This window comes from Scomber scombrus, chromosome 14, assembly GCF_963691925.1.
Source record: "Scomber scombrus chromosome 14, fScoSco1.1, whole genome shotgun sequence".
Lineage (NCBI taxonomy): Eukaryota > Metazoa > Chordata > Actinopteri > Scombriformes > Scombridae > Scomber > Scomber scombrus.
Genome location: NC_084983.1, coordinates 6,932,759 through 7,074,462, shown reverse-complemented (window position 1 = coordinate 7,074,462; position 141,704 = coordinate 6,932,759). Strand labels below are relative to the sequence as shown.

Genomic DNA, 141,704 nt, shown 5'->3' with positions numbered 1-141,704 from the left:
CCTGCGCGCTCTACCTCTCCGCCTCCACCGGACCACGGCGGAGGAAATTAATGACTCCTGTACACTCGGAAAAGAACACACTCGAGAGGCCTGCTGCTGACACGTTAGTGAGTCTCTGATCGATACTGCGGTCCTCCAGACCTTAAAGAGGCCTTTATTTTGGGGACATTAAACAATGGAGCCCGCTCAGGGTGCAGTGAAAAGAAATGAATAAACGGGGCTACAGCTCCAATAAATGCCTGCCACTTTGTGCAATAACCCTGATGTAATAGAGAGGGAGAAAACATTAGCCATGCTCCACTTGGCTTACTGCTGTATTCAAAACACCACAGATGCTTGCTTAATCAGCAATGAAGAACAGTCAGGGAGCAAATTAAGTCTACAGAGTCCGTGCCCTCCCCTTTTGCTGCGTGGCATCAGAAGAGGGCGGCAAAGTGTGCGCAGACAAACAGCGTCTATGAGAGAGGCAATTACCCACAAAACAACCTTGGCATGCCTGTCTGCCGCAGGGTGATGGCTTAAAAGTGTCTTCCCCCCCTGCAGGGAGAAGAGACAAGTGGAGGAAAGAGTGACAAAGCGAGAGAGAAAGGTGGAAAGAGAGAAAGACGGGTGGCGGGTTTAAGGGGATGGGGGAGCAGGGGGTGGGCTGGTGGGGCTGAACTTGCTTTAAAAAGCAGGAGCTCAAAAAGGTCAGGATGACAGCTCATTTAAATCCTCCCAGCGAGGAGGAGAAAAAACAAGCCTTAATGAAGCTGCCAGTTCTACACAGATACCTGAGAGCGTTGCACCTTGGGGTGCTGCAGGGGGCAGAGGCGGCAGGGGGATGATGGGAGGAAGGGAGGAAAGGGTAGAGAAGGGTGGGGGAAGGCTGGTGGGTGGCGGAGCTGCAGTCTTGATACAGATCTGAGGATTGGGGGGGGGGGGGCACCGATGCTGCGTCACCCTTTCTGTTTGCCTGGCCTCCCACTCCTCTCATCCTCCCTCCTTTTCTCCGTGCTTTCTGATTTACAGCCTGGACTGCCATATGGCAGCAATCCCTGCCCTCGATTCAGCGTGTCACCATGCATTAACTTTAATTGGCCTGATATGTTATTCTTTTCCCTCGGCCTTGGAAGGATTTTAGGTACATAGCGCCTTGATGTCAGCAGGCGAGATTTCCAGCTTTTTCTCATTTATCAGGGTGCCAAGATTTTCACACAAAGATAACAGCAATCTCTCTGACAACAAGCAGGTTCGGGGTGGAAGGAAAGTAAATATCAAATACAACAGTGTCTCTGCAAAGGGTTTCAAAACCGAAACAGTGGCAAGAGAGCGGATTGATGTGGGAAATAAAATACAAAAATACAAAAAAAAACACACAAGCATAAACTGTCAGTTCATTTGTTACAAGAACACACACATCAACACACTGCAGGCAAAAAAACAGCCAACAGGCCATCAGCCCACCCCCCACCCCCCTTCCTGCCTTCCCCACAGCGCCCCTGAATGTCAGAAAACTGTGCGGCGGGGAGCGCGGCGGCAAAGGTCAGCCTATGGTAATGCCCCAGCTGACACTCTGCTTTACAGCACAGGGCGAGGAGGAGATGAAACCCAGCAGACAGAAGCCTGACGTCTACCGATTCGCCTATCAGCAACCACTGCCACAGCGACTTCAAATATACATCACACGCCGAAACACTGGAACTTTCTACAAAGGCGCGCCCCCGCGGAGGCGTTTTTGACACACTGACTATTTGTAACAGGAGCAGGATGACTACACCTGACAGGGTGTCGAGTCCAGGCGTGGACTGAGCTCGCTGAAGTTGGAGGTACCTCTCTGCAGGTCTTGGTTCTTACTCGCTCCTAATTGCCCTCTGACCAGAAGCAGGGAGTGGAGGGGGGTGGATTTTGCCTGGTCTGGACTCTCCATCAATTTCATCCAGGCAAAAAAAAAAAGGTGGCTTAGAGACACAGCCCCTCCTGTCCTGAGTGGATACAGAGTTGAGTCTGCGGAGGGCCGGGTGAGCCAGCTGGGCAGGCATGTGGAGCGGGGATTGGCTTGGTGGAGTTTAGCCAGGCGTCTCACACTATCAGCCCCGTGCAGACAGACACCACGGGGTTCTCAGAGTATTAGTGGGGGGGGGGGGGGGCCCCGTGACTCGGCAAGTCTCCACCAGCTACTTATAGAACTGTAATAAAAGTGTGCGAATAACTGTGTGGCTTTCATTATAGACAAATAAAAGGCGAGCAGACAAAGCAGGACTTGAGCAAGTGATGCGCATGGCTTGTGTCATGTGTCAAATTGTTCCCATAAAAGCTGACCTATATTTTTTCTTTTCATTCCTCGGTGGGGAAGGAGGAAAAAGAAAGCCATTTGAAAAGATGAAAAAAAAAAAAAAAGTGAATAGAAGAAGAGGAACAGGATAGACGGAAGCCATTTAGGAGATGAGACAAGCTGACTGAATTTATGCGCCGAATGTTTTGATCTATATCCTTTCCATCAAATGTAATTTATTAGAAAATGTGGGGATTGCGTCAGAATAATTGCAAAGGAAATCATTTATTATAAACATCCACCGGCAGTGATGCGTAAGGAAAAGCGAGGATTGTGCCCCAAAAATAAGCTCATTAGGAGGAGAGGCGTACAACTATATTAATGAAGAAAAACAATGAAAGAGAAAAAAAACAACAACGTGAGAAAGTATGTTTGGTTACTGGTTGAATATTAGCAGCTTTTCTATACCAATTAAAAGCAAAAGCAATTAGGAGAACCAAGTCACCATGTTGTACATTGCTTGTGCTAACGGCTGAAGGAGAGGAGAGTGGTGGAGAAAGCAGGCTGCTGTTATTTTAATTGCATGTTTACCCCCAGGTTATGGGTCTGAAATAGAGCCAAGGAAGAAAAAAAATATGTTGCAGTAGAAAATTCAATGCAACTTCGCTGTGTTGATTCTCTCAGGGACAGAGAGAGTGAAATTACTTTTCTTTTGCAAGCCGAGTCACTGAATGGGAGGTAAAAAAAAGAAAGAAAGGAGACAAAAAAAAGGAGCATGAGAAAGAGAACAGCTTTTTACCCTTGAATACCGAGCCGGAGCGTTCTTTCAAAAGAAAGGGGAAAAAAGCCTTCGCTTTCGAGCACGTTAGGAAGAAATGACACATCGGTATGGCCTTCATTAGCCCATCAGGCTTTACAAACAACAGAGGTAGGAAAAAGGATTTTTCTGTTGCTAGCGGAGGGCTGCGGGTGTGCGAGGCTACGACAGGCTGGTTTCACAGTCTCACACAATGGATCCTGATGACTCCAGCACATCCTGAGGCGCTCGGGACGGGACGTTTGCTTTTTCAGTCAGCAGAGACCCCCATCGTCGGCCTGGGCTGTTATCTCGCACCATAAAAAAAAAAAGAAAAAGAGAAAGGGGGCGAGAAAGTGGGAGATAGCCAGGATAGCGAGCGGAAGGGTTTGGAAACTAAGAGAGGAGTCAAACCGACTAGAACTGAGAGTGTGTAAAATAGCAGGTTCCAAAAGTTGCGAGCCGCGCTGTGTCGGGGATAAAACTGTCAAAAACAAGGAAACTGCTGCAGTAGTGTGGGAGAGAGAAGGGGAGACAGCTACTTGAAACTACTCTCCTTTAAGAGGGAGGGGAGGGGTCTGCGATACAACTGAGAAGCTGTATGAACGCTCAGTAACTAACTGATGAAAAAGTGACAGTTCCCTGAGGTGAGATGGTAGATATGGTGCAGAGAGAGAGAGAGAGAGAGAGAGAGAGAGAGAGAGAGAGAGAGAGAGAGAGAGAGAGAGAGAGAGAGAGAGAGAGAGAGAGAGAGAGACAGTACACCTCTGGAATAATGCATAGTCCACAGCTGGATGGGCTAAACCTCTGCATATACGCGTCAGATATGGACAGTTGGTTTGAAACAATGAGGAAACATGCTCTTAGAGAGGCTTTGTGCCATGGAACAAACAAACAAATAGAGACACGCTTTGAAAGTATGAGGCTTCCTTTCCTCCTTCTCATCTGAGTGACCTCATTCCTCCACTCTAGTCTTTACATTGGTGCTTTGGAGCCCATGGGCACCGCCTCTCGTATGATGTCCGGGGCTCCTCACAGTGCACGGTGGAGGAGATGACATTAATGGTGGCTGAGATGAGAGGATGAGAGGATGAGAAGATATCTGGCCTGGCTTTCTCTGCCGGAGCTATGTCACGGTCATTAGCCGTCCGCCACGTCAGCGCCTGCGAGGACGGCCAGTCAAGGTCCACTCTTCGACTTGGGGGTCAGTTTCACTAACAGCCACTTAAGCCCACTTGGCTTGGTTCGAAGCGCCCTACAAATGTGGAAGATGGAGCTAAGTGTGCTCAGTCATGTCAAGCTCGGCCAAGGTCAGGCGGGCAGACAGAAAGTGCTGGCAGCGCAGCATGCGTGGCGTCATGAATGCCAAAATGCCGGGGCCCCCTAGCTGTGCCGCTTGACAGACATGTTTACACCTGATAGAAAATGCAGTGTGGATGGCCTGCCAAAACAGAGGGGATCCAAAGTGAGGGGTGCCAGCCTAGTTATTTATTTATCTGCTGCAAATCCATCCAGAGTGCTGCCAGGAGCTCACTGAGGGAAAAAAAAAGCCGGCCTACTCTCAGGCACGACTGTCCAAAAAAAGGGAGAGATGAAGATGTGACATGAAGTAAAAGAAAAGGAGAGATCTCATGAAGCGGCTCTAGAAATTACATTTGATTCAGTCACATAATAACGCATCACTCTCACACTAGTTCTGATTAACATGAAATGATTCAAATTATTCAGGGAGCTGCTTGAAAAATCCTCCATGAGAAGCGTAAGGGAGGATGGGGCTAGTTCTTTAGCACGGCAGCTAACACAGTAAAAAACAGCTTGGTGTGTTGGATATAACAGATGATGAGAGCGGAGGAAGGCTGAAGAAGCATTTTGTGGAGAAACTTCAGCCTTCTGGTAACCATCAGGTTGAGAAACGGAGAGGAAAAAACCACTGCTCCTTTCATCTCTGAGGTGGTGCGGTCACATCGGTGTTATCTTCACATATCTCCACATCAAACCAGACAACAATGTGCTGAGTCACATGCTGCCGTGTCAGATGCCAGACTGCGGGGTTTTGGTACAGGGCTAGGAGGGCAGATTTAGAACAACACAGATAAACAGATACCGAACTGCCGTAAATCTACTATCTGGAGGAGGTTGGGGGGGGGGGGGGGGGGTACGTGCTGTGATCATCGTAAGACTTCAGGCAGCTGGTTTTTCGAGTTGCTTGCTGTGGGAATGCTCAATAATGTGTTACGGGGTGGGATGAAGGAACCTAAACAAAAAAGATAGTGCCACCATACAAAGAAAGAAAGAAAGAAAGAAAGGTGTGACACAGAAAAGGACCCGGTGTCTCATCTGGGGTTTAAAAACAGACTTGTGAGTCTAACTATCTTGCCAGGCCTTCACCCTGGTTAGTGGGAAATAACTCAATGTGCTGAGAGCTAAAGTGCGGCAGCATTGTTCCAGCTGGCGGGAAAAAAAAGGGAAATGAAGATGGAGTGGTTTGATTTCATTTGTTAGCAGGTGCATCCATTTTGTGTTCTTCCCCGCACCCACCTCGCCTCTCTCTCAGTCAAAGTGCTTATCAGAAATTGGACACCCCGGTGACAAATTGAGCCTGCGATTAAAGGGAGAAAGAGGAAAGCTTTGTTAAGTGCTGCTGATTGGGATCCCAGGCTGCCCTCGCACATCAGAGGTGTGTATGTGTGTATGTGTGTGTGTGTGTGTGTGTGTGTGTGTGTGTGTGTATATGCTTGGTGCAGAGCCAATAGCAGAGCTGACACCACCACCACCACCTCTCCTATTTTCCCCTCTCTCCAGGTGTTCCCACGGCTTACATTTCTGCTCCGAGTACTCAGCAAACAAAATCGAATCAATGCATCTGTTCCCGCATCTCACACACACACACACACACACAAACACACACAGTACACACAAACACACACACACAATACATGCATATAAAACACAGGCAAACATATACACCAGCGATTTTCCCCCTGCAGGAATAATGACCTCCTCTCGCATTCCCTTTTCTGTCTTATTGACATGTACACTGTGTTTAACAGAGAAAAAAGTTAAGTCTCTGTGTGTTTGTCCCGACCAGACCTACATTATTGACCCAGCATTAACCAGCCCTGGCCTGTTTGCGATTGTGGCTGGGCTGATTTAAGAGGGGTGGGATGGGGGGGGGGGGGGGTCAGAGCGGCTCTGCTAGGCAGAACTGTGCAAGCGCTGACTCTCACAAATCATCCTAAAAGGGCTTAACACACAAAAACAGCTTCCAGTGTTACACAGGCCTGCTGTGAGAGATTTATCCACTGTGCCATTATACTAACTGGCCCCTCTCCCATATGAGCTGTATATATAACAACACACACACACACACACACACATAAAGGGAGAAAAACCCTAATTAGACTTATGTCTGGTGCAAAACAATCCAACCTTTTACTATTCTGCATTAAAACAGCTTAATCTTGTTTACAATTAGTCGTCTTATTTAACGCTGACACGTCGCTCATATGCCATTGGTTTAAACACCTTAACGTCTTATCTGGATGCTGTAATAACTCAGCAAACCTCGATCATTGATTAGTCTAAACACTGACCTCCAAAAGGGTTTTAGTGAAGCAGAGCTCGTTCTTCAGCTCTGTTATTTTATATACAGTTTCATTTGTTAGTGTTCGTTTTTAAAGATCCTACAACAGGCGTCATTTTTCAAGCTTTTATGATGGAGGGTTTTTTTAATGCAGAGAAACAGCTCTTTGTGAGATTGAATGGAAGCATATTAAGATTACTGAGATGTAGGTCTGGTGGATTTTCACTTGAAACTGGTGCAACACCCGGACAGAACTGGTGAGATATATTCTGCTGCAGCCACACAAGTCAAAAACAAAATTCCAACGTGCCGATCCCAAAACCCTGCTGTGTGTGTGTTCGATACGAGCTGATCCGTCTCCTTCCTGTGTCTATGGGAGGTTGGTAAGGTCAGCCGCCTCCATGGCAGTTCTGACATTCAGTCTGGCCTCCGGCGAGACCAAACGAGCTCCCACCCCCCCACCCCTCGCATCAACAGACCGTCCGAGGAATAAAAAGAGATCTTTCTACGCTGGACGAGGTTGTGTGAGACGTGTTCCTTTTTGCCTCTGGCGACACACACGAGACATTTGTGGTCGCTCCTTCATCTTCTGTGTATATACGGGCGCCTCTCTCCACCCACGGCTCTTTTCCCCCAGCAGACACCGGCTTCGGGCACCGGGCAGCCAGCCGGTGACTCTGTGGAGAGCCAGGCAAACACAGGCCCGGCATGGCAAACATCTCACCTCTGTGTCTGCATGGGAACATCTGGCCTTCCCAGGCTCGCAGGGCCCTCCGTCTGTCTGCTTGTCAGCCAGCGAGGCTACACACACACACACACACACTGCTGCTGGTGTGTACTGGTGTTGTCATGGCACCAGCATTTTTTTACTCCTACACGAGCACTGGTTTAAAATACAAAAACAACCACTACAATAGCAAAGCAAACAAGCTGCGTGTCACCATTTCATGATTATTGAATTACTGCAGATCTGCTCGCACCTCCATAACAAACACGTTTAAGTCTGTACCAAAAAAGCAGTGAGGTTTGACACACTAAGTATCAAAAGCTACAGAAATCTTCAATACTCTTAGTGACTCATACATTTATCATATACTTCCTGATTTAAAAACTTGACCTGAGGACTCAAACTCAAACTAAAAAATGAGGTATAATTTCATTTAAATGGCGCCTATTGAGCATAATTTCCAAAAATATGTGTTTAAACTAATAGGTTGGAATGCAGTTGGCCTAAAAGGTCTGACACAGAATTGGGTGATAATTGATACCTTACGTTTCATAAACAGTCAAACCAGACCGGGTCAATTTTGAGCCAGGAGGACAAAAGCTGCAAGTTAGCAAATTTTACAATGTTTTATTTTTTTTAGGAAAAGTTGTGCAGCAGTAGTTTGATTGACGTCTTCTATACGGTTAAACTATCAACTCAAAGTAAAGTAAACATTCACTTATAGTAACAACACCAGTGTGTGTTTTTAAGGCCTGAACTTATCAAGCTTAACTCAAAATATTCCATCTCTCTTCCTCTCAGCCGTTGAGATAGAGTCATATGAATAATAGCGTCGGCCCGAGCTGATAAAAACTCCTTTTCCTATCGCGCTCCCTTTTGCTTTCTTGCATCATGCCCGCTCATACAGATCTTTTGCGGCCGTCCAATGATTCAAGACTGATGAGGCATGCTCAAAGGTCTATGCCATTGAACACAGCATTAATGCACCCAGCAGCAAATTTTTTGCCATCGACCCCTCGTTCCTTGCAATAAGGACAGAGCCATCAATCAGGCCGAGATAGCCGACACCAGACACGGGCTGATGAAGTAGGGGACTTTGGAGCTAATGACAAATGGATCTCTCAGATATGGTCACAGTATACGATGACAATCCGTCGAGAACACTTGACCTTTAGCAAAATCCCGAGCCGCCTTTTTGCCAACACTGTACAATGCAAAAATGGAGAATATGCAAAGTGCTGTTGTTGTTAACAAAGTGTGGTTACAGCATGGGAGAACTCCTGGGTCCAGCTGAGAGTCTCAGCCCCGTAACTCTCGGAGCCGCTCCTGACCGGCCCAGCCCTCCTCTGTTCTCACACCAAAGCTCTGGGAGTGACCTTCAGGAGGCCCGCTAGTCCTGCTAATTGGGGTCTCTGAAGAGCATGGCAATCCACCCCCCACACTGCACCGGAGGAGGGACTGTGGGGCAGAGGGAGGGAGAGATAGCAGAGGTCTGTGTTCACTGTGTGGTGGGAAACAACACTTCTGAACTTCGAGATGCAGGATGAAACAAATGAAAATGGGATGCAGAGAGAGGAAAGCACTGCAAGTAAACTAAGTGAATAATTTATAACGTGGATGCTGAATATGAATGTAACATTAACAACACTAGAAAATCATACATCAAGTTGTCTATACTTAACTGTGTAACAATACAAAGTGTTTAATGCTGAACATACCTCACCAGTTACAACTAGAACTGCAACTATCAGCTATTTGCATTATTAATGTGCTGATATGTTTCCCAATTAATCAATGTTTATCTTGTTAGAAAACAGTGAAACATGTGCATCACATGTTTCCAGAGATGTGATGTCATGTGACCAACAGTCCAAAACATTTAACTGTCTAACACGACAGAAAAGCAGCAAATCCTCACAGTTCAGAAACAGCACTCTTTTTAAAAATAACTTTAAAAAATGATTATCACAATAGTTGCTGGCTATTTTTTCATTGATGGACTAATCGCTTAATCAACTAATCATTTCAGCTTTGGTTAGAACAATAGTGCACTAGAGCAGTATGTGTGGAGAGTTGCTGTGAAATAAGTCAACTGTGTTTTGTCACCTAAAAAAGATTCGAGGAGAGCGTCACCACAAAAAACAAAGTGCTTTGGGTTAAAACAGCAGTAATCCTTATAAAATAACACACATCACTTCAGCTGCTGAAAAACTTATATAAGTGAACACAGATTAAAACTAATAAATGCAAACTGTCTAAAAAATATGATGGTATTTGAAAAGTAATAAAGGTACAATAGGCTGATCAATATATCAATATATCAGTATCGTGATATGAGACTACATATCGTTTTAGATATTGGAATATCGTGGCGTGGCATAAGTGTATTATAGTAAAATGATTGTTCTTGCTGTTCTATTATATGTCTTTACCCACTTTGTCATTACATCCACATTACTGATGAATATTTATTAAAAATCTCATTGTAAGTCACCCCTTCAATATTATCGCAATATCGTTATCGAGGTATTTGGTCATAAACACTTGATTTTGTCCGTGTCACCCAGCCCTAAAGTGGATCCTTGGTTTCTGAGAAGAAGTGTGGGTGAGGCAGGTAAATTTGATCTGTGGTCTTACAGGGTTGGTGCTCTGCTCTCAGGAAACACGGAGGAGACAATGACACAGGTAATTTAGAGCCGGCTACGGCTGGCTGCAGCTGTGCACCGAGCTTGCCAACACATCATCATATCAGGGCCACTTCCTATCAGTGTGATCAGCACTCAGTAATAAAAGGGGAAGAAATGTACAGGAAGTTGTCCCATAAAAAACAAGCTACACTGAGCCTCTGTGTTGGGAAAGAGTCACTGAACTAGTTTTGAAGAGTATGTTTAACGGTAAAAGACGCTTTTCTGAAGGAATTAAGAAACCCGGTAACCCATTTTAAACTAGGTTTGTGATAGATCCAGTGAATGAGACTTTGCGCGGGGATGGACATGAATAAAAAAGGTCTGCATTTAATTTGCTAATCCATCATTCCAATTGTGCTCGGTAACAAAGGGAGAGGAGAGTGGTGGGGCATTCAGAGGCAATGGAGCATGGTGAGGGGTGCGTGTGTGGTTCTACATGGAGCCAGCCAGGCCGTGGCCCTTGGCCCTAAAAGCTTGGCCAGCGCTTGGGGAAAAATGGGCTCTGATGAGCTCAACGCAGGCAAGACTAATCCCTTCATGTCCAAAGAATTGTTTAACTATGTTTGACTGATTAACCCAAACCCCTTGATTCAACTCGCGATCTATTTGTTCAATCAAGTCTCCTGTGCTCAACATGCTGCAGTGTGTGTGGGTGGCGAGTGAGAGGGAGAGAAAGAAAGAGAGGAAGAATGAGAGAGAGAGAGAGAAAAAAACAAAGGGGCCTGCAAAACAATCCATTTGAAGGAGCATACATAAAGTCAAAGGACAGCTTTTTTTTTTGGTCTGCTTGCAATTCTCCAAATTCACACAGCGCATGAGTTTCTTGCGGACGAGCAGATGCTTACATTCAAAGGTCACAGAACTCTTGCCTTGGAAAGATTTCTAGTAGAAAGTCAGCAGTGGCGTGGTGGTGCTCAGCACAGGCATGCTCTTTCTTACCAGCTTCATGGGAAAAGGAAATTTAAAGGCACTCTCCCCTGCGTGGAAAAGAGGTTGCCAGGAAGATTAACCCAGCTTCCTTTTATAGCCTCTGACAAGAGGTTAAATCACACATTACACTGCCTGAAATGTCTCCTAGTAATTAGATCAAGAATATTACTCTCTCTTCTTCCCCTCGCAGACTGCAGCTGATCAAAGCCTAATGATGGTGTCAGTGCCATTGGCAGTGCTGGCTGGGTAAATCTCCCCATCGGGATGGCAATCTGTCAGGGCCGCGAGCCCCCTCTAAAACAGCACGGGACATGAGGAAGAATGGTGCTTGACACAAAGTGGGCTAAATGAACCGCATCCTTTACCAACAAGCTATCCTTCAGCAAATTCACCGTAATGATTAAACATCTCTTTGTTTTGGGTCTAGGTCTGTGTACGTGTGTGTGTGTGTGTGTGTGTGTGTATGTACACAGAGAGAGACGCCGATGACATCTGTGTGAGTTTTCTCCTGATAACGGTGAAGCCCACCACCAGCGTCTCTGCTGTCTCTCCATACCAGAGCAGATTTAAGCAGCACCTGGTCCCTTGATGGGGGTGAGGGGGCTACTGGCTATTAATTACCGAAAGCCGACACGCAGCGCAGGCAAAGCCTCGCAATGAGACCCCGGGACGTCTGATACGCGGCGAGACGAATGCTTCTCTGTCACACAGCAACATGACCTGCCTCAGGACTCTTTACACACGAGCACTTTCAAGTAGGCCTCTCAAAACTGCGGCCCACCCCTTCTTCCTCTGCCCTCCCCCCCTACCCCGCCTCCCTTTCTATCTCCATCACATTCTGCGGATGTTACACTACTTCAGGGGATATTTTCTGACTAATGCAAAATGGTTGTGCAGCGGCATGATAAAAGTTGACATTTTCCTTTTCTAATTCAATGCTTCCTTTATAAATAACTTCGCCCTTTTTCTATGCGAGCCAACACACACACACACACACACACACACACACACACACACAAACACGCACGCAGGTCCGTAAACACATAACGGTCAATTTCATTATTTGCTCTCAGACTTGACAGGGCCAGTAAAAAAAAAAGGGGGGAGGGGGTGAGGCAGGAAATATGCCAATCATTTATCTTTGAAATATGCTCGACAAAAGAGGCTCTAAAAAAAGTGACAGCTTTCCTTTTCTGTGGTATGTTGCACGTCAGTCTCCAAAAAAAAAAAAAAAAAAAAGGGGCCCCAGCAACAAACTCCTGCGAGAGGTCTGACCCCGATCTTAACCCCTATACAGGTGGCACACAAAGCTAACACAGGAAGCGGGAGCGCTATTCACAGGATGCAGGGTGAAAACTTTGCTCTCTCTCAAAGAGCTGCTCTAAGAGATCATTCAGATGGGCACAAAGACAGCGAGATGCCAATAAAGACAATTCTCACATGCTGAAAAGCAAAGCCACTTGAACACACTGATGGTAAAGACTGAGTAGACTAGAGGCATCTGGTTAAGGGGGTAATGAGAGTCGCGATGTTAGATTTAGCTCTACAACTGTGGCAATGCCGTATTATGCTGTGAAGGCTGCAGTTCTTCAAGTGTGGTCGTAAAGTTTCACAAATTAAATTAAAGTGCATGAAAAAAATGCTGCTGAACACTTAAACCCCCTCGAAGCTCAATAACGGTAATATCAAGTGTGTTCTCGTTGTTGAAGAAAACACTGTGACCTGTCTGTAGTTGTGTCCGACTACATAGTTGAACTGTGAACTGTGATTACAGCCCCCCACCTCCACCCCCCACCTGCCCCCCCGCAGAGCGACAACTGCATCTCTGTACATTCCAGGAAACGCAGCCAGCTGAAGACAGCAAATACACCGGAGAGGAGGAGACATAAACAACGTAAGGTAGTTGGAGAGCCGCACCGCCGATGTTTACTGTCTCACTAAGTGCATTTCATCCCCACTGCTTTCACAGCAGCGGCGGTATTTCAGCGTGCAGGCAAGTATGGAGCGGCTGCTGCTGATGCCACAGGTCTGTGTACAGAGGGCTCAGTCACAGGCTGAAGAGACTGTTTGGACAATGTAGGTGTCAGACACACTGCCTGCGTGGAATAACGATTCAGTTCAGCCCGCTACAAAAACACCCTCTGGTTCCTTTAAAAAGTGGAGGTTTGATAACAAATAAGAAAAAAAAAACCTCACTTAACTGTTTTCTGGAGTGTAACTGTTGAAAAAGTGCGAGGAATGTCTGCTTTGTTTGACTTGGTGCATTGCTATCAGGGAAAAAGGCCTGCATTTCGCTTCAAACAGGCACTGAATGACATGCCAGAGATTAGCCTCTGAAGGTCACAGTCTTAGCCTGTGCTTTCAGCCGCTTTTCACAGAGCAACCCCGGGCCCTTTTGAACAACAGGAAGAATGTCATCTGGTTACTTTTCAAGGCACGGAGATACCATTCACTGTGACCAACAATGGCTGCAAACAGGACCAGAGGGTTAGGAGGTTATAAAAGGGCCCCATTCTAAGCGCCGCTCGCTCTCTCCGGCGCGCTGCACGCACACAGAGGAAAGAAAAAAAACACACCCACACACACTGAGGGCCTGGAGAAGTGGTGCAACCGATAATAAACCGAGGAGGGGTTGGGGGGGGGGTCATGGCAGAGTGCCGCGCACTGACCGTTCACCTCAGCAGCTCTTTCAGCTCTGCTTCCGTGCCTCCCCGCCGTAGCTCTTAGCACCTGGACTAAGCCCTCCGAGCCCCCCATCAGGCCTTCACAGACACTCACTGCTGTGTCATTCTGGAGAGGATAATTGTATGATACGGTAAACTCCATCCTTCAGGTTATTGTGTTCTGACAGCGATTACAAAGAACAAAATATACTCGTACTATCTCGACAGGAAAGTTAAAACAAAAACAGAGCTTGAAAAGAGAACCGGGGATACAACTAGGTAACAATAATGAAATGCAGCCACGTAACACGACTGAAATCCCGGTGAACAAAAATAGCATTCTCCTAAAACATTATACCCTGTGTACAATGACAAGACTTAAATGATCTGCCATTATTAAGGTTGGGAGGCTCGTCCCAAAAAAGGACTCTCAGACTACAGTCAGAACTGAAATCCTTCACCAATTTAGTCTCTAATGAACCTCTGAAATATTAAAAATAAAGCCCAATTAGCCGACAGCATTTTACATCTCCTCCACCCACTAATCCTCTGGTAGCTTAGCCTTATCTAATGTCTGCGCCAACTATGACACTTGGAGCTCACTCTCCCTCCACTTACCCCCCCCCTTCACTTGATATCCCCGACAGCTTTACTGGTGCTTTGTTGTGGCCCCACAGACGGGGTCAGGCTCCAAGCCTCTCTGGTGGTGGCTAATGATGCCCTGATATGTACAGTTGGCATGGACGCTGGAAAACTGTGGCAATAAGTGACGACATGCTAATGGCATCTATTAGGATTACTTAAGAGAGATATGGGACTCGCCTAGCAACCTCTTATTACAGAGGGCATGGTGTTTGTGGGTGGAGAGTATCAGTGGAGGGTCAGTGATCCGACTGAGACGGCCTTATCCTGTGCCATAAACAGATAACAGTATCTGCCCTGCTCTTCTGCCATTCCTGTGAGATGGAGGTGGATAAACAACCCTGTCGTCTCCAGTGCCTCCGACGGGCCTGATCAGACAGAGATGCAGTACTAGACGCGGCCTCGCTCCTCCCGCTGCTCTCACTGCTGTTATTGCCATGAATGTCACCTGGGGGTTTAGATTCCTCCTCGATTGCCCTCGAGCTTGAAGACACAACAAATTCTGAAAGTCCTTTGGTCTCTGTGTTTGTAACGTCAGGTTGCAGCACTCCCTGGCTTAGGGCCAGGGTTGGCTGATTACGCAAACTATCCAAGCAAGAGAAGGGCTTTTTTAGCCCCCCTCTAATTGGACCTGCTGGCTAACATGCAAATCCATGCAAAAAGAAAAAAAGAAAAGTCCCAAAGAACACATAAATGTAGCAAACAAAGACACAAACTGTATCCTCTAACCAGGCCTATCGCCCGCAGTCATTTGGCATGACACAAAACAGCCCATGTGAACCAAAGCAAATGCCATGCAACAGCTGACCCGCAGCAGCAGCCCTGCAGGTCGGTCTCTTGTTCTCAGAGGTAATCAGAAGTTGCCCATGATGTCCTAAACACCTGATCTGGATGTATCATGTGGCCGCAGTTCTTTACTCCCAGCCTGACCTGTTTTCGACCGCTCGCACAAAGGCTACGAAACATCTGCTCTCTGCTTGAAACCGGACTCATACAGCGGGGAAGACATCAGGTGGCCTCCCGGAGACTCTCTTTCTCTCTCTCTCTCTCTGAGTGGTGTGTGGCTGTGTGGGTGATTTGGGGCTGACAGCTGCACTGGTGACTGAGGACTGAAAGGTGGAGTCGGCTGGCAGATCATTGGTACCTGGGAAATCTCTGCCCCTGCTGCCCTGGAAAGGGGTGGTGGTGGTGGTGGTGGTGGTAGGGGGGGGGGGGGGGGGGGGGGCAGCCTCATTTAGCAAATGGATGACATTCCACAAATGCTGCTCATCTACAACGACCGAGGTGAGGGAAATAAAAATCTGCCGTGCGCATAAAATTCAGAGACGACACCTGCGAGAGATTTTAACATACAGATGCCCCCGCCGGAATATGAAAGGAACAAATGTATTGCATTAGGGAGAGAGGCACGGTTACACATTTCCAATTCAAGCACCATCTCTAAAATGCTACATCAAATGACAGGCTTTGAATAAACCAAAAAACGAGCATCAGCCAAGTGGCTCATCCACGCAACAGAAAATTGTTGCATCGAAAATATGCTGGTTAGCCGAGCCATTTCACAGTCAACAATCACAGAATCGGGACTGTTACTAATCAATGTATTTTAATGAGCTCCCTGTGAATCCCGACAACAGCTGAAACATAAAAGCCTCTCAAGTTCTCTTGGTTCACTCGTTGTACCTTGTGATCTGTTATTCATAGTCTTGCTCTGAAGTCTCGGAGAAATAAAGAAAGAGCTTTGATGTTATCCTCTTATTACTGCTGTCTGAAACAAGCTTAATGTTGGGAGTCAGAACGTTTGGCTGTCACGTGGAGAACCTCCTGCGACACAAAAACATCCGGGCTTCAGTGCGAGGCGCTGCCACCGATTGATTTTGCTCCGTGAGACCAGCTAACATCTGCTTTGCCATTTGCTTACAAGAAAGAAAGTTTGATACAATGAAATTGGTGTCTGCACAACTGCGTGGGTGTTCTTATTACATTCACACTGTACTTTACTCTACTCGCTACTCTACGTTAAAGCTTCCACTCAAGGAAGCTTAAACACGTAGGTGTGTACGCTCTCTACACAATGTGTGTGTGTTTTTTTCCTGCAATAGTTCAGCCTGGTCCTAAGGCAGCCGAAGCCAAAGCAGCCAAGACGCTACACAAGTATTTCGGAGCAAATTACCCTCTACTGCCCACAATGTAAATCAATATGTTCCAATATATTTGTCAGTGGTCGGCTGAAAAACCAGAGGCCAACTCGCTTTCCTGTCAGCTCGCCCTCAGCAAAGACTCTGGGTTTTTGCGGTGACAGGTCAAAGAGTCAGCAAATGACTCGAGGGCGGAGGAGGGGAGACACTTGAAAAGCCGTGCAGAGATCTAATTAACACACGCGTTCAAGTGGTATTTCCCTTTGGTGGAACGCAACGTTTTCTACAGTGCTGACCGGAATGAGGTGAAACAAAGAAACCAGGTGCTCTTGACATTCAGGTTTTTCTAAGTCAGATCAAACAGGAGCATGCATCATTTTCAGACTAAACACATCGTCAGGAGCACACACAGAAATTCAAGTTAAACTTTTATTTCAAACACCAAACCTGGAAGCGACAGCAAAATCTACATGTGTATTGTAAAGAGGTTGTTTCAGCCTTCGCATCATCACATCTGTCAACATGTTTGAACAGCAACTTCTAGGTATCTGTCAGATTTATGCCATTAGAGGTGAGCTGCGTTTTACAGATTGGGGAGAGGCCTAACAGTCATTTGTTTCTAAGACCTAATTAATCTTCATTGTGCTGGGAAACATAGCACCCCGATGCAAAAAGGGTTCCTTCTACACGATAATTGCAGAGTCTAGGGGCCCGAGTTTCCCAGACAACAAGGTCTGAAATTTAATTATCTGCTCTTTGGGAAATATATGGGATGAAAGCTACATTGCAAAACTGCACTTTTTGGGCAAGTAATGTCAGGCTCTTGCTTGAGTAAGCACAGACGAGAAGAACATCCTCTCTCCCTGCTGTCATAAACTAAAACAGCCTCTACTATGTTATGGTTAAAGGAGAGATAATGGCTTTTTTACATAATGACAGATCTTACTTTTACTTTTTTTTTTAAAAACGGTCATGCAAATGTAGACAGAATTGCTTTTTATCTCTTGACAACATTTCACAGTTATTTTTCATCATCTTACCATGTGCAGAGCCAAACCCGATCACTCCCATAGTCCAGTCAGTCAGAGAAGTATTGCTTTACTGCGGTATGTTTTTAATCATATCCGTCAAGCTCCATGACATTAGAGAGCGACTACAACAATAAAGCCAGACTCAGAGCAGCCAAAGACAACACGGACAGGCTGTGGCAACATTAACATTCCGCCGTGTAAAGATCAGGCTTTGTAGAGAGGAGGGGGGGTACATCGATAGGATCCCATTAGTTAAGTGCGCCCTCAGGATACCCGAAATCTGATCAGAGATAGACCTTTTCCTTCCAGACATGAACCATTAGACGTTATGGCAAAAAAGAAAAGCCGCTCTCCTCCTCTGAAACTACTCCTCCTCCTCCTCCTCAGTGGTCGAGGTTGTGCGGCAGGATCAGGCAGGATGAGCCTGGTGACGTCAACCTTTTGTTATCACCTTTAACACTTGCCTTTGCAGGTGGAAACACTTCTTTTCACTCCCGTTACATTACGAGGCGCTATTTGGAGACGCTCCGGCGGTGCAGGGAGCGCACAGCACATCTGCATCACAGCCGAAGACGACTGACTATCTAAATTTGGACACACGCATGCATGTCCTAATGAGTATATCGGATACAAGCCGCGGGAGACAACTTAGTGACAGCTATATCATACTTTGAAAGCCGGGAATAGCATAAAATAACCACACTTCCAACTTCATCCACAGCTTGCTTCTTCCAGGAATCTCTTTTTAGGAAGCACGAAACTATAAGCCTTGATGTTAATGGAAATTATAATTATGATGATAACATCGTGGTAATCATTTGAAAGGCAAATTGAGGTCTGCTTAATCCTCGCTGGTTGTCGCTCTCCTAATAATGTAAAAACAACTAACTAGCTAACCAGCTCAATAACACACAAGCCCAGTTTCATTCACCAGCTTTCAGCCAGAATTCATGGCTCTTTTTCTGCCTGAGTGGAGTATGCGTGTCTCATTAGAGACAGTTAAGCTGTGGGGACTTATAGACAGGACAGAAGACCGTCCAGGAGCTATAAACCTGCAGGTTTCCCGTCAGTGTGCCAGCTGACTGCTCCTGGTTAGCTAACATAGCCAGTCAGTGTGAAACATACACACAGTCCCATTGTTGCCTTCGCAACCTTTCCTAATATTTATGGCCACAATTTGCGAGTGTGTCACACAGTGTCGGGCAGCAGGCGTGTTATGAAGGTACAACTACTCACTCTCCGTTTACCTCCGCGAAAGGCATCGTTTAGTCGGTCGCCATGGTGTGAAACGGACAGATTTTCTCCCGTTGTCCGGTGCAGCCGAATCACTGCTGCTGTCTGCGGCATCAACTTCCGGCGCATGCGCACTAACTGGGTCGGTTCCAGGCTGGGCTGTGCGCTGCGCAGGGCTGCTGAGTGCTTTAAAGGGACAGTCAGCGAGAAACTCAATTGGACGACTGTTTGTACGACAAAATTAGTGAAATAACGCATAATAGGTTTATGTTTAATCACTGAAGAAGCTCATAATATCAAAATACACATAGGCGACATGTTTGGCTGTCCTCTATTTTCTGGCATAATAGACAATTAAAACGCTATTGACATAGTAAAATATGTAAATGAGGTGTTGAGAGAGCTCATTTGCATATAATGTAGCAAATGGTGGAAATATGTATATATATTTAAATATATGATTTATTTGTGGAATTTTTCAAACACAAAACACACATAAACCCTCACACGTAAAACTAAATAAACAAAATAAAAAGAAACATTCTGTAGAGTAAACATTGACAGAGATAGTAATAATACTAAGACAAAAGGGTAATATTGTGGTTTAATGACTAAAATGTTTTGGGTTTTTTTGTTTGGAAATTTGAAATTGTGCAGTGTTTACATCCTATGCTTCTATGCATTTTACTAATTGTGGATCAGTGGAATAGGCAGAAGGACTCACTGATAAAAAATATTGCTCCACACCAACATTGGTGGACATAAACCCCACATAGTACCTTTAACCTTTTACTCCACTACATTTCAAAGCAAACACTATACTTTTTCACTTGCACTGTACTTTTTTATTCATCAATTTGTGTTTTTAACAATTGGTAATTGTCTCCTCATGACACCTAGTTCATGTCGTAAATAGCAGGAAAGTTTATTGTCTATATAGAGACTGATTTTGATTACTATGATAGTTTTAAGCCAAAAGAAATTAGGCATCAATACTACTTTGTTCCCTTCATCATTTAGAGGAGGAAACACAGTTATCTCAAACTTTGAAGATGAGAGTGCAATGTGAATTTTTGAGTTGTAATAAAGTAATGATGTAGCTTTTTAATTATCAAGATACAATTAGAGATACAGATCACTGACATACAGTATATAAGGTAAAACAACATAAAGCTTTAGCCTAATCAAAGCTTTAGTAAGGTACTGGGCACCATGAGCCCCCAGAAATAAACATATTCTACATTTGGTGTTATGATAGTGGTGATGGAAACTGTCATCTGACACATTGCTCTGTAAATCCCTCATACATGTTCAGTTGGGTTGAGATCTGGTGACTGTGAAAGCCACAGTATATATATATCATATTATTTTCACACTCATCAACATATTCAGTGAGCCCTCGTGCTCTGTATGGAAGCATCTGCATTTGGCTTGCTGCTCAAAGAGTGATATGGAGACCGGTTACCCTTCTGTATGTTACTTTTTAAGCCACAAGCCCAATGTTGCTTGTACACATCTCTAACACACTCAGTTTGTTGTTAAATAATAATGTTTTTATTTCAGTATTATTATTATTATTGCATCAGTTTACCTTTTGAAAACACAACTTTATCATGCATTTTACTGGCCCACGTGTATTACTCACCCGGCACACTGGCACAAGATTTGTCTCGGGCTGTATTACATTTGCATTACTGTGTTCGTCACATATGGCATTATGAATCTTGTTGGGAGAGATGAAACCCAGTGAGAAGCCTCCACGGTCAATAGTGTCACATGCCTTGTGGTTTGATGAAAGGTTTTATTTGTGCAGCCTGATGTGTATAGCTCCCTAATCAAAGACTTATATTTCTGTGACAACTAAAATAAATTACTCCATTACAACCGCCCACCTGCCCTCTCCACAGTATCGATACCATTTTATTACCAGAGAGAGATACAGATGGACAACACTGAAGACTGTGGCGAGTTACGGGCATGCTTGAGAATATGTGCTCATTGCCAAGTAATGTCATGCCAGGTTAGAACCTGCACAAAAGTAATCAAATGAGATGATTAGAGGAAATTACACACGTTCAACTCCACAAACATTTCTGAAATAAAGCATTGTGAAGGATGACTCCGTGGCCTCTGTTCCAGTATGGACTGGGCTTATTACAATACTCTAGCCAATTTAGGCCTGCAAGCTTCACTTCCCCCATCAGCAAGTGAAAGAGGGGAGAATTTGGTCTGAAAGCCCAATCACACACAGCGCTCCGAATTCAGCAGGTGGGGAAGCAGCAGCAGCAGGCTCCATCAGGCAATAATACAAAGTTAATGATGCAGAATGGTGTCTTTCTCCATACCAAAGAAGACGTCAATACAGGATATTTAAGAACGCTGTTCCTAATTACGCTTTTTAAATTCACCACTGACGTGATTGATGATTTCAAAGGGAGGCATTATTGATCCACTTCACAGACAAGTCCCATCGATTGCAAGTCTAGAATGAATAAAAGTTTTTTTCCCCCTTTATCTCCCCCACTGAGAGAGAGATTGTACAATCAGAGCATCAGTGTGACCTATATGGGTAGTTTGGGAGCTAAATCGCCTCTTTTAAAAAGCAGTCAGAGCAAGGACATACGGAGCAATGATTGCTGAATCGAGGGACCTTGGGGGACCTTCATGGCGTCACAGGAGACGCAACAGTTAGGTCTCGATGCTCTCTCATTTATCAGACATGGAAATTCATCCATCCCTTCATTAATCTGTGGGATCTTTTACAAATTGCCTATCCGTGTTGGAGTCCTCAGCATGAAAAAGTTGGGGAACGGCTGCTTTATAGACAGTCAGCCAGCTGTGCAGCATCACGCCTCTCACTGCAATCAGCGGTGATGGAGTGATGGATGCTCTGACGCACTGACAGATTGTTTTTTCCCACCTCTGCTCCCTGCTGACATGCCCCATGGCTCATGCTTATTATTCCATGAACTTTGTTATTCCTCATGAGCAGCAAAGTCTTCTTATTAGTGGGGAAGCTGCCAGTTATTGCATGTCTAATCCAGGCTAGTTTTATTACTGAGGCAGACCAACAACAGAGGTTGCTGGAGCAAAAGCTGATGTGGCAGCATCACCTGCTTCATCCGCAGAAAACGTCTGCATAGTTAGGGAGTTTTTCTTTAAATATATTTCCCATCAATACAATCTGCTCTGTTTGAATTACAGAAAACAAGATTGATTAGGAATCAGCAGCGCACTGAATTGCAGCAGCAGAGAGGTTTTCCATCACACCATTGCTGAATCTCATTGGCAAGTGCACTTCAAATGGCAAAGTGGCCTACAGCTTATGATTAAATGGTCTGCAGGCGAAGCCTTTTTGTCTTTTTTTTTCAGAGAGAGGGAGAGAGCTCTTTCTGAAGGCCAAAGTTAATGCAGTCATAGAAAGAACTCTGATACACTCCCACGTGAAATGGCCATGTGAGGAAAGCCCGGAGGGAGAAAAAGCCTTGAATGAATTTGAGGAAGAGGGAGAAAGGCAGAGAGAGAGAGAGAGAGAGAGAGAGAGAGAGAGAGAGAGAGAGAGAGAGAGAGAGAGAGAGAGAGAGAGAGAGAGAGAGAGAGAGAGAGAGAGAGAGAGAGGGAGAGTGGGAGGGAGGCAGATAGAGAGAAGTTCAAACATTACTGATCCTCAAATATCCTTTTGGTTTCTGGTTCAATTGGAATTCGGCAGTAAGTGTCTGCTAAAAGCTCCATTTTTGTTGCCCTTCCATTGCCGCTGAGCTTTTAGAGTTAGATGATGACAGATTGTGAGCTACCTGATATCCTTCATCATCCTCCCCAGTGGAGGTGTTTGTTCCGCCCCGAGCAAGTCCTCGAGGACTAACAAACAGCTGGCGTGTTTGATGGACTATGGGGAGACATCTGATCTGCCTGGCTTTGCCATAGAGAACGAAAACAACATGTTACAGTAATCAATCAATATGCAAACTGTGTCCTTTCAGTGTGATGATTAACCTTACAGACGTCATGGTCATCAAGTCATTTTATCAGCTTGTCATCGTAAATTAGTAAGAGTCGTAGGGCAGTGTGAGTGTGAGACCCCGCAGTGTTTTCCTCAGGTTGGCATATTGCTTTGGATGCTCAATATATCCTCAACAACATTGTCACAACTGTGCTTCAAGCACCCTCAGGGATAAGCTCTGTTGTGTGTACTCAAGGGACAAGAGGGAAGGAAAAAGTCTGTGCAGTGCAATCTGATTCATGGTTAAAGGCGCACCATCCCTCACAAAGTCATCTAGAGAATATCACCCCAGCTATAAGATCCTTTGAGTGCTGTCATCCATTTTAAACTGAGAGTTGCTCATGTCGGCAGATGTGTTTGTGCATTGTGATGAGATGATTTTGAAATTGCTGTTGGCTGATTTTAAACTCTTAATATCATATTGGCTGCAGAAAGGTGATTCCTAAACTGGGGCCTTGTAAATCCTCAGGGAGTTACAGAAGGTTTGCTGCCAGATGAAGAATAGTTAAATCCTACTGTCATCTTATTTAGTTATTTTGCCATGTCATTATTCCTTGTGTCAAAATGCTTTTACAATCTGCAGTGCAGCTTTGTCCCCATGAATAATCTCTGCTCTGCTCCCTGTTAGTTCCTCTAAATTGAATTCTCTTCTGTCTCATTCCTTCGCTCTCGTTTTATTCCTTTCCTTTGCTCTCGTGCAATCATTTTGTGGTCATTTAGACCCCAATCTGTCATTTTTTATTTAGAAACAAGCTTCATCTTTTTCTGTCTTTGTACATCACTCGAGATGGGAGTGTAAAAACTGACAATATAACTGCAAATAGCCTAAGAGAAGTCATATCAAGAAACAGGAGACATTTCTAACTGAGTACTGCCTTTTAAAGTGAGGTCAGTGGTCGTATGAGGATTTTTGTGGAGGTTATGACTTTAAAAGCTTTTAGGAGCTCCACTTTTAGACTGATGCTGTTAGTCTCAAGCTGCTACAGACAGTTTATCAGAAGAGGGATCATGTTGTAGTTAAAGTATTGGTCGCTAGGGGGCGGTGTGGCGCCAGCTGAGACCTCTGAGAGGACTCTCTTGAAAGAGGAAAACGCTTCTCTTTGTTCACAGCAACATGGTGCCCCACTGAAGGCAATGTGAACGTAAACAAGAGACTCACCTTCTCAAAGACAACTAGTTCGATCATCTGAAAGACAGCAGCAGCTGTTATCGGGGGTCCATGGCTCTCAGAGCGGGTCTCCGGCTGATCAGAGGCTCATCCGTCCTCTCCAGACGAGCCGCTGCGTCTGATCCACATGAATCTGCGTCACGGCTCCTCGTTGCAGGTCCAGCTGATTTTCTTTTATTAAATAGCAGGGAAATATGCTGTCAGCAGTAAACCACTGTTATATACAGTATGGAGAAGAGTTGACCGTCAATCCAGTGACACACATAGAGGTTTTTAGGGAGCAGGGTGACAAATCACATCAGGTCACCTCTGCCTTTACTGTGATTTAATAAATGATCAGTGCTGGTTTTAACATGTAGGATGGTGTGATGGATGGCAGGCAGGGCACATATAAAAATAAATGACATATAATAATTAGATATGATTACCATGAGATGCAGCTGGTTGTGTCAGAAATATCTGTGGTTTGGACCAATCAGCGTCGCAAATCCAGCTGCCTCTCAAGGTAAGGCGGTGATAGACAGATAGTTCATCCAATCACCTGTCCTGTCAGTTTCCATGGACCACTTCTCAGATGGTGCTGTGTAACAAACTGTATGGCCATCAGGTTAAAGATATGAGGTGAAGAAGTGATTTCCTATCACCCTACATGTGTTATTCCTGTATTAACACATGTAGTCTGTTCAGAAAGAAAAGCATAGAAATAATACAAGCAAGCATTTTTGTCCTCTTTAGAAAACATTCAGACCTGCTCCCTATGTAGGTTTAAATGGTTCAACCTAAAGTAACAGAAAGACAATTATTCTCATCTCTAGGTGATTAAACACTAATGAAAACATGCTTATGAATATTATATTCCATTCCTGCCAGGTCCGCCCTGCTAGATGCCACTGAATTCTACACACTGCACCTTTAATGGATATTTGACCTTTACTGTGCAGAAGGATGTGTGTGCGAAGTTTGACTTGCAAATATTTTTCCATTTCTTAAGTTTAAGTGCTGGACACAAGATGTCTCCTGCTTCACTGTAAAGTTCATTGTCAGTGTGTGTGCACTTCAAGTGAGGCTTCAAGTTTCCACACTTGTGTAAGTTTATTACTGGATCCAAACTAGTTGTGATGTCATAAATCATGTTTGTAGGTTAAACTCAAATTTAAGGTGAAAACAGCCTTCTAGTGTCAGACTCTGCACATGCATCATTCTGCACAGCGAAGCTCAAACATCCAACCGAAAGATGAGAAAAACACATTTTTGAGGTGAACCGGCTTCAAGTTGGTTCATTCTGCACTATGTATCTGTTTACTTTTGAACTTAGGCTACTTATTTTCATCAAAGATTGGCCTATAAATAATTTTCCCAGTACATGATATAATAATTAGGTCTGTAAAATATTTTTTTAAATGGTTAAAACTGCCAATCACAAATTTTGCATTTGTGATGTCTTCAAATCACTTGAAGACAGTTTAAAGTCTTCTCTTATAATCTAAGTATTGATTATTTTACTAAAACTTTATACTTTATATTCTTTTTGCTACAACTATTACAGAGTTTAATTCAGGAGTGAGCTGGTTCAGTGATTCATTTTATGGACACATTTACGACCATGACCATCTAAATGCGTCATAATATTGTTTGGCATTAACGTCCGAGTAAGCATAACACATCAGTTACCTTGCCGATCTACTGGCAGCGGAGTGATGAAGATGTTGATGATGTCTTTACAGGAAATGCTGCCTGCGGCCGAGGAGGGGGGAACACATTTATCTTCACTCCTGCCTGTTTTATTACATCAGAGGCATTTCTGAGCAGACTGACAAAAGGCAAACCGGCAGAGTCAGACAGCGGCTTTGATGGACTCCCAGCCTACGTTCCACCGGACAGCGGTAACCAGACCACCGCATCAGAGACCAACTAATCCCTAAAGTCGTCTGCAAATTCCGGCCGTCCGATTTACTCTCGTTATCTCTTTAATGATTCATTTCACTTGTCTTTCATTTCTCAGCTGAACAACTATCTTTGTTACTGAGAGATCCAGATCAGCCCGACAACTCAAAGGTTTTAAAAGTGGCTATAATCGGCGCCCCGAATGCAGGGAAGTCCACGCTGTCCAATCAGCTCCTTGGCAAAAAGGTCTCAATCTTAACTGTCCCAACTGTCTATTAAACATGCACACTGTAATGTATCTGTGTCACTATATTCTAAAGTCTATCATCATTTCTTAAAGGTGTTTGCTGTGTCCAAGAAAGTACACACCACACGCTCACGTGCCCTGGCTGTCCTCACAGAGGAAGACACACAGATAGTAAGAGCTTCTTCACATCTCTTCTTTTATAATTTAATAATGCTGTTCAAATGGCAAAACTCAATGTATGTGTGTGTGTGTGTGTGTGTGTGTGTATTTATTGTAGATTTTACTGGACACACCTGGTCTCACCACTCCATCAAAAGTCAAAAGGTGACTCTCGTGTTTCTATTGTATTGTTAAAGTCTGTAGTCTTCATGTAATATTATCATACAAGCTAACACTTGTATGGACCCTGTGTGTGTTCTCAGACACCAGCTGGAGAAGTCTCTGCTCGTTGATCCCTGGAACACGGTTAAAGAAGCCGACCTACGTATGACATCATTTTACTCCGACTGATCCGTTCATGAGTTCGACCTGTGCTAGATTTTTAGTGATTCCGGTGTTACAGATTGAATGCTTAATTGTAACCGTGTCCGTTCTCAGTGGTAGTCATGGTGGATGTCGCGGACAGATGGATGTGCGGCCAGCTTGACTTTGAGGTGATCAAATGCCTGGCGCAGAACCCGCTCATCCCAGCGGTCCTGGTCCTCAATAAGGTATTCTCAAACAAACATTCCTAACATTCAGAAGAGAAATGTTTGTGCTCTCAGCTGCTCTGAAGGTCTTACACAGGTCTTCATTAACGCTCTGCCTTTTAAGGTGGACCTGTTGAAAACGAAGGATAGGCTGCTGGACATCACTGCAGACTTGACCTGTGGAATAGTGAACGGCCGTAAATTGCGGGTCAGGCCTGTGATCAAGCGACCGTGGGCTGAAAAGAGACCCGAGAAGGAATCAGAGTTGTCGGTTGAGGAGGGCGACGCAGAGTTAGACTCCGTGCTGAGCAAAGAACAGCTGAAGACTCTGAAGAGTCAGAGGGGCTGGGCTCACTTCAAGGATGTCTTCATGCTCTCGGCTGTGGACAGAGAGGACGTGGGGACGCTAAAGGTATGTCTTAGATTAGATTTCCACAATATTTATTTTTTTTAAATTTTCACATAATCAGTTTTGGTTCTATTTCATGATAATAACCAAGCTTTTGTGTCCTTCTCTTAGAGCTACTTTATGGGTGCGGCCCAGCCAGGACCGTGGCAGTACCACAGTGATGTCCTGACAGACCAGAGTCCAGAAGCAGTCTGCACCAACATGATCAGAGAGAAGCTGCTGGAGTATCTGCCCCAGGAAGTGCCCTATTCATTGACACAGGTGACCAATGAAGCTATGCTGTAGGAATCACAAACTGACGACATCATCGCATCCCACTGAGCTGATTCCCCAGCCTCCACCTGCTCCACTCCTGCTTTTCTACCTTTTTGTCCGTGTCATTGCCAAATCTGACGTCATTTTCATTCTGTGTGTGTTACTCATCGTGTTAGTCATCATTTCCTGCTGCAGTGTAGAATCACACCAACGAGTCACAGTGTGTCATGTGGCAGGAATGACTACACATTTGTCACTTACATATATCGCAGTCAGGCTCATGTGATCTTTGTGATGTTTAATACACAAGCAAAGACTGCTGGGATATTTAGTTATAGCCAATGATCGTTAACATTTGAATGTCTCTTTTTTTCAGACTATTGAACTCTGGCAAACTGCAGAAAACGGCGATCTCGATATTTCTGTGAAACTTTACGCCAAGAAAGACTCTCACATGGTAAGTGCTCTCTGCTCATTTATGCTTAATCATCCCTGTAAGTCAGCAGAGGAAACGCTGAAGCATTTTATTTCGGTCATCAAACTCAAATACACACATGTACAAACAAAGTAAACAATCATATGTCCTTGTTCCTTGTCCTTCAGCTCCATTAGAAATAGTGACAAGCAAAAAGGGTGAAAAATAATAAAAAATAAAAAAATAAATAAATAAATAAAGCAGTTCCTGACTAAAACACTGACCCTTTTTACATTAGTTCTTCAGTAGAGCCCAACGTACATAACAAACACAACATGTTTCTAATAACTGGCTATATATATATATATAATGCAGTGAAAATATATACATATTCCCTTATATATGCATGGTTATATATCACCAAAAGCACCAAGGTTCTTATACATAAAGTAATTCATTACAGTTACAATACAATAATATTCATGTCTAAGTTTTATATTCATTATTATATTATTATCATATTATAAGCATCTTATTTTTTAAATATTTTTTAAATCCATGTAGTGTGTAGTAGGGATTTGTCCTCAACTTGAGAAAAATAAAAAGATCAAATTAAAGTAAGTATTTAGTATATAAGTGAAATAAGTACTCAACCAAAATTACACTAATATTATAATCAAATTAATTAAGCTATATTTTTCAAAACAAACAGAAAAGAAAAATACATAAATCAAAGTTTAATTATTAATTTAACAGGAACAACAAATAGTGTATAACACATTATATTCCACACATTGACTCCTTTAACTGATGAACATCTTTGCTTTGAATTCATTCTACTCTTAGTTTTTTTTATAAACATACACATTCCTCTTAATTCATACTGACTAATTTGAGTTTGGCCTCTGGATACAGTCTTGAAGCATCTTATTTTTAACTTTATACATAAACTGTGCAATTTTATAGTCCACCATTGGCGTCATACTGGGAGAAGTAAAAGAACAGGATGACTATCAGCAGGTTGTTTTATAAGTTGACTTATGTTTTTGCAGGCTTGCCAAAAAAATCATTACAGAAGTCAATCATGAATGGTTTTAATCAGATGCGATGAGAATGCTTTTTGAAATATAACAGTTTGACTAATTCAGACAGCTGGGTGGCAAACACACAACCAGAGGAAGTGAAATATTTTCCCTTCATTACTGACACCTGAAGCTTCTCCGATGGCTTCTTATATCTAGTTGCCCTTTTTTCCTCCAGATTCCTCCCTTTTTTTTTCTTTCTGTTTTTAACGTGTAAATATTTGAGCAGCCTTTCTAAACCATGCATATTTAATGGGAAGGAGTATTTGAAGCTACATCTACGGTGCTGAAATGTTTCACGGCCGATGACCTCCGAGAACAGTGACTCAGACCGGTCACCATTCTTCAGTTTTTACATTGAACACAGGAGTGAGTGAAGAAATGTTTGAATCTTTGCCGAGTTCTTTTGTGGGTTTAGATTTTTACATAACATCTGATTAAATATTCCTCATAAAGCAGTTTGGATGACTACAATAAAGAAATATGTGTATTGTTTCATTAGTTTGTGTGGCATGGGAGCAATAATATGCTGAACATTTAATCAACCAGAATGCATTTTGTCATATTAAACTTGGCTCTATGAAACCATCTGATATCCTTAGTGATGTATTTATTGATATTTGTGGCATGGTTCCTGCAGTAGCTATTCAGTGGCGCCTGACTTTGTTGTATTTCTCACATCTGCAGAAGATGGTGATCGGCACAGCTGGCCAGATGGTAGCGCGGATCGCCCGAGAGGCCGGCGAGGACCTGAGTCAAGTCTTCCTGAGGGAAGTGAGGCTGAAGCTCTCCGTCAAGCTGAGGAAATGAGGAAAGACGAAGAGCTGGAACCAGACCCTGCCAGATTTGAAGATGACTCCGCTTGTGCTTATCTCTCTGAAGGACAGACCCGAAGCGTAGAGCCACGAATGAGATGTCACCATGAGTCAGACGTATATCCACAAGACCCAGAGATCTGTGGAGAAATGAACTCTAAACTTGATATCATCTGTTTTCATGCATCAGCAGCATCCTTTTATGTAGTCTCATGAGACATTATTAAAGATGTTTATGTAAAGATGTAACTTTATAAGATGCTGCTATTGTACTGGAGCAAATTTATGCAGAAATGATCTAAATATCGAAGAAAGTATGTCGATTAAAAGCAGTTTTCAAGAGCTCCAGAATAGACTGTAATGGATTATTGGCGTTTATTTAGCAGTAATATATTTTTAGGCAACAAACATGACACGGGCTCTCATCAAATGGATGTTTTGACACAAGTTTGACAGTGTGTGCATGGCTGAGCAGGTTTGGCAAGCTGTGAAAAAAGGCTGATGGTTTATCTTTGGCTCTCAGAGCTTTTTACTTGGCGGGCACCTCGTGCAAACATGGACTGTAGATAAACCGAAGTGGGACCTGCACAGTCATGTTCACTCAAATGTCCCTGATGTACCATCCACCCTTGTTCCTTCCACTCCCACATCACTTTAGCCTCCTCCGCTCGCCTTTGAAGTGTGGCCATCCATCCCTGCGACTATCACTTTTTTTTTTGTTCTGCTGCTTTCTTTCCTTTTTCTCCCTCCTCTCCCCCCTCCCTCTCGCCCCTCTTGCTTTTTTGGCTCTTATAAAGCCCAGCTCTGCCCCCGAGGGCTGAATTGTCTCCCTAATGGATGGCAAAATGGAGCACTAACCTGATGCTAAAATGGGTCAGATAATGGTGATTAGATTCATTCCTGCTGCCTGTGAGTTAACGCGACGGTTACTCTATCCGGGGCATCTTGATGAATAACCAGCTAGTAGCCTAAAGCAAGGGCGAAGAGAGAGAGAGAGAGGGGGAGGGAGGTAGAGGCCTTGAATGTCTTAGAGAAGCTGTGTCAGCCCCTGAAGCTCTCCCTGCTCTCTGCAAACGGCTGCTTCCCAGTGATTAGACAAGCCGGCTGCGCAGCAGAGATCACCACTTAGACAAGCCAACTGCTGCTCGAAAAATATTAAAGTTGATGCACGTCAGCCGGCACATTAAAGCAATCCTTCAAACACCAGTAAATTACAATGCTGATACCCTGCTTTAGATGCATTTTTTTCATTTTTTCCGTCTTTTTTAAAAAACCAAATAACAACACAGTCATTTGTATTTTTGTCAGGAACCGTAAGCTTTATTTCACATGCATCCTCAAGTACATCTCAAAAATGGGATCAAAAGATATTAGAACAATTGAATGTGTTCCATGAAGCTCATGAATAATACACCAATCACAGACTTTTCCTTTCCTGCTGGTCCAGATGAGATTGAGCGAGGGCCATATAACCCTTACCATTACTAAAAACTCAGTAATGGTAACGGTTTGACGGCCCTCCTCTAAAGCGTGTGCAGCCTGCCAGTCCGTTAGGCCTGAGAGTGTGCTGATAGTGCCGGAGGGAGTGATGAAGCCCTGGATAGTACATCATCTATACTGTAGTGTCTCTTTAATAAACTTACAGTATAAGATGATATCCTGTCCGGGGCACAAGGCATAACCATAGAAGCAGCGTGTTCACACTTTTTCCTTTTTATCTGCAAGATGAAGGTAGAAGACTCATTAGTGATGCATTCAGAGCAGGTCAACCAAGACAATGAAAATGTTAATAACATGGTAAAACGGCTCTTAAATTAATATATTAAAAAAAAGGATTGGTATTTAAATGCCAGTTATAAGAAAAGTTCATTTCTAATAAAGTCTGCTCACCTTACCACTCGTCTTTTAAAGGCGTCTTTTTTGGTTCCATCGCACTTTTCCTCTTGTTCGTATTTCAAGGCAGCTATGCATCTATGTCAGGTTCAAAGCTCCTCACTGGTGTCTCCTGTTTGGCCCCCAACACTTAAAGGCCCTCTGGCTCATTAGCATACTGTGATGACATCTGGGGTGGACCAGACAGCACGGGGTTGAACTTTTTCTTATCTTGTCCTAACCTGACTGCTTCTGTCCACCAGTGGCCCACACCCTTAATCCACCCGACTGGACTTTGCAAAAGAATTGCATGTGAATCCCTTTTTTTTTTTAAACTCCGTCTACTGTGTGCTATATATTATTTTAATCATCGCAGGAAAAAAGTTCACCAATTTGCCTTTTTTGATATTTTCTAATTTCATTTTGCACCAGAGTTTATTTTTAAACCTAACTTAATATTCTTCATGTCTAACTTCACCACTTTACAGAGTTTATGTAGTTGAGTTTTGACCTCTGTTGGTCACACACGCCTAATTAAAATAACCCAGCAGAGACGAGTTGATGTCATAAGCCAAAACAGGTTTTCTCTGTTGTCTATTAAAATAAGCTTTGAGCTTTATCTCACACTGCTGTAATAAATCTAATGTTCACCATGGCTTAAGTCCCCTGAATCTCATAGCTCTTTGGATTTATGCATGATGGTTTCATGGATTGCGGTTTAATACTAAGATATGTCAGCTGATGTCATGTTATCTGACTTATTAAACTTTCTTTTTTCCCCATGCGCTCAGCTCAGATTCCAGGATATGAAGAGCTAAGATCCGTTTTTTATTGGATATGTCACACAGACACCGCACATCAAATTCACAGCGTTCCATTATTTAAAGATGGGCTGGTGTGGACTGTGATAGAGCAGGTTACCTGCTGCAGTTTGTCTTTAATCCCTGACAGTTTGTCTGCATCCTTTAAACTGTTTTTGGGAAAGAAAAGAAGTCTTTCAGGGGACTTTGCCCTCATACCTTCTGCTACAAACTCACTCAATTCAAAAGCCCAAACAGCTGCGAAAGCTTGTTCAGGTGTAATTGAACATGATTGGAGTCGTGTAGTGCAGGATATACACGAGTATACACAATATAGTACCTCTTTTTCAGGTATGGAGTATAGTGAACCCACTGATGAATGCACCTGCTCTGAGGCTGAATCATTAACATGGAAAATATTCACGGTAAACTCTCGTCTTCAGTTACACGTTCATCTATCAGAGCTGCACACTGTATGTAGAATAATGCAATGATTCATTCCAGTTTCTTTATCTTTGTTTATGGATGCTGTATGTGAACTATAACGTTTTTTATGGTAGGTCGGGGGTGAGGTGGGACACGGCAGTTGCCATGGTGACACACTCCCTAGTTTGGGTGTGGGACTTGGTTCAGGGTGTGAGAGGTCCTCCTGCAGACACAGATAAAGGTGGAGGTGGGACTAACTTGTTATCTGCTGCAGAAACGTGGCTGCTTTCTCAACACATTTACGTTTGTGCTAAGAGATAAGTTTTTTAATTCATTGCTGCTCGTAAAGACAGAAGGAGCTCTTGATGTGCAACTATCCGGCTGGATCCAAAGTAATCAGGGAAACTTGTTGGGGGATTGATTAAACTTTGTGTGGCTGATTGAAGTTTTCTTGTTTAATTTGTGGGGGTTTTGCATAATAAAACAAAGATACATGCTGTCTTAATGCTATTACATCCCCTATTCCTCTACAATGTTTTTTTTTTTATCTTTTTCAAGTGTCACCTTGCCACTTCCTCTCCATTCTCAACCCTTACCCTGTGCACTCGCCGGCTCACATCAGAGCAAAAATACAAGATTGCGGACATATTTTCTAAAAGGTTAATGAGTTTGAGACATGCATGCTTGCACTATAACACTATTTTGCACTCATTTCTTTAAAACATTCATCAAGTTGAGCTTTTGTGCGCTGGATCTTAACCTGTGAGGCTCACTCATATATTCATTCTGACTTTTTGGTTGGGATTCACCTTTTAAATGAGAACAGGATAATGACTGTAATCACAAGGGTTGAAGAACAGTAACCTTCTTAAGTTAAAGCTTAATTGTATCTAAACACTGCATGTGTATTAGAAGATGAGAGGTTCAGGTCAAGAGAAAGAAGTACACGGTTGTAGTAACATGTGCACAAGGGAAGCACATCTGTACAGTGTGATCTAAATGGAGGCAACGTTTTCAGTGTGTATGTACAGACTGCACTTAACCCTCACATACTGTTTATATTCTGACTCATAATCAGTCTCTACATTAATTCACATTCATAATTCCCCATCAGTCATTAATGAAGAGTGTATTCTATTCATTTATGGAAAGAAAGACATTTAAAATCATTATTTTATGATCCAGGAGAACATTTTATAGAATATAAAGAATACAGCATACAACATGTTTGAATGCTGATTTTTGAATATTGTAATCAAAACAAGTCAAATTTGGACATTTTCATACATGAAAATGTGTATCAGCTGCACAAAAGTTTAAAAAATGATGTGTTTTATTCCATTCCATGTTTGTATATTCAGGGTCACATTAGGAAAAGTCCACCTAGAGAAAAATGAGTATATGGTGTTTTTACAGCTCTTAAATGTAAAAATGGGTTAAATTAGACCCTGAACAGTATGCAAGGGTTAAATGGTAAATGGAAGCTGTAGCTCCATTTGATGTATGTGTATTCAAAAAAAAATCTATATTTGTAATAAAACTAGCCTATGAATAACAGACGAAATTGGCAAGAGACAAGTTTTGAAACACAAATAATAAGATTTTGTTTCTGAAGACGTGCTGACATTGACACTGGACTAAAGGGTGATTGGATGGTAACATGTATGTTCTCATTATGCAATTCATCTGAATTTAAAACAGTACAGTGACTCACAGACTTTACTATATTTTAATTTTTGTTCAGGCAGCTGTAACACATTTTAAACAGTATTTCCATGTATTGCTTTTCATTTACTGTTACAACACAGAGAAAATGCATTGTGAAAAAGGCCAGAAACACATGACCATCACTTTCATTATAATCAGAGTCAAATCATCACTATGTAGCAATACAACACAACATATAACAACATTAAAGCCGATACGATACGAGTTATTTTTGTGATAACAGAAATAAATGTGAATTTCCAGCTGCATAAAAGAAAAGAAATCACCTTACAAAAATATGAAATACATTGCATAACTTAGAAAATGGTTAGCAGTATGGTAAAGTGGATTTGATATGTAAATAATAGTTTAAACATGAAAAACAGACACAGTCATACTTTGCCTGTACAGTGAGTCATATGAATGTGAGGTTATTATGATGATTATTTGGAGTAGTAGTAGAAATAACATTGGTTGTAGTGGTACTGGTAGTTTTTGCATGGTCATTGTGTGTTAGCAGCAGCAGTTGTTTCGGGGGTTGCTCTGTTATCTGTCAGTGTTCATGAGATGATTGTGACTGCCCTCTTCAGGTTGAATATGAACTGTCTCTGATTCAGGTTCAGTGTGTTTGTCACCCATATGCTCCACAAGCGGTCCAGATCAGCTGCTGGGTGTCATGACTGATCATTCACAGGAGACGTATACAGACTGCAGGTAACAAAATCTGACACCAACAGTCTAATGGCTCAAAATATCAATACAGCCCTTTATCATATGACTGAGATACTCTTATTAAATCAGCCAGAAGAATTTTGAGGACATTTTTACAGCTTCGCCGTGGTAATTTCAGCCACATCCAGACCTCTGACCTCAGGTAATGAGGATGTCCAGCTTAATGGAGGTCGGCGGCCAGAGGACACATCTGCTCCTGCTGACACAAAGCTTTTCATCTATGCTTTCATCTGCTGGGAGTCCACAGCCCTGTCATGTTGCCAGGAGGGATGACTGCATGCTAAACCACAGAGCACAGTCCTCTTATGATGATGATGATGATGCTGGTGCATATACCTCATACAGTCATTCATCTCACAAATATTTAGACATCCATGCCGTGCTGGATGCTGCAGTTCCAGTTAGTTTGGATGTTAAATGAAACACGCAGACAATAAAGTTAAAGGGTGACATTCCTGTACTGTTTATGTAAGAAAAACACAGCGAGGCCTACAGGAGGTTATAACATTTATTATAGGATGGCACACAACACAGAATACCATGAACACATGCTTTAAATGCCATGCTGGATCCATTTTTTTTCCTCCAAAGGCCAGTGTTACATGAGAAGCCACGTTATAAATCCACAATATTGAAGTAATAGAGATTACAGATTATTTCCATGACAGACAATAGATGGACATGTTTCAGATGAAGACAAGAGTTAAGGCGTAGGTCTATATGTTTGGTCTTTAATCACATTCTCCTCTTAAAAGCTACTGAGAGCAACAGACAGTTGCTTCTGTCCTGATTAGACAACGCAAATTCAGAAATTATATTTTTAGCCAAAATCACAAATTTAATAAAATTCTTTATGGAGGTCCAGATTACACAAGAGAGAAAGCTGTAAAATATATATCTAACACTACATTTATCATCTAAATAGTTATTTCTATGATCCCTTGTCCATTTCTACTATTAAAATACATAAAACAGATAAAGTAGAAAGAGAAAAACAGACAACTTGACACTCAATATAGGTATGAAGATCACATATTCTAAAAGAACACAATAAACAGTCTTTGACCTAAATTCATGATAGAATATCCCAGCAGTACTTCCAAGAGTGTGATTTATACAGTCCACAACCGTGCACATGTGAGTCATTTCTTTATTATTTAACAAAGGCACTGTGTCCGATAAAACTACTACAAATTTGTTTGGTTAGCGAAAATAGCTTAGCACAGTCTGGAAACAACCACTCAAACGTTGATTAAACTTGGTCAGATATGTAAAGAGCCGATCAGCGAATAATCACATTGTTACCTTTCTAACCGTCAAACCCACAACAACACTGAAGCCAAAGCGTTGTATGTATATCAAATAATTACACTGATTGCACAAAGAATCTAATTTGAGTGGGTAGTTATTGCAAAATGTGATTCCTAGCTTATAAAACAAACAAAAAAGCTTCAAGTGCAATTAGGTGGGTGAAGGTTTCCTATTAATGTGTAAGTGAAGAGGAGAACTGTCAGTCATCTGCAGCCTGAGCACACACACTGATGTTAGACCACTGTGCCAGGCTGCTGTCAGCATCAATGATCAGGGGCTCTCTGTCTGTTTTAAATGACGAATACTTGGTGCTGCTAATTGCTTGTTAAAAACCACCGGCCACTTTTAAATGTTTCATTTCAGAATTACATACTGAATGTAACAATTGGTTAGTAATATTATTGTATTTGCGATAAGCTGCGCAGTGTTTTCACCGCATTTACAGCAGGTAATAGCTGCAGAAGCACATCAGAACTTGGAGGCGATTATGATAGAAAAATGTGAAACACAGAAACAAGATGAATGAATTTGCTCAGAACATACAAGCCACAAGCCTCACGTTTATTTGACAGTAAATAAAGAAAATGGTGTAACTGTGATAACTGCATAATGGTCACTGATAACATGAAAAAAAACAAGCAAACATTTAAAATCACAAGCTTTAAAGAGTGGTTAATCATTATTCACTGTGTGATTTACTAGAAGCAGAACACAACATTAAACATGGCCAGCACAACCGAGCTGATAACTGGCTAAATAAACACGGAGCTCGATAAGAAAGTATTACGTTTAAATGTCTGCATTGACAACAGGAAAGTAACAAAAGGCTCATTGACTCTGAAGAGTAATTTAACGTGGGCTAAAGTCCTGCTGCCATCTAGAGGTCAAAACTCACAACATGTTGCACGCTGCACCAATACTGCTGTATGACATCACTTTGGACACTGGCTGTTGTATTTGAGCGGTTAAATGATTGTATCAGACTACAATTAGATTCACCCAATCAAATAAGAGTTTACACCCCACTCTGAGTTTAGATGCTGCAGTTGGTGATTTGATTGGTCCACCATGATTCACACAGACTGTTCACGATACCGATAACCCTCACAGAGAACCCACCTGAGCTCAAACTGTTCACATGCTTATTCTCAAACTTAAATCCTTACTGTGGACCGACTGAATGAAACATTCACTTCCTGCATTGTCGCCACAGGTTGGGTCAGATATGTGGCAGAGTGGTAACTTTCAAAAATAAAAGATTTAGTTTGGGTTTACTCTTCAAAGTTAGAAAATATGTACACAACTTTCTGCAAAAAGGGAACAACATGTGAGAAACATGTTACCACATCTGAGTAGAAGGAGGATTAACATTAACGTAACAGATTATCTGAGGAGGAGGAAAATAAAAAGGGGATTGAAGCTCAGACCCTGAACATCTACCGTTTGCTACTTGAGGTATAACAGAAATGTTGGTAAGCCTGGCAGCTGTCCAGGGTCCATTTTAAGGATAATCTTTTCTATGTATGGCTTTGTGTTATAAGTTTATTTAGAGCGTTTATATATCTGCCTATGTATCCAAACACGTGACAAAAGTGAGAAGTTAACGCTATTGTTAGTATAAACGAATGTTAGGAAAGCAGGTTACAATATTTAAACATTGTCTATCTCTGCCACAGTGATATACTCTGGCATTAATCCAACTACAGCCAAACCACTGTCCTAAAGGTTTGGGCACTTGAGTGGTGAACAGGCACTGCACATCAGAAGACAGGAAACATGACAACATACCGTGAGGTAAATATGATCAGACAAGTGATTCAAATACCAACAATATCGTAATATACTGTAAATCTTACAATCACAGTGGGTGAAGATCTGTAAAGCCTGAAGGGTAACAGCTGTTTGTAAATCTGTCAAGTTACCTCAGAGAGAGAGATAAAAGTTGAACTAATCTAAAAGCAATTTTAAAAAGAGTTTTAAAAGCAAAGAGAAAAGAAAGGCTGCCAATTTCAGACCTTGCTCAGTCTACTGTGAGTAATTTAATTTATTGGGCTCTGAGCATTAGACGAGTGAATGTTAAATGATGAGGCCGGAGCTGGCACAATTTGATCTGCTCCAAAGGTGAATAAATGTCAACACCTGACAGAGAAGCGCTGCACTCCAAACTTCAGGCATTAAGACATTTAAAGAGCTCAGAGAAGAGATTCAGATTTTTCCTTAAATTTTTTGGGACCTTTTTCCAGCACTGAATATTGAAGACAGTGGTGTGTGGGTGTGTGTGTGTGTGTGTGTGTGTGTGTGTGTGTCTGTCTGTGTTTTCCTTCTATACACACTGCCACATTAAAGGTGGACTAACTCTGATGTTTGTCTCTCCCAAAAATAAAAAGACAACAACAAACAAAACACACAAAACAAAAGAAAACCACAAGTCTGCATTACATGACTTGTAGGACTGAGCAGGATTGCAGCATATAACCCTGGCGGACTAGTGCAGTTTTATATAAAGCAAAGTGTCTAACATAACTAAAAACAACAGAAGATACATACAGTCTGGTCCTTTAGGAGTAAGGCCCCAGCTTTGTTTTTCCTTTAGAAAATTAAAATCCTCTTAAAAATATAAAAAACCTCTTGGTTGGTGTCAAGTGTCTCTGGTCAAAGGCAGTTGCATAAGGGGTCAGAGGCTGAAAAACTGTTTTCATGCTTGAGGCAGGTATATGTCGAAGGACTGTGTGAAACAAGTCTGTGGGCTGACTCATCAGATGGCTGATTGGCACTGAGGGTTGGTCATCTTCTGGAGCAGAGGGATCTGTGGGATCGGAGGAGAGAAGGTGAGCTGGTGTTAATGGACAACAGAGAATAATAACAATAGAGGCCAGCACACATTTAGAAATTCAAGTCTCACTATCACACACATTTTCCACTTTGGAATAAATCTAAAACTAGAGGAGTCATCTGAAGAAAATGTAGGTGAAGTGTGGATGTTTATGTGAGACCTTTTTCTTATAAAAATATTTTATAATTCCATTACCTATTCATCAATGAGGTTTGGGATCATATTGTATCAAATCTTTTAGGAGAAACTTCAGCACCCCCCAGTGGCCAATAACGGTTACCAGAGGGCTGAAGATAAACTGATGGCTGCCATGATTTTTGGGAGAATATCTAAATCAACAAAAGCTACTTATTCTGACTCCTGACCTGTAATCCCACATGTACACAAAATGCCATCATACTGTGCAACTGCATGGTGCATTTGAAATGTAAAGCCTGATTATGAGAAACCTTAATAGTACATCTAGTGACAATAGAACTCATTTTTGAAGCTTGTCCAAATACATTTGGTACCGAATTTGGTAACAGTTGTGTGAAATTAGTTGGAGTACGATGCTGACATCTAATCACTTGAAGTTGATATGTTTAACATGTTAGCAAACATTTAGACATCCAGGAGACACTGAGTGATGTTGATCTGGAGTTGTGTTTGTATCCATCTGATGAATACAATTTCCTCTCTGATCTGGCCTCCACCAACTCTTGAGGGAAATATTTGGCCCTTCAGCAACTGAATGCTCCTCTATATTCACCAACTCGTGTGGTTGGCTCATCACAGTGGAATCTTAAAGATGTAAAAATGATTCATAGAGCTGAGCAGAAACTGCATAGTTGGATGATAATTTGCTGTGGGCTCATCACAACAAGCAACCTCTTTCATATTACACAAGGTCATTTGATCCTGTTATGACAAATATTGATTAGTGCAGCTTTAAACAAATAATCTTTTTTCCACACAGCCTGCCCGGTACTGAGACATTTTAAAAGATGTGGCTGAAACTGGGTGGACATTAAGTTCATGGCACAGGCCAACTTAGTTTTCACCACTGTATGTAAATGAATCCGAATCATTCCAAATTGACAGGCGTGTGCCCACTATAGGTAATTATCATTCTAGCACGCCTGAATTTCTCTAAATAAGGAAAGCTCTGTTTGGAGCGGTGCAGAAGTGGAGAGAGTTATCAGTCTTTGTAAAGAGGGACATGGTGGTAAACATATAGAAAAACTTTACTGTTAGTGAAATGTGAACAATAGTTTGAGAAGTAGAAGCCAAAAAAGGCAGAGGCTGGTAAACATATCAGTGGCACAACTGTTTGGAGCCTGAGTGTGAACCCTGTGTACAGGACATACATTGCAGCCTTTTCACATCTTATTTTTTGGTTCAAGAAGGTCAACCCCTCTTTCTTTTTTTTCTTGCCAATGATAAACCAAGCGTACATCTGTGTGGCATTCTCACCTTAGTCAGATCCACTCCAGTGAGGGCGTTGATGGACACGGGGAGTTCAGCTAATAGACGGTTCACCTCTCCAGTGACACGGCTGCCTTCTCCACTCAGGATGACAATCTCGTTGGTCCTGGACAGCGGTGCAGCCACCTTACCAGCAATCTAATAAAACACAAGGGGGCATGTGAACATTAGAGATGTTCCGATAACATTTTTTCCCTCCAGATACCGATCCAAATACTTGTGCTGTGGGTATTGGCCGATGCCGATTACTGATACCGATACCAGTGTGTTAAAAAAATAAAATAAAATCATACTACGCCTGCATGACTGTGATATGATTATCATTGTGGTAAGGCCTGGCTCAGGTTAAACCCTTTGTAAAACATGAATGAATACAGCAAATGGAAGCCATTTATTTTTAAATAGAACAGTATAAAACAGTTGTGCAACAGCAACTTAACTAAATAAATATAGGAATAATTATTCGCCGTCTTACTGGTGGGAACATCCACTGTGAAGTACTGCCAAACCGCTGACATGATGCGATAACGTTACCTCCTTGTAACAAGTGTCAGTTAATTTTTAATGACATGCATGTAAACCTGCCAGGCAACATAAGCAAAGACACTCTTTGTAAGTATTGACCATGGCAGATCGTGTCTCTTGTCATGGGACTTTCTGTTTACAAGGGACTAGCCAGGACAGACAGCTGCAGCTGATTCATAATTGATTTGTAATGATGAAGACTAATTTGTTGATGTTTGAGGATAAAAACCAATGCCAACTTTAGAAAACTAAAAGAATGTTTCATATTTAAAAAAACCCAAATATACTCATGTTTAATTGTCAGCATTCACATAGAAAAAGCTGCCTACAGACGACACAGATGACTTTTCAATCCACTTGTGTTAAATGAGACAAATAAATCGAACTGTCTAAATGTTGGTGAATCTTTTTAGAAGCAGTGGAGTATAAATGTACGACACAGACCTTGGGCAGAGCCTCGAGGACCAAAGCTGTCTTGGCAGCATCGCCGTACTGCTGGTAGGCTTCAGCTTTCAGCCTCATCTTCTCAGCCTCTGCTTTTCCCACCGCTTCGATGGAGGCGGCCTCGGCTTCACCGATGCAGCGGATCTTCTCAGATTCTGCCTGTGCAATCAGCACCTTCTTTATCCTGGTGGGAGGGTTAGAGAAGGACTCTTTACTCACTATAATTACATGTGCAGAGAGTCATTGCCCTTTTACAGCATCACAAAACATTAACTTTTAAAATGTGTCGTCGTCTTTTTAATCAATTTAAAAATGAGAGCATGTTTGAATCGTGTTTGGACTAAGAACTGTATCTCACACTGGGTTTTTTCTCACTTTTCTTGTGCGTCTTGTTGATCTTAATAAGGTCTGAGCGATGATAAGTAAGTGATAAACTGGCTGCCACTTTAATGGTGCTGTATAGTTTGATGGGAGTCATTTGCATGATGGCCTGTCATATATCATATTCTGTAAGTCAGTGGTTAACAACAGGGGGTCCAGAGTCCACAGGGGGTAACAGGAGGTCCTCAGAAAAAAAGGGAATCATTTATTTTTCACTATGATTTCATCCATAAGGAACACAATGGCAGAATGTATGACTATTTCGTTTATAGGTTTCACTTTCTGTTATAAAACATCTAAACACAAACAACTTATTTTTTGTCAGTTTGAGACCCCCTGCTGTAAGTAATGGTCAGTTTCTCTTGTTTCAGGAATTGTGTTGATATCAGTAGTATCTTAAAATCTTTCCCTCAAGCATGGAAAGTTGAAAAGTGAAACAATAGTGAGAGAGCTTTTGTATGTGTGACGACTCACTTCTGTCCCTCAGCCAGCTGCTGCATCTTGTAGGCTTCAGCCTCTGCAGGTCTCTTCACTGTGGCGATGAGCTCCTTGTCTGTACGGTCGATTTCCTTTTCCTCAATTGTAATCTGCTTCTTCCTCTGCACCACCTCAATTTCAATCTCCTCCAGACGGATCTTCTGCTGCTCTTTGGCAGCCTGCAGCTCATACGCCAGTTGAGCTTCTGCTTTCTAGAGGCAGGAAGTTGCTGTTAATATTCTTGTGTTTAATTGTTGGAAATATATCCTATCTAGTCTATTCAACTCATTTAACTCGTTACCTTTGTGTTCACTTCCTGGTTGAAGGAGGCTTTCTGCATTTCCAGCTCTCTTTTGGAGTCGGCCATTTTTGTGTCAGCTAGGAACTTAACATCCATCATTTCTTTCTTACACTCAGCTTCCTGTAAAAGGCATTATGCAAAAGATAATGACAGGCAGATGAATTAGCACTTGGAAGGTGTCCTAATATGATAGCTGTTAGCTAATAGCTATTCTCAATCACAGAACGATGCTTTCTAATCGCTCTTCTTTGTAGTTTTAATTTGCTCTTAAAGCTCCTCTTACCCTGATGCCAGCGTCTCTCTCTGCCTCTGCCACTCCGATGTCTGCATCTCTCTGTACTGCAGCTGTCTGAGTTTTTCCCAGCGAGCTCAGGTACTCCACTTTGTCATATACATCCTGTCAGAACATAAATAAATACAGAGGTGCAGTATGGTTAGTCATTAAATTATAATTATTCAAAAGATAAATGCAGAATGAAGAAAACGTGACGTCTCACACCTTGATGGTGAAGCTGAGGATCTCGATGCCCATGCGGCCGACATCGGGTGCTGCCACTTCTCGCACCAGGACGGCAAATTTGTCTCTGTCTTGGTAAATCTGCTCAACAGTTAGGGTACCTGTGATATAGAAATAAAACAGTGGTTAATGCCTTTCCTATTTAAATTCTTAATCCCCCTCCTCTGATGCAGCAGAAGTTTACAATACATTTATGTTTTCACTGTCACTCTGTAACATTACACACCTGTTACCCATTACCCACGTGTGTCCAGATCAAAGACAATTTGGACTGCCCACATTTGTTACAAAAAAAAGGCAAAAACAAGCAAAGACAACGCAGCTTAAAGGAGATACCCACCAAGGATGGCACGCAGGTGACCCTCGAGTGTCTGCAAGATGACACTCTTGATCTCCACGACCGACTTCCCTAGGAACTGCTCGCAGGCGTAACCCAGCAGTTCGTTTTCTGTCATCACCTTCACCTGGTGCCAGTGTGGACAAAGATCGTCAGCTGAATACACATCCACAAAAAACACGCACAACACCAATACAAATACAGGCAGGGGGTGTGGCACACATGAAAAAAAACATAAGTAGTAGCTCTCAAACTATTAACAAATCATTTTCTATCTGATCTGTTACCATACGTCATTATTATTTTCTCTTCACTTGTGCAGCATCAGTATTTTTTTAATGAATTCATAGTGCTGAAAGTACAAAAGTATACATTACATTTACATCTTCATTTAAACCAGTTTTTGTTGATGCGATTTTTGTTGAAGAACAAGTCAGATCTCTGCATCATTGATTGTGATAGAACAACATTTTGCACTGTGATGAACTGCTTCAATTATGATTATTATCACAGGAGAAAGGCATATAAACACACTATTACTTCTGGAGATGGAGATGTGATCACTGTAATTGTAATCTTGTACACAGTCACTATGCCTTATTAAAGAGTTTAGAAACAATGGAGTAAAGTCTGCATGGTGAGATAAATACAATGAAGTAAACAAACATTATCTAAAAGTTACTTCAGATTTCTTAGGCTTTCAATACACAATGATATGCATGTACAAAACAGCATTTTAGCAATATCTTTGGATAATACATTTTGTCCTAATCTCATATAATTAATCACAACATAGTTGATATGCTGATGTTTTCTGATGCACTCAATTGTGTGAGTGCCTGGACTTTAAAAGTGCAGACAGCAGCATCCTTGAATCAAATCATGTCACGGTAGGTAATCTGAAACTAGATGCCTTTCTTCTGTGATCAATATCACCAGATGCAGACCTGACTTCAAACCCATTCCTCTTAGACATAAGATAACAAGCAGAGCAAGAGTACTTGTAAATGGAAGCTGCTACGCTAATAACTTCTTAATGCACACATTTAAATGCAGGGATATATATTCCCTGTTTAGTTCTACATTTGAGTAATTACTATGTGGAAGAAAGTCCAACATCAAAGCTGGTTTCATGGTAATGTAGAGTGAATCATAAATCAGAAACTACTGTATGTTCCTCTTATAAAGTCAAATAACAGTGGACAGTATCATTTAAAGTTGAGGGAATTAAATCAGCGACACTGTTTACAATAAAATAAAACAAACAAGGGCAATCAGTGACAGTAAGAGAACTCGTTTAAGGTCAATCAAAAAAAGTGCAAGACAAAAGGTTTGGGATGACACTATACTCCACTGGAGCTGTAAGGAAAGAGAGCGTGAGCTGGGTCCTTAGGCGAGCGGTCTGCACATGGTTTTGTTTTGCAACATGCATTCATACAAGGAATAAGGGCAACACAATGTCAGGGAAGATGAACGTCATTCCAAGGAAACATGTCTGAAAACAAAAAAAAGCTGCAAGCCACCTGGACAACCACACATCAGGCACAAACAGACAGCAGGGGGAGCTGTGCTGCGGCCCAGACTGGAATAAAGACGTGTGTGCAATGGTGATATCTTGTTTACAACTCCTGATCTCTGACCTAACCCCAAATGTCCCTTCTGACGCCACCCTTCCTCCTGTTCACTTCATGACACACAACTGAAATACACAGGCACAGGAAATGTAAGAGAAAAACAATGCAATCCTAACTGTCCCTGACAACTATTTCCTCAATTCCTGTTGTTCCTCAAAGGTCTCAACCATCTCTGAGTATGTAGTTAAGTCAGAACGACATCATTGATTGACATTCTGCTCAGGTTTTGCAATAAACTCACTCGAATAGGTGCCTCTCTCTGAGCCTAAATGTGTGTTTCTAGCCTCCTGTTGCCATGGGACACACGTTCCACAATGGCTTTGGCTTAGGTTGGGCCAATCAAATGGTGGCATGGTGAGCCTCTCTGTGAAGTGAACTATGTGAGAGTGAGGGGTTGTTCAGCTCCAAACAGTGGGTGCATTGTCAGCATGCATGTAGGAAATCACAGAGGAACGCTGGCATTACTGTGGCCAGAAGATAATAAGGCATCCTCTTTCAAACACCAAAATGCATGCTGGCTAAAAAAAAAGGATAAATGAATCATAGCAGAATATCATTTGAAAACTGAAATACAGAAAATAGTTTTTTTATGCAAATGTGAAAATCCACCATTAAAAAAAAGAATCACTTTTTATTACACTTGTTTAGAAATTAGTCAGCACTTAATTACAAGGGAAAGTTTCCACAAGACAAGATGTCCATGACAGCTGTGACTTGTTGTCAGTACACACAACTGAATTTCCAACTGAACTGTCTGCAGTTGCATTGTGGGTAATGTAGGTTTTAAAATACAAGAAGAAAAACACGATAAAAAGACAATATGGCTCTGCTGGATTTTACTTTGAGTCCTTGTTATGGCAGTGCAATGCTAAGTACTTATTTCAATTAAATGTGTTTATTAATAACTTGAATATTATATTTCAGTCTCCTTGTAATTATCTTCACCTGTTATCTTTGTTTATATAATGAAGATTTTTGAAACTTTAAAGTACTGAAAAGTGCCATTAAACAACATCATTATTATACATTTAGTGACTATATCTTAATACTGTTAACTTTTATTGTGAAAAGAAAGTTACCCAAATGGCTTGTGGAAAAGAAAAGTGAATTTTATTTTAAGGTGGATTTTTTCTTAAACAGTTGTCAACCTAAACATTTTGTTGATTTTGACACTGAATGGGATCAAACAATAGCATACATAATTAACAAACAAAAAAAAAGAAGAAAAAAAGAAAAGAACAGAACACCACCAAAATGCACATCAGGCTCTGCACAGACCCCCTCTACTGTCACACTAGGACCCATATCAGACAGAAAATGGCACTGCTCCAACAAAACGCAAGGGGCTGCATTGGTGTGGGTGAGCTGCTACAGCTGTGTGAATATAAACCAGGAAGTTCAGTTTGACGGTTTCCCAAACACAAAGAAACTGGACAGTTTATGATCCTTACAAGCAGAAATGTACCACTCTGGACAGTCATCGCGGCAATAATAATCTCCACAACTGCATATCATAATCAGAAGAATTAGTGCAGTGCTGCAAGATATTCAATATTCTACTTGCTTGTATTTGATTGGCCAATTTACACTGCGCTCAGTGGTATCATTTAAATTAATGAGGACACTGCGTTTTTGGACACAGTGCTACTGTCAGTCTGACTGCGTCCTTGGTCAGATACAATAAACTAGGTGAACTCTGTCCACATATGAGCAGAAATCATGCAGACAACAGTTTGACCCAACATCTGTATGTGCATCTGTCTCATGTCAAAATCACACACACAAAAAAAATACAGGTGTGCATCTTCACTTGAGTCCTCTATGAAATTCCCCCATTTGCTGTGATTATGTGGTGACGCCAGAGGAAGAAAAAAAAAGAGGAGGTTGGGAAAGATGTGGGGGTTAGTGGAGTCTACTGGCATTCCCAAAAAAGTGTGGTGATTTACCTGAGCCACCCCAGTGACAGTAATAGCTACACCCTCCGCTGTCTCTACATCCTCACACTTGGGCTGCAGGGTCATAATCTCAAGCGTTATCCTGTGAAGAATGTGGAAAAAAAATAAAATAAAAATTGACATGTTCGGAGGGAAAGCAAATGAAGGGAAGGGCCAGAACACAAGGGGGGAAAAAACAGCACAAAGTGAACCATTCACCCAAGGACTCCAGATCACTAACAACGGAGTAAAATGAGATGCTATCCAGAACTCAAAGATCTCTACATTTAGATTGGTTTCAATTATTTTTTAAATAACTCAATTATTTTTTTGGATTGGATACCTCAAATCCTTTTTAGCCGTTTCTATAGCATTCATTTGGTTACCCCATTGCCAAAAGTGACTCAGAGTTCAGCTTTATGGCAATGCTCAAGTTAGTGACAGCTGAGCGTGTCCTTTTGTCTGCAGAGGGGAAAAAAGCCGTGAAGGTGAGAGAAACAGACACACAACGTTAGCTTGTTAGTTGAACCATTTTCCTGTGTCTTTCCTTTGGTCTCGGGCACCAGTCACCTGCTGCTTTTTTATTTATTTATTTTTTTTTTTTTGGGTCTTTGGAAATGCATTACCTGAGCCACCCCTGTCACATCCAGGGGAACACCCTCCGAGGTTTCGATATTCTCACAGCGACAGAGGATGGTCATAACCTCCAGAGACATTCTACGTAGGCAGGCGGGAGTAGCAAGAGGCAAAACAGTAAGTTGGACAACAGGTGTTAGGAATGTCAGTAACCAAGGTCAAAGAGGAAAAAAGGGAAGAGGGAGGGAGGGGAAAGACATAATCTGACCTCCTGTTTTGCTGTTTTAGCCCCAAAGGCTGTTTCATGTATGATCTGCTGCTGGTGACACCTCTTACAAAACCAGAATGGCTGCTCCAACACAGCTTCTCTCGTCTGTTAATAAATGTTTAAATAAACTGGGACAAAGAGCAAGATCCATGGATGAAACCTTAACTCTGTGTTGACAGGATTCTTGATCCCAGCGACTACTTCTACACAGAGATTACGAAAAGAATGTCTGCTACAAACTATCGTTATCGGCCACTTCACTACCAGCCGAGCGCAACTGTTTATATGAGATTATGTTGCAGAGCTGATAAAACGACCACAGCTGTTATTTTATAATAAATACTGTTGTCGGAGTCAGTTTTAGAGTGTAAGACATGGTAGTTACACTTGGAGGAGGAGACTCTCTGGTTCAGGGCTCCACCTCTCTCTCTTTTTTTCCCCCCGGAGGAATTGGATCAATGAGTCATAGGCCTGGACATTTAAGTGATTGCAGCATCACAAGCGGGAAGCCACACTTCACCCCCTCCCCTACTGTTTTTATGATACTGTCTAGCTTCTGGCTTTATGTGCACAGGGGAGCTGAAGTGGTCACTACTTCGGAGAAAAGAAGGAGCATCTCTCCTGTTCTCATCATCTGATAAAGCATCTGAAATGTGGACCAAACTGCACAGTAAAAATAGACAAGAGGGGATTCAGACAGCCAGTCTCTTAACAGGGATGGGGCGAGGGGGATGGGTGGGGTGATTTACTTAATTTCATGGTCAAGGTGTAGCGTTACATTTCCTAGCAACTAACAATGAAGAAGAGCACTTAGTAGGAAATGGGTTAACCGAAGGAGACACAGCGGGGCTGAGACAGGGTGAGATCGACACCAAACAAAGCAAAGCGGCTTCAGCAAAGTAGAAACAAAGAGGCAGAAAAACACTAACTAACATTTTTATTATAACCAGGAGCTCCAGAGGCAAAGGAGTATTACCATAGGTTAGTTTGTTTTCAAAGTATAATTCTTCACTATCTTTTACTGGTGGTTTTGTGATAGAGTAAAAACATCTCGGGTGATTGAGATTTTGAAGTTAAAAAGATAAATAAACTCAAACAACATTCAGATGTTTACACACTATCTTAGACCAGTTCATTTGTGATTACTGACATGTAAAATACAGGTTCACTGACATTAAATTAGCCACTTTGAACCAAGTACCACAATTTTACAGGGACATTTTATATGGGCATATTCTACATTGAGCATGTAGCTATAAGCTTTAAGGTCAAACAGTTTGCAGGTCCACAGAGTCTCTGTCAGTGTTTCAGGTTTTGTCTCTTGATTAGGACTAGACTTGATTAAGAAAATACTATTTTACTTTCTGGTTTCCAGCTCTGGCAGAGAGACAATTCAATTTATTTGAATATAATCAAATTAATGAATAATATATGCAAATTATTTACAGCTGCTTACCGTGTGTTTTTAATTTGTTAATTTGTTGTTGTAGTATCAATGGTTAGGAATGTGAGAGGTCAACATAACAAGGTTAACGGTTACTGTTTTGTAAAACATTACTTTGACCTCGCCATTATGTGCCATTTGTTTATCTTCCCAGTATTATCAAAGAAGCTGAATTCGGGGTTGCATTTAAAAGCAGCGTACAGTGGTGAGCAGCTATGTTTACACATCTGGTAAACATTCATTTTTTATTTTAATGTTGTTTGCCTCAATTCACCATAAATAACTTGTTTATTCTTCACTGAAGTGGATGTGGATAGGAAAGAGAAAACAACATTTCTTTTTGTCTTGCTGAAAAATAACTGTGTCAGGGTATCTGCAGTTCGCCAACACGTCTAAACATTTGACTTTTTTAAACTACCTACACACAAAAACTGAAAAAAGTTTAATACTAATTGAAGGATCAGCTGCCCATCATCATTTACTATTATACACTAACAAACACAAAGAGACCCCATAAACCTAGTACACTACCTTAATAAAACCTGATCAGATACAATAGTGACACTTTCTGTCGAATAAACACACACATACACATTTATAAATATAAACCTGTATATATAGATATATGTATATATGGTGATGGGGCAATGGGCAATGTAGTTTTTAGTAAACATCAATCAGACAAAATTAAACAGAACATCTGTTAGGAACTATTTTAATCCATGGATTAAAACACACTTGGTGCCCCTTGTGAGTATTGTATTTACAGCCCCATGACAGTGTAAAGTGTATATGTGATTGACTCAAAATAAACTACAGTGCCCATGTTCATATCAGAAGCAACATATAAACCACTGCCACACTGTGACTTACTGAAGAGTTTTAAGCACAGAGGAATCAACAACCTTCACTACACACAAAACCTGTCAACAGGATCCTTTCATTGTTGGTTTACTCTATTTATTGTTTAACAAAAAGAAAACTTATCATTTAATTCTATCTGCTTTATAAATAATACGATACAGTATTTTTTTTGGCTTGATGGTGGCATTGGAAGAAATGTCAGGAGATGAACAAAAATTACAAATCCTCCTCTGGTGGTGTCAGACATCTATATCAAATGTAATGGTCATCTGACCACTAGTTCAGATACTCCCCATGGAAGAAACCGATGCACTAAAATACCCTTACACCCCCTCCATAGCATTGGTAAGCACATGGAGTACTGTAGAAAAGAGACGTGCTCTTCAGCCTCTTAAATAATCCCTTGCAGATTAGGACTTGTAATAACTTTGTAAAGAATTTTTTTTCAGCCTGTTGCGTGTACCTGCAGATACCCTGCTCTTAAAAGCTTCCTAACCGAGTTTGTCAGCTTTGTGCCACCTGACACTCATTGGCTCAACAGGACTTTTCAGCAGTTTTTATGGTTTGTGAGTAATATGCGGCCTCGGAGACAGAGCAGACATGTCTTACCTCTGGATGTCAGAGATGAGCCACCAGGCCCAGGCCCAGCCTCCCACCATATACGTCTTCTGATCTGAGCCACAGCAGCCACCTTGGAAACAACACAGATGACATGGATGTCACAAGGGTAATAGATGACGCATACTACCATCACTGTTAATGAAGGCGTGAGCTGGAATTACAAAGTGTTTCATTAACAGTCACATGATCACCCCAAATGTGAGAAGCTTTCACTTAACCACAAACACCCACATGATGTATGTTCCTACTGCTATGAGCAGTTTAGACCTTTAACATAACTACTGCTGGATGGTCATTCATACAAACAGATCACCATATTTGTTCAATCAGAAGAAATACACCTAATGAAAAAGTTTATTTATTTATTTAGCAGATTCAGTTTTGAATCCAGAGAAGTGCAGAATTACTGAGAAGACAGTGACCTGGTTTCATGCTTGTTTCTCAGGGTGGTGATCATGTGCTGCTAAAAAATTCATAAAAAACCATGCATGTCTTCCAACCACAGTCCCCACAATGTTTGTTCATTTAGGAGAAAGTCAGGCACCTGTGTTTTCCGGTACGACTTTTAATCTCTTGATGTGACTTTACCTCTGCCAGCGTACTGTATCTCAACTGCAACACATGTTGACTTTCTCTAATCGAGCCGTGTATGTGTGTGTATGTGTGTGTGTGTGTGTGTGTGTGTGTGTGTGTGTTGTCAATGTAAATGCTCTCAGTGCTCCGCTGTGATATCAATGGTTCGCTTGGCTTTAATCAGCTTTGTCAAACACAAATCAAAACGTGTTTTATCTGACTGTGGCCGTTCATGTGATTCAATGCAAACCAATGCAAATCAATTCAATTCAAACACCACAATAAACTGTTCTGATAAATAAAATATTCTCATAAAGCAAAATAACACCTACAGTAAAACATATATTTCTGCACAAAACACACACTTTTATATTCTTATATTTATATTTACATTAAACAGAAATGTCTAATTCCACAGCTACATGTGACGTCAGTCCCGTCACCCTCTCCACACGCAGCGCTGTAGAAACTGTAGCAACAATTGTTTTAAAGGCGCTGGGAGATATTTCCAGATATGATGAAAGTTTGTTTAGGCAACACGTATCAGTCCTGCTCATTGGCTGTCGTGTGATAGTTTAATCTGGAGTGTTTAGTGTGACATTCCCAGCTGTCACACGTTAACTGAGGATGGGGAGGAGCCGGACTATCTTTACGGACACATACTCCCCCGACAACCAAGCATTACAGCAGCTCAACATATTGACGCATGTCTCTCACACACACACACACACACACACACACACACACACACACACACACACACACACACACACACATTATTTCTTAACATTTTAATAATAACTGTGTAAATGGAAAAAGACTAAACTTGTATAAATTTAAAGCAGAAATCTCACTTTCTCCCACAGTAGCCCATTCTGTTCCCCATTCTTCACATTATATAAATAATTGCACTTCCCTGATGTGACCGAACAAAATCCCATAGGAAACAGTAGCATTGTATTGTGCAGGCAGAGCAGAAGGGATGTATAGTGCTTGGAAAAAAACTCAACTCAACACTATGATGGTGACCTTTTGAGCTAGTCTGTCATGCTAACTTTTGAGTTTCCAGATTGACCTCTTTCTTCCCCCAAACTACGCGATACTGTAAAATATGAACATTTAATGTATAAATATTTACTTTTTTAATCAACACAAGCAGAATGTTTTTTTGAAGCTTTTTTTCTGCCATTTGTTATGACGACAAACTAAATCCTGTGGATTACAAGTGCTGTTTTAATGAAAGAATGTGGGCGGGACAGGCTTTTACTATTAAAATCCAGCTGACTCCTGCCAAATGCCATCGCCAACTTAAGTGGTAACAGGCTAAAGACGGACCTATAGAAAAGCTTGGAACCACACACCATTTTAGCTCTAGTTGCTCTAGTCTTCCCCGGGCATAACTGAGATTCCACACTGCATTCACTCCAAAGCGGCGGCGGCGGGGGGGGGGGGGGGGGGGGGGGTGGTGCTCCATGGGAATGAATGAGAATTTACACAAGCTAAAAAAAATCCTGTCATCATCTTCAGTTTTCCTGATGAAGTGTTTGGTTCTTGAAAAGTGAACAAGTAAGCCTTTCCTCACGTCATGAAGTTTTACCTGCAATATTTTAAATTTGGCCCCCCACAAAAATGATTAAACCTGCTTTGGCACCTGACTACTGCAGAGCACTTTCTTCTCACACTATGGCATTAATCTTGAAATCAGGATGTGAATCACCCGCCCACTGTCCTCTTTGCCATTTATGTTCCTCTATGTGGTGACTGGCCCTCGCTTAAACGTTTGTTCACAATGGAAAATCCCAAAGCCTTTTCTCTTTTTTTTTCCATCAAAAGACGGGTTAGACTGGAATCTGCCCAATCAGACGCAGTTACAAAAGAGCGCTGACATTTTTTTCTGCATGAGCTGCCCTATCACATTAATAGACTTAGGCAAGCCTTTAAAACAAAAGGTTAAAGTTATTTGATTCCTTAAAAAATGGGGCCCGGAGGCCACCAGGGGGTTCGTATGAGATTATTTGACAATGCCGCAACATGACAAAACAGTTTTTCAGTTTTGATCGAACACAGATGTTACTGACAATTTACACCATGAGTGTTGTAATCAGACATGTGACTCTCTGAAGAGAATCCATGTAAATTTAATGGCAGCCTCTCTGACACAATAGTGGGCCCTGGTCTCTGAATGTTTACACCAGGGTCCCTTGTGAAAAAGAAAAGCCTTGTAGGGCCCCCTGTGTCAATGCTGGTAGAAGCACTGGCTGACAGAGACACAACAAACTGTGTGGTCACTGCAAACCTGACTGCGACCAGGAAGAGTATCATCGCTGCGCCTGACTCTAATTGAATTTAGCTGTATTCCTTCTGCAGCAGACAGCCGCCATATCCCACCACCACTGTCCAAGGAAAAACAGCCATAACGTTAACTAATTACAAATTTTATCTTATCTACATCTCAATCCTTATATTTATCTCTATATCGACTGCTTAACAATAACAGAGTGCACCTGTGAAAGCCGCTTCGTGATTAAACGCTACACTTGGCTAAATGAAAACATATGTGGGACCAAACCCTCAAAACAGCATCGACAAAACACATTTTGTGAGGGATATTAACATTAAAACAGAGACAATAGACATAAATAGCAGTTTTTTCGTCGTAAAGGTTGAGTAAAAACCGACACTTTATGATTTTAGTTAACGCTTTAGTGTCCACGGAGGAGGGGCGACCTGTTAACGGCTAACATTACCGTACGTGAACGCTGACTAAGGTGGTTTGTTATTATACTATATAATATCATTATAACAACAAATGGTAGTCAATGTACCGAGTAACGCGCTGTTTCAGGTATAAGCAGTCACTTGGAATAAGAGGTTAGCAGTAGGGCTGTATTTTCTCTCGGCACCGTGTATGTTAAAGCAGCCATAACGGGCATATTGGCCATATACGTTCACGGTTAACGTACCTGAAACCACCAGGGCCTCGTTTGGTCCAACGGTGTGGCAATTTCCCATTTTTACCGACAGAAGAACAGACTATCCAAAACTACTCGATTCCCACAAGAATAGCGTTATTGTACACACTGATTTTTTTTTCTCTCCTTTTCACCTCACCGTGGTTTTCTGCACTACATTGCAGTCAAAGCTCCACGCCCATCGATGATCGTTGAGGCGTTTCAAAATGGCGCCGCTTCCGCTTACGACTGTGAAAATAAAAGTCGTGCTGTAGTCGAAATTTCTTTGTACATTTATTTTGGAACCTTACATTGCCCAACTTCCGTTCCAGTTTTTCTGCCGCTTGACTTCACTGGTCAGATCCCCCTCCCCTCTCTGCCCATATTCTCTGCTGACCCTCTACAGCGAGGATGTGAGATAGTAATAATAATAATAATAAAGGCGTGGTTGTCCTCTCACGCGATAAACAGTAAAGGACCAGTGTCATTTCCCAGAGTGTGTGCGCGTGCTGGTGGGATCACTTGACTTCGTGTTCAATAACCTGATTACACACTATTGATCTCCTTTGGTATTATTAAGGCGGTCACGGATTCCCCGCGAAATGTGTCATGAGCCGCAATGACACGCCCCTGACAATGTAGGGCGTGTGCTGTTGTAGTGGTTCTCAAAGTGGGGTCCGGGGTCCTTGAGGGGGTTCAAGGAGTCCCTGACAAAAAGGGGAATCATTTATTTTCATTATAGTTCCATAAATAGGTAACACAATGACAGAATGTGTGAATATTTTGGCCTTGGGTTTCATACACTTTCTGTAGTAACACATCTAAAAGCAAAAATCTTATCAGATGGGGGTCTGTGGTCTAATTTGTGTCAGTTTAGGAGTTCTTGATGTGAAAGAGTTTAAGAGCCATTGTACTATTCTACAACTGTGGAAGCCTACACTGTATGCAAATTGAATGAAATTTGAAACCCTCAGTCCTCAAGCCCATCCAGGGAAAAAACAAACAAAAGAAAAGCTTTACCACCCACACGATTCATGTACAATTGAACAGTATAAACTTTCATTCCTAGGACAGAGTAAAAGCATAGATATTCAAAGCAATATGCTCCTAATCGAATTTGTGCATTTACAAATATCTGCACACTCATTACCTCTGACATTCAGCGCTGAACATAGGTTTACTGGCGAATAATAACACAGAACAGGCGTGGCATGCTGCAGAGGTGGCACTGTAATCAAATACCAGTGTAGAAGATCTGCATGACTGGTTTTGAGAGAGGATAATTACACCTTAGCATGTGCCTCTACAGGCATGGTATGCAAGATGAGAAAACTCTGGGGTCGGGAACAACAAATCATGATTTCGTATTTTCATCACAGTGATAACCCATTTTCTTCTTCTACGAACTTCATTCAGTTTAGTTTTTCCATCTACTCCATATCAGTGCAATCACATGGTTGTCATGTTTCCCATCTGTCTGTCAGATGGATTTATGAGTGCTGCTCTAGCATAATAAAAGGACAAGTCTTGCTCCAGGGCAGGAAATGACTGGGAATATAGCCCAGGACCACAACCCATATTGACTCACAACAACCAGCATGTGTATATCCTGCACTGCAGCCTCTGGCAAGGTTGTCAAAATACCTTAAAGCTACATTCATAAACATTCCTGTGCAGACGCCACAGACATAGCATTGAAACCTGCTTCATCCTAGAGGGCTGCTTTTTTTTGGGCCATGATCTCTCATGAGGACAGGACTGCCTTGATGAGGGCGGTGATGAGGGGCCTCAACAACAATCCTAAAAATGAAGGGCCCCTCCCCACAAGATGACAAAAGGAAGTCATGGACAGTGTCCAAATTCCTTAATTCAACATCCTCTCTTCAAAAACTAATTTACCATTATACTGGAATATTGGATTAAGGTGAGACAGTTACTAAAGTGGTGCATGAAAAGTGATTCAAACCCCACTCAGGCCGTTTTCTTCTGTGCCCACTCTGTCCAGCAGGTGGCCTACAAACACAAACAGACTCACATACAGACTCAGAAAACAGGGCTGGAATGTAACTAAGTACATGGTTTTGAGGTAATTATACTTTACTTGAGTATTTCCATTTTCTGCTACTTTACAGGTCTATTCCACTACATTTTAGAAACAAACGTAAAACATCTGTTATATATTCTTTGTTATACTTAAATTAGACTATTCACCAGTATAAGTTGCATTAGTATTGTATTTTTATCAAGTAATATTAGCTCTACCATGACAGCATAAATATGCAGCTTATCACATCAATTAATCCACTATCATTTGAATATTATATATGATACATGCAGGATGTGTTTTTTGTGAGTTTCGGGCCATTGTGGTTTCTCCTACACACATGAAAGGACAGCAAGATGCCACTAAATCCTACATACTGCACCTTTAAATAAGATTTTCAAAAAATTCAAGATTTTTACTTGTAATTGAGTATTTTTTCATTGTGGTATTGCAGCTATTACTTAAAGTTTAAAAAAAATCTGAGTACTTCTTCCACCACTAGTCAGAGAATGCTAAGAATACTGACTCTTCTTTAGATTTCCACCCTGCACACTTCAAATTTCCTCAGTGTCTTTACATTTATGTTGATACTGTTGTCAGCAGAACATAATGTCTAATATCCAATCACTCAACTTCATCTTCAACTGTCTACAAACACTAATATTGTGAGTTGTTTTCATATTGTGAGACATTTATATTAATACTGCACGTTCTCTCTAATATGCCAAGATGATAATAACACTGTACAGGCCTATTGATCTCCCATGACTAATATAGGACAATAGAGGAAATCAATAAATATCAAATTGAGTCAAATTGCAAAGACAAGTGCAAACAACATAAAGCTAATTGACCAAACAAACCTTTAGAAAGATGCTCTGTTAGAGCACTGCATAGCACAGTAGTATCTCTATATCTATATCTATATCTATATCTATATATCTATATCGCTACAGGAAAGTGGTTTTTAGAGCGTGAAATCTGTGGGGCACGATTGCACAAATGCATTTTCAGCACGTTTTGCTGGGAACAAATTGTAAACTTGTCGAATTTCATGTGTGACACATTGCAAATATGTAACAAACTGGTCTAACTAGTAAAATACTTGAGAAGAAACAAAGTGTCCCTGTCTGCTTCTGCTTTTACTGCAGGGCTTTGAGTTTGCTGTTGCTGTAAAGATATTGGTGTTACAGAAGCAGAGTTTGTAGAGTCCATAAAATGTTAGAGATATATAAGAGTAATCAAAATAGTAATTTATGATTTTTTTTAAAAAGATGAGAGTGTATGTCCTGTCTTTTTTCTGTTGCTTGAGCCTATTCATCCTACAGCTAACTTCTGGTAACATGCACTTGAGATAAACTGAGTTAATGTACTGTCAATGCAAAATTGAGAAATTCCACACTAACTTATTTAAAAAAAGGTTACAACAATGTAAAAAGGTTAGTCTTTTCACATTGAGCTTGGAGAGTTAGATTGAGTTTTAATTGTGTGTTGAGAAGTACTGTATATTGTTTAAAAGCAGCTTTTATAAATAAAATTTTCACATTTATGAAACCACAAACCTGATAAGACACTTTGACACAACATTTTTCTTCTTTGTGAACCAGGACGCCACTACTGCCGCATGCTGGACAACATAGCCAATGCTGCTAAGCTAATCATTAAGGATAATAAAAGGTTATATCACCCAGTGTCACTTAAGTCACCGCCAGCTTTTCCATGGAGTCGGCCCGGACGAGCAACAGAGATGACAGGGGGAGCAGACATGGACGAGCAGCACAGCAGACCGACATGGAGCAGGCAAATAGAGTTCACTCTGGCTGGCATCGGCTGCGCTGTGGGTCTGGGCAACGTTTGGAGGTTCCCTTATCTTTGCTACAGGAGTGGAGGAGGTGAGAAACCAAGCTGACATTTCATCCTCAAACAAAAATTACACCAGACCACCCTTTACACTGACTATAGGATACAATGCACTCAGGTCTCAAGACAAAATGTGTGAGCATCACCTCAAGGACTTGCTCTGTAGTGATTCTCATTGTGTTGAAAAATGTTCAAATTATGTTTGTAGAAATATGTGTATTACATGTAAGTCTATGCTGTATTCAGAAATGTACTTATTGTATATATTTATATTATTTTTTAATAAATGTATTAATATATATTAATATTAATCTTATGCAGGAATTCTGCATGCACAGTAAAAAACATTGGTTTACAAACATACCTCACCTACATTACCAGTTACCCAAGGCAAGAGATAATACATGTGTGGTCAACGTGTCGTCCACAGAAGTTAAACATTAGAGGGTACCATAAACCTTGCTGAGTTGCAACATCTTGTCAAGAAAATGTGTGTTGTCGATGACTCAGCGTCACGTTCTTCCAGGTGCCTTCCTGGTGCCATACTTGCTTATGCTGGTGGTGTTGGGGATCCCTCTGCTGTACATGGAGCTGACTGTGGGGCAGTACATGAGATGGGGGCCTGTCCGTGCTCTGGCTAATGTCTGTCCACTGTTAAAAGGTACTACGTGGTCTGACTGAAATATTTCAAGTCACTGAAAGAAAGAAAAAGGAAAAAGAAAGTGACGTTCATTTTGTTTGTCCCTCAGGAGTGGGCATGGCATCCGTGGCCATCTCCTTTATCATGTGCACCTACTACAATGTCGTCATCACCTGGGCCCTTTATTATCTCTTTAGCTCCTTCCAGGCACCTCTACCCTGGCAGAATTGCAACAACACCTGGAACACACCTAACTGTACCAATCATGCCACCAACAGCAGCTACTCGTCCACAGCCAGCCAGGAGTTCTTCAAGTACATTTCACTGTGTGGGAGAAAGCAGCGCTGGGTCTCAGACTTACAAAACCAGACTAGATAATGATTAGGTTATGGCATATATCTCCCTTAACCTATCTCAACCTCAGGAAATTGTATCACTAAACTGATTAAGCTTAAAATCATTATGGAAGCCCATATTATTATGTGAGTCACGTGACAGATACCAGTCCAAGTGATAAGATAGAGCAAACAGATCAAATATACATAGGAAAGTGTGGTGTGTGTGTTCAGAAGCCTTAAAGGTCAAACAGATGTTGATTTCTCCAGAAGATATCTTCCAGATGCTGATCTTTGGTTTTGAAGTTGATAGACTGAGGCAGTACTTGAATTAGCTTTTCAATGTGCAGTGATGCCACTCATTTTTCATTGTGGATAGTGACAGTGAAGTGAAACCTCGAGTTTTCCAATTGGTTTACTCATTAACTTAACAGCAGTTAGTGCATAAGTTAAATGCAAGGTGTTAGCCAAGTCACTGTTGTGAGTGTTAGTACAGTGTTACTTTAATAAAAAGCCCAAAATGGAGTCCTGTGGGACACCGCCACATGCCTATCTGATTAATAAATATTACGCAATTTAGTGACATTTTAACAGGGAAGACTTCTGGGACCCAGCTGTCTGTTAAAGGCTTTAGTTTGGGGGCATAATGTCAGGATTAATGTAGAATTCATTGTCTAAGAGAATGTTAGTAAACCATTTTCATTTCTTTTTCTTCTATTCTTGGTTTCTTTGAAGAAATAAGATGTTGGAGCAGACTGGGGGAGTGGAAGAGGCAGGAGTGTTAAGGTGGGAGCTTTTCCTCATTCTCGTGCTGGCTTGGATCCTCATTTACTTTTGCATCTTTAAGGGTGTGAAATCCACAGGCAAGGTGAGCGGGAAAAGAGAGAGGAACTGACACAGAAACAAAGAGGAACGAAACAACAACCCTTCAATATGTTGTTTGTTTCTGTGTGCAGGTGGTGTACTTTACTGCTCTGTTCCCGTATGTTATCTTGATTGCCCTGCTGATTAATAACGTGCAGCTTCCTGGAGCAATAGATGGGATAACCTTTTTCATAGTGCCAGAGTGGGACAAGCTGCTCTCAGTGGAGGTAAGAGAGGAGGAAAATGAAGGAGTGGAAATAATAACTACTGGTCAGTCTGACCTGCTTGGCACAGGAGAGCAGAGATAAGATGTACATTGGTATTAATGTTGCATGGATATTTATGATTGGTACAGGAAGTGACTGATAATGATCAGCAGTTTTGGATGTGTTGCAGGTTTGGGTTAATGCCGCAGCTCAGATTTTTAACTCCATCGGGATTGGTTTCGGCTCCCTCATGGCCATGTCCAGCTACAACTCCTTCAACAACAACGTTCTCAAGTAAAAATCCACTCAGTTTTTCCCTCCCTCAGCAGTGCCAATAATGATGCCTGGGCAGTAAGAAAGTGACATAACGACGTCTTCTCCACCACACAGGGACACCCTGACTATATCCATCATCAACTCTGTCACCAGTATCCTGGCAGGCTTCGTCATTTTCTCTGGTTTTGGATACATGTCTCACCTGCAGGGCATTCCTGTCAGCGAGCTGGCTGTAGATGGTAAGAACAATCTCAGCTCATATCTTCAGCTGCAGTGAGATTGGATTAGAGAGTGGTGAATGTTTTCTAAAAATTACATCAATCAATCATCTTGTTACATTTCTTACAGGTCGTTTTAATAATTTGCTTTATTAATTCTGACTATGGGAAAGTGAAACCAAGCCACAACATATCAATTGCAGTGTGCCCAATACAGGCCTGAAGCATGTGTCATACTGCAAATTACCTGACTGTTTTTCATCTTTAAAAAAATCAGCTGTTTCTCACAATTTTCATCATAGTTCTCACTCTTTAGGATGGTCGCGATTGACTTTTTTCAGTCAACACTGTTACTCTGACATCTTGTGTGTTTGTGTATCTAGGTCCAGGACTGGTTTATGTTGTTTACCCACAAGCCTTTGCCAACATGCCAGTGTCTCAGCTCTGGTCCGTGATGTTCTTCTTCATGCTGCTATGCCTTGGACTGGACAGTGAGGTAGTTTATATGTGTAAAAATTGGATTATTTTCACTAATCTTATACAGTTATGATTAATGAACTCTCTGTATTTTGCCAGTTTGCAATGGCTGAAGTAATGGTGACCAGTCTCATGGACGAATTCCATCAACAGCTGCTTAAATTCTTCAAGCATAAGGAGCTGTTTATTCTTGCGGTTTGCGGTACAGCATGCCTTTTTGGGATTCCTTGTGTCATGCAGGTACGGGTTGCAAATTACTGGATGGATTGGAATTAAATTATAATTTAACTTTAAGGTCCCCAGTCTTGCTTACATGTTGTCTTAAAGAGTGCATCTCTGTCCAGATGGGGATCTATGTTTTCCAGCTGATGGACCATTACACAGCCATAGTGTCCATCATGTTTCTTGCGTTCTTTGAGGTTATAGCCATCTGTTGGTGTTATGGTGAGATTAAAACACTCAGTTATATTCCTTTTCTCAGTGGCAAGATAATACGATGATGCACTTGACACCAAAAGTAGACACATTGCAATTTTTCAGACTCTGTGTAATATGCAAATAAAATATGTATGGCTGTTTGTCTAACGTACATTTCCATGTGCAGGTGTGACTCGACTTTCAGACAACCTGGAAGAGATGACTGGAAAGAGAGCAAATATCTTCTTCAGGCTGTGTTGGTTAATAATTGCCCCTTTACTGATCACTGTGAGTTAACAGGCTTTTTGTGTCAGCATGATTTAGTTTAAAGATTTATTTCACCTAAAACAAAACAGAAATCCCTCTATATGGAACTAAACTTAATGTTTCTTTTTGCTGCAGGTTATCCTCATTTTCTCCATCATCCAGTTCAGACCGGCCCGCTATGAAGACTATGTCTTCCCTCCCTGGGCTCAGGGGGTCGGCTGGCTCATTGCCATGGCCTCCATCATCTGGATTCCTTTGGGTGCCATTCACACATTGTGGGTGTTACCTGGCTCATTCATGCAGGTGACATACATTTACCACTTATTTTGTCCCTCTCAAGACTTTACAAGTGATATCCATCAAGCAGTATGTCATTATCACGGATACATTTCTCACACAGAAACTGAAGCTGTCCATCACACCATACTCCCTGAATGAGACGACAAAAACGCCATATTATGAGAATGGAGGAAACAGAGGAGGTGGATATCCAGTCATGGCGGTCACCAGCTCCATCTCTAAACTTGACAAACCTCCTATTGAGACAAACTTCTGATACTGCTGTGTTTTGCACTACTAGTGTTTATCTAGCTACCAGCTGCGACTGAGTTTTAGTAAGTTAATCAATAATTATTACTTGCCATAAGGTTAAAATCTTTAACAAACCTCTGGTGAGAAAGTTAAACAGGAATATACTAAAAAAAATAAAAATGTATTGGTTCATATCTGCCATGCAGATAATTTAAAATGGCCATTTTTGTGAGCCAGTTTGTTTAATTTATGATATTTTGTTGAATCGCTGCTCATTTTTATTGTAAGATGTTGTGGACAATCTGTTTAGAATCTGTTGTTGTAAGAATCTTAATCATCTGACCCACACTTCCTCGGTTACTGCTCTCACTTACACTTGGCCTTGACAAGAGTGCCCTCTTTTGGCCTTGTCGGTCAATGCAATTATGAGTGTTAATAAATCTGAGATGAGGTACAATATTTATATTTAGTAGATAACAGAGCTTAACTTTTATATTGAGCCATGCTCCTAAAAAACAACCAACCGCTGTGGTTTATGCAGGGTGGCTCATGTATTAGGGCATGGCTGATGGTTAACAGAGGAGTGCAGGGGTCATTCAACTTATTAGCCGTGTAATAAAAAAACATGTCACAAAGTCCATTGCTTGAATGTTATTTGGGCAATAAAAGTTAGGTGCAACAGTTTGTCTGGTTAACATAACACAAAACATAACTTCCTTCTGGGCAACAGCATTTATTTATTTATTCATTTAATGAGATTTCCACTGAAAGGTACACGTTTCTAGGGTACACATGTGCATGGAGTTAGTTTCTTCCCCCTACATAAGTTACCAGTGTTTCCTTCTTCTAACTCCTCGCAAATGAATGCAAAGTGCAGAACTGAAATTAAACAGCCAAAAAAAAGGTGGATTGTCAAACCCCATGTATTCAACAGAAAGAGTTTTATCTACTTTTCGTGTTTTATACCTTTCCTGACTCCTTATATGGGCTTGAAATAGTGGATAGATCCAAACAAAAGGTAACTGGGTGTGTTTGTGAAAACATACAATAAGTAAAGGTGGCAGGGTGGACAGACTGTTAGGTACAGTGAGTACGACACAGTGTTGTCTATGGTTAGTGTGTATGAGAGCACATCTATCTATGATCCAAAGTTAAAATATTTATAAAAAATTAAAACAGAAAAAATCTTAATCTTATAAACAGCAATTACTCTTTCCATTTAATTTCAAAAAGATATGTAATATGACCTACAAAGAAAGAAAAAAAAAACAACGAACAAAAAAACATGTGCAATCAATGGCATACTCTTCCCTCTGAAGTGATGGTCGTGCAGATGACCACACAGCACAGCAGAAACTCCCTCCTTTGTTATTTGTTCCTACTGTAGTTTAGAGTCAGCTCAGCTCGGGACTGGGCTCAACATTTCACAAAAACCAGGTTGCTGCATTCAGTAGTATTTTAATAGTGGTTTAACAAAGTCCACGCCCTTCATTTCCTCGCACAGCCTCCTTTAGGGCTCCTTGACCACATCCCTCCAGATCCAACACAGCTGTAGTTGATTTGTTTTTATCCCCCACCCCTCCCCACCCCTCTTTGCCCAGAAGAGGTCGCTAAGGAGTCACCGTGGCTGCTGTCTGTCTGCTCCTCCTGCAGCGGTCCCTGATTCACTGCTATGACACCTGCTCTACTGGCCTCATCTGCACATCTCCAATCTGATGGCAGAAAATGAGTGGCATTCAATACAAGTGATGAGTTTAAAAGCAAAAAAAAGAGAGAGAAAGAGAAAGAAGGAAACAAGAGAGATACCTGGACATGAGGAGGGGCACTGAGGACATATGTGATTGCACTGGCTATGTCTTCTGCTTTCAAACACTGAATAATGGAGAAAACTGATGTTATTATTAATGCTACAGTACTTTACTTTGTAAAAATACATTGACTGTTGTGTTGTCTTACTTTTATACTCTCGTACACTGAAGCTGCTTTCTCTGGATCACTGTTGTGGTGCCGGAAGGCAAACTCAGTCTCCACTATTCCAGGTGATATACACTGCAGGGGAGAGAAAATGTATTCCATTTTTATTACACACACACACACACACACACACACACACACACACACACACACACACACACACACACACACACACACACACACACACACACACACACACACACACACACACACACACACACACACACACACACACACACACACACAAACACACATTACTCATTTTAAAGTAAGGGCTGACTGTAAATAGTGTCACTTATTCTATTTACTACTACTTTAGTTATTCATGTGATTCAATATGCTAGAAATAGCACAGGCCAAGGAAGGACTTTAGAAGTTTTGATCAAAGAAGCCTGAATATGAATACTTTTGAATAAAGTTGAGAATAAAACAGACAAACCAAAACAGACCTCTGTTAAGGTTTTTTGATGGATAAAAGTGTAAGTATGGACAAAGCTGGCTGCATATTCCAAACACAGTGGCACAGATGAATGACTCGAGCCTTTGCTCTCTACTTTTTTTTTTAACTGTTTATACAACGTGACATGAAATAAATGTAGACAACTGTTGTTACTACACTAAAGGTGCCTTAAGGTGATAGTTCACTTACAGTGGCTCTGATGTGGGTGTTTGCTTCTCGTAGTTCTTGCCGGATCCCCTCAGTCAGAGCAGTCACAGCGTATTTTGTGGCACAGTAGAAATGCTCGTCAGCACTTGGCACCATTCGATGCCCACCCATACTACATGACAGGTACAAGAGGAGATAAAGATGTAAGAGATTGTAACACTTTTTTAAAAATTTTTTTTATAAATCTCAGCCTAAATTAGCCCCTAAATTTACAGATCTGAATGCCTCCATGTGTTCACTAACACAGCAAGATAAGTTTTCAAATTTATCATATGCAGTGTCTCAATGGACAAGCAACACCACGAAAGTATAATAATAAATTAATCAATTCTTCTCATTGTTGTAAGTCTAAAAGATGCCAGGTGGGCCTCAATTGATTAAACTCACCTTAACCAAATTTGCAAACCAAGCTATTTTCAGATAAATCTATACATTTGTTCTGAGATTTGTGGGCAGCTTGTATAACTTACCTGTTAATATTGATGATGTGACCATCATCCACATTCCTCTCCTTCATTGATTTGTACGCCTCACGGGTGCAGATAGACAAGGCTAAGACATTCACCTGTGGGAGAGGTGAAGACAGCGACTTTATTTAACCATGTCTGTATCTATTAGTGCATTTCTGTTTCTAACAATCTATCTATCCATACACTATATGCAAAGAATAAGAAGCTAAATTCAAGCTGTGTGAGAGCAAACACTTACAGAACTTCATTGTGTTTTATTGCTAAATCACATTTAAGAGTGCCACGTGAAGACGGTGTAATCTGATGTTCACTGGGTCACTGTGTTAGACCATCTGAACCTGCTCTTCCTGTCCAGCTTGAGGCCTCTAAGCTGCTCTTGTAGTGAAATTGAGAGACTGCAGGTTAAAGCTAACGTGGTGGCAAGATAGGGGGAGGTGACCAAACAAGGTCAGTGTGCAGATTAAACACAGGCTAAAAATACACCGCTGTACACATGCATGCGGGCTGCCATGACAACAGATGGACGAGTGTTACAAATGCTGGAGTCTGGAGATGGAGACTTTGGAGCAGGAGGAGGAAGGGGGGGGGGTCTTCAGTGGTCAAGAGCTCAATGAATCAGAATGTAAAAGGCCCAACAAGAGAAATAGAGCTGGCTTTCATTAGTGGGCCTCTGCTGTGCCAGGGCCTTCTCCTCGGAGCCAATGAAGTAGCCTCTGTGAGGGGAGGGAAGTGTGTGTGTGTATGTGTGTGCGGACCCATGTATGCACACGTATCTGTTTTAACTCATACTCTTTGCTAGTTTCCACTCACACAGGGCAACCATTCCAGCTCCTACGATCTGCTTTAGTGTTTTAGTAGAGGAGCCATAAAAATAAATAAAACTTATAGAGATAATTCTAACTATCCCCAGTTGAAGTTGCTCTATATGAATTCACTGCCTTGCAGCGTGCTTCAGCTAAAGTATTTATACGTGAGTGTGTGTGTGTGTGTGTGTGTGTGATCCACCCACATCGATCATGTTTCTCCAGCCCTCTGTCTTGCCACTGAGCAAGGGTTCATTGTGGGCCAGCCCAGCATTGTTGATGCATACGTCCACGCCCTTGTGCTGCGTCTTGATGGCTGAAAACATGGACAGGATCTCCTCCTCGTTGGACAGGTCGCATTTGTAAGGGATCAGCGTGCCACTGTAGCCCGCGCTCTGACACTCCGCTGCCAGCTTCTGAAAAAACACAAATCACACCAAATTTGAATACAAAGGTCTTTTCTTTTTTTTTTTCTTTTTTAGAGGAAATCTTTAAACACTTTAAACACTGCTGGGTGTAAAGTGAGAGCCAGGGCGGAAACACAGTTAGGTAAGAGCTAGAAATGATTAACCTGCAGGACTATAATTAAAGTTACAGTCCCATGATAAACACTACTACTCAAAGACAGCGAGGAAGCAGTGAGAACACACAGCCATAAAAATCAATCATAACCTGGTCAGCACCAGCACAGCCAAAATCACTGATCTAGTCAAAAAACAAAACTCTACTTTCTAACAAAATCTAAATCATGACCCTGGATGTGAGGGAGAGCGCTGATGCCCGATGCCTCTTGCTCGGGGGTACAGCTGGACTGAGGCTGCTGTGGACCGAGCAAGCTACACTCCAACCAGGTCTGCTGCCCTTTCGCCGCTGTGGGGGTTTGATACTAACGGACACAGATCCCCCTGCCAGGCACAGCTGCACCGGTCACCTGACATCTTGCTCCCGGTGCCAGTCAGACAGGAGGAGGAGGGGGGGGCGGGCGTAGATGATAAGAGCGAGCCTGGTGGTAAGACAGAGACGATGCACAGGCGTGTAACGCTCTTGAGCTTGGGACTGTGAGGCCAAAGGGAGGATTGCATATTTGGGAAGTTGAGCTACTAAAAAGAAAAATCTACCCTTTAAACTTCAACACCTTGTAGCACATTTTACCTTGGCTTATTTCAGCCTCCAATACATGAATTTGCAGCTACGATAGAGTTTCTCTCAATGATCTAAAACAGTGCTTCCCCTTTTTTTCTTGACATACCCTCACAACTTTCCAACTATCTCTTCAGGGTACCCAACGCATGTTTTAGCCTATAAAGCCATCATAAGTAGATATTTGAATGCATATGACAATAAATTCCTAACCTGAATGAACACTTATCATGCTTGAGTTTCCTCAAAATTCTCTTTGTATGAAGATATTAAGCGGGCACTCATTTAATACTGCACCTCGCTTCTTCTAAGGCGGAGCGGAGTCGGTGAAAGAAGTCAAAAGTTTTCAGAGGAGCTTTGCTTTCTCTTAGATGAAACTAATCCCAGAGAGGAAGAGGCATGATGTGATGCTTTAAGCTGACAGCCAAAATGTAAATGAAGGCGGCGGCAGCGGTAGAGAGTTGTAATCATCGTGTGTAGTAGTGTGGATCAATGCGTGGACTTTGTACCGGGCAGCTGGCGGGATAAAAAGTCTGTTTAATGTCCGGTTTGACTGATTTCGGATATTTGCTTCCACACGTAGGCTCCTCTGGGGCGGTAATGTCCGGAAGATTTCATGGTGGTGCATGTGTGAAAGGGGCTAATTAAACAGTGTTGTGGGATCCTCTTGTTAAATGTCTGACACCTGGACACGCTGTAAGCCCCTCTGTTTATTTGGTGTTAGTACAATCCACCTAAACTAAGTATACTTGTGGAGCCAGCTTTTCTTTTTTTTTTTAATAATCAGGATGAAATTGGATTGAGGGATCATTTTGGCTTTCCCCCCCCCTCCTACTAAAAATGCATAATAGAGTGAACGTGCCCTATCTCGCACTCGGAGCGTGCAGATATCTCTGCTCTTTCTCTAAGCTGTTTAACTCAGATTATCCAGAGTGAAGGCATTACCCCAATAAAGCTGTCAAAATGCTAAAACACTGAAAACACTACTGTAAAGACTAAAATAAACCCTTTTACCCCTGTTATAGAGAGGTGAACCACTCCCTTTTGTCTGTTAGCTTAGATGTGAAGCTGAGATCGCTGGTCTGTTCAACTTAAGGATCTGAGGTGGCTCTTAACTTCACACCCGCCTGAATCCCTGAGGGGACGAGCTCTCAGGAAGACAGACGGGGTGAGGAGGCTTCTTTTTTATCTGGAAAGGAGGTTAACGTAAAGGGTGAGCCGGGCCAGGTCTTTTGTGTGAGGAAGGAAGAATTACTTGTGTAACTGAGGCTGAAGTGGGAGCTCAGTGGCACAGCGAAACAGGCTGTGATCTAGATCCAACTACAGGAAGTCTCAGGCTGTGAATCTGTGAGTTCTGGCAGCGGCTGTACTGCCTAGGCCAGTACTGGCCCTCATGCTCTCGCCACGCCTACAGCAAAGCCACTATAGCGCCCTGTCCTACAGATAAGCAGCCGGGCGTGAAAAATGCAGCAGCAGCAGCAGCATACTGTAGTTGGCAAAAAAAACGCTCCTGCACACAATTCATTCATCTCAATCCAAAGTGAAACTGGATGTGTTAAGGTTGAAGTGTGTTCGGCGTGGCACCTTTTCCAGATGAGGATGAAAAACGAGAGCGAGACGAGCACAAAACATGTCTCAGCAGTAAGAGCTTAAAAAGAGCCTCAGGGAAACGTGTCATAAAAATAAAGATAAGGATGATTGAGGGCGGTGTGCTGGAGGAGCGCGGGACGAGCACCCGATAAATCTAATGCAGCAAAAGAATCCAATACCGCAAAATGTAAACAACTCAGGACATTATGCAACCATTTTTTCTCTTTATGGAGAATTCCTGATGTTGACTATTTGATGTCATTTGACCTCGTCTGCTTATCTTTTTGACAATATTTACACAATTCATAACGTTTTATACATGTACAAAACCTATTTCTATATGAGCTATATTATCAGTGACTTTCATGTGGTTTTTGCCATTGTGCAGTTATGATGATTGCGCACACAGCCTGATAACTCAAATAATAATAACAAAACACTGTTTGCAATTACACAGACAGACAGTCTTGATAAGACCAAAGCTGAAAGAGAAAAAGTCTTACAATTCATAAGACAAATAATGTTAAAACAGGTCATTAACCCCTTACATGTTTGAGTAATGGGTGTGCATATACAGCCACACAGGACTTACAATAGACACATGTGGGCATGCCTGTGTAGTCACATTAATGGTCTGCAACCCCTGCAGGGAGCTGTTATATAAGGTCTACAATGCAAAGGACATCATTGTCCCACACAATGTTCATCAATCACTCACTCAAATGGAACTGGTGTAAATGGACCAGCAAAAAACTAACAAATAAAAAAAATAAAATTAAAGGGAAAAAAATAAACTTGCTAGTGGAGGAGAAGGAAATAAAAATAAAGATGCCACAGTGTTAGAGGCAGACGAGCTTTAAGTGGTGAGCCAGATCAAAAGGCACGAGGCAGCGGCCATGAACCTAGAGAGCTGAGAAATTAGATTTGTCTCAGGTTGACTCGGGAGGTCCCCCACACAAAAGAGGGATTGTATTATAGGCAACTGTGCCGCCTCTTATTCTCTGAAAAGACTGGTAGGTAGTTTTTTTTTTTTAAAGAAAAAAAGATAAGAAAACAGAAAATCAGCCATAATTCAGTTGGTGACCCCTCCCTTCTTCATCCTCCCTGTCCCATCTCTTGTACCTGTGACACACAAAAAACAGTTTTGCCTGTCATCATGCATTTTCATCCTCATTACTGAGACCGTTGTCCAGTGATCACAAAAAGTGTACAGAAGGAGGAGGGAGGAGGAGAGAGGGAGGGCCGGCAGCCAGAAAGTGAAACAGAAGGGCAGAGAGAGAGCAAACAAAACCTGAAGCGTACTGCATTAAATCTGATCAAATGCATTCACATTTCAGTCTGCTTTAAGACTTTAAGGCTTAAAGAGTGAAGTGAGAACAGCAGCAACTAAACACTGACTCCATTACTATTTATAAAACCCATCTTTCATTTATTGATATTGTCTCTGAACGTTTTTTTCCTCAAGAAAAATCTACCAAAAAAGGTCTCTGAGGAGCACATCTTTATTCTTCTGAGCCCTATCACTCATTATCAAGCTGAGCTACTATTGTGTCACATAAAAATAGATAGTTTCAAGTTTAGCCTGATCACCATTGTAGCGAGAGTGGGGCCAAAGGTCACAGTAGGCTGTATAATAGGATTGCAGCAGGGGTAGAAGGGATGGTTGTGTGATTATCTCTTCTTGACACACTGAAAGACCGCCAGTAAAAAAGGTCTAAAGGTTGAAGCGGGCAGTTTTACAGCACCTCGCTCAGGATAGTCTAATCAAGATGGTGAGATAAGACAAATAAGCACACTCTCAGTTAGGAACTAGACTTATTGACTCTGGCTTTTCCTGAGGAGCTTCGAGCAATGAATAACTTGTAACAGGAGGCCTGGCAGCGTTTGGTGCAGCTTTAAAATCCAAACACAGCTCCTAGTGATGACTACATTGAAAAACAGTCTGTGATAATAAGCACATGACAAGTAATGTTTGGTATCCAAGCAGACGTGAAAATGGCCTTTAAAAGACGGGTTAGCAGCTAGCCAGGTGTTGTGTAACAGACTGGTGCAACCAGTGTGGTAGGATTTTATTTTCACAAACAAAAGTGATAAAAAGCAGGAGGGCGTAGAAGCAGATCTCTATTCTGAATCAGAGAGAACAACATTTCTATCAGCAGTATTTCAACACCGGATCAACTACAGAGAGCAGCTTTTATTCATATATTCACATGGGCATCATATGATTAAAAAAAGGCTCTCTAGTTGTCTTGTTTGTCGTAGAAACATGCTGAGGGGTGAAGCGTCCTTCTAGTGAACCGTCATGCATCACGTGCCTCTTCCGTCTCATGTGATGGCTTCTTTTCTGCACCTGATGCCAGCCATCGTTGCAGCTTCGCCCACAGCTTCAGGCCCGAGGCCGGCCTCGATGCCGGCTGTGAGCCACATCATTACGCATGCTAAGTTTGTGATACCTTGAGCCCACAGCGCAGACGACAAAAGCGGACAGGGGGAGTCTCACGGAGACGGTGTTGAGACGCCGCCGAGACGCCGCGTTCAAAATAAAAAAGCTTTCAGAGGGAGCCAGCCCAGTCTGCCTCTATTCACCGGGCGAGCCTAGAGTAGCCCCTAAAATGTTTCCAAAATCAAACAAACCCCCAGCAACAAATCCAATTTGGCTGTCGTCGAAGCGAAAACAATCCAATTTGCATTCTTTCTCGTCAGCGCCCCCCCACCCCTCCTCAATTTTTTGGGGAAATAATGAACTTGGTGAACTCGAGTTTTGTGTTGGAGATTCACATAATCCTTTCAACACAAAGTGCTTTCTTTTCCCACTTTGCTCTCTGCTACAAATATACATTCAATTACCAACGCTGGCCTGCTGCCCCGATCGCACTTAGCTTTCAACCCCCCCCCCCCCCCCCCCTCCCTGCCTGTGCATCAGGCCTCTTTCAACTAATATACACTCGATCGCAGAGACTGTACATGAGGAAAAGAGCTTTCCAGCATATCTTCCAACAAGACGGGACAGGACAGGAAGCGCCCCACCTACCGCAGCGGGAGGCCCGAGGGAGGGAATGTCACTGCTGGTAAACCTTACACCTTGAAAGATGATAAGCAGAGAGAAGACAGCACAGTGGTGGTGCAGGGGTAGGAGGGAGGGTGGGTAGTGGGGGGTGGGAAGTAGTCATAAGGGTCACTGAGCTGTCTAGACAAATCAGACTGTTAACTGCATGCAACCCAGGTGATGTAATATGTAATTAAAAAAACACTCCTGACATAAGAGCTTTAAATTATTCATGGATAAATGAAACTGATTTCAGTGCATTTTATATGCGGTAAAACTGGCTGTGACTGTAATACAAACACAATAATAGAGACTTCAATCCTAAAAGCTCCTCTGACAATTGACTACTACAATATATCAATTAATAACAAATGAATCGATAACAGAGATAGGCTGAAAGCACACTCCACCTGTTCTAGAAGGGCTATCACTTCATAATCACCTACCTCTTCAACAGGCTATTTCTGTGCAGATGTTTTAAGGTGCACAATGACACTCTGCACATGCTCAAATCCATTATAAAAGAAGAGAAGATGAGGTTTATACTATTTTCCAGCTGTTGTCGCACACTTGGGATCATTACAGAGATGAAATAGACTGATTTCTTGTTGGCATCGCCTACCCTTAGTTCATAAATCTATCCATATGTCAGTCTGGATTGCTGCACTCATATATTCATATAGTTAGGAAAACCGTCTTATAATTTGTGTGTTTGGTGTGAATGTTGCATCTCTCGGGGGGCAGAATCCACAGAGGCGTGACAGATTATTAGTTAGGTATACTTCTTTGTCAGCTTACGGCTCCAGCGGAAAGTGTGCAGTCAGTGGAAAAGGTTTCTGCGTGGCTAAGACAAAAAAAAAGAAGAAGCTTGTGACACATAGGAGCGGCGAGGTAAACTTGATGAGCTGAGGAGCGACAGGAGATAAAAAAAATGGCTACCGTGCAGGTGAAGACGGCGCTGTGATTTCTTTCATGGCAGATGACAAGTGACACAGCAAAAAGCACATCGTTAAAACATTATTATTTAACCACTCATGTGAAGTAGATACTGGATTATTTTATGGCTTTTTCTCTAGATTTTGCCACCTGCGCATATTCCACTAAAATGACAAAAATCATGAAGAAGAGAGAAATACACAGAGAAGAATGAGGACACAGACTTAAAAGAGAGATAAAAACACAAAGTGAGGCAGAAGCTTTGAGACAAAAGAGAGTAAAGCTGATTGACCCACTTCATTTGTGGAGTCAAATCTATTTATTGTGAAATAACAGAATGGGCTGTTCAGATACCTACAGTCATTAGTGGAGAACAGGCCTGTGTGATATGATCAAAACCTCACATCCCGATACGGGTAATTCCATATCCAGACAACGATACATATCAGGATGTAGCACATTGTCTGCTTCTGTCTTGCGTGGGTGGTAAAAGAGGAGGAGGAGGAGGAGGAGGAGGAGGAGGAGGAGGAGGAGGAGGAGGAGGAGGAGGAGGAGGGGGTGTTTGATTATGTGGCATGATTTGTAAGTACGGTCTTCCGGTCAGTGTAAGACTTTTCATACCTAAAACCACGAGCTCTGTCCTCCTCCTGTTTTGAATGACCTCACTCTGTGTCACGTTCGCTCTCCTCCCGTGTTTATTTGTGTTGCCTTCATGCAAATTTCCCGCCTACATCCGTGCTGTGCGGAAGGATGCTGAGCGTCGTCCAAATGTTGAAACATATGGCGGCAAAGCGTGTGATTTGCGACACAGCAGCATAAACTATGGACGTATATATCATCAGCATATATCATATCGCAAAGCCCCTGTGGAGACACTTTCAGATTGGCCGATTGATTTTTTTTTTTTTTTTTAACATGACTGAGCACCTTTTACCTCCTACACGCCGGGGTGCCGGATCGAAGCTGCCCCGGCCGAGGTCTGACATTAATCTTCCATCTTCACCTGCCAAAAGGCTCTGAGGTTTAATTCTAAAATTCGCTCGAGATGGCGTTGAGTTTGCGATTGATGTAATGTTGCGTCACAATAAAGCTGAGACTGCTCAAACGGGGCAGCAGTTTGAAGAAGTGCAGAGGCTGCCAATAATGAATCAGTTTGATTTGCCGGTTTGAATGTCATTATCTAAAAAAGATACCAGCCTGTGTGATGAGTGAGTGGACGATTTGGCGGTTGGTGGGCACCGCTTCAAAAACTGCAGACCGCTACTGAATCTATTTCTATTGGAGACTATCAGCACTGACTGTACTCTTATCACATACTGTTTTTTATTAGTTAGAGCAATAATTTGACTTTTTTTATGCACGGTCTCTTGCTCTTGTTATCCGTATGCCAACAACACATCTGTTTATCACTAAAAACCCACAAATTGTGTTTTTCTAAATGTATCTGGTCCAAAACTGCAGCAGCCAAAGCTTTTGAATTATGACTGATGTCTCTGTAGTTGGTAGCCTCAAAGCACCCAAAAAATGTCACTTTCACTTCATCAGTTTTAAATGAACTGAAATGAAAAGAAGAAGAAAAAGATTTATTATGTAGAAGGCAATGATCTTTCTGCATTTAGCCTGGGTTATGAAAAAATGTGACTGAGCGAGAACAGAGGAGGAATTTAGCTGTTTAAAACTGCTGATTCATTTAATGAGCAAACAGGCTGTATGTACTGTATATGTCCACTGAGTTTATTGACCACTGAAGACACAGCAGCTGAAACTGTGTCCACATTAAAGGCCACATTTATCACATTTTTTTTTATCTACTTGTAGAAGAATGTTGTTTCTTGCAGGCCTGCATACAGCAGGGCTACCACTTTCCGGAAGTCATTAGAGGCATGGACAACCATTGATTATGATTGATTATGTGACAGACCCGACCCCATCCCATCCACCACCTCCCCCTCCCCTGGAGCAATAACAGCACTGACACTTATCTAATAACGCAAAAAAAAAAAAGAAAATGCAAATTATGGTTCTATTGTATTTACAAGGCGTGGGCTAAATGACACTAATATAAGCAATTAGATTACGGGAGATTCAGACAGCTAATATATTTCTACAATTGATTACAACTCGGCCAGTTTCATTTGTGAAATCAAGTTAAGCAAACAAATATGAAACCGCTTTTATCTAAATTCATGGCAGGAAATGTCATTTCTCAGCCAAATGTGATGAAAGGAAACAATATAGTATAGTGGTCATAAATCTAATATTAGAGTTTTTGAATGAGGGATTATGAGAGTTGTGGTGATCAGCAGCTTGAGTTCATATTCCCATAACTGTGTTTACTACTGCATCAAATTGTGCTAGGTAAGCAGGTACCACGAACCCACACATATGGGCTATGTGGGCAAGAGAACCTGAAAGTCTGATGTGAGCTCAGACTTCAAATCCTACTAATATGGAGGTAATCTAACAAACAACATGCACTAAGGTTTCTTTTTTAATTTCCCTGAGTAGATCCCTCTATGATAGTGACCTCACCGTTAGTTTACAATAAAATGTGGCTCTCAGTGGCAGACTCATGGATGTCCTCAGCACAGGGGCCACCTTTAATACCATTTGTAACCTCACAGAGCGCTCTGTGTAAACTGTGAAGAATTATTTTTTTCTTCCAGCCGTCTTTCGGGCTGTTTCGCAAGAGTTAATGAGAAATCTGTGTCGCCGCTACTTGGATGCGGCCTTGTCACATCCCCATTCCTGCGCCGACCCCATGGTGACCACACGTCTTCCGACAGCTCGCCGCTCCCCTGCTGCCCGCTCTATAGTCTCAAAAGACAACACAACAATACCGCTGCCACAACTCGCCACGCCGCCTTCTCTGCGTTTTGTTAACACAGAAAAGAAGAATCCCAGAACTTCTGAGTACATTTCTTTCTTTAAATAAGGGTTACATCCCATCTGCTTTGAGAGAAAATATTACTGCTTGAACATAACAACCATAAACCTCCCCCTCCAACCCCCCACAATGCAAAGGAATAAACACCAAAAGGGAAGTCAAGAACAATCGCTTAGTGATGGACACTTGCATCCCCCACTTGCAGCATGCCAGGTTTGGCACAACTACACCAAGAACCCAGTTTACATAGCAGAGAGCGCACAATACTGTCTTTGTCCTCAGCTCACACAGACAGCTCTCTGGGGTCTTGTACAAGTGATGAAAACCATCATAGAATGTAAACCTGTCGCTCTATAAAACCGGACATCTACCTCCAGTTTGGCCACACGTTTCATTAGCTTTGGTTTCACGTGTGCTAATACATAATTCAAAATAGCTACAGGTCTTCTGGCCGTAATGCAGTCAGCTCTTTAATGCTGACTGACTTTTATGTAACGTAAAAGTGCTATAAAGATTTTTTACATGTTATGACCTTGTTTCAGTCTTGCACAAGTCACAGACAGAGGCTGAAACAAGCCGCCGCAGTTAACTATTGACAGGAGGGGCCATGTGACCACAGTATGAATGGAGGGAGGCTATCTATTGCGCAACATCACTCACTGTATGCATGTAGGGGCATGGGTGTGTGTGTAGTCAAGGTGGTGGAAAAACAAGACATAGCTCAAGCATGCAATAATTTACTTTAAATACCTAGAATTTAAAAAAAAAAAGAAGCAACAGCTAGACGTTGAAATGATGTTTGTAAATCACACTTACACAACACCACCGGCAGCAAAGTTCCTGAAAGTCATACTGCAAACTGCAAACTTTGCAATAGAAACTGGTATAACAGACACACTGCAGGGGTCAATTGGTGAGAAAAGGTTAACACAGGATGGAAAACTAACTTGCTTAACCAAAGACTGATCGATGGCATTACGTATAGCTTGAACCTACACCGTGCTCCTGTCTTTTGCAACCAGCTTGACACTCAGATATCGCAGGTCATCAAGTTTGATGTAACAGGATAAGACAAGGATGAGCCCCTTGTTGAGAAATGTGGGTTATACAAGAATGCCTTCAGCAAAACTGTTAACACCAACTGCAAGCCTTGCCTGTCTCTTCAGCCAATCATCCATACAAACAATTCAAATCACATTTCATATTTGTTCAATAAGCTAAAATGGACTGCTGTCTAAAACCATAAAGTGACTGTATGCTTGTTAGAGACTGACTGCTCCGCTTGTGAGCAGCTAAATGTTTAAAAGCGTAATAATTTACATGACCGCCGTCATAAAATGATTCAGTGTTGTATTACTTAATTACACACCCTGCCATACTTAGGTAATATTCAACAGTGCAGCAGTTAAATATTAAAATATAACTAAGCTGTTAACAACCACAGGTGAGCCAAACTACAGCACTCAAGAATAACATATTAGCTGTGTAAAAGGTGGATGAAGGCAGGTGTAGTAACCTTTTTGTTGCAGGGCCGGTGCTAGAGGCTAAAATAAGCGTGGAGTGGGGAGAGTGAGGCTTAATCATTGGCTGACAAGATAAGCAAGGTGCAGTGCCTCATGGCTTATGGTTACTTAGTTGGCGCGCAAGAATGTGTGCCACATGACGTCGAGCTGCATATACTTCACTTAATTTCACATTGTGTCACGTTAAAAATGAATTATTATTATTTTTTTAGCATGTCATCAGTTCACTCATTCAATATGCAGGTGACTAATTCACATGCGGTTCAAATATAATCACCACTGGCACTAATTACTTTCATAGCCACATTGAGAGCAAGACTTAATGATTGTGCTTGTCTTTTATTATAACGGAGGGGAGGTTGTGTGATTTAAGTTTTAGGCTAACCGAGCAATGACCTCAAAAATGCTGCACGAGTATTGTGCCGCGTTTATCCATACTGTATTAAGAATTAAAATCGCTGTACAAAATCAATGTGGAAAAATAAAAGAGGATGTCAGAGGAACGGATTGTGGACTGAGATTAACATGGTTTGAATTCATAAAAATGTATTTCTTACAAACTAAAAGCTACTGGTTAAGAGAGAGAGAGAGACAGAGAGGAGAGGGGGAAAACACATTGTTATACTGTCCCACATGGCTTACACTCCCCAAAGACCCCTGAGCATCCTCTCACACCTGTTTGGTAAACTGTGGTGTGACTCAACATGAACTGACTACTACTGTAACACTGGGAGCACATGAATTAGGGGATCTACTAGTTACTGATCTCACATAATGTCCAGTAGTTAGCAGATACATATATGTCCCTTGCATAAGTCACAGTGGATTCCCCCTGTCAGCTCTGAGGATGCTGCCTCCTGACATCTGACCTTACAGGAGAAGGTCGTCTTTTCAGCTTTGATAAAGATTTTAGACTGATGCCGGTTTAAGAGTGTCCTGTTTTGCCTTATTTGGTGGTTGGTACTGTGTCTCACAATACTTCCTCAGTGTGGAGGTGCACAATAATAACCCAGTCATATTCATATGGGGAATTGGTGACAATGGCTCGCAGGGATTTAGCGTTAGCTCTGGTTTACACATTTTCAGTCTTATTTAACTGTATTTACTTTGCATTTAATATAATACGTTATCCATGTAAAACTACAAGAAAAATAGCGTCACTTTGTCTTAAGTGTTTGTCTAATTTTAACGAACGGTTAAACGGCTGCGTTACCTAAATGTCACAAATATCAGTAACGTTACAATTGACGTTGAAGTTGTGAAGCTAATGTTAGCTAGCGGTTAACGTTAGTTAGCTAGTTTATTGTTGCCCTAACACAGCTAGCTTCCCCTGTGACTCAGACTGACTTATTTTTACAGCTGTTAACGACACTGAATTAAACTGCCCACCTCTATTTTTTCGACACTCCTGGCACAGCCGACAACCCTCATGCCTTGCTGGACCAGTGCCCGGGCTACAGCCGCTCCAATCCCCACCGAGGCACCGGTCACCAGGGCCACTCTGCCTTTCCACCGCTCCATCTCCTCCGCGCTGTCTGCACCGGGTACAGTATACACCAAACAGCAGCTCCTGCGCTGTATTTCGGCTTTGTCTTCTCAGTTCAAACTGTCACAGTGTCAGCTTTCGATCTAATGTACAGTGTGTTATAATTGCAGGGATGGAGTAGCTACAGCCTCCAGTCTCCGTCTGTGCAGCATCCAGGACGGCGGTAGTAGTAATGCGTATAAGCCCGGATCCATGCGCTCCGTCTCCTGGATGAAATATGAAGAGCGCCCCGGAGGATTGTGAAAAATGTTTGGCTCACATCACCTCCCACTTTCTTCCTCAGAACTCTACTTGTGTGGTCATCTACCGCCGCCTACCGCAATAACACTCACATAACACTACAGGTGCTGTGCGTGTTGCTTTCAAGTATTCTGCCTAATTAAACACGTTTGTTTGGGAAATATTACAAAAACACGCAAGCACTTGAAGTTGGGCAGGGTGGGTACGGTTGCAACATTGCATTGGATTTTTGCTCAATTGTTCTGAGACTGTTTACAGTAAACCACCTCAAGTTTATTGGATTCAACTCATATTTGTCAATTTTTACCCACATCATTCATTAAATGTCTAAATATAACAAACTCAGAAAAAATATTGAATTGAATGATTAAAATTGATTAAAATGATAAAACTTTAACTTTTTTTCTTTTTTACAATGTGCTACATCTATGAAAATCAGTGTATCTGTTGTAACAGCTGAGATGTCCTGTACTGTACTGTACTGTACTGAGATCCTGTACTACAGTGAACTTTAACTGATATTTTAGGCTTTAGGATCTTTTCAGATCTAAAATATGTTGCAACAAAAGATTAACACCTCATACACGTCATTTTACACATGATATAAATCTCTTTATCAGAGACTATTAAATATTGAGGTTGTGTTTACAACTTTTCTGGGTGGTTGATTAGAGCTGAACCAGGAACACTGAAATTTCCAATAGATAGTGAAGGCAGTAATAACTGGACACTGCTGAACTTTGTTCCAGGTACTGTGATGAGTTTGAGATTTTTCATTTACTTACATTTACAAGGAAGAAAACGTGTCTCAAATATACCGGAGAGAGGTACTGGCTGAGACAGAAATAAGGGTAAATTAAAGACCCCATTCTTCACATATTTAAGTATTTGACTATTAAGAAAACATAAGGCCATGGCCTATTTAGTCCAGTAGATTTAGTGACAGAAGTTTTCCCACAGTTAAATTTGAGAGGACTAAAACTTGTTCCAATCTTCAATGGAAATATTAGCTGAACAATGTTCTAACCTCAGGACTAGAATCACTACCTGTCCTTTAAATTATACCATTTCTTTAGAGTTAAAATGGTCAGGATCAGTGGCTCAAAGAATGATAACTCTCTAAGATCAAGGCATAAATAAAATATTAATACAAACGAAAAACAACAAATATATAATGCATATTAATAAATATTTTTTATTTAGTAAATTTTGCACATTGCGCTCTTATCACACCCAAATCCTTATTACAAATGGATGTTTATTCTCTGTAAAATCTTTATATTTAGAATTTCTGTACACATTTAATGGTACAACCTTTACCACTACACTGAAGTGTCACCAAAAAGAAACAAAATACGGTAGAAACAAAACATAAAAAAAGAAAAGAAAAAGAAAACATGAAGTAAGACTCCTAAAATATATTCCTAATGTCACAGCTTGCAAAGCTTGATTACAGATTCCACTGTGCTCTTACCCAACAACCCTACAGAAGACCAACAACAAATAGCTAGGCTTGGTCAAAGAGAACAATTACAGGTGAGAACGTGGCCAAGAAATGAGATGGAAAAGTGTGTTGGTGTACAATTGCAAAAGAGAGAGAGAGAGAGAGAGAGAGAGAGAGAGAGATGATCAACAGAAAGTAAGAATCACATTGACTTTAAAAAGGAAAAAAATGACCGAACAAGACAACAAATGTACTTCAGAATTTTTATCTTTTCTAAAGATGTTGCACCAGTGGTCGTGAGTGTTTTTCCCAGGGGAAGATGTCATTAGTGCAGCTAGTTGACACTGGTGGTGGCAAACCACTTGCCACAGACTGGCTTACTTCTCTCAGTGGCACGGCAGTAGTTGGTGAATTTCTCTTTCAGGAGCTGTCGATACTGGTGACGGTTGCTGTAGAAGGACTGGTTTCTTTCTAAAAAGGCCTGGATTTCATCCTGTGTCAGAAAGTTTTCTTCATCTGAAGTCACTTCAGAATCATCCTGTTTTAAGAATTGCAGTCAGTCAGCACACTGTTATACCCTACAAATGAGTTTCAAAATGGTATACTTTTGATTATTACACTTACCAGAAGTTCCACAAGACTCCTGTTTGCCTCTGGAGACCTTGCATTAAGGCTGAGGTTCTTCTGATGTACCGTCCATGGTAGCCGTATAGCAATGCTGGCAAACGTATCGCCACATAAGGAGGAAAAGATTTCTTTGGTTCTGCAAGTGTGCGATGATGGCGGATTGTGGCCCGTTTTGTTCCCATCTGTCATACAACCTTCACCTTTTTGTCCCTGGAGAAATGTGCATACTCTGATTGGTATACAGCGTTGCATATTGTGCATACAGCAGGTTAATTCTGTACTTTGTCCTCTCACCTGTTCGCTGCATAAACCTTTGCCCTTCTTTTTCTTCTTTTTACTCTTGCACTGAGTCTTATCCTCAGAGTGTGTCCAGCAGTCCACACAGCTGTCTATTACATCCTCCTCCTTGTCTTCAGCACAGTTATGGCCGTTCGTGTCCTCTCCTTCAGAACGTAAACAAGAACAAACAATGAGAAAAGACATTACACAGTATGTTTAAAAGACTCTGGTTTCAGAGTTCACGGTCCTCAGCTGCTCAAACCTGACCTGCTTCGTCATGGTTGCAGATTCCCTCAGAGCAGGCAACGTCGGAGCCTTCCCGCGATCCCATCTCGCTGCCCTCCATACTTGAGGAGTAACCCCAGTCACTACCATTGCTGAGGGGGGATAAATCTAGAGAAACACCAGGTTTTTTTTACAGCTCATTATCTGTCCTTACATTCAAGCACGAGTCAGACTAGTCTTGCTCATGCAGTGACTTCCATGCACATACAGGTTTAATGTCATACGGTGATGTCTGTGTGGACATTAACCTTGTTTGGTGTTGTCCGGGCAGCTACAGGATGGGCTTCCGCTGGGGGCGACACTCTCTTCGCTGCCGGCCTCCTCCTCCTCTTCATCATGGCTACTACAGATCTTGCAGCTACCCTCCACAGACTCAAGAGAACCCTGTAACACACCGAATGGTTGGACTTTTATATACAGGCAAACAGATGAGAAGCTGCAGATGCACACAGGTGCTTTTAAATCTAATTTGTGAGGGCGGCTTTAGACTATTACCTCATCCAAATTTTTCTCCTTGTCCTCTGCCTCCTGTTCAGATATGTCAAAGCCGCACTTGTTTTTGCGTCGATTTTTTCGCTTTTGTCTCTTTTTCTCCTGTTTCAGCTCTTTGGCCCTCTCCTCCTCAGACAGCTCCTCGACGAACTGCTCTAGCCGACTGATCCCCTGCATCTTCTCCACTGCCATCTAGGGACATGGTAATAGATAAATGATCACAGCACAATGCCTTCATCTTCTGATAAATCAGTTCTAAGTGATACCACACACACTTTCATTAGAGGGTATGTACCTCAAAACTTTTGCGTAGTGCATCAATTCCCAAATGGAACAATATCTGCCAGGTCTGCTCCTCTGCTCGTAGTTTCTGCCAGATCTTATGCAGCCGCTCATACAGGTGAATGCCCAGACAGGTCAAGACTTCTTCTTGTGCAATGTCGATGGTCTTGGCGTGTCTCTCTCTGCGTCTTTAAAAAAACAAACAAAACAGAAACATCAACTGGATGTACCAATACAACGAAAGAATCCCAGCAAGAATTAATGGCTCAAACTGGCTTGATTGATGGAGAATGTGAGCTTAAAAAATGTTACTTACTCATAGCCGCCTGCGAACTCAGGCTCTGCCCGGCCGAGGAGGTGAGCGATGAAGTCGGTCTCACAGCACACATGGATGTGGCGTTCATGGGGGCAACAGCAGAGTCCCTCATACAAGGCAGCGCAGTAGCCCTTCTCTTTACTGCAGTCCAATTCCCCAACCAGGATGTTGTATGCCCTCAGCACTTTATTCTTACAGTCAGTGCAAAACCTTTAGACAAGAAAGTAATATCCAATCAATTCAGCTCCTTTTAAACCTGTAATACAAAATTTAAGAGAGGGAAAAAAAGCATTTTGAAATTAAAGGCTATATGACAGTCACACATTACCTGTGTTTACGCAAGTATGTCTCCAGCGTCTCTAGGAGACAGGCACTATCAATGAGGACCACCTCATCCCTGCACTCCTGAGACATCAGCTCCCACACATCCATCCAGCTTCCACTGTAAGCAATTATCACTTCATTATTACAACAAAATGCATCACAAAGCACAATCATCCTCTCTTAAACCTGAAATAAGGCAAACAAGCTATAAAAACAATACTGACATATTTATCTATGATCTTATAAGCTGATATGTTGAATGTGTTAGCAAACAGTTGCCTATTTACACATCCAGCAGATACAGAGCAACATTATCATTCATATGGAGTCGGGTTTCTGTCCACCTGGTGAATGAAAATCCAATATTCACTCTCCTTACATCTCTGCTTTTAGTCTCCACTAATTCAGCAAGGATAATCTATTATGTCTCTTTAGCTGTGCAATGCTGCACTACACGCACTACACTTAATAATGCCAACATGTCTGATGTCTGGAGAAAACAAAAGAAGAAAAAAAAAATCCATTCCCAATGTCCACACTGGCTTAAAAGCATGCAACTGCTGCTGTATGTCCCCACCATGTGAAGTACTCCAGGTGCTCCAGACACTGGTTAAGGATTTCTAACAGATGGAATTATCCAGGTATTACTGAAGAATATCAGTTTTATACGTTATACGTTGTGTTTTCCTACCTCTGAAACTACTGACTACTGAAATATCCCAAATGTTTATACAAATCACCACAGATGATACAGAACATTAGTGTAACTGGGGTCATAATCTGTTTTAATAGAGAGTACTTGTACATGTACAAAAGTGCATCTTTTAATTGCAGAACTGTTTTCTGATATCAAAATGACACTGACATAAGCACTCAAGCTCAAATTCCCAACAATGTTACAAACACATACATAGAGAATGAAACTAAGCTATACTCTAGTTTTTTTTCTAGCCCCAAGTGTTCAAGTTTGTATGTCTTAGATCTACAAAATGTTACATGATTAGTAAAAAGAAGAAATATGGTTGAAAGCTGTACAACAAGCTCTAATAACCACACTGAGGCAACTCCCCAGAAAGCCTCAAACACTCCTTATTAGTTTCTGTTCAATCTCAAGTTTGTCAGTCAAAATGCTAAGCAGTTTTCAAATGTGAAGCATATTTTTGTATATATCAATCAACTGACCATCAAATGGTACACAGATGACTGGCCTAAAACAAAGACCTTCTGGAGGCTGAAAGAGCTAAGCTGTCTTTTCTTACAGAGGGACACAAGCTGTCCAAAGGAAAGAAGATACTACATCTGTTATCTTCCACGCCTCTACTAGCGTCATTTTTAAAACCTCACTAATTCTGTGCCACCTTCACTATGGTTTGGTCAAAACATTATAAATATTGTTTAGGGAGAACCCTAATAACAGCTTGATGAGGAAACCATATGAAAATACTCATTTTACTCACCCCAAAGGTTTAGGTTTGTGTGTGTCTAAGGAGTGTAACTGGCATCGTTTGTTCTTTTTGCTTTTTGGAATGGCATCAATCATGTCATTCAACTTTGACCTGCAAAAATATAAATATATATATACACATTTTTATTTTTAAGAGTTGATATAAATACATCAGTGCAAGATGTCCATTTAAAGTACTTTGAACTGGTATAGAATTATCCTTATACTATATCCATACAAACCCAGAGTACAGCTCAGTAATTCCCACATATAAATTTGGCAGTGAAAATGAAAGTAACACATTTCTGAATATCTCACCCATGGACATAGAAGAGGGTGTAGAGTTTCTTCACATCTGCCAAACAGGCCTTGGTGACAGAGAGCATGCCCGTGGGTTTCACTGTGAGTGGCTCTAAGGCCGGGTTGCCCGATTCCACTAAATGAGAGAAGAGGCGCTCCACACTTCGTCTGCACCCCACACATGGCACCAGCTGAGATAATGCACCGTACACCTCCCTGGATGTTACCATGAGGGCGATATTCAAGTCCTGCTGCTTCAACTTGGAGTGATACTGAAAGAATAATACATCAGTTACAGCTTTGCTGACAAGTCACATGAAGAAAACCCACACCCTTTTTCGGTTCAGCGTGTGAATGTAATAGTAGGTCAAGAGCAAAAAAAATAAATAAATAACACGCTTGCGTACATGAAATTAAAACAACTCACCTCAGAAAACTGTTTCCAATTAGAGCTGTTAATTTCGTGTCTGTCAACCTCCATGACACTATCAGAAAACTCCATTACCATCTGGCAACAAGAGAAAATATAAAGCCGTTAGTGTACATTATTGAAATTCTCATTTCAGCCGTGCTGATAAGTATCACAATATATGACCATGTCTCTGAGAATATCCAGAGTCACTTTTTACATTATTAATGCATCACTTATCAGGAGTCAAGATCGTCCTTTTGAATGCTGAAATGTATAATATGGCCACTTAGAATTCTTGACATTAATTGCCTAGTGAGCATTATGTTCTCATGTCTTACAGTATGAACAGTGTTACATTAAAGGACCCATCCTTTAACATTTTGATGATGGTCTGTGCTTGGTGATAACTAAGCCTTTGGTTTTGGTCAATAATAAGGCTGATGTGGCCTATGATTGAGCTAGCCCTTTCCCACCTATGATTTTCACTGACATCCCCTTGATCATACATATGAGAAACCTTACTTACCGTGAGGGCATCGTCAATATACAGAGGGATCTGTCTGGACAGAAATGGGTAGTCCTCTTCACCTTCCCTGCAAACCGCGACCAGACGAGCCATGGTTTCTGCCAGTGTGGTGCAGCTTGCCTGCAGGTTACACATAAGAGACCGACTGACCGCAACTGAAATCAACGCTGTCTACAACACCTCCTTGTCACACAATAAATACTATGTGACAGACTATTTGACATTAAAACTCGGTACTAAAGGCCAACCATTTGTTATCTAACGCTGACAGCACCTGATTTACTGACACGGCTACAGCAGAGACAGAATCGCCTCAACCCAGATAGGCAGCTAAGTTAACGAAAACAACCCGAGAAACGAAAGTATGTAATTTTATTATGTACAATCTGTTGTCAGGAGGTTTGTCTTGCACTCTTTCAGTTATAAAAACAGGTTTAATGACGCTAACGTCTATCTGCCGAGCAGGATAAAGTAACCGGCGTCGAGCCAGTTAACGTTAGCCTGCTAGCTCATTTTATTTGCCAGTACGATTTAGGGAAACGATGAAGCAAAAACTCAGTCGCATTATATGTCCTTATTCTTACGAGTGTAATGCCTTGACGACTAATATACCGTTTAGCGTTGATATAGTTAGTTTCTACCTGGTCGATGCCACTTGTTAGCATCGCTGTAGCTCGCGTTAGCAAGCGTGAACACGGCTAATATAAAGTTGAACTGGGCTACTTAGCGACTGTCACTTTTATTAGCCTCTCTTTACAACGTTTAAAAGACTGCACATTAACTGTCACCTTGACGAGCTACTTAAATGCGCCTCTAACAGAAACCCAATTACTGTGTGTACTCACCCACTTCTGAAAGTTCCTTCTTAAACAAAAATAAATAAGTGCGACAGTGAGTGAGGCTGCTACGGTGGCGAAATCTGCATTACTGATTTGACCTTTGCACTAAGCACGTAGTAGCTGACGTGAGGCGCCCGGCCTTTAGGGGGCGCACCGTCCCTCTATTCACACCAGTAAATAAATAAAAACAAAAAGCAAACATAAACATAATCAAATTAAATAAATGACAAATCAAATGTATTACGTAAGGTTCTATTTTCCACAGCTTTGGATTTTGTGCAGTATGTAGTGTGTTGTGTAAGTTGAACATGAAGGACAATAAGGTTGGGTTTCTGTTTCTGCAAATCTTCTGGCATGTTTGGGGAATGTTTCTAATAAAGAAACAATATTAATAATACATTTCATCGACGGTCATTTCATTATGAAACCCCCCAATGAGGTAAGTTCCATTTTGAGTTTAAGAATCTAATTTTCTGTTTAAAAGAAGGTCCCACCAAAATGTCTGACTAAAGGTATAGTCCCAAAAAAGATGACTTCTGGTTTTATGTGCGTGGTGAGAGAAAGAACAAAAGAGGTCAATATTTAGTCTATATTTTACTGAACTGAATTAACTTGATAACACCTGTGACTGAACACACACACACACAAAAATATTTTGGGTAATAACCATGTTTTCCCCCCAAGTCTATAACAATATACAGATTATTCCAAATACAGAAGCAGGTTTACTAATTGTGCCCCACTTCAAGACATTTATTATTAGCGTTTATACTTAAAAAAAGGATGTGAATTCCCTGTATGTCATTCTGGTCTAGTATGATCGATGCTCTACTTTGAGCATACATTGCCTTGTTACTGTTGTTGGAACAGTAAACCTTTGTAAGTTCCAGTGTGTACATAAAGTTTAACAAAAACAATGCATCTATTTTGAGGAAACACTTTTATTATTTCAGCATGTCAAATTGCAAAATTGTTACTCATAATTAACGATTTCCTTTTATTCAATCAAAAGAAACATCCTCATTCATACAAGGAAAGCTGCTATACATATGCTTGTTAATGAGACATATTTATTTGGATACACATTTTGAAATGAATAAATGAGCCATAAGAATTTTCCAGTGCTTCATTTTTATTTGCTTGTTGCTTTGTATTTATCAGGTATACAGTATACATACATTATGTTTGTGGCATTATATTTCCATATGTATAGAGAGAGATTTTCCATTCCTTCCTTATGAAAAAACAAAGTTGTCAAGTGGGATTTTAGGATGAGAAACTTACAGAACAACATACAGTATACAGAAGAATAACAGTTCAACATTACAAGGTTTGTTGAATAGCTGCATCATTAAAGAGGCTGTTTTCCATTTTATGAAAAGCTCATACTTGCTGCTGACTAATTAAATGCATTATTCAATGAACCTACTGGTTTTATAACATTGGCAAATCATTTAAGAACATTAACAGCACTTCTGGTTCCTCTTTTTTTTTTTAAAGTGCAAGTCCTCACTTATTCAGAGGTACAGTTTCATTTACACATATTTGTTTTTATAAATAGAGAAATTATATTTTTTTTGTAATTGTGGCTCCCAACAAAAACCTTCAAATTGTTTGACAAGTTCAATTTTTACCAGAATTTAACTGTAATTCCACATAGATGTAAAACATATATTACAATGCAATTCATGAACATGTACGCCAGCAAAACAGACGCTGAAAACACACTGCTGCAATTGAGCGTGTTCACCATGGAGTTGGTCAATCCTGTCATGACATTTGCAAGCAAGAAAAACAGCAGCTGATTCCTGCTGACAGCTTGAACGAGGCAGAGTCTGTCCATCTCTTCTCTTTTCTTCTCGGAGTCTGACGATTGCTTTTTATGCAGATTCCATGACAGCGGCAACGAGTCACAGCCTGACGTTCTTTTGGAAAACAGTAAAATCATATCGGCTGCAGCGAGGCATAACATAAAAAACAAGGACTGGGCAACACTCCACAGGCAGAAAGATAAATTAGCGAAGCGCCGAGACACTGGCTCCACAAAGGTCTGACATGGGTACAAAGCAGCGTAAAGCACAAGACTTCCCAACATGATGTTAAAAAGTGCTTTGAGCCACTCTCTAACCTGGGTTCTCGGCTGCATCACATAGAGTCCAATCTGAACTCCTGCCATGTAGATAGCCACATAGCCCACCACAGAGAAAATGCCCTCCTTGTTAGCGTGCAGGAGGTCCTTCTCTCTGTCATTGTTGTGGATAAGGAAAGCTTTAAGCTCTGTTGTCTCCAGAGCAAACTGATAAAGTCCACTGATCAGCAGGGAAAAGAGCCAGCACTGGCTGATTGGTAAAACAATCAAAACCATTGAAGCCACAACTTTCACAATTGCAAGTGTGAAGAAGAAGTTCCAGTGGACGCCGTATTCTGTCACATGCTCATGGTAGCCAGTCATTTTGACGGCCACTAGCCGTACCATGCCGAGAGCAACCAGGGGCCAGACTGACAGGAGCTGCTTGTAGAAATGATTCATCTTGGATCCAGAGACGTTCTTCCTCCGTGCTTCTGGACAGACGAGGGCATTCGCAAAGACATATGCTCCAACGCCAAAATCCATAACGCCTGTTCCATAGGTTTCTGTCTTAGCGTATCGCCTTGGGAAGACACTGAAGTCTACGGCGAGAATGCTGATAGCTGTTTTCACATTCACTAACACTCTAAAGATGGTGACAAAGGGAACCTGTTTGAATTGAACGTGACTCTGAAGGAAGGTGCTGACGGCGGACTGCGGGTGTCGAGCAGGAGGACTGTTGGTGCGGTAGATGTAGAAGATCGTGCAAGCCAGGACACAGGTTGAGATGAAGATGACATGGTGAAGAATGTCGCTCAGGACGGTGCAGGACAGGACGAGGGGGAGGATGAGCACAGAGAAGTCCAGAAGCAGGTGAGAAATCAGGGGAAGTGGCAGCGGGAGACTCCCTTTGGCCTGATGGTAGAGGATTAGGAGGAGTCCTCTGGTGATGAGGCAAAGGGGGGCGAGAAATGAGCCCAGCGCCACCTCCTGCAGACTGGTCCCATTGAGATTACTGACAAACGCTTCTTTCTGGTCCTTCTGAGACATGGCCTGCAAACATCACAAATCATTTTTCACTGTGTAATTTACACTTGGAAACCTTAAAAAAAATTCAGAACACAATGGCACCCATGATGAATTTAAAAAGGGATAAGGGTACACTTACTGATACAGAGTCTGAGATATAAAACCTATATAACCTGTTTAAACAGTATAGGTGTCACCTCATTACACCAACAATCCAAATCTAGATGTACTTATCATGCTAAGCAGTCTTTCTTTGCAGTCAATGGCCTACCCGCACAACAGCACTGGAAGAACAATGCAAACTCTCCAGGAGGTATTTTCACTTTCCCTGATAGTGGACTGTATCACTAACCCGTTTACCACGAGTTAAATCCACTAACTTCTCTAATCTTTACTGCGACGTTAAATGGCGTTAGGAAGCCAGTGGTTAGCAGTACTTACCACTGGTTTGTCTGTAAGGCGTGGGAGATGCAGGTTTATACACAGACCTGTTTTACTGCATTGCAAGTTGTAGTTGAATGAAGCAGCCGGTCCTAACCTGCCATGATGCTTTCAATAACATGAGAGAGCGCCTTCGTTTATTTCCGCGTTTGGGTCACATGTCGCATTCAAGAGTGCTCGGATTTCTAATAACTTCCGACCAACCTGGACTTCCTTTTTCTTATTGAAAGTATTGGGGGAAAATATTATTTGTATATTATTAATATGCGTTTTATTTATAAAATATATATATTTGTTTATATTACAACTGATCCTGTGATTATTAATGTCCGGAATTGGGGACACAAAAGGAACACTTTGACACTGGAAAAGGACAGAAGCAAATAAGCAAAAATAGGCAAAAGAGTACCATTTCATGCCACTGTGTCGGGTTCAGGGGTCAGTAACAAAAAAATAAATGCTACACTTAAAGTGAACTCGGGATTGTGATACTCTGTGATGTCCTCTATCTATCATTTAGGAGTATTGGTTTCTTGAGACTTCTTTATACTGAGCTCAAGGTCCACAGCAAATAGGCAGAAATAGCTATGAGACTGAAACTCAGTTTACCATAAATAAGGATAGTAAGGAAATATAGTTAACTAGTTAATTAAAGAGTATCTCGTTGTAGAGTTATAAACCAGCGCCGTGAATCATCAGGAAGAGGGCGGGAGTAAGTGTGTGGTTTGGGAGTTTGGAAGCTGTTTGGGAGGTGGTATTTTTTTCCTAGGACGGCGAAGTCGTTACCCGCCCTAGTGTGCCTCTGAATGGCTTACCCTGACATTCTTAACTTAATCTAACCAATCTCACTCCTCATACTTAAACGTAATCACCCAACCACCGAAGGCAACGAGTACTAGCCAATCAGAGGCAGAGTAGGGCGGGCGTTGAATTCACCTTCCTAGGATGGGAGGCAGTTGGACAGGGAACAGGCGGTTGGGAGGTTGTCCTTGTGGAATTCCTGACAGTAATGGAAAAAAGTTGACAGTAACTGAGGGGTAGAATCATGAAACAACGTCTTTATTAGAGTTATATATAGTTTTTTTTAATCAAAGCTGAGTTTTAAGACAGACAGGCTGACGTTAACGGTAAAATCAATGAGTTCTGCGACCGACCAACGCAACGTTGGAGTGGGACTCAACCATGGAGGGGCGACGGTAAGTGAGGACACCGAGCAGAGGTTTCCCCCTTTGCTTTGTAAAATCTAAACTTCAGTGTTTAAAGTTAAACTTAACGTGGAATACCCTTATCAATTTGTGCCGGCTCTCAGCTCTGATAGGCTGGTCCTTATTCAAACCTTTGTAATGTATTATGAAGGTAAATTGGTGACCGTTAACAATACAGCTGCTGTTGTTCGTGTAAATGTGCTCCAAGCAGCCGGTTATTATCAGTCAGTTTAAAATATAACATACAGACACGGTATACACAGACTGCTGTACTGTGTATATACCACTGGCTCTAAATAGCTAAATAATATCTTACGTAGTTGTCAGTTTGCCAGTATAAACAACAGCAGTCACTGAATTAACAGATTATTGACTTGAGTTTGGAATGACAACATCCCAGGGCTACTCAAAGAGGTGACCAATAACTTCAGAAATCACCTTTCTCATGTATTGTTTTATTCTTAAACCATACTGCATTAACATGTGACTTTATAGTGTTAATTGTATGCACTAGCTATGCCAAGCTATGCCAATTACATACAACTTATGTATGTCATGTATTGTGTACGCAGGATGTTATTAAGTACCATTAGCTATTAAATTAATGGCATCAAGAATGTAAACATGGTTTAATTGGCTTTACAGAATGATGAGATGTAGGTTACCTGGTATTGGATTAAATCTGTCTGCACAAATTTAGTACCTCAGTCTGTTGACAGTCCTCTGCCAGGCTGCAGGTACAGGCCACGTGATTGTGGCGGGATAAAGCAGACTTCCATTTATCAGGCTGAAGTGATTGTCGTGGATTGCATGGATTACACATGACACATTCAGCAAGAAGTGACTCTGCAAAAATGCAGGGAACAGTTACCTAATAAGACTGTGGGCCTTTGAAGTAAACCAACGCATCCATAAATATATCATACAATGTGAGAATTAATACTCGATTTACATATGTAATCTGATTTGTGATGTTTGACAGCAAAGTCAAGAATAAAAAGTTGAGATTTAATTGCTGAGCTGGAACGTTTTGGGGCGTTTCATAGTAGTAAAATATCTCCTTTCCCTGGCTTTTGTTATTTTCCTTATTGTGTCCTCCTTGTATTTAATTTGCATTATTTACAAGATGCAGATTTATTTCTCCAGACACACTGTCCTCTCTATGTGCGTCACATCACGTTTTGCCCCATCCTCACAGGTGAAAGGATTTGTCCAGAAAGCCTGTTCACCTGATCGGCCGCTCAATGACTCACTGGAAGGAGAACTTCAGGCCTTCCTCACCAACGAGGACCAACTCCACACCTATGACGACCTCACCAAAGTTAACCCAGTGACCCCGACGACAGGTAACGAGTAGGGCTACAACGTCACTGGAGATGATGGTGATAATGTCTGATGGTCAACGAAGTATGCAGATGTCATACATCTATCATTGCATGTCAATGAGGGTTTGATTTGTTGCATAAACTGTCTGTATTTACAGCCACAGTGTTTTCCAGCTTGTGTCACCTTGGTTTGCAGCATTTTCTCTGTATTGTTTACTCACGTTAAGATAAAATCTGTGTGGGTTGATAAACACAGCATTAATGCATTAATGGCTGCTATGCTGCCACCATGATAGGGAACAAGTTTCACTCAAGTTGCAAACCCAAGGACATGATTTCATCTTTGCTGAATGCCCCCAAAAACAACAACGTCCAGCCTCAGATTCTTTCATCATATATTTAAGGGTACCTAGTCACAGTCTGTACAACATTTTAACTGTCCGTTGTTTAAACATTTCCTGACATAAAAATGCAGTGTCAGAAGTGTTACGTAAGAAAAGATCAGTGTCACTTTTAGTTTCAGCCTGAGGGAGAAAATCAAACTTATTAACAGCAGAGGTCAGGACGGTCAGCATAGAGGAGTTTTTGTTCCAAAGGGATAATAATGTTACATCTACATCAAACCGTTTTAGAAGCACTACTAGGTTGTGGTGTGTGGCTAAAAGAATCTGTTCAGGTCAGATACATTTAGTCGTCTGGTTGTCTATCATCGTGTTGTTCATAATGTCACTTGGCATCTAGGTTTGGACAATGATTATACTACTAACAATGATTCTGCATCACCTGATTAACAGAGAGAATAATAACCACATTTGATTATTTCATCTTTTTGACCTTCCATCAGTGCCATTTAATTTTTAATCCAGTAATCTGTAAATATCTGCTTAATGATGTTTTAATGTTTTCCTCTGGCAGTGCTGAAATGCCTGCAGGCCAGGTACAGCGTGAAGGTGTTTTACACCAATGCTGGCTGCACTTTGGTGGCTCTGAACCCCTTCCAGCCCATACCGGACCTCTACTCTCTGGATGTGATGAAGGAGTATCACTGCGCTCCTCAGCCCCAGGTATTTATAACGTCACAACAATCTATCACTGTAATTAAGCTAATTTATGTATATTTCTCTGTAGGATTTTTAATTATGTTGAGGGATGTTGTGTAGTGGTGCAATTAATGCAGATCTTCAAAAAAAAAGTGTCAGTAAGGATCAATATTTCATAGAACACGTCAACCAAGCTGTTTTCTGCTCAGTTTAACGACTTCAAACATGAATCCTCCAGTTCCTTGTCTTTCCTGTTTTGTCAAACTCAAAGTCATGTACTTCTACCTGCAGCTGGGAAATTATCAGCATATTAATAGATCTGTATATTTTTGTCAACAGGAGTCCAAACCACATATTTTTATTGTGGCAGAAGAAGCCTACAGGAATGTGCAGGGTCAGGTGGAGCCAGTGAACCAGTCCTTGGTGGTCAGCGGTGAGAGCGGTGCAGGAAAGGTAACATGAGAATATATAATTAACATAACCTGCTTTATTAGTCAGCGTTTCCTCATGTCAGTTTAGTCTTCGTGTGATTCATGCCCTGGAAATTATGATTACAAACTGTATTTATTAACAAAACAGTGTTCATCATTTGTATCATTATTCTTTGCTCAGTGCAAACTCTTAAAGTCCCCTTCAATTCAAAAATGTGTTAAAAAATGTGTAATTTGAGTTTGACACTTGTTTTAAAGTTTCTCTGCTTTCACCTTTAATCCAAGTTTAACACATGTACCTACGAGCATGATTTGTGACATCAAGAGCTTGGAAGCCAATCGGGATCCAGTATATTATAATTATAACCTTTATTTAAACTCGAAAATCATTCAGGGTCGGCCCCAATTTACAATGATGTTGAGTATGATTAAATAATAAAAGATACAAAATAAAAGAAAACAATTAAAATAAGGATAATGCAGTTAATAAAGGAGACTAGATATTATAAACAAATCAATAAAAAAAACAAGTATATAGATAATAAAAGATATAAAACTTTCACAAGTGTGATGTGGGAAAAACCATATTAGACACAAACTATTAGCAGGATATTATAAGTATTATATTGCATGTCTTAAAACATGCCTGGAGAGGGTCTTGAGGGCAGTTTTGATGTTTGCATCTGTCTTCACTTCACTGACCGATGTAATAACGAAGCCATTCAATGTGAAGCCAGTTCATCTGCTGCTCTGAATGCCCTGTACTCTGGTCTACAGGAGAGGATGTGGCTTTTCACATTTTTGGCAGCAACAGTGGTTAAAAATCTGAGGATGGTGACAGAAGAAAAAACAATCTGTAAAATGGCCTTTTGATGGGTAGAAAGGATCTTTAGATGACTAATTATTTTTGTCAGGTTGAAGTGTACTTCTTAGCTGTGAATGAAGGATTTGTTTCTTTACAGACATGGACGTCTCGTTGCCTCATGAAGTACTACGCTACTGTGGCAGCCTCTTCCTCTGTGGTGAAGAGTCAGGGCACTGTAGAGAGGATAGAGAAGAGAGTGCTGGACTCCAACCCCATCATGGAAGCTTTTGGTAAGAGAACTAACAGCTGGTGTCTTGTAAAAAAAAAAAAAAGACACTGCTACTATGGACAGTCATTGAATCAAAATTTCAACCCTCCATGTAGGCAACGCCTGCACGCTACGAAACAACAACAGCAGTCGTTTTGGAAAGTACATCCAGCTCCAACTAGACAGGTACTAACAACTGACTCACTGCCTTCATCTTTACATGAGACCATCAGCTCACTTTCATGAAGCAGACTGCAGCATATGTAGGTCAGTTTAAACCATTCAACATTTTTTTGACATGAAGGTGTCAGATGTTAGTGGGAGCGTCTGTGCAAACCTATTTGCTGGAGAAGACCAGGGTGGCCTGCCAGCTGGCTAATGAGAGGAACTTTCACATCTTTTACCAGGTGAGTTAACAGACCCAGTCCAGTAAAAAATGCATATCTTCAAATTTGGTGATTTTGAATTATTTTTAAGTGTATATTCATAGGATATTCATAAGAAATCCTTTAAAAAAAACCATTAAATTATATGATAAAAAGCATTTCCGTAAAAGCTGAAAGAGTTATTTTTCATAGTTCATGAAAAGCACCAACAAATGATGCACATGAAGTATTTCATTTTCTTATTAACATTCCCACAGAGCTTAATGCTGAGTGTGTTGTTTTTTCAGATGATGAAAGGAGCCACAGAAGAGCAGAAAAAGGAGTGGATGATGCCTCAGGATCAACATTTTGCGTGGCTGCCAAATGTTGAAAAAACTATTGAGGGTCAGTCTTTATTTTTTATGTGCATTTTGTACTTTTTATCATTTCTTTTTATAGATTTTATTTGTTATTCTCACACGTAAAAACTGTTTGTTGAATGTTTTATAGAGGATTGTTTCCAGGAGACAGTCGAGGCGATGGTTCATCTGGGCATTGATACAGAAAGGCAGAGGCAAATATTCAGGGTAAGGTGTAAATCATCAACTTCTAATTCAGTTTTGTGTTATTCTTTCTTTCTGAGTAGAGCCTTTAATTTCCTCTGTTTATGCTGTGATGTATTACAGATATTAGCAGGGATTCTGCAGCTGGGGAATGTGAATTTCTGCTCTTCAGCGGACGAATCACACCTGTGTAACCTGGAGGAACAGTCGAAAGGTATTGGATGCGATTTAGTTTCAAGCGTTCAAATCCGATCCACTGTCTGAGTGCTTGAAATCTCTTTGATCAGAAATGTCAGGCTGTTATAAACGATCAAGGGATTTGTTGTGTAAGATGTCATTCAGATTGTACTTCTCTGTGTCATGCTAAATTCCGTGACATCACCCTGCTCCATTAGAGTCCATGCAGAGGGCTGCTGAGCTGCTGCTCGTCCCTGCTGTGGAGCTGCAGTCCTGTTTAACTGTGAGGATGCTAAAAGCTGGGAAGCAAAGTGTGCTCAAGCCCTGCTCCCAGGCCGAGTGCAGCGTCAGGAGAGACTGTCTGGCAAAGACCATCTACGCACAGTAAGAACAAGGATTTTTATCAACAAATAATACATCAGCTTGTCAGACTGGGATGATATTTTGTGGAAAAAGTGCTCTTTGTTGGGGCCTGACTGACCGATTTTAAGGGCCGATGTCATTACAGATATTAGTGAGAAATTTTTTTTCAATATCGATATATTGGCTGATAATCTAATGTACAAAATATATACATAAACACAAATTTTTTAATAAAAAAATGTTTTGTAATGATCCTTCAAATTTTAGTTATCAAACACTTGTGACAAAGATATGTAATGGAGGCCATGATATTTAACATTTTAACATAAACTTTTTAAATTCCCATTGGTGATTACTGTTTCAGTGCATTTTTGTATACAATAATTATAATTAACAAAAACATTTATATATTAAACTTGAATTAAGACAAATGATCAAATATACAGAAAATGCTGCCTATAAAACTAATGAAAAATAATAATATTGGCACGTATTTATCGATGCTCATATCTGTCATAGGTCAATATCGGCTGACCAATATATTCTCTACCGGTCGTGCTGGAGCTTGTTTTTGTTGCGTGTACAAAGACTGTTGTCACCAAACACTTAAATGTGAAACCATCATATCTTTTTTGTTTACAGTACACAGAGAGGGAGACATGTCTGTTTATCACTGTTTATTACTTATAAAGTCTCCATCTTTTGGATTAAGTGTGGGTTTTCTGCCTTTTTTTCCCTACAGATTATTTGAGTGGCTGGTTACATTCATCAACAACAGCATATGTGCTGACCAATCCACCTGGTGCAACTTCATAGGTACAAGCATTCTTTTCTTTCACCACACTGAACTACCGCAGAGCTGCAACGATTATTCAATTCACTGATGAGTTGATTTACAGAATATGAATCTGCAACTGATTTATTTAGTGATAATATTTTCGGCCATTCTACCAGCAAAAATCCCAAACAGTCTCTGGTTCTGGCTTTTTCATTGAGTTGTATAACAGTCACTTGGATATCTTCTTCTGGTTCTGGACTGTTCTAACAAAACAAGCAAACAAGCTGTCGCTGTAGGCTCTAAAAAAATTGGGAATGACTATTATTAAAAAAATATTTCATCTCAGTTGAGAAAATAATCAGCAGATAAACTCATAATACATTTCATTCTTTGCAGCCCTTCACATCTGTGAGCAGCTTCTTTTTATAAACTCACACAGAAACTCATCAAATTCAAATAAGCTTTATTGGTATGACATATCAGAAATCTATATTGCCAGAGCAGTACAGAAGATTACTAACACTCACCTCTGTGATCTCCAGGAGTTCTAGACGTGTACGGGTTCGAGTGTTTCCAGATCAATAACCTGGAGCAGCTGTGCATCAACTACGCCAACGAGAAACTCCAGCAGCACTTTGTGGCCCATTATCTCAGAGCTCAGCAGGTAGCGTCTATTGGTTTTCTGTTTCCTGTGAAGACTTCCCAAGTTCCCAGACTTTAGACTTTAGTGTTTATGAAATCTCCTTCCTTCCCTGTGATGTTAAAAACAGACTTTGTACTTGACTGTATGTTTATATGTGCTTCTCCCAGGAGGAATATGTGTCAGAGGGGCTGGAGTGGTCCTTTGTCAAATACCAAGACAACCAAAGATGTCTGGACCTCCTAGAGGGCAGCCCCATCAGTGTGTTTTCTCTTCTAAATGAGGTGTGCTGGTCATTTTTTTGCTTAACACAAACATTGATTCATTCATTATTAAATATATTTGTTTACACTCAGTGGATAATCAACTTTTCACCCTTCTGTCCTGTAGGAGAGTCGTCTTAATCGCGCCTCAGACGCCCAGACATTCAGGATCCGTTTGGAGAAGGAGCTCTGTGATAACGCTAACATCAGCTGGGATAAGTTCAGCAAGGAGCCACACTTCACCGTGGCCCATTACGCCGGCAAAGTCAACTACCAGATCCAGGGCATGGTGGAGAAAAACAAGGTGTGTAAGAAGAGCATTTTAAACTGTTCAGAACAGCTCACAGCAGTTTCCCCCCCTCACCCTCTGCTGGATTTTATGTTCAAGGACCCGGTGCCGCCAGAGCTCATAGGTCTGCTTCAGAAAGCCGACAACCCCCTGCTCCAGCAGATCTTCGCTGACAAGGAATCTGACAACTCACCTACGAAGGGGCTCAGCAAAGTCACTGTGGTCTCCAAGTTCAAGGTGCCTTTATAATTATGGTTACAGCCGCTTGTTGGGGCATGTAGAGTTCCTCCTGGGAGGGTTTAATCTTGGCATTGATGATGTTGGTGTCCCTATTTTAGAACTCTCTGGAGAGCCTGATGAAAATCCTGCACAACACGACTCCTCACTACACTCGCTGCATCAAACCAAACCCAGACTGCAAGCCGCTGACCTTCAAGAAGGAGGAGGTAGATGTTCCCCATTTTTAATCTGGTGGAGTTATTATTATATATTCTGTGTCCACAAAAGAGAAAGATCTTATATGTAATGAGGATATTTCTTGTCTGTTGTCAGGTGATCATGCAGTTGGAGGCCTGTGGGATTGTGGAGACCATACATATCAGTGCTGCTGGCTTTCCAATAAGGTGAAATATCCTCTCTTTGCTTTATTCTTCATATATTGCTGCATTGCTCTTAGATTTTATAGAACTTGTCATTTCCTTTTGTGCAGAATTCCTTTCAAAAGCTTCATTCAACGTTATGGACTGATTCGATCGAAATACTCAAAGCTCAACTCAGGGACTCCTAGTGTTGGTAAGTACAGTTTGTTGCTGGATCTATTTGACGTCAAATTTGCCATGTTTCCTATGGGGCAAACAGTGATTTTATTTCCTCTCTTTAGGTCTGCTGGTTTATTCTCCTTTTACTACACTAGTCCTCTTAGTAAATCTGCTCCTCAGCTCTCTGCTCTCCTTGGGGACTTTTCAATTTGGTGTCTAAAAACTGGAATTTCTAACAAAAATTGCAACTTCTTATGAACTTTCCAGGTAAATGCATGCATGTCTGACTGTCGGAGCTCACTTTGCTTTTCCTTCATGTTTCTTTACTCACTTTTTATCACTGCATGCTTCAACTATAATATTTGTCCTAACCCACTTTTCTGTTGCTTTTTATGCTCAAGGAACCTGCTCACTAATCCTGAGTGCTGTCAATATTTTGTTAGAATTCTTCACATCTTCTCTGTCTTCATATGCACTTGCATGTTTCAATGTTTTAAAGATTCCATGAACTCACGGTAATCACATTGGTTTGTGTGGAAGCTGTGCTGTTGATCATGATGGATTTCTCACGCTGACAAACTGTCAAACAAACACTGTGTGGTAAAACTGAATCTCTGTAGTTGGATTGCGGCTCAGCCTTTGCTTGAATTATATGACTCATCCTTAACTCTGTCTATGTCCTGATTGTCTTTCTGTCTCAGACGCGGAGGCCGACAGCGTTGATGCTTCACAAGAGGTGGAGGAGCTCCTCAGGATGGTGTTACAATACCAAACTTTTGAAAAACAGAGTTCATTGGTGCACTGTGGAAGGACTAAAGTTTTTCTCACTCAGTTGATGGTCAGTTATTTATACACTCATGCATTCTCACACATCATTTAAAGTGTTTGTATGTATAACTTAGTTTAAAAAAATGCATGTCTGGTCGCATTGTGCTTAGCGGGGCTGTAAATGTTTAATGACTTATCAGGAGTCTGGTCTTTTTCTGGAGTACTGACCTGCCTGGCTCTGTCCCACAGCTAGATTTGCTGGAAGGTCAGAGGGGGAAGATCCTCTCTCAATGTGCCTTCTCCATTCAGTGCTGCTGGCTGAGGTTCCAGCGACGCAGACGCCACGTCCGACAGCAGTCTGCCACTCTGATCCAAGCAGGTAAACTCTTAATGCCCCGGTGAGTCTGATAAGCACAGCTCTGTGCCCTGGCTGCCACTGCGTGAGTGTGCTGGCATTGACCTGACTGTGTGGCCAACAGGATTCAGCTGGCAGAATCTGTAAACACTGTTTGTTGGCAGACACTGTTTATCCCCTTCAGAAGCAACAAAAGCTGTCAAGCACAATCACAGCTCATCTGATTAACTGTTGATGACAGATGTTCTTTTCATACTTCCTTCTGAATGGGAATATGTTAATATTTCTCTCTACATTGTTTCAAACAATGGTTTGATGTTGAATGTGTGTTATGCTTCCTGCAGCTGTGCGGTCTTGGCTCGTCAGGAAGCAGGTCAAGAGATGGAACAGAGCAGCGTCAGTCATCCAAAGCACCTGGAGGAAGTGGACGGTGAGATTTGGAGACATTTCATAAGGAGTTGTGAGTAATATGAATTCATATGAATGATGTGTAAATGACTGTTTTGTTTTTGGTTGCAGGCTGCATTGAAATCCTTGGCCGAGGCAGAATTGGACGACGCAAAGGACATGGTGGGGGAGGAGGAGATACCACCATTGAATCCTGTTATCAGGGAGCGGGGCTCGGTGCAGCTCTCCAGCATCCCAGAGCCCGTCACAGTGCGAGGGTGGCCCATGGGGCTGGCTCTGGCCTCGGCCCCGTCCATCACCGTGTCTCTGACGGCCACTGGTTTCCAGAAGATGATGTCTGTCATGGCCTCCCTTAACCTGCCCTCCAGGAAAGGGGAGTACAAGGTGGAGACCAACCAGTACACACAGGGGGTGGCCTCCATACGGGCTCAACCCAAGGTGAGAGCACATCCACACTAGTTCTGTTATATCTCCTGAATGATTTTTTCAGGCGAGTGTTTTTAAGATTGTTCTCTTGACATTCTTTTTTTCTCTGCCTTTTTTTACTCAGGGATCCGTAAAGCTGCACTGTCAGCGATCTCCACTTCTCTATGCTGATAGAAAGCCAGGGAAGAAGACTGAAGTGACAGGGTTCAATGAGATCCTGCTAGAGAAAACTTTATAAGAGTTCCCTCTTTGGATAACACTAAAGCCTGATTTCATGGAGTTAGATAAAGGATCATTTGACACAGAGTTGCTTTAGCAGTGAAGCAGCTGCCCGTCTACAATCTGACACCGAGGGAACTGATGCATCGTTATGTATCATGTTGTTGCATCTAACTTTAAAATGATCATTTACGTCTCAAATTGACTTTAAGGGTGCCAAAGTTTGTCTGTATTATACAAGGATGCAGTCACCTGCACCCTTGCATAATAATTTCTGTGTCAGGAGGTCAGGTGAGATAATGCAGTGTACCCTGAACTTGGCCTTATTTAGGCCTCAGAGACTCAAAAATCATCTTGAAATTTAAAAGTCTCAGTTATTAGTCTGTCCACTGTTCCTCTACATCCGAGATGGGGCAGATAACATTTTGTCAACCATTTTTAGAATATGTGTCATGTGTCCCATTAACAGAAAACCACGAATGAGACGTGAGTCAGGATCACTGCATGACAAACAATTTTTAGTCTTTAGTCCATATCTGGAATTATGGCACAATCTCAGCACCTTTTTAAAAAGACAGGACGGCAAGTTTTTGTCTCATTGTTGCCTTTTTGGAACATTTGACTGTTTGATAGAAGTATTGGGCCTCTGACAAGTGCCTTCCTTAAAATCTACTCAAATCACAGAATGAGCTGTTAGTACATGTATTTATTTAACCATGATTATTTATGTGTAAAAACACACTGCTGATTCATTTGAAGATGTCAACACAACATCTAGCATTCATGTTAAGTGTGGTTTATGCTGGGAGAGGTAAGTAATTAAGTATTGCACATGTAAAGCGCATATTGCACATTAAAACCACACATCTGCAAACAAACAACTGCAACAGATGGACGCAGAGTCAAAAACAAGCATTACTGATGTGAAACAGGGAAAAGGAGGAACACAGGTTTGTTCAAACTGCTGCTTTTTGTTTGATCAATATAATATGCACATCCTCTATCTATGCTAATCAGCTGCAATCCAAAGCTGTGTACTATGTAACATACCAAAGTCTTTTTATGCTAGTGTTCTATGGAAACACTTATTTTGTTGTTATAGCTATAAAGCTTTGATGTTCATACTTTGAATATTAGAAGTGATGCTGCATGTCAAGCAGTACCTCATATACGCTTACCACTGATATTTACTCTCCTAGCTTTTCATTCATCACATTATGGATATCCATAGGGACCAGCTTCGTTGACTCGTAGCATATCATTTATTTGCTGGATAATTCTTTTTTCACCACTATATCATGTAAATGTGTGTCAGGGACATTATGACAGTATATCATTTGCAATCTGTATACTTTAACCAACCATTTTTGTCTGTGGTACCATTGGGGATCAGTGTACACGAACTTGAAGTGTGTCGATATTTAAATGACGTGTTTTGTTGAAATAAATGTCACTTTATTAAAAGCTTGTTTAAATTTGAACTGCAACTCAAACTTTGCATGTGATCAGCTGTTTGACAACACTGTCACCACTCAGGAATTGATGTAAGTATTTATTTCAACACTATATACATACTGTAACATGACGAGGCACAGGAGTGGAGGTTAAATCAACAAAAATTACAGTAATTACACAATAGGTGAGGCACAATGTGGCCTATTCCAAGACATTTTATATTTAAAAATATAACGCCCCAACACAAAAAAAACCTGTTTTACAAATCACCATTTGTCACTGATTGTGCTTGATTTTCTACAATTTTCAAACACTGATCTGAAAACTCGCCAAACAGAGGCTCCTGCATGGCAGCCCTCATCGCATTGTCTCTCGTGTCTGAGCTGTCAATGGACTGTAATAACTGCCTCAGATGTGGGTTGCAAAGAAGATCTCTGAGCTCTTTTGATTGACCTGAAAAAAAAAGAGAAAGTAAAGACCTACAGCTGACTTTTTTGAAGACTTAATTAGTGTTGGATAAAGAGACATTGGGTGCTGTCAGAAGCATTGAAGGAAAAAAATGAAAGGTTAATTAATACCTAACAGCTGGAGTCTCTGCAGAGGCACCTTGTCAGTGACGTCATCCTCATGCAGAAGATCTTCAACACTCCACGGCTCTGCAGAAACGGTAAAGCAAAAGGAGCTTTTCACACAGCATCAGAAAATCATGAAGGCTGAATTCTGGTGGTCATTCAATCTCTGCTTCTAATGCCATACAGCTGTATTTCACATGATATGATCTGCGATTTAATCCTGGCTAGTGACAAATTTGAATATAATTGAGCACAATTTTGACAACTTTAATTACTATTTTCCACAAATTCAAATGTTAAACTCGTCCTCACACTCTACCTCAGTGTAATGTGGAAATTGAAATCTAGATAAAAACAGCAGCATTTTGTTTATCACTTTTCTATACATAGCAATTGTTCCCAATAAGAAGTCACAGAAATGATGAGAGCAACATCATACCAGCGTTTAAAGCAGGCTTCACTTCAGAAGCTTCAGCAGTGGGTGGGAGCTGTTGAGCAGGAAGGCAAGTGTCTACGGAGAGAAATTAGATGGGGGGTCAGTGGATGATTAACAGTGTAATATTGTAGGACCACAGCTTTGTTTACACATAATACAACTATAACAGTTAAACACTGAGATCAAGCTAATTTACCTTTGTGCCTCTTGTAGCAGCCAAGTGAACAACTACAACAGAAAAATATGATTAATGTATCTTGTACATACAAATAATGGCTGAATCAAGGTAAAACACATTGACATCAGTAATATGTTTATACATGTTTAAATAGGCGATTCCATTTAGTAGTAAGCAATTAGAACTGTGTGACATTAATACAGTAACAGAAAACAATTAGGCATCATAAGTAAAGAAAACTTAGATTTATGGATGTGAAATTTTATGTTATGTACATACATAAGTCTACATAATAGCTTAATGGGGAGAAAAAATATGGATCATTTAGATTATTTTGCTGCCATAAGAGCCTGTTGATGAAACGGTGGTACTTTGGTTTAATCATTAATACGTAGTAATACAAACTGCAGGCTTCCCGTTATTCTAAAAATATTTTATGGCATGAAACACCAAAAGGACTCTAATCCATTTTAATTAAAAAAGGTATAGATCAAAGTCCAGTATCTCTGTGCCACCTTCACCTTTCGGACCTGAAAATCTCCTTTATTTTTCAAAGTGTATTTATTTCCTTGGAAAGGGCAGTGTGTAAAAATTTGTGGCATTTACAAAAACGGACTTGGCAGAAATGTAATGCAATGTTTAGTATTTTTTAAACGGTGTATAAGAAGAATGAGAACTAAGAATAGTTAGCCCGCCATGTTGCACCATCATATTTCTACAGTAGCCCTAAACAGACACACCAAACACTGGCTCTAGATAGCGCCTTTTTATTTTATGTGTGTTTTTCATTGGTTTGTTAGGTTTAGGCATGAGGAGTGAGATTGACAGGTCCTCTTTGGTTAGTGCTAGATTGGATGGGCCAGAGGAACAATTTGCAAAACCAATGAGATTTGTACACTAACCTTAACCTTAAACTGGACTGACTACTACATTCACAAGTAGTAGTCAGTTTGGCCCATCCCATCTAGCATTTACTTCTTCCATGCAAGCCTTCCTCCTTCCATGCAAGCCACCATATTACACCACCAAGTTTTTACAGTAGCCCAAAAAAGACAAACCATACACAAGACCATTTGTGTTTTTCGTGCCCCCCGTAGGCTCTACAACACAAAGGGGAGGCTGAGGGGAGGGCTATTAACTTGGTTGCAATCTGCAACTTCACCACTAGATGCCACTGAATCCTACACAATGGTCCTTTCACGCATATGTATAAATCTGTTCGTAATATTCTTATTCTTAATATTTAGATGGAAAAGTTATCTTGTTTTAAAGGTTGTAGAGCAACTGTCACGTTTCACATGAGTATCTAACGTTATGTTGTAGTTGTGCTAACTCGTAGCCCAGCTTTAGCTTCTATCATTCGATATTATACTTTTTAATTAAGTCTTACACATTTAATGGTGTACCAAAGCTGTGGAAAGTCGTCTTACAATATATTAACCACTGTGTGTGGATTCTTCATGCTCATATAACTGTTTTAACTAACGAGTAACACCATAAAAACTAGCCAAACAAACCAGAAGCTAACTACCCAGCTGACAGAAAGCTAACGTCACTTACTATCTGATTTTGCAGGCCGGACATCTGTATTTAGGTGTGTGTTCGGCGCACACGCTGCAGAGATGCATCTTAGAGGATAAAAGGAATCAAATAAACCAGTATACAGTTGATTTCTACTTCACACGTGTGGAATACAGGAAAAGGCGTAATACCACTTCCTGATAACATTCTTTCAAAATAAAAGCAGGTAAATTCAGCCAAGAATAAAAATAAAAGTCACACTATAACAAAACATTGACACAATGGAAACACTGATGGTGTAAGATTAATGTTGTCATTCATCATTTATGTTTCAATCAGTTTCAGTCCGATTTACTAGAAGCTTCTAATGATAATACTTCATAAAATGACAGCTTCATTGAAATATGCAAAGATTGTGGGAAGGTTTCATCTTTTAACAAGGATTTGTTATACTGTTAACCCTGCCAGTTGATTTTGGAATTCATGGGGTGCATAAAGGGTTTTGAGTAATTCTTTATTCCTTATTATACATACATCTACTGCCTAAAGAGCTGGGTGAAAGCTAGGGTGGATAGCAGTTAGTGTCACAGTTAAGTCAAGTTAAAACCCAAATGGCTCATATCAGTAAACTGCCCCTTGACCTTAGTGTATGGATGTGCATGTCACTCCTCTGGGATTAAAAGGGAAGCAGCAAGCCCTCACCCTCACTCCCAGACAAAACACTTGACACCAACAGGAAAGATAATTCATAGAGAGCAGGAAGAAAGCTGGCACCACTGATCTCGTAAAGGAAAATGAGAAAGGCTAGATGCTATTTTTACACAAACTATAAAAATACAACTTGTAAAGCAGCATATGTTAACCAGAATTACATCATTTGTATTAAAAACTAAACTAGATAATAAACTAGACATTGTTTTTATGTTCAGGTCTGAGCAATAGAAATAAAACAATCCATGTTAGTTAAGTAACATCTTTTTTTTATTGAATTAAAATACAGTACAACATCTCTTGCACCAACAGAAATGACTATATATATATATGTCTATCTATGTCGATATATATTTAATCAAGCACACACCACTGACCTATTTACCTATATAACATAAACTATGCTTGCACAGCTGTAACTTGAGAGTAGCAGGTCCTGTTTCAGGGCAAAGTACGGAATGGACAGCTGTCTCGTGACTGATTACTGGGCATATTCCTGATGTCACAACGCCCCATTCACATCATTCACGTGGGTCAGGAAAGGTAAAGACACTTGGCCACAGTCAACATCGGATATCAAACGTAGATCTGGATCTGTGTGGAAATCAGAATGAAAGCAAATGGTCAACGCAAATCATTACATCAACATTTTCTGTTCAAATTCAACCACTTGTTTGACTCAACTATAAATGATTTCATCAGGATTGTAATAGTGTTTATGCACAATATTTATTTTCTTAAGGCTGTTGCTAAAGGCTATTTTCAACACTGATAAATAAGCATGTTATATGCTCAATTAATCATTTGGTAAATAAAGTTCATTATGTCCATCACTGTTTGCAAAAGCTTAAATTTACATATTCCAGTTGCTTGTTTTGTGTGATCAAGAGTCAAAAAGTAAGAAATATTCAATCAACAATAAAAATGAAAAGGGTTAGGCTCCCATTTGAGAAGCTGGAAACAGTGATGATTCACATTGTTGCTTAAAATGACTCAAATGATTGATCAACATTGATCCAGTAGTTTCCAGCTTTCATTTTTTAAAAACTATTTTGGCCTTAATTATGGTAACAACAAGTTTAAGAAATGGGTCATATTAGTTGTTCCAACTGTGCAAAAATGGAGCTCAGTCTCATTGTATTAAAATGTAAACACAGTAGGTGGTAGGCAGCTGTAAAAACAGCAGCCTGTTGGTATTACAAGGGGAATACATGATCACATGCTCTATCAGATTGATCCTATTTACTCTGCAAATCCAGTAAGATAAGCAAATTTGAATTTTCCTGCATATATTCAAATGCAGCTGAGTGTGACACAAAGGCAGGCGTTGTCTAGTTTGCAGGATCTAGTTATGCAAACATTCAAGCAGGAGGTAGTTTTATTATTATGCCATAAAGGCCTATTGTTTACAAATAGGACTTTCAACATGTAGGTGAATATTTCCAGGCAGAAAAAAGCATATTATTACCTTTAAACATCGAGGAAAGCCATCAACACGACGCGCTCTTGGTTCTCCTGCGTTTAATCTCGCTGTTGTGAAATTTTTCTGCTATTTTCCTTTCGTGTCCAGAGGGGGAATGGCGGTTTGTGTTCAGCTCGATCTCTCTCTTGGATCTGCCTTTACCTCCAGCATGGCAAGGGTATTCAACCAGGTTGTAGTAGTCATACTGATCGTAGTATGTCTCTTCGAAAGAAACAAATCTTTCCATGTCTGTCGCCATTTGGGAGCGAAGTGCAGCAGTTTCTACCAGACAAACTCAGGAGCAAGTAAACAGATGATGTCACCCTGTGTTTATATACACGCAGTCACGTGATCATGGCTGCGCAGCTGGATAGTTTTCAATGTGAGAATATGAAACTCGATTCAGTAAAGTTATTCTATTTATAGTTTTTATTATTTGAAAAAAGCGAATGGATTATGGTTTGTTTATGTTATATCACATGCTCTATTCATTACTGGTATGAATGTATTAGATAGATAGATAGATAGATAGATAGATAGATAGATAGATAGATAGATAGATAGATAGATAGATAGATAGATATATAGATAGATAGATAGACAGACAGACAGATAGACAGATAGATAGATAGATAGATAGATAGAGTACTTTATTAATCCCAATGGGAATTTAAAGTATTAGGGTTGAAAAAACAAAAACAATGAGGTAAGTAAAAGAAAAAATACAATTAAAGGGTAAATAATAAATAATAACTAAATAGACTAATTCAAATATAAAACAATAATTGAATAAATTAAAATAGAATAGACTAAATCATAACTATTATACTATTTGCTGAGTATACACTGTTCAGTCATGTCAATATGCTTGCCTAAAATACACTTATTATTATTATCATTATTATTATTATTAACAACAACAAAAAGAGTGAGCAGTCTGTTTTCACTGTGTCCTGACACAAGATATTCACTGTACATGCTGATGGCAGCTGTCAGCTGTATGTATGAAAACTTACACAACATTCATATAAAACCAATGTTGGATATCAAAATAATAATACATCTTTTAATTTTATATTGTTACAATCAAATATTAAAATAATAATATATCATTAATAACAATCATTTAATAACATTTACTATTCAGTAAGCCTAAGTAATAACAGTGTTACTAATGTGTCATTGTTTTGTGAGAAATTAAATTTAGGGCACTTTAATAACTGAAATGTGGCTAATGTTGGCTATGGAAATACTATCTAATAAAGTTAAGGCAATGGTTTACATTGCACAAAGTGAGAATACTATGTAGTCTAATGTACAATCCATTTATAGAGATGAATCCACAAATCACAATTCATATGCCACTCAAATATTTAGGTTACTCTCATCGTTTTTTAATCGTTCTGAACAATGTATAACAACCTTTCCTATTTTACTATTCATCTCATTTTATTCTATTGTTATGCATGATGGGTGCTAGACGGTGCTGTAAATTTCCCTCGTGATTTTGAGACCATGTTGGAATTAAGTGTTTTCACTTTATTTTATCGTTATTTCATCATTTATCACATATTTTATATCTTTTTCTGATAATGTGAAATAGTGCAATATATATGTATATACATTTATTTTTCCACTTTAAAATATGTGCAATAACACTATATAACTCAAGTATATTATCATTCACCATCAATATTACTCTTGTACATAATGTTACCTTATGATACCTATTGATGCTCTTTCTGTTTTTTTTTTACTATCCACTGTAAATTTCTCCACTGTGGGACTAATAAAGGAATTCTTATTTTATAATCCATAAATAAAATCAATCTATCAATAAAGTAAGTATTATTAATTAACAGATCATTTGTTTATGTTGTTGCAAATTCCATGTTATAAATCCATGCTGAGATTGTTGTGTGGATTGTTTCATCATATGAACCCATCAGTGTTGGGGAGTAACTAGTTATATGTAACAGCATTACATAATTTGATTACAAAATAAATGTAACTGTAATCTGTTACAGCTACTGAGAAAATACGTGTCATTAAATTATAGTTACTTATGAAAATATTGCTGTTTACAAAGGGGGGTTACATCTGATGTCAGACGTTTAAGATTTTGCTCAGGAGGGGTTTTCCCTCTTTTTTAAATATTTAACATGTTACTGAATACATATATTGCTGTTTTTAATATTTTGAATTCAATATGTTTTTATATTTTGTAAATAAATCATGACGTGGGCTTATTTGGAGCACAAGTGGACTTAAATGGTGTCACAGTACCAATTAAGCCCATGCCAGACTTTTGACTTTTTTCATAAAATATATTTGTATTATTAGATTATTTTATATTCCAAAATCTACATGAACTAATGAATACATTTTTCAATTGAGAGATAAATCTTGCTTTATATTATCTCTTATAAATCATGTCAGTATCCATGAAAAACACCTGAACTTAGATTTTGGTGCTTAATGGGTACACTTACCCTAACAGCTGAAAACATTGGTTAGAAAATTAGAAAGGTAATCAAATGTAATAAGTTACATTACTTTGATTAAATAATTGAAATAGTTACATTAATTATTAAATTTTAAATGAGATAACTAGTAATCTGTAACCTATTACATTTTTAAAGTAACCTCTAACCCATCCCTGCTATGCATGTACAGTGTGTAGTATGGTGTGTACAGTATGTACTGTTTCTCCTCTGCAGCTCAGTGTCCCGCCCTCGGTGTGGCGCGTGCTGACGCGTTTCCACGTCTCAGCTCTGTCTCGCGAGCTCGCTGCGTATGTATGCGTGTCTCCAGCTAGGCCAGAGAGTGATGGCGGCGCCCGTCCTGAGAGTGTCCACCCCTCGGTGGGAAAGAATAGCCAGGCTTCTAGTTTGCCTGCTGGGCATAATGCTGTCTCTTTATGCTTTTCACGTCGAGAGGGAAAAGGTCCGGGACCCGAGTTATAAGGCTATGTGCGACGTCAGCAGCTCCATCAGCTGTTCAAAAGTCTTCAGCTCAAGGTAATTTGAATTCAGCAAAGAGCGCCGACACTGAAGCTCAGTCAAGCTTTCTGCTATTGTGGCAGAGGGAAGGGCTGCGCGGGTTTTACTGTCAAATGAACTCATTACATTTGCGTGTTGGCAGCTGAAGCTAACTGCAAACTCTAACTGCGAGCTGCCAGGTGAACAACCTGTCTAATAGACGTGAAGTGATAGCTTTCATTTAACAAGCACATCATTAGCTTTAAAGCATCGGTGAAGCTAACTGCTAACCATTAGCCAACGCGACCCATTTGTTAACGTTGTACATCTTAGCCAGGAAGCTATCAACAGAGAGCTATCAGCACTGTTAAATTATCGATTGCTGATGTAAATCGATTACTCTAGCAGCCCCCTGTGTGCACGTAACTATTATTCACCCCTAACTTTAGCTCAAAAGTTAGCTTGTAGAGACTAACGTTACTGTTGTGAATGTGTGTGTCTGCTGCTGCTGGGTGAAGCCTGTCATGGCTAAAGTGTTTGTTTTGGTGGTTACCTGGTTTATTGTTGATAGCTTTAGCAAAAAAGTAACTGAATCTGTCATGCTGCTGTCATTAGCTGTCGTGCTAATGTCACCGGCTCTCTGTCAGTCCGAGGGGTTAAACCCTACACCACCCTAGTTACCTAAAGGGACAGTGCGCACAGCTGCTCCAGAGGACAGTGGAGGGGACTGTGGCAGTGTTGGCCACAGTACCTGAAAGTGTCAGTGCTGCTCACCATCACACACACACTGTTACCAGTCAGATAGCTCCACAGACAAAGCTGCCTATTAAAAATCACAGCTCATGTGTTAAATCAAATCTTGTTAAGTTGCCATACCGGCTTTACTGTCAGTGAATAACCCCACCTATCTGATCTCACCCAATAAGTCAGAGTTGGCCCTGAGCACATACTTAGCGTAACAGGAATGCAACCTGTCTAGGATTCATTACATACAATTGTAATATGAGTGAGTGAGTAAGTGACAGCTTTGCCATTGTCATCTAAAATAAACTGCTATCAGTTATCAGCTGTTAGTGCATATATATGTGTGTGTGTGTGTGTGTGTGTGCGTGCGCGCGTGCGTGTTTCACAATGTGTACGCCCAATGTATTTGTAAGGACTGGATTTCAGAATTTTGTCACTGGAGTTTCTGCTCCAGTCTAAACAATCTTGATGTCCAGCAGTCGCATCTCTAACACCATCCAAGAGCTACAAATACATTCAGTCCCCTCTATCTTTAGTGATGCAATGTGTTGTATTTATGTACAAATGTTTAAATGTGTGCTCTGTGCATGCTTTCTGAAATGCTTATCAGTTTGAGATAAAGCCTTGAAACAAAAGCCAGAGTGCCTGATGTAATGAAATGAATGGGAAACATAACTGTCAGCCATAAAAACATAATTTATTAGACGAGCGGAACAAACTCACACGAAGTCGAAAATGAAACGAGATTGCTAAAACGTATAGCACACTAAGATGTAATGTAACTTGCCTTTTTTTGTAGTTATTTTAAAATATTAACATACTTGGATAGACTCATAGTCTTCCCAAATATTTTACTACATGCCGCTTAAGAGTCTGTGACACAATGAGGCATTTTGTTGTGGTGAATGAGATGAAAAGTCTGAGTTATTGAACCCTCTTCTTATCCATATGCTTCTGTTGTAGGGCCTCAAAAGACACATGAAAAACTTAACACTTTCATATTGAATTAATCCTAATGTTCACTAATTATTTGGTCATGTAATAAGAAGAATTAAGCATATGATTATTGATAACTGCACAGTAGTACACAAAGACATCAATGTATATTCAAGCACTTTTAATTAAAAAGAAAGAAATTAAACCACACTGAAAGTTTGTAACACGGTAGAGCAGTTAAACAGTTTCAGAGCAACAAGCGTTGATATTTTTGCAGAACACGTCGAAACATTCGAGACGACAGAGAGAAACTGCTACTTTTGATCAAGCCAAAATGACTGCACCTCTCTTATCTTTTTTAGTGTGCTGGCTCTTGTTTGGTTTTTTCTCAGAGAGATACTGTATCTACCAGCATGTTAAAAAAAAAGAAAAAAAAAAAAAAAGATGTTGAAACATGCAATAAATAGAATCTCATACTGTTTCACTGCAGGGCAAAAGCCTCAGTTTTCCTCAGCAAACAAACACAAAGTGGAATGTGAGATCTAATGTCTTGCACGCCAAGGGTTTATAGTCAGCGGTTGAACAGAAGATCGGTGTTAACGAGGCGAGGACAAGAGAGAGCAGGGTCGACATCGGCAAACGGCACCAGCAGTCTTGCCGCAGAAACTCAGACACATTAAAATGCAGCTCTCTTGAGACAAGTACTTTAAAAGAGTTCTTAAAATAAGGTAAATTCAATAAAGGAATTGCCTTTTATGGGGCTCTCATCTGTCACATGCACTGAAGAATTTGGTGTGGGCAACCCAGGGCCTTAATCGTGCTGCTCAAGTTGTGTCAATAATATTTTCTGTTGCAGTCACCCCAAGGTCAAATAATGGAAGAAATGCACATTGTATTACAGCATTTGTTTTCTCCCCCTCCTCCTCCTCAAAGGTCCAGGTTGGGTTTAGTTTGCCATTTATCAACCTGGCCGGTGATGCTCAAACGATTAGTCAACTGTCAACTATTTTCATGCAAAATTGCAAAACTTTATCTGCTTTCAGCTTGTTCAATGATGGTGATTTTTTAAATTTATTTTTCATTTATAGGTCAGACAAAACTGAACATCTGTGGACGCCACTTTGGACTTACTGTTTTGTGACATTTTGTAGACAAAGCCATTGATCAAAAAATCCGCAGCAGACTAATCAATGATGAAAATAATCATTAGTTACAGCTCTAGTTCACTAACACAGAAATACTTTAATTTGCTCATCATAAACCAGCTTTATTCAAATTATTTGACCTGCTTCTCATTGCTGTAAACTGCTTTTTTATCTATTCTCCACTCCTTTACTCCCACTCATTGCTTTTTAATAGTTACTTTTTTTTTTGCTGATGTTTCTTCTCTGTGGTTTAGGTGGGGTCGAGGATTCGGACTCCTGGGCTCAATTTTTGGAAATGACAGTGCACTGAACCAGCCCAACAGTGTCTACGGGATTGTCTTTTATGCTTTTCAGCTCTTACTAGGTAAGATGTCATTTCCTTCATAGAAATATGTTTGACCATCGGAAACCCAGGTGACAAATCTCCCCTGCTGTTACAAAACCCCGGGGCTGACTCAACACTCTTTCCTTCTCCCGTCACAGCTATATTTGGCCAAACCTGACTCACATGACACAGAAATCTTATAGAGTGGCTTTGTATAAATAAGATTTTATCATTTAAAATAGGGGGCTCGTTATTATTATTTTTTTAAAAGAGTTAACATATTAGTGTAGTAACCACGAGTATATCAAAAGACCTTGACTGCTGTTATGCTGATAGCGGCTTCATCCTTGACCCTTTAATTACATAAATCATGCCATGTTTGTCAGTCTGAGTCATCATCACACACATATTTCTCCGCACGAGTGACTTGTTTTAACTCAAAGGTTTTTCCTGCTCGGTTACCTTCACAGTCACACTCTCCTACCCTCAGTACATAGATGATATTGCTGACTCAGTCGCCCCGCTTTGACATGTTTGCCTGCCGAGTGGCCCGTAGTCTCGCTCGGCCACCTGGCGCCAGAACAGAACAAGAGGTCCTTTTAGCCGCAGCAGTTAGCGCTCATTTGACTAACACAATAGAGGCCCAGTTAAGCCAAACTGCTACAGCGGGTCAAGATTTCCATATTAAAAGGCGAGACTTCTCAGTCAGAACTTCCATTATTCTTACGGCCTCGGACAGTTTAATATTTAGCGGGCGAGACTCCAGAATCTGCATAACCGCGGCTTTAATCTCCAATTAATACCAGTGTACAGCATGGGACTACTTTTGTAACATACACAAGGGCTTTGCTGTAGACTCAAAAGTTTATATCCACATGAAATTAATAGAGACTTATCCCAAAATACTGCATGGGCAATATGGATAACATCTATCATGGTATATGTTGTGTTGTATAGGAATACAGATGTATATTGTGACATAATAAGTTTAAATTACCTGAGCATAGCACTCCTGTAGCACTGTTTGGAAACTTAATCCAGCAGAATCAGATATCACGCTTTCTCTCTCTTGCTTGTCAGAACTTGACTCCTTCACTGCCCCCAATGCAACTCTACTTTAGTCACTGAACTGTACATATTTGGGTGTATGTATTATGCTAGAAGCAGCTGATGTGGCCTCTAGCCTCAAGCGGAGATGAGGAGTGGCAGCAGAAGTCTGGGAACCTCATTTCCTTTCTAACTCCACACCGTCAGATTTCTTTTCACTCAGCTCCCTCAGGGACCCCAGGAGTCTTTATACATGTTTTCATATGCAGCAGTCCTCCCTGGCACCTGTTACCAGACTGTGCAAAATCAGGGGAGTTCTTCTTTTTATGGATAAAATAACTAGAGAAGATTGTTGGTTTTTGGGTAATCCAGCAAATTGAATACCTGACAAATGAAAACACTTCATCATATTGACGCAAAATCAAACTCAACCATAAAGCAGTCCTACTCAGTGATTTATGATATCGCCTGCAATGGTCTAATGCACTAAGAGATACTTAAAGGATAGCTGTCACAAACTAAACAGCATGGCAGCGCTGCATTTAGTAGTAGTGCAGGGGAAGCTAAATGCAGCGCTGCCATGGATAAAGATCCTCCTCTGAATTATAACAGACTTTTTCTACTTTACATAGTCATAGAAAGTGACAGCCTTTGACACAGTGAGCCCTCGCACGCTGTATTTAGTTGATTGTATCCCTTGAGAGTTGCCAGTTTACACTATGTGACTCATTCATGTGCAGACAAACCACAAACTATTTTACTGAATGTTTTCCCAGTCACAGAAACCAGGACGCTCCTATTTTAGGTTCAGCTACGGAACAGCCAACAATTTGTAATTATGGATAAAGTGGAGCATCCTGGATTCCAATCAAACGTCTAATTAGACTTTATGAGTGATGATAAAGACGGAAGACCTGCCAATAATGACTCCTCATGTGTTGTGTCAGTGATTGTTACAAACCTGATGCAATAAAAGCCACGGAGCTGTGACTGCACCTCATGTGACAACAGAAGGATAAGACCAGTCTGTTCAGCGTGTGTTTTAAGGCGAGCGTCATCACGAGGAGGCCGACCGTATAAATAGAGAAGCGTCTCGAGGCCTGAAAAAAGCCAGAGAGGAAAGAGTAGGCTCATCATGGTTTGCTTGTGTTTCACAAGGTTGTGTCTTTTTCACTTTTGCCCTAAGCCCTAGTTTTTGTTTCTCGCCGTAGGAATGACTGTCAGTGCAATGGCCGCCCTTATTCTCATGACGACATCCATCTTGTCGGTGGTGGGCTCGCTCTACCTGGGCTACATCCTCTACTTTGTCCTAAAGGACTTCTGCATCATCTGCATCACCACATACGCGCTGAACTTCATTCTCTTTATCCTCAACTACAAGCGACTGGTTTACTTGAACGAGGCCTGGAAGCAGCAGCTCCAGGCTAAGCAGGACTAAAGCTGTCGGGAACGGCAAGAGAAATACGACAAACAAACAAACGAGAAAAAAGATAAAAAAGAAAGAAAAGAAATGTGACCTCTGAACATTTTTGACTTGCCACCAGGAGACCTTGCTTCCAATGTTTATTCTGCTGTGTGTTCAAAAAAACAAACAAAAAATGAAGAAATTTAACTTAAATGTTGGGCCTGACACCTCTATGTTGATTGCAAATACGGAAGGATTTATAAATGAATGGGTTTTTTTTTTCTTTTTTAATTTCTTTTACCTTGTTTAACATTGTACTCACTTAAGGAAGGGGGGCTGGCTGTGTGCGAGTGTGTATGTGCGTGCGCTCGTGTGTGGAGGGGAGACGCATCCACCCGAGCAAGCAGAGGCAGAAGGCCACGATACAGAACGATGGAGGACATCTCTCTTTTTGAACAAAAAAAGGATCGCAGAACGGAAGAAAAACGGGACATTAAAGGGGATTACTTGAACTGGTTAGAAGGGTCCTATTACTCCATATAGCAGATCTGCACTAAAACTCTTGAGAGAGGGTCCCAAAATTGGAGGAAAAAAACACTCATTAGGTTATCGTACAGTTTGCAGATAAGGTTCTACAGCAAGGTGAGGTTGGGGGCAAAACGATTAACATTTATACAGAATAGTTTTGTTTTTGTTTTTTCCATGTTTACACTTTGTAGTACGTTTCTGTTTTTGAAGAGGACCACTAAAAATGAACACGGGACAATGTGAGATATATTGTGTGTAGATCAGTCAGATACTAGTTTGTTTTTTGCAATTCTGTAAATAGCTGCTGAGCAATATTCCAGGCTAGATTGTGATTTTAAGTGTTGACACAAACCTTTATGGAATTATAAAAAAAAACAACAACAACAACAACAACTGACAAAAGCAGAAAACGTCAGTAAAACCCGGAACAAACAAACAAACAAACAAACAAAGAAAAAAAAAGGAGGAAAAAAAAGGTGATCAACGTCACAGTTAGGTGGACGAAGTCTGAAGATGTGTTCGCGGTCAGCGCAGGGGACACACACACCTCACGTCACCTGCTGATCCCGGTCAGGCATGCGGTTCAGAGTCGTGTGGATTTCTTTGTTATAAGTGGTTATTGTTTCAACCGAAGCCACCGACAGTCTTTTAAATAGAACTAAAGGTTCTCTTTCACCAAGTTTGCATAAAGGCAACGTCACTTTTCTTTTTTTTTTTGTTGTTGTTGTGTGAAAAGCATTTCTGACAACCATACCAGTGGGATCCATAAAAAGACTTATGTGCCTAAAGGAGTGTTAAGGTGATTTTTTAAAAACTTTTTTTGTTTTTGTTTTTTTTGTTTGGGAAGGGTGGGCGGGTTGGGCAAATGTCATGTTAACACCAGTTTTTGCTCGTTGTTTTTGTTGTCACAGGTCCAAGGCTTTATTTTTATGATTACAATTTTTGTAAATTAAGATACCAGTGAAGTGTTTCTCCCTCCCTAGTAGAGTCTCATGAGGTAGCAAAGGCTGCTACACTGTGATTGTCCGCTCTGCTCCACGGCAGAGCGGGCCGGGTGGCAGAAGCATCTCTCCTCTCGCAGTTTCAGTTGCGTTCACTGCTCATCTGGCTTTTTTTTTTTTTTTTTTTTTTTTTTTTTTAAGTTCACTGTCCGGGCCTGTATACATTTGATGTCAATTGAACAGTAACAGTGATCTTGCCAAGCTGAGTTACAGTTCATTTGCAAGGATGTGAACAAAACTTTGAAAATGTAACACTTTGTTGACACGAATGGAAGATGCTTAACAAGGTGTAACTTGTATGTTAAGCCATATTGTTGGAGGTATGTTGGATTTTTTTTTTTTTTTTTTGCTCTGGTAGGAAGATATCCTTTTCTAAGATGAACATTAAAAGTTGCTCGAACATAGTGAGACAGATCGCAGTACTGGAGAAGGGAAAAAAAAGAAGCAACCACAGCTCGCAGTGGCCTTGCTAAGAAATCCACAGTATTGTCGAACACGCTTAACAGATCAGCACCGAGCGACAAGAGAAGAAACATTGTCTCGTTTCCATCCAGAATCCACCAATCAAAGCATCCTACTTTTCAGATGCATGGTACACTTTCTTCCTGGCTCTAAGCATAAGTCGGCCATTGGACAATCTTGCACACACTGAAAGATCTATTATAATAATAATAATAATAATAATAATAATAAAAATAATAGTAATAATTGTAATAATGTGATTCATCTGTGGTGTTTAAATAGTTTCCATCACTGCTAGTCTCCAGTGTAAGCCCCTTCACGTTTCATAGAAGTTCTCTTTCACCCATTTTTTTTGTGGGTGGGGGGGTTGTTAAAGTATTGATAACAGCAACAGACAAGGATGAAGTCATCGGTTTTGTATGATGGAAACTTAAGGTGACACTCGCCCCTGCCCACAAGATATTTTACTACTTACAGTCTGTACATTTTACATCACTGTTACCCATTTTCCAAAGTGTCATATTTATGAAGTGTTTTTTCCGAAAGTCCAGGCAGACGGTGGTTTCCACTCATTTCACCTTCTGATGGCGTAAACTTGAAGAGGCTCGACACTTCTATCACTTAATCCTTCACAGTGAGGATCACACACACACACTGTTTGCCATGTAAATACTTTGTCTCTTCAGTTCCAGTACCAACAGCATAGTTTATAAATGTCACGCACAAGTGCACAAAACCAAAATCAAATATTTACAATTTGATTTTAACGGGAAAACACACTCTGCACACTTCGGTTCGCTTTGGAAAACGGTTCCCAGTTATGTGAAGTTGACACGATTGGTGGTGAACTGGCAGAAACAATGCGAGCGCCGGTACGGTCTTAACGAACTGTATTGTCCTCCATAGAATGGTTTAATGTTTGCATCATTTTTACAGCACGTCACCATTGAGATCTTCCTTATACAGTATTGCCTTGCCGGGCTAAACATCAGGTTCTTTTTCATCTCAACTCAGAATGAGTTAAGCAGCCACACTGTTTTTGTCTTTTTCTGGGGAAGCCTGTGCACTCACATGTAAGACAAGTCTTCTATGGATTCACTATGAAGTCTTTTTTTTTTTTTTTTTTTTTTTTTAAGAGTTAAACTGACATAATTTGCTAGTTTTTTTTTTTTTTTTTTTTTTTTTTTTAAGGCGACATCTATGGGTCCTGTGAGTACTGACCATAAAATGGACCAGCATACAGTAGGTAGCCTCTCATTACATCCATGATAACAGTCATATGCAAGCCCTTTTACACTAGATGTGTGCAATTACTTTAAAGAGATGGGTAAGGAATTTGGAAAGAGGAAAATCTTCAGCTGGTAAAAGGAATCATCACCATGTTGTGTGATGATTTAATGTTTTAAAAAACAAAGGTCAAAATCGATCGATACTTCATTCTCATTAATATTCATTTAGGCCCTGAGGTATAACTGCCATGTTAGTTGCATCACCAATGCCAACAAAAGTGCCTTCTGTTTGATCACTAGGCCTTGAGCCAAAGACGAGCAACAGTAATAGCCTTTTTAAAAAAAAGCGAAGAATGGTAACTGTAACAGGCACTTCTGCTTGCCTTCCTTAAGATGTAATCTGATCAATTGGTAATTCCCAAAGATTTGATATCCAATATCAGTGCAAAAATCAATACAATTACCAGACAAAAATGCCCTCTCAAATCAATGGCCGTTCCCTTTTTTCCCTTCCTGAACTCCACTATATAATTCTCATCTTTATTTTGTCTAGTTAGGACATGTTTATTAGCTAAGAATTCACTCTTTAAACTACAAGATTGTAATGTTATTTTCCCCCTTATCATTAATTGATGCCCTTTAGCTGTATAGACTGTTAACATTCTGGGTTATTTTAGTAAAAAAAAAACTTGAGGGGTTGGAGGGCTAGGAATCCATGTGTCAGCATAAATGTTTATTAAATTTCTTTGTGGAGGAAAACTTACTGGGTTTGCTTCTGTATTGCCAAATATGTTTTAAAATGCTGTATTTTCTTACATGGAAAAGTGTTACATGAGTGGTAGGAGGGGTGCGAGAAAAAAAATTAAATTGTTTAAATCCAGCTTACCTTAAGGGAAACTGTGGAAAAGGTTGACATGAGAACATTTTTAATTGTGTCATTGTCATGTGGAAATGATCTACCATTAAAACATTCCCTCTGAAACCATCTGTCATCTGACGTCTTTTGAATTCATGTAAATGACTATTAAACATGTAAGAATTATTATCACTGCTGAATAGAAGCATTTGGTTCCTTTGATAAAGGTAAAGTTGCAAAAACTGATTCCATTTTCAATCTGGTTACAAGTTAGTAATTGTTAAGCTCATTTTAAAGACTCCCTATTTTTTTTATCTGCTGTACCTTTATACTCTACTATAAGTAGAGAGCAATATATAAAATATTGGGGTAGCAATTTACTTTAAGTATTTAATTTAATTTTTTAAATATCCAATCTGTCTGTCACTTAAAAGTTTAAAAGAGTAGATCAAATCGATTTGATGAGATATTTGGAGGCATGCCGGATTCATGGTGTAGGTTTGCTTTCAGTAGAGTGTGTGAAGGTGGGGATACTGAAGTTGGAGATGCTATGTCCTGCGTTTATATCCATGTAGAGAATACCATAACTGTTATCATATTATCATGCTTTTTTGTTTTTTTAACATAATGGAAGTATAACAAACGTTTGAAATGCTGATTTTCTGCTTTATTAATTCACTATTATTAAAATAATGTTTAGCACTTCCTCGTCAGTTGTTTAAAGCCTCCAGCAATAAGATGGAGCAGCTTGTACATCAAAACCTGAGTGGAGAAGTTTGTGAAACGTGTTGCTTTGCGAGTACAATAAAGTTGAAGCTAATTTAGATAAGTAAATAACACTTCCACCTATTTAGCATTTATAAGCAGTATATAAATGTACTTAAACGTTTATAACACCATGATGTAGTTATGAGCAGACGTAAGAGTTTATATAATGTATTTGTCAGCAATTATAACTTTTTGCACTTTTTCCAAAGATGGTGATGCGCTAGGTTACAAATACAACGTAAAGACAAAATAATATTTTTTCTTAAAAACGGTTTACTTTTGTAATGTTGTTTGTATTGTGGTATATCTAATTCATTTCCTCTTTTAAGTGGTACCATCATTTTCTAATGTGCCTCATCTAGAATGTGGCAGCCGGACATAAAATGCTTTAGAACAGCCGTGAATATGAGTAAGTATATCAAAATCAGTATGTGAACATAACAGTTTGTCTAAGAGTCATGTGTTTAGACCTTGATGTATTTAATGTGAATCAGACACACCTGGTTGATAGCTCGTCTGTTTAGGAGCATTATCTTTTCTGATAATGATTCCAGGAATTAGACTGGTGTTGGTTTTAATGATTTACTGTTTAATGACACATCAGTCTGCACATATGTAAGACAGTTATTGTGTATCAGCTGTAACAGCTAGACCAAACCCAAAAGCATTTGTAATACTAGGCACTCTTTCACATACAATGTAAATGTGTGTAAAAGGAAGGGCTTCATGTACAGTGTAGTTTAGGTATGCATCCTGCCTGCCGCTTCATGTTTGAAACAAAGTATCCATAGATGTAACACAGAGGTCAATGTGATGAGGGTATGAGCAGAGTCACTGATGGTGAAACATCTGATTGCAGTCACGCCATCAACAATCAACTCATCAGTTAACCCTTGAGCTGTGTGTTGTCTTTAAGTCATAATGATTTGGGGAAACCAAACTTAAGACTGTGTAATACACCACTATGTGCTCCATAAACTGCAGCATGAGTAGTGTTAGACAATCAGAGGATGATTGAGAAAAAAAAAGACTAAAAAAGTTACATATTAAGTACATTGTTTGTTTTTAATACATTTATTTTTTCTCTCCAGTTGATTCTACATATAAAAATAAACACTTTTGTGATTAGTCAGCATTGCAATTCATTTACATTACAAGTACAGAGCACTTTTATCCTTGAAATATCAAAAACAGATTGGTTGTAAAAAACAGATGCAAATATTTGTAAAAAAAACAAACAAACAGCTTCCAACATAGTTATCTTAACTTGCTGTTAAATGAAAGACAATCGTATGTGTTTATTAAAGAAAATGTATCTTTAAACACACATGGAGGAAAGGAAAGTAGAGATAGTGTCCCTTCCATTATAGTGTCTTTCATCACCTGACCAGAGGAAAGGTCAGAGCTTATCACAAAAATGATTGTACCCGATAATTTTTATTGATCTTGACTTTTTCATGATATCACAAAGGAAAGCACCACCTGCAACAGCTAAATAAATTTCCTCCGTCTTCATTCGGGTGTCTCGAGGACTAACAATATTAGTTGTCCATCAAACCCATATAAAAGCAGCTAAATGTAAATTACATTATAGATGAGGCACTAGAGGAAAAATTTCATATCAGAATCAAACATTGCTTACATGTTAACAGTTGATCGCTGGAAACTCTGCTTATAGTGTTGGTGGTTTTGTTAAGGAAATACACACCACAGGAATAGCACAGCTTAGTTGTGTTTCATGGTGGTTGGACTTCATATGTAGGCAATGAAATGGTTTCAAAGGAAATGTTTCATATGTGCTTAAGTTAACTGACTGAATTTTACCAGCATTTTTCCCATAAGTTGCTGTGCTTTCATGGGATCGAGTCTGTCCTGGACTGGGTGCCTCAACACTGGTGGGTGTCAGAGGGAGCAGGGATATTTGGTCCAAGGAGGTAGTCTCCCAGTTTCATTGGCCAGTCTCCAGTACCTCTCCTTTAGGACGAATGCTGCTGCTTTGGGCTGCCTTTGCCTGGTGAAAACACCCTTCTTGTTGCCCACGACACGGGTGATCCCTGCAGACACAAGAGGATCGATGAAAACCTCAAGCCAATAACAGACTGATAAAGGTATGAACAGATTAATTTTCTTATTAAACTGCTTCCTGAATGCATAGAGCCAGAACGCTAAGCCTTAGGTAGTTAGAGGTTAACAAAAATAGCTCTGTCACCAAGGTGTTCTGATTTGTTAGCGCAACAGATAGGGAAAGGGGAGCTAGAAAGTTGGCAAGATATCAGCGCTGGCTTTCAAACATCTCCTAAATGCCCAAGTGACACCTCCTGTAGTGCAACTTCAACTCATGCTAGGCTTAAACAATGCCAGCACTATCTCCATAGCAATAACACAACACTCAATATAGTCATGGAGCGAAATGATGCAAATGACAGCTGCAGGTGCTGCAGGTTGTGATCCGCAGCTTCACTACCTTGTACAGTCATGAAGTCGGCAAAGTTCCAGATGAGTTCACCGATGACATACTGCTTCCTCTTGTGGTCAAACACGTCGTGGTAGCTCTGCAGGACTACATTCTGATACTCCTCAGTAAACATCACGGGTGGATCCTGTAAAGTAAACATAAAGCCTCTTACTGCAGGTCTCGACACGGTCTCTGTGAAAATATTACGCAAGCCGTACAGATTCTACTAAGAAAACAAATGTTCACTGCTGCTACACTACAGCTGGGTATTTGGGTGTGTTTGTGTGTGTAGCCTCACACTGTGGAGCCCTGGCACTGCATCTGCTCCATATTCACTCTGGATGATGGGTTTCTGGTACTTCCCATACCAGCTCTCAAACTGGTTGTTGAGCTGTATGGGGATGACCTCCAAGTGACCTGGATCATGGTACCAGGAGAAGTAACTGTTCACACAGATTACATCCACGTAGGGAGCCTGGTGATGGATGAGATATTAGATTCAACAAACATTTATAACATCAACTCTCAATTTAAAGAAAAGAATAAAAGCGATAACTACTACTACTGCCTGTTATGAGTCTAAATATGTACCATTGTTCCAATAAAATGATGGTTAATGTAATATGTTATTTTCAACACATTATTATAACTATGTCAGTAAGTGCACAAAAGCTCCCCCAAAGGGTCACAAAATGAAGTGTTTGAAGTGAATACACCCAGCCAGAGGCCTTTACTTCCATATTAGTGCCTGCAGTCAGTTAGCCAGCAGCTGCAAACTAATCAGTACCTTTAAGAAAACATCACCTTGAAATATATTCCTCACAGCATAGGAATGTGAACATTCATGATGCTTGTCAACAACTCCGCTTGACATAGTGTCAACAAGCTCTTCAGAATTTGAAGAGATAAACATCTGCAAGGCATCTTTTTCACAAGGCTTTTTATCCGATTGGCCATTATGTACAATAATAGAACATTCAGTCAAGTGGCAAGGTCTGAGAGGGGGACAAATGCATGCAATTGTAAACAAATGTTCATTTGAAATGCAATGTATAGAATATAACAATAATTCAGATTAATGTGCCTGATCAAAGATGGTGTCATTTGCTCATTTTTACTACTTTAAGACGAGAATGAATGTGAATGCTTTCAGTATCTGACCTTAAAACATGAGTTATTAGTATCTCTGCTGTTAGGTAGATAACCTTTTTATTAGTTTAGCTGAACTTTGAAAGAGTCACCTAACACTAGTCTGTACAGCAGTGTTTTGCTGCACCTGTAACCACACCTAACAGTCATAGTGGACTGATGCCCTGGAGTTATCAGTACAGCAAGGTGAAAAGTTCAACCACCGGAGGGCAGCAAAAGCACAATATTTAGAGAGTGTGAAGTTACTCTTTAACTAAAGTATTTGAGGCCTACAGTGCAAATAAAAAAAGATAGTAACAACACTTATCTTAACAGATATAATTACAGATAATGTGAATAATAAAGGATAAAAAATATGACAAATAATCAACATTTTGTGCTGGTTTTTCACTTTGGCATACTGTAAGTGGGTGAATCCTGTGAAAACTCACCCCCTTGTCCCTGGCGTAGTTACTGTCTGTGATGTATGTGACAGGCCGGGTGGGGTCCAGAGCTTTAGTGTGCTTTATCAACGTCCTGTAAGACAAACAGAAAACACCTTTAGGTGATGAAATTTTGAGTCACTACGAAAAAAGGTGGCAAGCATATCAAACAGTTTGCTACAATCATGTATGAGTGTAGTTAATAATGAATAAACTTCTTTTGTCGGTCACAACCCACGTGTGACAAAGAAAGCCAGTCTGGAAACACAATACCACTTTGTTGGATTGGTACACTTGTTTGGCAGGTCGAGTGTTTCTCTGCACAGTTTGTGTCTCTGAAGCCTCGGGCTGTTACTGAGCTCCAGCTGTTAGAGTCCAAGTCAGATTCATGACAACTCTCACTGCATTCCACACTTCAAGAGGTGTGACCGAGAAACAAAACACTATCTCTCATACAGACGTTTTACAAATTCTTTACTGTACAAAAACAACCATAAAAGGACTGAATGATAAGATAAGTCTTCCAAAAAAATGACTTTACTCACTTGAAATAAAATTCAGCTGGGGGCATCTCCGCTGCTGGCTCATTGGCTACTGACCACATGACCACAGAGGGATGGTTCTTGTCCCGACGAACAAGCTCGTCCATGACAACCAGGTGATGAGCCAGGGAGGCGTTTCCAAAGCTACGACTACATCGTTGAGCAAACACAGAGATGACAGCTCATTAAAAAAAACCCAAAGAGATCCATCCATCATTTTACGTTATACAGCCCTCAAACCAGCACACGAAACAAAGCCAACTCTCTGTAAAACATCTGTGAGAAAGAACAGTGAGATCTGTCCTGTGTCATGTACAGGTCACAACTGTTTACTGCTTCAGTGTCTTTCATGATTCATTAAAAGAGGTGTTTTAATATATTCTTATACCTTTGATTTCCTGACGCAGAGGTTTAAATACTTGACTCTCAAAAACTGACTAACATTCATGTTAATGCATCTCAACACAAGTAAATTAAAATGTTGCCACAGACACAATGTGAGTGAGTGCTACAGGCATGCTGGAAAGTGAGAAGTCTTTCTCTATGTTTCCTCTTTTCTCTTTTGAATAAATCTAATCGAATTACAACCACATGTGGCTCTTCATAATTAATTGAAGCTTAATGGAATTTGGCTAAAAGCTGTTTTATTCAATTATTGTAACTGGATAAACATCCATTAACTTGAGATAGAAATTGCTTTGTGAATGTTTTTTTAGTGTGACCAGTTCCCTCTTTTTGAACAATTCAATTCAACTGCTAAATATTAAAAAATATGAACATTTATCATTTATTTCATGAATATGCATCTTTCATTCTGATCTATAACTCCAAATTAATTCCCAGTTTTGTAGACTTTCATATAAGTCCAATCATTATGACTGTAATAACATTATGAAGTCCTAACTTCAGAAGAAGTCCTAGTCTGTCCTCTGACCTCACACACTGTTGACCTCCCCCCCCCCCCCCCCTAAACACCCAAAGGTCACAACTGAGCGGTGACACCTACATATCTTTAATGCCCACCCCTGGGCACTCATCAATCACCACGATGCCGTGGCGGTCACACATCTGCAGGATCTCCTCCGCGTAAGGGTAGTGGCTTGTGCGGAAGGAGTTGGCCCCCAACCACTTGAGTAAGTTGAAGTCCTTGACAATCAGGGGCCAGTCAAAGCCTTTTCCTCTGATCTACAATACAGGGGAAATATATGAGGGAAAGATTGGATTATCGAACTTCTAACACACTTTTCATGCAAATAATATTAGTCTTTGTCCATGTAGTGTAAGGGGGAGAACTGGTGTTACCTCTATAAATGTAAGGACATACTGTGTGTGTTACCTCAGAGCAAAATGAACACTTAAACTCTTAAAGTCTTTTGCTTCCCTCTAGTGGTACTCACGTCAGAGTCCTCGTGTTTATTGACTCCATGGAAATAGAAGGGCTTGTTGTTTATGAGGAACTGGGTGCTGGTAACGTTGACAGTGCGGATGCCAACTGGCAGACTATAAACATCCTCATATGTTGATCTTTCATCAGCTGCCTTCAAGCGAACCTGGAGGTTAAAGAAAAGAAAAAGAAGAAAATCTTGATAAAAACTGAGGTCTAGTTGGGAAGTTCGTTCTTACACAAGATAACAACACCAAACGCACACAAAAAAGTGCAACAAAATATAAGATGAGGAAGAAAAGCAGAGGGAAGTTAAAACTGGAATCTGGCTTTCACAATATCTAAAACATTGAAACTGTGTGGGAGAAAGCAGACAGGAAAGTTGCAGCAAAACCACAAAGAAAGATCAACACTTTTAACATACACAAGGTCAAGTTATAAAAACTTCATTCTTGTAAGTGTATACACACCTTTGACTGGAATTGAGGATTATAATATGATTCTAGATTATTTGACTGGGAGAGATTTAGAATGTATTTCACTTAAAATGCCACTTAAAGGAGCTGTGAATCTTATAAAGCTGCTAGTCAGACATAAACATCCACATGTTGCGGCAAGGCACAAATGTCAAGCTAGAGGGTGGCACATTATTTTTTTTAAATCATATTATATTTTTATACAATATAATATGATTTTTGTTATCTTGTGTGGGAACAAACTTCCCAATTAGACCTCTATACAATTCACTTAGGACTGTTTAGGTGTCGGTCGTGTTATAGTGAAGTTGGGGTGTCACACAGGATGCTCAGATGCAGTTAAATCTGCTGATTGCGAACACGACAACTCAGTCTCGCAGCTACTTAGGCTTGTTGAAGGAAGTGTGTGTGTCTGTGTGTGTGGTCTGTGGCATCTTAAAGCATTCGTCAACAGTTCACACCATTGAAAGACAGAAAACCTGAGTAATAATGTTATGTCAGAGATCTGATTGCTCCTGTTGACTGTTGGGTCATGCAGCAACATGTAGCGGATGTTTGTATGTGACGAGTTAGATAAGAAACTGCTTTATATTTCTGTGGGAACAGGTGCTGTTGTACTTTCAGAGATGTAGATCAGGTCTGAAATGCACATATTTACGCAAGTGGATTACAGTTAGTTTGATGCAATATAAATGTGTGTATGAAGCAACTGTGACTTAACAATCATTAATTCATGATCTGTGTTACATTTATTATGATTTACTGTAACTTCATTTGACACAAGACTCGCAAGTTCAGTGGCAAAGCCCACCACACATGACCTGAATCTGAAACTTGATGCAAAAACTCTCTTCGCCATATGTGTGTGTGAACATGTTGTTTTACCTCCATAGTGTAAAGATAAGCTGGGGTCTCGTGCATCAAGTACGGCCACCACAGGTTGACATCTTTCACTTTGAGCACTCCAGTTGTCCCGTCGGAGGAGGCCACACAGCGGCGGTTTTTGTCCATCAAAGTGACCTTCAAAGAAGCTGTGGCAGCACCTTGGACTGATACCTTGTATTTGACCAGACCTGAAACACAGAGGATACAACAAAGTCTAATAAACCAAGACATCTTTCTGTACATGATGCAGCTGATATACAACTTACTCCGTTGAATTCTAGCCAATGTTCAGTACTAATAAGGGATTGGAATTGAATGAATTAGTGGTTTAATTGCATACGTTTGTATTTATTTACCAGTGTTATCCAAGAAGTCAGTCACCACAGTGATGTCATCCACATAAGCTCTAGGAGTTGTATACAGCAACACGGAACGATGTATCCCAGCATAGTTGAAGAAATCAAAGTAGATGTTTTGCACGAAAAACCCAGCAGGATACCTGTTGACCAATTACATTGTTCGTCATTATCTCAATACTCATTGACAGGCAGCATGTTCAATACTGACTAAATACTACTTTAAACTACTTCATTTTTAATGATGAAATCGGTTAATGTTTCAAATCCGAAAGGAGATGAAATGTCCTTTAAAATGTCACTGCTGTCAGGGGAGTTGAAGTGTCATCTGTACTGTAAAGATTAAACGTAGTTAAAGTGTAAGCCTGAAAGCAGCTGAACTGTCAGATGATATTTAAGCAGCTGACTTTTCTCAAATTTGTATGGATGTGAAACTAAAGTCACAGCTAAAGTCAAAGTATAATTGATGAAATTGGGATAAAGGACACTTGAAGGGTCAGTTAAGGTGCAAGCGATGAAAGCGGTTTAAAGTGTTGTACATTGGTTGAACTATTTGTAATTTAACCATGTTAATCTAACACAATGCACACCAGTATTAAAATGTCTAATAGTATAAAATATAAAAACATTAAACGCAGAGAGAAAAGATATCAAAAACTGAATAGGTGTGAAAGTGTTGTGACCTGTTTAAAGTTTAAATTACTATACATTATTAACATTTGAATTGAAGCACGAGTTTAAGATTTCTTATCAAATCAGTGTTTTAATAAGGAAAATGAATGTGGTTACTTGGTGGGGTCGTTCATGTGCTGGATGGTTCCTGGAGGAAGAGTCTGTAGAGTCAGAGTGTTGTTAACAGCGATGGTGATCCTGCACGGCATAGTCGTGTCCTTGCGGATTAGACTGCCTATCTCGGCCTCAAAGGGAAGATGGCCACCTTCATGCTCTGTCACTTTCACCCCGTTCACCCACTGGAAAGAGGAAACAGTTATTCTGAAGCTGTTTGGTCACGTGGGTGGGTACAAAGGGATGACTGAGATAGAAATAGTCTACAAATTTAATACAGGCATGATAGCTTTGGGTTTTGGTGGGGGGGTGCACATAATACTCACCACCATTGAATTATAGTGAGCGCTCCCCACTCTGAGAACCACTCTAATTCCCTCATCGGTGATCCAGCGGGCAGGCACCATCACCTCTCGCTCATACCACACCCAGCCAATGAAGTCTCTCAGTGCGGGGTCCTGGGTGATGTCATTGTAGCTGGCGGGTACCGGCATGTCGATCACTGGGCCAGTCTAACACACAGGAGCACATGGACGTGGGGGGAAAATGAAAAGCCTTGATTTATTTCTAATAGGGTGAACAGTGTACTGTAATTAAATGATAATCATCCATAATTACAATAATAATAGTAACAGCATGATCATAATAGATCAATTTTCAGCTGATCCTCATTTTGTTCTCATGGTAATGGAAAGGAATAAGGTGAAGTAATAAGAAAAAAAAGGGTTTTTTTTGTCTTTTCTCTAATTTTTGCTTTTCCTTGTTAAATATTAGATATGTCATCTCTAGCCTTCAAAACCTATGAAAAATATCACAGCGTCATAAACCTCTGATATCATTATGTTTCTATAGACTAAAGGAACATGATTTTTTCAGTTAAAGTGATATTAAATTGGGGGGAGTTTAGTAGTTATTGATCTTATTTATCAGTTTTGAACTTCTATGATATCACAGTACCGTCCACTAACAGACTGACAATACGTTTAAGTTTATTATAATATTCTCTATAATATTCCCATAAGGACTTACAGTACAAGACGTTTCTGTTTTGGACGGGTTAGGGTTAGGTCAGGAGCCCAAATGAACATGAAAACATGTTTTTCATGCTCTATCATTCCTTCCCTTCATAATGTAATTACAATGTAGGTGATAGGAGTCAAAATGTATTCAAAAGTTTATCTAAAGCTAGTTTGAAGCTTCAGCCATTCAAATGAGTCAAATCAAGTAGATATCTTTCAATCTTAGTCTTTTTAGTGCCAAAGTCCCTCTTTTTGTTACTGTACTTCCACCACAGCTCAACAGGGAAACACAAAGAGGGGATTTGACGCTAAAAAGTGTAAAACTGTAAATGTGGCAGATACCCACATCCAGGTCAACTTTTAAATGCATGTTTGCACAAAATGGATTGTGTATTTTGGCTCCCATCACTTACACTGAAAGCACATTTGAAGGGGATTTTTAACAGCCAGTATAAACAGGAGGAATGATTACAGCGATGAAAACCTCTTTTCTGTGAACTTATTCTTTATGTATGTATGTAGATTAACCACTACATGTATTTGACCTACAGTAAGCAGTCTAAAGTCTTGACACATGTTTACATTAGCTACATCATGTTTACATTAGCTACACCATGTTTACATTAGCTACATCATGTTTACGAGCTGGTTGCTTTTGGCTGCGGTCCTGCTCACCTCTGCCAGGGGACTTTTGTACCAAGCTTTCTGGAAGCCCTGGTTCCTGTCCGGGGACTTGTCAGCCCTGAACACCCACAGCCCGTTCAGCTCCTTTAGCTCCCTGGAGGAAGACTCCCGGGGGAAGAGCATCCCGGTGTCCAGCGGACAAGCCGCGTCCCACAGAGACAACACACACAGGACCCGCAGCACAGCGAGGACACCAGGGGAGGACATCCTGGACACTGCTGCTGCCGCTGCTGCTGCTGGAGTCCACTCAGGAAGTAAACTCGTGCTGTTGAGTCAGTCACATGATTTACTCTGCTGTCACGTGATCACAGAGCCAACCCCTCACCGGCAAAACTCAAACTTCTTAGCTATCTAGACATATCTTCAAATACTGTAAGCACTGCTAGTTCTGTACTTTTTGATATTTTAATATGAGTTTTAGATCAAATAAAACTATTATATTTTACTTCATTTGAGAAGAATTTCAATAAAATATAAAATTCTGGTTAAATGTCAATGTGAACTAAAATAAAAATTGATAAAAGTTACCAAAGCACTTTGTGTCCCTGTGATCTAAGATCTGTGATATCAGTGATACTCTTCTGACTGTAACACTGCCCTGTATACTAATTCATCCATTCGTTCATTTATAGTGGATCATTTTCAACCAGCTTGCAAAGATATGTCAGATATATGACTTCCTTTTTTTTGTATTTTTCCCACATGATACTCTTAAATAATTCATCACATGATCAGAAGTGTTAGTAGGGTAGGTTTTATACACCACATTAGGATCTTTTAGTTTCAGATCTTTGTATATTGCACCACCCGGTGGCCATTTTTACAAACTATTGAAAGTGCACTCCAGTGAAAGTTAAAACTCAACACTAAATTTGCTGTTAACCTCCAGATATGTTATTTAGATCGGCTGAAAACTGCTTTGTTATTTGTGTGCATTTTTACCCTATATCTTCAATAGCCTAAAACTCCTTTTAGTCCTGCAAACATGACCAACAACACCAGGGCTCAATGTACTGATGAGGTCCAAACTTGGATTTAAGTTAGCCCTTAATCATGATGAGTGAGGGTCTTTATGGAGACCTCATGATAAGGTTGTAATGGAGCAGTTACAAGAGGCCCTGCAGCCAATGACGTTCTTCATGTCTTAGATGTGTATAAAACCTACATGGACATGGATGTTTTTCTAGAGGACTTTTGACCGAGCTCTTTGACTCTCCAACAATAACTGTAAGTTCATTTAGAGAGCAGAGTTATTATTGAATCAGGCTGTATTATAGATAAATGTGAGGAAGAAATACCACAAATGATTTGTATATTACTGCAAAACCACTGCAATTAATTAAAAACAAATTCATGAACAAATTAGTATGATTAAAATGTGATTAAACTCACGCACACGCACACGCACACGCTTACGTCATTGATCAACCCGAGGTTACTTAAGGTCAGCAGAACATTCTGATCTCTCTCTTTGCATCTGAACTTGGACCTGAGTGGACCTTGTTGCAAAGCTTGGAAAACGCTGGAAAGTGGTTTCTTGGATAACAATTTCATTGGATAAAAATACTTGGACAAACTACTTGGATCTCTGAACTTGACTGGACAAGTTGGAAATGGCTTTCGTTGGACCCCCCTTCCCTGGTCAGCACCGGCTGATTGGAGACGCCCATCAGATGGACGACGGCCGACCAGGTAAAATAAATTAAAAATTTATATTTTACTTATTGATTTATGCATTATTCATCTCAAAAAGCTTTGAAAACAATATTAAGTTTTTAAAAAAGTGCAATAAATGTGACTTTTGGAGTTTAAATGAGAACAGTTAACGTCATGTAATTGGGCCTATGTTGGAAAAATACATATTTAGTGAAAACAGACAGTTATTCGACGATTTCTTCGTGTAAAATGATTATTTGTTGGAAATAATTTATGACATTTCCCGCCACAGGTGTGGAATGTGTTAACAATGAATGTAGTGATTTGAAACACTCTTATTTTGGTTTCAATGCATCAATTTGTCAAAAGCTTGCATTGAAATTATGGGAAAAAGATGGCGACTGGGCCAAATTTCAGAAAATGCAAAAAATGATCTTTTCTTGGCACCATGGAAACGATGGAACTGTGAGCTCGTGACGCCAGAGCGTCACGCCATACAGGTGTAAACACACCTTGACCGGTTCATCCAATGAGAAACTCTGATCTGTTTTAGGTTTTAATCATCAGGGTTGGGAAGGTTACTTTGAACAAATGACTAGTTATCCTATTTAAAATGTAATGTAAGTTAATGCATTTGTCTACTTTTTGATTACTTTTCTAATTTTCTAACAAATGTTTTCGATTGTAAGGGTAAGGGTACCAATTAAACTCACCAAAACCTAAGTGCAGGTGTTTTTCATGGATACATTTTCACATGAAGTTTGAAGTATATTATTAGTTAAGTAAGAAGTTATGAATCTATTATATGTAGAATATTTTCTGATTTTAACTTTTAGATTTTTGGTAATTTAGTCTCAAATATTTGGTTTTGTGTTTCATAGAAATGTTTCAGACTTTAAATCAAGTTCTCAGCTGATGTATCTCTTATCCCCTCAGGCGCCCCAGTCCAGCTCTTCATCATCGAGCGTCCTGCAGGAGACGGACTTCCTGAACTCATCAGGATCCTGGAGGATGAAGACCACGTCGTTCTCCCGGACTACGTCTCTTCTGACGAGGAGGACTGGGATGTTCAGGTAGGTATTGGTGTAGGTGCTCCACTCTTCTTTGACAATGAAGAGGACATAGAAGTGGACAGTGAGGAAGAGGAGGATGAAGATGGCGATGACAGCGAGGACTGGACCAGCGAGGATTCCGGGTACGAGAGCCTCCTTGACGATGAGGAAGATGAGGACTTCAGACCTCGCTCTCCTCTCGTCCAACAGCTCCCACCTGTGGACTTTTGGCAGGGTTGGAGAGAAGACTACCCTCCTCTTCACGCTGGTCCACCTGTTGCTGGTCCACCTGTTGCTGGTCCTCCTGTTGCTGGTCCACCTGTTGCTGGTCCTCTGGAGCCTGAAGAATTTGCCCCTCCTACCCCCGGGCTCGGCTCGTCTATGAAGAGGAGCAGAGAAGAAGACCTCTACTTGGAGGAGGAGCGTGCCAAGCGGCCGAGGTGGAACTGTGAGGAGAACCCTGAAGACCCGGTTCCCTCAGCATCCGGCCCCAGCACGTCTTCAGACCTGGACTCTGCACCTTCGACCTCCTCTGGACTGCACTTTGCCTTCCGCAGAAGACTCTGGGATGGTCCCTTTTCGTTCTCGTGGAGGTGTGAGGACAGCGACTCGGATTAAGACAGCCAGCCCTGAAAACTGGAACCAGGACTAGAATAATCCAGAGGACACTTAAACACTCTGCACTTATACAGCACTTAAAACACAGCTAACGCTCATCACCTCATTCATACACACTGATGGCAGCGAGCTACCATGTGAGGTACTGTAGTAACCATGTGTCCCGGGTGTGTCGTGTCTTTGCTGATGTTGCCGGCGTTCCTCAGCAGACGTCTGGCGTACACAGCGTCCAGCTCACACAATCCTCTCTGCTGTCTTCACCACCCGGGACAAGTCCTTCCTTTTCTGTGCAGCTGGAGTTGCACACTGTGAAAAACCGACTCATTTAAGTCTATGTTGTGTTTCTTTACGAGGGTCAATGCCCCGTTTGAACCTGCGTTCAGCCTCTAATGCCCCTCTTCAAGTCCATGCAGGCATTTTTGTAGGCCAGCAGGTCACCTGACCTGAAGACAGCAGACTGCATGTTTCTGTCCAGCTTCTGGTTTAGAAACTTGTTGCTTATTTAATAATTCAAAGATCCTTTGATTGTTACAAACTTATTTTTTCAAACTGAGCTTTAGGTTTCTACACTAGAGGTAAGTTAATAATTAATGATAATATTACGAACATGAAATGCCCTGCAGGTTTTAATATCATTTACTGGTTTGATTTGACTGATTACTCACTCTTACATTTTAATTTTTCAGAAGAGGATGAGGGCCGTCCCGACCCGACCTGCACAGAGGAAGTTGTCTATTTTCTTCTTCTGTGCTGGTGCGGTTGGGAAGCTCCTCACACACGTCTGAGACTCCTCTCTGCATGAGACTATCTACTACATATCTCAGCAATCCCATTTTTTTTCTAAGTAAAGCTTCAACGTCCTTAACAGGAAAAGGTGAGAATGTGTCTCACTTGAGCAAGTATGTGAGCTGTTAAATCAACAAAAGGAGTTCTACGTGTAGATTATTCAAACTACAAAACTACAAAAGTTTTGTTCAGATGAATTCAACAAACAGCAGAATGGATAATATGATTAAGTAAAGTCATCAGATCAAGTGTCCAGTTCACACAGCAAGAGCTGGATGAACTAAAGGACAACAACTCTAAACTGACTGCTGACTGAGCTGCTAACAAAAATGAAATAAATACTATAAGTGAAATTCTCTTTACCATCTCATCTAAAGTGGACTAACTGGAAGGTCAGTCATGGAGGAGTAATCTTGTCTTAGAGGATCTTCCAGTGAATCTTCCAGTGAAAACTGAGTGGATTCAGAAAATATGGTGAGAAAAGTGAAGTCGGTGAAAAGTTCAAACAAGATCACAAGAGATGAAATGGAACGGGCACATAAGACCGGTAAGCCTACAGGTCCTGGTGGAAGACCTCGTTCCATTGTTGTCAAGTTTCTATGAAGACCAACAAACTTAAAGGAACAAACATTCATTAATGAGGACTACCCAGAGGCGCTGCACATGCACACCCACACCCACACACACACACACACACACACCCACACAAACACACACACAGAGGTATTTTTCTCTAGCTGTGGATGATCACACAAGATGAAGATAAAATTACAACTGAATAACATCATTAATAAACATGTCCTGCAGGATTCATTTTGACTTATTTATCTTATTGACTCTTGTATTTCTTCTCCCAGATGACTGCAGGACAAACTGGACAGCAGTGGTCTCTCTGTGTTTCTAAGTAAGTAATCCCCCCACTAAAACTAGAAAGGTAGCAGCTGGGACATAAAGTGCTGATAACTAAAAATGACTTTACAAATTGTTGATGATATCTATTATAAGAACCTTCTTGATTATTATTAGATTCAAATGTACGGACCTACAAGCAGCTGAGAGCGGACGTCAACCAACCAATCATCGCAGAGACCCATCACCACAGCAGACCTCTGAACCAGTCCCAGCACCCTGCTTTCCAAACTCTACCTGAAGACACAGTGAGTACAACTGCAAAAACACCATCACAACCCCCCACCCCCTACACACCCCCTCCCCTACAAACCCCTCCAGCAGCCCCTTACCAGTCACGAGGACGGGGACCGTCCCTACCCATCCTGCACAGAGGAAGCTGTCACCACATGCTTCTCCTGTGTTAGTGGGTTTAGGAAGCTCCTCACTCACACACTTTAAAGTATTAAGTTTATTTTAAGTTTAAGTATTTAAACTTTAACTATATCACATTCAATACAGCATGTTATTGTAAATTCAATGTCATACAATGTAATCCTGTCAATGTAATATATTTAATACAAAGTTTCTAAATATTTCTTCATAACCTGCAACAACAGTGTGATCTTTAAACTTTAAATAATACAGTATGTATAACATGTAAGTTACATAATATTACATGTTAATATTAAATATGTTGTAACACTGATCAGGATATGAACTTTGACCATATTACCAACACATATTTTAAGTGGTTATTACTGTTATTAAATCATATATTCATTCCTATAGTTCATATGTGTCACACTGCTTTATAATTTGACTGGTTTGTTGTTGAATTCAATAAAATCATCACATCTGTATATAATATGTATTTACAATACATGCAAATACAATGTATTTGTATTTTGTCTAGGTTTAGAAATATTTGACAAAAAGTTAATATAAAGGTCAGAATATCTCTATTTCTATTTAGACTTGAAAACCCACACGATCAATTTCTCTCACTTAGCCAGAGTAACCAAATCAATTAGGAGGACCTTAGAGGTAAGAAAAGACACTTAGTTAATTCATAAATTAAAAGATTAGTGAATATGCCCTCATTTCAATTACTCAGTGTAGCCATACAGCACAAATGACACTAGATGGAGCCAGACACTTTTACATCAAACTCCATGGTGGGGCAGAAACATCACTTCAGTGATTATGTGTCAAACAGCGCCTCCAGCATCCTCAAATATCCTTCCAGCTCACAGTGGACATTAACAGATGAACCTGCTGGGGGGACCTGGCTGCTGAGTTCCTGTTAGTGGTCATTTCATTAAAAACAAAATATTCAGGAATATGCAGCACATAGGCCTACAAGTAGAAAAAGACAACTAATAACCTACCAGCTACAAGGCCTGTTTCATTTAAGTGCTTTAGTGGTCTAAAAGTGACACACAATGAACTCCGTCCGTGGATGCTGAGTTTTAAATGTGAGTTGGCTTAGTGAATAGTAATAGTCATATGTGTGTAACTCGCATTCAATTTAGGAAGTACTGATCCAGATGTTTAAAACAGTTTAGGTTTAGCTGCAGATTACACATACACAACTACAGATTAGCCCTGTAACAGTATTTTTCTTTCTCTTGCTTTTTTGTCTCCCCATCATTATTGTCAGTGTTTCAGTAGTCCAGTGTGGCTGAATCATGAGTGAATTACTGAGACTGTAGATTGCAAGTGTGTTTACACAGAGTAGTGGGCTTTGACTGAGAATTATTAACCTACCTATGAAAAAGGGTCAGAACTTTGTCGCCTACTTTCTTACGATATTGAGAACATGATTATAATCCTAACACATAAAAATCTTTTTTGGAGATTTTTGGCATTAGAAAACTGTAAATGTGTCAAAATATTCAAAATTAAGATTTTCCTCTGTTGCATTGGGACAAGTGATATTCTGTCCATCTGTTTGGTTTTTATCTAAGTCTTGAACTGGATGTGTCCACTACAAGCTTCATTCCAGTTTTGGTTGCAATGTACTGAACATTGGCTCCTTATCCAGGTATGCTTCAATCATTCCTGACTGCCACAAGTTGATGTATGCTGCCTTTTCCCACATAACATCGTAATCCCAGAGGGAGCGACTCTTGCAAAGTGAAAGGCTGTGTACTTTCTCGGTTTTGTTTTGTTTTGTTTTTTTATGACTTACTGTACGTCTGCCATTTCTATAACCCCGTGACCCACTGGCTTTCCCTCCAGAAAGATTCGTTCTGACTCATTCTTTGGGAGAGTGCTTTTCTCATTAAATCAAAATATTTGTGTGACATACCAAAGTCAGAAAACTTTATCCCCAAGACACCAAGATAATCAAACCAACTGAATTTAATGTTGGAACTTTTTTAGAGTTGAAAGCTATGCTGTCTGGCACCAAATAAATCAAGTCAAATTTACTAAGCATTTAAAGCACCAAACAAAGCAGGTTTATCATAAAGTGCTTCACAGACTCATCCTAACAGTCCATAGCACTGCCATCTGCCTGAAATTAATGTAAGGTTAATGGTAAGTTCAGTCTTAATTTCCTGTGTGAAGTCTTTCCTGAGTCACTTTCCCACCAATTCATTTGGGATGAATCAAAATACAAGTGCTTTAAATCTTTAAAGCTGCCATACTGTGGTTCCCACTCCATGTCGCTGATGTCTTGTTTAACATACCGATCCATGGTTTACACAATCCTGTGGTAAAAAGCAAGTGCAATCAGGCCAGAATGGTGTCCAAAAAGCTTTCACTTATGACCACGGTCTGGTATGAGACTTGTTGTCCCGAGCTATAAAAGAGAGACCAGACGACCGAATGTGTTTTCGAGGGCATCCATGCAAATGTATTTGTGAAGCTTTAACGACACCAGTTGGTCCCAACATGCTTCATAGGGCAACAAATGACTTGAGTAGGCGTCCACAACCTGTTCAGATCACTTTTGTTGTTCCACGAGGCTACACAGGAAGCTGCTCCCCTCCACCTGCGGGCCCTCGATGTCACTGTGCAGCTAGTGGCTTTGACTTCTTCCCAAAAGTGAACGACTCAGATGTGATCTTAGGTTGTATGAAGTAAAAACACATTTCTACCTCACCACCTTCCTATGATCTATCTATGAAATTAAAAATCAAGTGACAAGCATTTCAGTGTATGCTAGATTTTGGCTTTTTGTGCGTTTGTTACTGTAAATTGCCCTTATTGGAAGTTACCATCACAGCATTACAGTGTGTTTCTGCTTCATGTAGAATGTGGTATAGTTTGGAAACATTTAATATCTGTTCAAGAAGTCCTGATTGCAAGAAGAAATTTAGAGTAAACACTATGGATCAGAGAGAAGTACGTTAGTTGTGATCTTTCTGATACTCAGAACTTATTTTAGGTTCTACATCAGTAAATGACACATGAACGTTGTTCGGTGAATCTCATTTCACTCTATCTACCCCTGTCATCTTTAAGCCCTTGTTATTTTCATAGCTGACCTGCTCTTAAACTTGTTCTTACTTTTTTTTTTTACGAATACATTTGTTAGTCTGCACAAAATAAAAAGCAGTCGGCAGCAAACAGTTCTGAAAGTGTGTTCATTCATGCATTATTGATAAGTAAGTAAGCAAGGGGAAGTGAGAAATTTAGAGGGTAAGAAAGAGAGAATAAAGGGGGACACAATTCCCCAAGGTTGGAGGGGTTTTTTTTGTTGCTGATATGCTTTTCACAGTCCCGCTGCGCCGTGTTACATCAGTGCAAAAAGAAAACACACACATGTTCAGCTGTGAAGAGAAGTAACAGCCTCGGATAAAAGCCACAGGATAGAGATATGGGGAAAAAAACTGCAGAGATAGAACATGGTTAGTAGCTGAGTTAAATGTGAGGTGTTCATTGTATTGTTAAAATCTTAATCTCTAATAGTGTTTTATGCAGACGTAGTAAATAATCAGATTACATTATATCCTTAGATTACATCCACAAGCTGATTCAATATGTTAAGTTTCTTCAGTGGCAGCCTACACACTGTTTTATAAACTGTAGCAGAACATGATTAAGTACTTCAACAGTAATTCATCCGGTGGAAGGTTTTTTTAATGGACATTTGAACATGATAGCCATCTATCAAACAGTAGACTGCTGATTAGAGCAATGTGTCACTCTGTCTGAGAAAATCACCTGCTGTGGGAGCCCAAAATACTGTCCATTTATTTTAGATTCAGATAATAATAATAATAACAATCCAAACACACAGAGAGAGAGTTTTTAATAGAAACAGACTGCTAATTAACTGGTTCCAGTCTAGTGCGGATGTACTTGTGTGTTTCCTATGGTGCTCTCCGCATCCTGTCTCTTTTCATTGTGAGGTCTGTTCACTCTGCTTGGATAAACATTTACAGCTCGATGGCACATCTGATAAGAACTCTGAATTATGTAGCTTTGCTCCTGAATGCTCCAGGGCCACAATCACAGCCAACACGCTTCTAATTATTTAATCCACCCGAAAGGCAGCATGCTGTTCAAATGAATCGTTGCGTTTTGGGAATTTCAGATAAAGAAAGGGAAAAAGATAAAGGAGGGACATTTTTTGGATGAGGTGCTGAGTTTGTAGTAGAGCGTGCCACTATATGTC

General features: G+C 40.7%; 11 protein-coding genes across 14 annotated transcripts in view; 4 read left to right on the top strand and 7 right to left on the bottom strand.

Moving 5' to 3' along the window:
• The window catches only part of fam222ba (family with sequence similarity 222 member Ba), a 28,671-nt gene extending 9,878 nt beyond the window's left edge, over positions 1-18,793 (bottom strand). Inside the window, exon 1 of the mRNA XM_062432632.1 lies at positions 18,688-18,793. The gene's annotated coding sequence lies outside the window, so the exon portion shown is untranslated. The remainder of the gene's footprint in view (positions 1-18,687) is intronic.
• Positions 18,794-23,805: 5,012 nt separating this feature from the next.
• On the top strand, positions 23,806-29,988 carry eral1 (Era-like 12S mitochondrial rRNA chaperone 1). The gene is made up of 11 exons (XM_062433010.1): positions 23,806-24,009; positions 25,577-25,735; positions 25,855-25,982; positions 26,077-26,154; positions 26,261-26,307; positions 26,406-26,467; positions 26,581-26,693; positions 26,797-27,084; positions 27,193-27,342; positions 27,713-27,793; positions 29,521-29,988. Exons 1-11 carry the CDS (start codon positions 23,904-23,906, stop codon positions 29,641-29,643), a joined length of 1,335 nt encoding a protein of 444 aa, XP_062288994.1. The 5' UTR covers positions 23,806-23,903; the 3' UTR covers positions 29,644-29,988.
• Positions 29,989-36,606: 6,618 nt separating this feature from the next.
• On the bottom strand, positions 36,607-54,819 carry LOC133993694 (flotillin-2a). The gene is made up of 11 exons (XM_062432706.1): positions 54,656-54,819; positions 51,108-51,189; positions 47,359-47,449; positions 43,782-43,905; positions 43,424-43,542; positions 43,208-43,321; positions 42,925-43,044; positions 42,621-42,835; positions 41,766-41,949; positions 40,785-40,934; positions 36,607-39,302 (listed from the first exon to the last, which is right to left on the bottom strand). The coding sequence occupies exons 1-11, from the start codon at positions 54,702-54,704 to the stop codon at positions 39,252-39,254; spliced, it is 1,299 nt and encodes a 432-aa protein (XP_062288690.1). The 5' UTR covers positions 54,705-54,819; the 3' UTR covers positions 36,607-39,251.
• A 3,633-nt stretch (positions 54,820-58,452) lies between these two features.
• Positions 58,453-62,803, top strand: si:ch211-283g2.1 (sodium- and chloride-dependent GABA transporter ine). The gene is made up of 13 exons (XM_062433596.1): positions 58,453-58,579; positions 59,074-59,208; positions 59,297-59,501; positions 60,258-60,390; positions 60,479-60,613; positions 60,783-60,886; positions 60,983-61,107; positions 61,470-61,582; positions 61,663-61,803; positions 61,908-62,007; positions 62,168-62,268; positions 62,383-62,550; positions 62,648-62,803. The coding sequence occupies exons 1-13, from the start codon at positions 58,453-58,455 to the stop codon at positions 62,801-62,803; spliced, it is 1,743 nt and encodes a 580-aa protein (XP_062289580.1).
• Positions 62,804-63,503: 700 nt separating this feature from the next.
• On the bottom strand, positions 63,504-79,581 carry dhrs11a (dehydrogenase/reductase 11a). Its single transcript, XM_062432954.1, has 7 exons — positions 79,204-79,581; positions 66,899-67,108; positions 65,890-65,984; positions 65,402-65,531; positions 64,735-64,827; positions 64,585-64,650; positions 63,504-64,490 (listed from the first exon to the last, which is right to left on the bottom strand). Exons 1-7 carry the CDS (start codon positions 79,333-79,335, stop codon positions 64,449-64,451), a joined length of 768 nt encoding a protein of 255 aa, XP_062288938.1. The 5' UTR covers positions 79,336-79,581; the 3' UTR covers positions 63,504-64,448.
• A 1,189-nt stretch (positions 79,582-80,770) lies between these two features.
• Positions 80,771-87,239, bottom strand: ggnbp2 (gametogenetin binding protein 2). Of its 2 annotated transcripts, none has more exons than XM_062433540.1 (14): positions 87,177-87,239; positions 86,332-86,451; positions 85,821-85,901; positions 85,412-85,665; positions 85,107-85,205; positions 83,654-83,767; positions 83,326-83,535; positions 83,023-83,197; positions 82,731-82,919; positions 82,484-82,619; positions 82,218-82,343; positions 81,966-82,114; positions 81,669-81,881; positions 80,771-81,582 (listed from the first exon to the last, which is right to left on the bottom strand). In XM_062433540.1, the coding sequence occupies exons 2-14, from the start codon at positions 86,422-86,424 to the stop codon at positions 81,379-81,381; spliced, it is 2,043 nt and encodes a 680-aa protein (XP_062289524.1). In that variant the 5' UTR covers positions 86,425-86,451; positions 87,177-87,239; the 3' UTR covers positions 80,771-81,378. The 2 variants fall into 2 exon arrangements, with proteins under 2 accessions (XP_062289524.1, XP_062289525.1); XM_062433541.1 differs by having other exon boundaries at positions 81,966-82,111.
• A 1,265-nt stretch (positions 87,240-88,504) lies between these two features.
• Positions 88,505-90,837, bottom strand: pigw (phosphatidylinositol glycan anchor biosynthesis, class W). Its single transcript, XM_062433549.1, has 2 exons — positions 90,709-90,837; positions 88,505-90,291 (listed from the first exon to the last, which is right to left on the bottom strand). The coding sequence occupies exon 2, from the start codon at positions 90,286-90,288 to the stop codon at positions 88,801-88,803; it is 1,488 nt and encodes a 495-aa protein (XP_062289533.1). The 5' UTR covers positions 90,289-90,291; positions 90,709-90,837; the 3' UTR covers positions 88,505-88,800.
• An 802-nt stretch (positions 90,838-91,639) lies between these two features.
• Positions 91,640-103,529, top strand: LOC133994617 (unconventional myosin-XIX). 2 transcript variants are annotated; one of them, XM_062433952.1, is made up of 24 exons: positions 91,640-91,904; positions 93,112-93,259; positions 94,154-94,302; positions 94,618-94,731; positions 95,672-95,804; positions 95,899-95,968; positions 96,087-96,189; positions 96,456-96,552; positions 96,658-96,734; positions 96,834-96,924; positions 97,106-97,271; positions 97,993-98,066; positions 98,571-98,692; positions 98,842-98,952; positions 99,059-99,235; positions 99,320-99,457; positions 99,559-99,666; positions 99,773-99,843; positions 99,930-100,012; positions 100,680-100,816; positions 100,996-101,125; positions 101,446-101,531; positions 101,621-101,947; positions 102,060-103,529. In XM_062433952.1, exons 1-24 carry the CDS (start codon positions 91,845-91,847, stop codon positions 102,171-102,173), a joined length of 2,886 nt encoding a protein of 961 aa, XP_062289936.1. In that variant the 5' UTR covers positions 91,640-91,844; the 3' UTR covers positions 102,174-103,529. The 2 variants fall into 2 exon arrangements, with proteins under 2 accessions (XP_062289936.1, XP_062289935.1); XM_062433951.1 differs by having other exon boundaries at positions 98,839-98,952.
• Positions 103,530-103,758: 229 nt separating this feature from the next.
• znhit3 (zinc finger, HIT-type containing 3) lies at positions 103,759-106,472 on the bottom strand. Its single transcript, XM_062433950.1, has 5 exons — positions 106,356-106,472; positions 104,814-104,845; positions 104,621-104,692; positions 104,188-104,265; positions 103,759-104,062 (listed from the first exon to the last, which is right to left on the bottom strand). Exons 1-5 carry the CDS (start codon positions 106,421-106,423, stop codon positions 103,869-103,871), a joined length of 444 nt encoding a protein of 147 aa, XP_062289934.1. The 5' UTR covers positions 106,424-106,472; the 3' UTR covers positions 103,759-103,868.
• Positions 106,473-111,318: 4,846 nt separating this feature from the next.
• Positions 111,319-118,236, top strand: vkorc1l1 (vitamin K epoxide reductase complex, subunit 1-like 1). Its single transcript, XM_062433949.1, has 3 exons — positions 111,319-111,509; positions 114,550-114,659; positions 116,879-118,236. The coding sequence occupies exons 1-3, from the start codon at positions 111,319-111,321 to the stop codon at positions 117,103-117,105; spliced, it is 528 nt and encodes a 175-aa protein (XP_062289933.1). The 3' UTR covers positions 117,106-118,236.
• Positions 118,237-122,960: 4,724 nt separating this feature from the next.
• Positions 122,961-132,323, bottom strand: gusb (glucuronidase, beta). Of its 2 annotated transcripts, XR_009927114.1 has the most exons (13): positions 132,066-132,323; positions 130,698-130,883; positions 130,375-130,556; positions 129,586-129,728; positions 129,230-129,417; positions 127,882-128,034; positions 127,491-127,669; positions 126,488-126,634; positions 125,952-126,036; positions 124,670-124,846; positions 124,381-124,516; positions 123,245-123,970; positions 122,961-123,161 (listed from the first exon to the last, which is right to left on the bottom strand). XR_009927114.1 is itself a non-coding variant. In XM_062433948.1 (12 exons), exons 1-12 carry the CDS (start codon positions 132,279-132,281, stop codon positions 123,819-123,821), a joined length of 1,944 nt encoding a protein of 647 aa, XP_062289932.1. In that variant the 5' UTR covers positions 132,282-132,323; the 3' UTR covers positions 122,961-123,818. The 2 variants fall into 2 exon arrangements, 1 of the variants encoding a protein (XP_062289932.1); XM_062433948.1 differs by having other exon boundaries at positions 122,961-123,970.
• Between the last annotated feature and the right edge of the window lie 9,381 nt (positions 132,324-141,704).

Bases quoted from the DNA above. Each gene is read 5' to 3' on its own strand.
- eral1 (XM_062433010.1), top strand. From the start codon at position 23,904: ATGGCTCTCAGAGCGGGTCTCCGGCTGATCAGAGGCTCATCCGTCCTC. The intron at 24,010-25,576 runs GTCCAGCTGATT...ATGTCTTTACAG, and splicing joins GTCACGGCTCCTCGTTGCAG to GAAATGCTGCCTGCGGCCGA. The intron at 27,794-29,520 runs GTAAGTGCTCTC...TCACATCTGCAG, and splicing joins CCAAGAAAGACTCTCACATG to AAGATGGTGATCGGCACAGC.
- LOC133993694 (XM_062432706.1), bottom strand. From the start codon at position 54,704: ATGGGAAATTGCCACACCGTTGGACCAAACGAGGCCCTGGTGGTTTCA. The intron at 51,190-54,655 runs GTACGTTAACCG...GTTGTTTCCAAG, and splicing joins CGAGGCCCTGGTGGTTTCAG to GTGGCTGCTGTGGCTCAGAT. The intron at 42,836-42,924 runs GTAACGAGTTAA...TCCTGCCTCTAG, and splicing joins ACCAGGAAGTGAACACAAAG to AAAGCAGAAGCTCAACTGGC.
- si:ch211-283g2.1 (XM_062433596.1), top strand. From the start codon at position 58,453: ATGGACGAGCAGCACAGCAGACCGACATGGAGCAGGCAAATAGAGTTC. The intron at 60,391-60,478 runs GTGAGCGGGAAA...TTCTGTGTGCAG, and splicing joins GTGTGAAATCCACAGGCAAG to GTGGTGTACTTTACTGCTCT. The intron at 60,887-60,982 runs GTAAAAATCCAC...TCCACCACACAG, and splicing joins TTCAACAACAACGTTCTCAA to GGACACCCTGACTATATCCA.
- dhrs11a (XM_062432954.1), bottom strand. From the start codon at position 79,335: ATGGAGCGGTGGAAAGGCAGAGTGGCCCTGGTGACCGGTGCCTCGGTG. The intron at 65,985-66,898 runs GTGGGTGGATCA...CCTCTCCCACAG, and splicing joins GCTGGAGAAACATGATCGAT to GTGAATGTCTTAGCCTTGTC. The intron at 64,491-64,584 runs GTATCTCTCTTG...TTCTGCCATCAG, and splicing joins GTGCCCCTCCTCATGTCCAG to ATTGGAGATGTGCAGATGAG.
- ggnbp2 (XM_062433540.1), bottom strand. From the start codon at position 86,424: ATGGCTCGTCTGGTCGCGGTTTGCAGGGAAGGTGAAGAGGACTACCCA. The intron at 85,902-86,331 runs GTAAGTAAGGTT...TCTTGTTGCCAG, and splicing joins ATATTGACGATGCCCTCACG to ATGGTAATGGAGTTTTCTGA. The intron at 85,666-85,820 runs GTGAGTTGTTTT...TTATTCTTTCAG, and splicing joins ATTGGAAACAGTTTTCTGAG to TATCACTCCAAGTTGAAGCA.
- pigw (XM_062433549.1), bottom strand. From the start codon at position 90,288: ATGTCTCAGAAGGACCAGAAAGAAGCGTTTGTCAGTAATCTCAATGGG.
- LOC133994617 (XM_062433951.1), top strand. From the start codon at position 91,845: ATGAGTTCTGCGACCGACCAACGCAACGTTGGAGTGGGACTCAACCAT. The intron at 95,969-96,086 runs GTACTAACAACT...TTTGACATGAAG, and splicing joins ATCCAGCTCCAACTAGACAG to GTGTCAGATGTTAGTGGGAG. The intron at 96,925-97,105 runs GTATTGGATGCG...CTGCTCCATTAG, and splicing joins CCTGGAGGAACAGTCGAAAG to AGTCCATGCAGAGGGCTGCT.
- znhit3 (XM_062433950.1), bottom strand. From the start codon at position 106,423: ATGCATCTCTGCAGCGTGTGCGCCGAACACACACCTAAATACAGATGT. The intron at 104,266-104,620 runs GTATGATGTTGC...CCGTTTCTGCAG, and splicing joins GAAGCCTGCTTTAAACGCTG to AGCCGTGGAGTGTTGAAGAT. The intron at 104,063-104,187 runs GTATTAATTAAC...TTTTTTTTTCAG, and splicing joins GCAGAGACTCCAGCTGTTAG to GTCAATCAAAAGAGCTCAGA.
- vkorc1l1 (XM_062433949.1), top strand. From the start codon at position 111,319: ATGGCGGCGCCCGTCCTGAGAGTGTCCACCCCTCGGTGGGAAAGAATA. The intron at 111,510-114,549 runs GTAATTTGAATT...TCTGTGGTTTAG, and splicing joins TCAAAAGTCTTCAGCTCAAG to GTGGGGTCGAGGATTCGGAC. The intron at 114,660-116,878 runs GTAAGATGTCAT...TTCTCGCCGTAG, and splicing joins TGCTTTTCAGCTCTTACTAG to GAATGACTGTCAGTGCAATG.
- gusb (XM_062433948.1), bottom strand. From the start codon at position 132,281: ATGTCCTCCCCTGGTGTCCTCGCTGTGCTGCGGGTCCTGTGTGTGTTG. The intron at 127,670-127,881 runs GTGAGTACCACT...CCTGTATTGTAG, and splicing joins ATAAACACGAGGACTCTGAC to ATCAGAGGAAAAGGCTTTGA. The intron at 123,971-124,380 runs GTAGTGAAGCTG...TTGTGTCTGCAG, and splicing joins CGACTTCATGACTGTACAAG to GGATCACCCGTGTCGTGGGC.